The sequence below is a fragment of the Vitis vinifera genome, chromosome 18 (assembly GCF_030704535.1).
Source record: "Vitis vinifera cultivar Pinot Noir 40024 chromosome 18, ASM3070453v1".
Taxonomy (NCBI): domain Eukaryota; kingdom Viridiplantae; phylum Streptophyta; class Magnoliopsida; order Vitales; family Vitaceae; genus Vitis; species Vitis vinifera.
Genome location: NC_081822.1, coordinates 22,377,861 through 22,522,039, shown reverse-complemented (window position 1 = coordinate 22,522,039; position 144,179 = coordinate 22,377,861). Strand labels below are relative to the sequence as shown.

Genomic DNA, 144,179 nt, shown 5'->3' with positions numbered 1-144,179 from the left:
TGCCTTGTCATTGTCCTTCTGCACAAATGTCATACGACTCATAACACATTCCATGTTAGATGCAAGGAGGATTTGACACAAGCACATGGGTGAACCCAAAGTATCCCATCCATGTGGGGGCAGTGGACAGGACTCAAGAGATCTATGCATGGCATCTTCAGATTTTTAATCAATACTATCGAGGCTCGTTGACTTGGTACCAATATTGTCTCCAACAACAAGATGGGATTCCTTCATCTATCAATTCCATTGAACCACATCGGTCATCATTTTGGTACTAAAGGTTCATTACAATGTAATATGTACAAATTATTGATATTTAATGAAATCAAATATTTCATCTAGCTTCATAATGAGTGTACACTTACAAAATTTACATTTTTTATCAACTGACACGAAATAATTAAATTTAATATTGGAAGTCATATATTCATATATCAATTTCTTCAACAAAACAACTTTAAAATGTTTATTATATTTCTAAAGATATATCGAAGAGTTTTTTTTTTTTTTTTTACATTTCCATGACTTTTGATCATTTTTTGGTCTATCGATATTTTGTGTCAAAATATCCATCGATATATCTCCGATATATCCGATATATCCGTAAAATCAAAGTACCGATATATCCGTCATTACCGATATTTTTATCCTTGGATATATCACATGTAGGCAAGCAAAATTCCGAGTGCAACCTCATGGTTTATACACGCCACTGCCTATTTCTAGTGAGCCTTTGATTGATATTTCGATGGACTTTGTGTTAGGTTTGCCTAGGTTTAAATGTGGTAAGGATTCAATTTTGTGGTTGTGGATAGATTTTCTAAGATGACAATTTTGGCTAGCACAATCTAAAGTAATCTTTTAAGATTGCTAAATTACATTTCTTATTTATTATTATATTTTAATTTTTGAATTTATGGGGATGTAATAAATTAGAAATTCCTTTATTTCCAGTTTACTTTAGGGTAGGCATGATTTTAGGAAATAATGAATTCAATTTTCAAAATCCAACTCAGGATATTTTAGTTTCCCTTTTCTGGCTATCTACGAATCCTAGATAGAATATTTAGGGATTTTCCAACTGCCAAATTCATGGACCTCTTTTTATTTAAATAGCCATCAACTTATTGAAAAATAATTCAGATTTCATTCATAATTTTGTGAGAGAAAATTCTCTTTGGTTCTTTTAGAACTCTTTGAACTTATCAGAAAGATTTTCGTGACGTTCTCCTTCGACTTATCAATCAATCCTTCCATAATTGATTGTGGCGTCTTCATTATACCAAGGTTCTTGCTTCCATATAAGCAATAGGTTGCGATTTCATATAAATCTATTTCTAGACAATCTTAGAGTCATTCTTGATCCACAAGTTTCTCAATTTCGTGGTGTGGATTGTATCACTCTTCAATTCTTCATAAAAGGAAAATGAATAGGAGAAATATTTTAATTGCCAAACTTGGAATCCATTTTGCAAATTGTATTTCCAACATGATTTTTTTTTTCTAGCTCAATTGAGGGCATTTCCAAGTTTATGAAACATCAATATCCTTCATCTCAATTTGCAAGACTTTGTTAAGTTTTGGGCTCAATCATGCAGGTTATGAGGACTTCGGGCTAATTTCTAGGCCCATCTGGTTCTAAAGCACAATTCTCTCATCTTTTTTAAAAAGGAAAACTTTAAAATAATAATTATATATATGGAAGTTTGTCATTGGTTGAAAATGAGATATATGATGCAAAAAAGTTATTTTTTGGTATCATAGTTAAATTTAAAAAAAAAATAGATGGAGAATAAGTGATTTAATAACATATGAATATCTCAATCTTAGCATTTTATGTGGTTAAATATGAATAATAATAAAAAATGAGGAAATAACATTTAAATACAAAAACACGAGATTATGAGTCTTTCATTCACATTTAAGATTTTCTTTATACTTTTTTATTTTTATTTACTTTATTAGTTTATTTCCATTTCTATTTATGATTTTTAAATTTTTAAATTTTAATTTAAATTAATGAAAACATTATGTTTTTAAGTAAATTTCTGAAAATATTATTTTCCTCAAAATGTATTATTATTTTTTTTAATTTTAATAATATATAAAAACATATATTTTATGATGTCATCAGTTCAACCAGTGAACTATTAATCAGTAACTTTTTCCAATTCAATGACCAGTTCACTTCTGAAAACATTGTTTAATATATATTAAAGTAGGAGAGACGTGATATAAGGAAATAATATACTTGCTTTTTTATATAGCATAAAAATATAAAAATTTATAATTAGATTCATATATCAAAATATTTTTAATATCAAGTGTATATCCACAATAATCTACTTCATTATATTTCTTTATTCCTTAATACTTTAAATAACAACTTGTTGTCATCACAATTGAAAATATTGTGATATTTCGCCAATATATTGAGTATCAAAAAGGCCAAAGAAAAGCACAAGTGGGACATGTTGAGATGGTGAAAAATCAGCTGGTGTTGGTAAAAATTGTTGATAAGTTGTTGATATATGGGTAATTACTGATAAATCGATGACTCAAATGAAAAATGACCATTGGTTGCAAAAAATCATTTATAATTTTTGTGAAATATTAAAGACAAATCATCAATTTTTTGTGTTAGCCCAGCGGTTCTCTTAATCGCGTTTTGATGATAAGAAACTATGGTTAGTGTACTAATGGCTTAAAATCAAGACGAATTTCAAGTTATAATGGAGAAATTCAAATAAAAATTCAAGATAATCATCAAGAGATCAAAGCAATGCAATTTTAAGAGTGCATGCAGATCGTTCAAACCTTGGATTTATTTGTAAAGTGAATATATGGGTGCATCTAAGTTTCTCTCATTAAATCATGCATTTTTCAATACTCGATTTATGCATTAAAGTTATATTTTCATCAACATCTAAGTATTATCACATGAACCTTAGACAAATTATTTTAAAATTAACTTATTAATGTACCTAAAGACTTTTCCTAAGTGTTAGAAAAAAAAATTGAAAAGATAGGTTTACGGGCCAAAATAGGTGAACTGGTCAAGAGGTTGCCCAACCGGCTCAATCGGTCAGGGAACCAATCAACCAGTTTACTTTTCCTGGTCAATGATCGATTGAGGAATGCATTTTACATTTTCTTTCATCCAATGAACTTGCATTCCAGGTCAAGAAAAAGACATTTCTTAGTCAAGGGGAAGCTCTTCCCAATTAAGGCCTGATCAAGGCTAAATGGACCTGTAGTACATTTAATGCCCAATGGCTAGTCAACCAGTTGAATTAGAGCTCAATCAGACAAGGTTACTTTTTGGTGTTTTTGGTGCTCGATGCTAGAAACCTATAAATTGAGAGCTCTAATTCATTTATTGAATAGAGAACACTTGCAATCAATTCTACTTACTTGTTTCTCATCAAAAGCTCTCATTTCCATTTTTAGTGCATTGATTCTTAAAATTGCAAACCTTCTTAGTGCACCCTTGTCATTTATCATAACTTTCTATTGTATTTGTTCATTGAGCTAGGGTAAGAGCTTTTTTTATAGTTATTAAAGGGGGGTTGTGAGCATTCAAAGCTTCAAGTTGAGATATACTTAAAGAGATCTTGTAGTGTCCATTAAAGCCAGAATCCAAGTAAAAAGGATTGGAAGCTTGGTTAAAGGATTGGAAGCTTGGTTAAAGCTTGATTAAAGCTTCAAAGATACTGAAACCCTCACTCGATTAGAGTCTAAGAAGAGTGGACATAAGCAAGAACTACTAAACCACTATAAAACTTTGTGTTTACTTTCTCAAACTCTATCTTCTTACTTGTTCTTTAATTTGTTTAAATTTAGAGTATTTTTAAAAGTTTTTTAAAAATCCAATTCACCCTCCCTCTTGGGTGATCTTCCTTAATTAATTAGCCTTAATTTTATACATGAATATATTTGTTGACTTTTGCACTTCATCTAATGGACCATATCATGCTCTCGTGATCTAACGACTAATAGCACACCCATGTTTTTGAAAGGTGATGCAACGGTGAAATGGGTGATCTAATGGCTTAGATTCAAATGGGAGATGATCCAACAATTGGGAAATGATCCCGACTGCTATTTGATGATTTAACGATCAGATTTTACCTAGATTTTGATTCAACGGCCATGAATGATTTCTAACATTAAAATCACTTTCCAATTAATATTTTAGCCTTATTTTTTTTCTATAAATAGTTGAATCTCAATCCATTTCATCCACAATTCATTTCAAAGAATCTTAATCTCTTATTACATAAGTATCTTAATCTCTTATTGCGTATATTTTTTCTGTGATTATTCTCAAAATCTTATAAATTTGGGAATTTAGTGCTCAAGTTTGTGGATTAACTCCAAACCAAGGTTACTCAATTATTCTAAGGTATGTTTGTTTTAAATTAAAATTATTTTTGTATTAAATTTACATTATTTAATCAATAAGATTTAAGTTATTTATTTAATTTTAATAATAGTTTAATATTAATTTTTAATAGATTAGTACATTTTCAATAGATTTAAGTAAATTAATTTAACATAGTTATAAATTTGAATCATAGAATTAGTACATTTGCAAGAAGTGAATGAAATTAATGACTTCATTTTATTTGATATTCAAGTATAATAATAGCCTATTGTATACCAAAATTTATTTATTTTAATAATCTAATTAGCTATTTTCCAAAATGCTTTAGTTAATTAAATTTATGGATAAAATTTTAGTATTTGTAGAATTAATATAGCATTAAATTTAAATCAATACATTTTTCATTAGATTTAAGTAAATTAACTTAACTTAACTCAACATTTGAATCACATAATTAATATATTTGCAATAAGTTAGTCTTAAATTAGCTTAGTACATTTCCAATAACTTATTTGTTTTAATAACCTAATTAGTTGTTTTTCAAAATGTTTTAGTATTTTTATAATTAATGTAGCATTGAATTTAAATTAGTGAATTTTTACAATTAATTAGTACATTTTTTAATAGATTTAAGTAAATTAACTTAGCATAACTCTACATTTGAATTACATAATTAGTATATTTCCAATAAGTGAATGAAATTAATGATTTAATTTTAGTATTTGCATATTAATAGCACTAAACTTAAATTATAGTCAACTGTTTATTCAATTTGATGTTATGCATAGTTTAGGTTCAAATGCAATTGAATTTAATATTAGTTTTATATTTAAGTTAAATTATAATCTATTGTATACCCAATTTCATTTATTTTAAAGCAAATAATTATTTCATTTAAGTTAATTAAATTAATGGTTTAATGTTTCAAATTGAAGAGAATTGCTAGTGGAAGTGGAAATGGAAGTGCAAGTTGGAGTGGTATATCGGGATGAGATCCATCTTGGAAGCATTGTTCATCAATGGATGAGAACATAAATGACACAATTTGTAACTATTATGGATTATTGATGAAGAGTGGATGCATCAATCAATTCAAGTTTCATTTATTGCATATAGACCCGAACTCTAACACCAAAAAATGTCCTAGAGTGCCTCCTAAAGTGAAATAATAGATATCCGAACTTTTGCATCAAAAAACCAAAGTAAAAGTAAAGAAAGTTGTAGATATCAAAGATATTTATGCTCAATTACATGGGAGGTAACCAAAGACTAAAATGATGATGATAATGACGATGACATGTACATGTATTCAGCAAATATGCACCCTTATGAGCAAGATGCTTATCAAGTTATAGTTCACGCCTCAAAAGTTATAGAATGAGATTGACAACAACAATGAACATTTGTCAAAATAGGGGAGTCGTCACATAAATAATGGGATGCTTAATAGGCAAATTCTTCATTCATGAGAGTGTGTCGCCCCATAAATCAAGATCTCACCACTTCAAGAATATGATTGTCGGTGCACAACAAGTAGATAATTAATTAGTATATTTTTATATTCTTTATTAGGTGTAGAATTTTTTGATATATTTTAAATATTTCTAACATATGAATTGCAACTATGAGAGTTAAACCTCCATCTTCATATGAAATAAGGAATAAGTACTTGGAAATAGAGTACAACGGAAGAGAAGCTTATGTGAAGCAACAAAAATAAAAATAAGAGACATATGGATGCACAATAATGTTCTTGATGGATGGACAGGGCCCATGAAATTAAGTATAATTAATTTCATAGTTTATTCAAAAAGGACCACAATATTTCTTAAATTAGTTGATGCATCTAACAATATCAAAGACCATAAATATATATACAAGCTATTGAAGAGTGTTATCAAAGATGTCGGGGAAGAAAATATGGTCCAACTTGTCACAAATAATGAGTCAGTGTTTGTGAAAGTAAGTAAGTTGTTGATGAAGAAGCATAACATATATTGGACTCTGTGTGTGGTGCATTGCGTGGCTTAATGTTTGAAGACATCAACAAAAAACCAAGTGTTGTAGAGGTGATAAGTATGGACCTGTATTTTTCACATGCATTCCCACTCAACTGGCGAGACTCGTTTTTTACTTGTGAAAAAATATATTTTCATTAAAATGTGGAGTCACCACTTACTTTTATTTATTTATTTTTAAAGGGGAAATCAAGTAAGAACAAAACCCTTAAAATGACTCCTAACTTTTGAAAAAGTTGTCTGTGAAAAACCCGAGTCTGGGTTTGGGAATTAGGTTACTTATTGGGAAGGTACCTCAAAAAAGTAGTATCCCTCTAAGCCCTAAAATGGTCTTTACTAGCTAAGTTAAGGGAAATATGACAATTAATTAGTTGATTATGGATACCTATATGGACTAAGGTGATTTCAAAACTCTATTAACACTAGCATGCCAAACAAGAATCCAAACACAATCATAAAGAAAATATTGTATTGCATACCTGAACTGCAACTTAAGCACTATCACAAGACATCAATGGTCAGTTTAGAAAATAAAACACACATCATGCATTTTATCCTAGTCTCTTAATCAAAGATGGCAAGCTAAACAAACAATAAAAAAAGATATGCTAAACAAGTTGATGATCATATACAAAGCAATACGTAATGATCATATATAAAGCAATACATAATTTATGAAATTAAGATGCATACCTGAATAGCATAGATAACTTATAATATGTTTCCACAAGACATGGAGGGCTAAATCAAAATTATAGTAATAAATAATAAAAGAAAGAAATCCTAGCATGATTGGTATCTAAATAGCATAAAAAAAAATTATTAAAGTACATAAAATCATCAATTATGACAAACATCTTGCACATAATTCCTAAAAAAAATAAAAATTGATGGTTATGATTACAACAAGTAGCAAAAGTGGCAACAAAGATAAGTTTTGAAAAGATCTTTCATATAGAGGTTCCATTAAGTCCTCGTTTAATATTTATAAGTTTAACCTGTGTATTCCCATTAGCTTGGGAGTACAAGTTCAAACTTATGTAAATAAAAACAAAATTTTGAAAACCAACAAAGGAGAATGCAACTTAGAGTGAAAAAAGAGTTGCATAATTTCCAAAGAAAATGTGTTCTTTTCCTAAACCTAGAATGAATGTTTTTCTAAAGCCTTTTATTGGTTTAAATACTTTTGAAAACGATTTTAGAGGAGACCAAAAAAAACTAAGTGATTTGATAAATCCTAATCATTGGATATAAAATGAGGATTTTTTATTTATAACTTGAAAGGATTTTGAAAACAAGAGAAATATCAACTTGGATCCTCTTTTTGGCCAGTTTTCATTTGGGTTTAAGGAGCCAAATTCGTGATGGAGAGAAAATAATAATAATAATAACAATAAATGAATAAATAAATAAATAAAATAAATATTTTTGGTAAAAGAAATTTTTATTCAACTTAATAAGTCATTTTAAAGAAAAAGGCTTTTTCTAAAGAAAACAAATGCTCAAAGGTGATCAAACAATGAATTGTAAACAAAGATATTAAAACATAAAATAAATAGCAAACTTTCGAAAATGAATAATCAAGCTTCATGTTTTTTAACAATGAGTCTAGATCAATCTTAAGGAACTTAACAATCTGAGAAAAAAGAATAACAAGATTTCATAAAAATAAACAAATAACATGAATCTAATATAACAATAATACTAAACCCTAAGAATCATCCGATTTTACAGAATTTAAAACAAGAAAAACTAAAACTTAAGAATTGCCAAATTTTCAAAAACAAGGACTTTTAATATAATATCATTATCAAATAACAAGAATAATAACAAGAAAAAATTTTTAATTAAGAAGTATTAAATTTTCCTTAGATAAGAACTTTCAACTTGACAATCCAATTAACTAACATGCATAACAAATAAAATAAAATAAAATAATAATAATAATAATTTAGAAACTTAAAACCTAACCAAATTTTTCGAGATGAGACTTTTAGTAATATGGAGATAATCTATTCATGAGACAAAACAATTGGAATAAATATGTAAATTATCAAGCCTTTAGAATAACATTCATTATCTCTAAACTTGATTCCAAAGTTCCCATAAACAAAACAAACAAAGTCACATAACGTAGATTCCAAAACTCAATTTTTATTTTTATTTTTATTTACTCAACAAATACCATTAACAGAAATTAATCCATTGTCGGCATGCACTGTTTCAACCCATTGATTTTTATTTTATTCAATCAAACCAAGGCCACCAACATAAAGCAATCCATGGCACTGTTTCAACTTGAGGATTCCTTTTTTATTTTTTTATTCAAACCCCACTAAATATGCTACAGTGATTTTAATAAGTGTTTTTTAACATTTGTAATACTCGAAAATCGAAAATTTTCAAGTGTTCAAAAAGACTAAAAACAATTCCCAGAATCACAATCAAACACACTTTAAGTTAACTCCTCACAATAATTCATGTTCACTTATTACCTTATTTTTATTTTTAAATTCTAATCACTAACATATCTTATAATCTACCACATTTCAAATAATTGAATTCTTAAAGTTCACACGTGAATTTATCAACTTATTGGCATGAGAACAAATAATCTAATCAACTAAGAAAAATTCTAACACTTTTGAACTAAATAGGATCAATCAAAAACTAAACTTAATAACTTGAAAACACATGAATTGTTGACATGGAATTAATTAAATTAAAAAAACTAAAATTGTAAAGCAAACGAACTAAACGAGATCAATTAAAAATTAAACTTAGCAACTTGAAAACACAAATTTATCAACATGGAATTAATCAAATTAAATTACAAAAAACTAAAATTCTAAAGCTCATTAACTAAATGAGATCAATTAAAAATTAAACTTAACAACTTGACAACACGATTTTATCAACATGAAATTAAATAAATTAAATGGCTAGACTTCTTAAACATTCACGCAATTAATATTTGTGAATCAAAAATAAATAAAAGAACTAACTTACCTTTTTTTATAGGATGCATGGGTCGCTTTCTAGCATTGAAAGTTTCAAATATTTTTTTATTCATGCACCAAATTCAATCTAGCTTCATTGCTTCTTCATGCAAATACTTGCCTCCACGAAGTAGCCTCCATGATTCGCGCACAAAACTCATCGTTGTCGTTATCCATAAAACAACTCTAAAATATCTCCACTCACCCTTGCACCTTTGCTCTAAATGTCAATTACCACCTTTCAACCTGACTGCACCATTTCTTAAAAAGAACCCTTGCATGAGTGGTCTGCTCCAATGGGTTAATAATGCATGCGTGGGGATCTCTATGTAGCTGGTGGTGCACTCTATTCTCCAATGGTTTATGCGTCATGTCAGTCCAATCGTCCACCAAAATCTATTCGGAGAAGGCTTTTTAAAAAGGCAGCCTGTACCCAATCCTCTAATCAGAAAATTCTGGTGTTTATGTTCTCTCCCAAAAATACAATCTAATGATGTTTTTCTTCCAAAACCACGTCCCCAATCTTTTAAAGGAAATCTGGTTCTGCGCAAATTTGGTGTGCCTCATTCTTTTGAGGACCAATCCGGTGGTGTTCTATCACAACTTGATGATGACTCTTCTCAAGAAATTTGAAGCTCTCCTCCGTCTAAACACGTGCATATGGGCTGCAAAGAAACTTTAACCTTTTCCTCAATGGGTAGCGTGTATACTGCCATAATGGGGTCATGATGGAAATCCCTCGACAGAGTTGATTGTGAGAAAAATGGTGCCTTCCTCCAAAGACCATGCGGGATGATGATTAGATTTCCTCCCCTTGAACTCATGATCTTGTTAATCATCTGATACAGGTATAGTTTTTGTTCTCAAAACGGAGACCTGCACACAACCCAAAGCGAAGTTTCAAATTCTGTGTGATAATGGAATCCCCCTTACAACCTGAATTGATCTTCCCTCCAAAACCCTTAGTCTTCTCAAAGTGGATATTAGAAATCATGTGAGACCCCTCCAGAATTTACATATCAGAATTTGAGTCAAACCCATAAAAACCCATTTGCCAACGACTGTAATCAAGGATGAATATGATGAAGGCCTGGGGTGTTGACCCACTTCACAAATTGTTTAACTCTTCATATCTCTGAAAACTTCTTTTTCTGCTATCGTCTCCGAGTGGCAGTTTTCTCCATTTTTCAACAGTTCATGATTCCCCTCCTCCAAGACACTCCTCCCTTATTTTCTTTTAGACCCCCCTATGCTGCTCTAAAATTCTCCAAAAAAATCCCTATGATATTCTCTTTAAAGATTCCTATGATTCTCTTTTTCCCCAGATGTCTTGAACCTCCCCTTCTTCTGAAAATGCCATTTTCCAAAGTCTCTGGTTCAGTTCCTAAAAACCGAATGAACACTCCTAAAAAAAAAAAAACCTTTTCCAAAATGGCCCCTTCTTTTTTTTAAAAAAAAAAATGGAGACTCACTTTTCCCATATTGATGGTGTGGTTCCTTAGAGAATACAGTTGTCCTCTTCATCTCACTTCCTTCAAGTCAGAATCTTCTATTTCCCATGAAATAACTCGATTTCCCATGGTGTAGTCCCATTCCCTTCATCTTCTCAAGGTGGCAGCTCTCCAAAAAAAAAAAAACAAAGTCCTCATGATCCTCCAAAAATTTTCAATATGTTGTGACCTCTTTCACTATGTCAATATGCGCACGTGATTCTCATGTCCTAGAATATATATATATCAATACTTATAAATATATATAAAAGAGAAAATTAAAGTATTAATTCATGCAAATTTAATAATAGTAAAAAAAAGACAAGATAACCAACCACATACAATTTTCTAAAAATAGGTAAATAAATAGTAAATAAAGAAATAAAAATAAACAAATAACTAAAAAAATAATACTAACTATAAATAAATAAATAGAAAATTTAATAAATAAGAAAATCAAGTATATGTGAGCATTAAAAATGCAAATCATGCGAACTATATAAGTCATGCTGGAGTTACCTAAAGGTGACCAAACTAGGTCGAGGTGCGTCAAGGTAGGCCAAGGTGGGCTTTAGTGAATCTAAGAGAGCCAAGGTGAACCTAATTAAGATCTAAGTGGGCTAAGGTGAAGTGAAAAGTGACCTAAGGTGGTCAGAAAACTATCAAGTGACGTAGGGTGATCAGAAAAGTGTCTAAGTGAACTAAAGTGAGTGTGTGTAAGCTAGAAGGTGCCTAGGTGCATTGATGAAAATATCGGTCACGAATATATCGGTAACTTGATTTTACGGATATATCGGAGAAATATTGGCAGATATCTTGGAAAAAAATTTGGTATGCCAAAAATTGATCAAAACTCATGGAAATGTAAGAAAAACCTCATAGTAATGTAATTAGAAATATAATAAACAATTTAAAGTTGTTTTATTGAAGAATTTAATATATATATATATGATATAATTTGCGATATTAAATGTAATTATATCATGTTAGTCGATAAGAAATGTGAATTTTGTAATTGTACACTCATTATGAAGCTTCATGAAAGACTTGATTTTATTAAATATCAATAATTTGTACATATTACATTGCAATGACCCTTTAGTACCAAAATGAGGATTGATGTGGTTCAATGGAATTGGTAGATGAAGGAACCCCGTCTTGATGTTAGAGACAATATTGGTACCAACTCATTGAGCCTCGATAATATTGGTTAAAATTTTTAACATGCCATGTATATATCTCTTGAGTCCTGCCCACTGCCTCTACATGGATAAGATACTCGAGATTGACCCATGTGTTCATGTCAAATCCTTCTTGCATTTGATATGGAACTTGGTATGACATGTGTGCAGTAGAGAGGTAGCTCGGCATACCATACTCTTCATCAGTTGAACTTGAAGGTTGACCATAACCCATCACATAAGAAGGGTAAACGTTAGCCTCATTCGAGGAGTCGCTAAATTGAGTTCCTATACTCATAGATTCAAAACTCCCTGAAAGTAACTCCTCGTTATATGGAGTCATCGTCCGTTCTCTTCATTTATATGGCTTCCCAATAGCTCCTATACCTGGACCAGCTCTTCTAGAGCCATGATCTTCATCTTGTGTGCAATATGTGAAATCATTTTCATAAGTGAATTGACTCATTGGATATTGACTTTGTTGGTGTTCCCTAATATCTCCTCCTGCGTGATCACTTCCATCATTAGTTCCACCTCTTGAACCATTGTAACCAGAAGCAGAAGTGTCAGCAGCACTAGGTCTACTACTTTGGCCAATACTTGTGGAGTCAACCTCTTGGTGGGAATTCAATGCCCCTTGAAATGAATCCTCGGTATCTTTGCTAAAACTTTCACTGTGAACTTCTTTGGACAACACACGTTCAACATCAACTCCAAATTCTCAAGCATGAGCAGCAATTCGTGGATCAGGATTACCAACTTCATCATCTAAGTGTATAGGACCCATTGGAATAACTGATTCTCTTCTTCTTCACCCACCTCGGCTGAAATATCAAGAAGATCAAAGTAATCTTTCTCAGCAACTCGATCATTTTCTACCTCCATATCGCGTAACTTTAGCTTCATATTATAGTAACAGAAAACTAATTATTGTAGTCTGGAGTAAGCCAAACGATTGCGTTGCTTTGTGTGGATTAAAGCAAATGTGCTCCAATTTCTCTCACAAGCAAAAGATGACACAATTTGTGAGAGAACTTTAATGGCCAAATTTCTTAATGTAGGTGTTTGGTTCCCATACATGAACCACCATTCAGCTGCAAGGGAATTCATAATTATATAAATACTTATGTGATGAATTTACAATAATGACAATCAATTTTTTTTCTATTAAGAAATAGTACTTACCGGGCACCATGGTTGACCTTGATGCAACCGCCGCTCAATCACCGAATCCTCTCTTTACATCTCGAAAAAGCACAATCTATGTATTCATAATTTAAATTGCTAATATCATATTTGTTAGTAAATGTTCAAATAAAATTACGAATGAAATAAGAGATTTGAGTAAAATAAGAGTTTCTTATTTACCTCATTTCCAAATTGACCAATCGATTCAGCATTTGGGTCTAATTTAGCAAATACTTCATGGACAGCTTGAATTAAATCTGGATCACTACCAACTCCACGCCTATATTGAAACCTTGGATTCAAGAAGTATGCTACAATAAAATTATGTAGATTTAGTATTGTGTAAGAGAAAATGAAATAAAATCAAAGTAACAACTGATGTTTTAGTGTAAGAGAAGTGGATGTTTTAGTGTTTTCTCCCTACCATCTTTGAGTATTTTGAAGATCCAATCGCCAACTTGTTGACAATTGAGATTTTCTTTCATCACTTACATAAGCTCGTACACAAACGGCATTGTTGGAACAACTTCTAAATCCATGATTCGAAGCACCATGTATAGTGGCTCAAAGTATGAAACAACATGTTTCACTCTATCCCAATACGGTTGATCAAACATTAGTTTCTCTATATCTCGTCCAATGTTTGTCCGACTAAGCTTGTGTAGTGTCCATTCATCACTTATAAACAATTTCTTCAAATCAACCCTTTTTTTAAGAAAACTTTCAAGAGTAATATAGTTTGTAGCAAACCTTGTAGCTCCTGGTTGAACAATGTCTCCACCACAGTACTTTCTCATTTATGCAAGTAACCAACCATGATTGTAAATGAAGTTAGTTATATTACGGGCATTGCGTATCACCTCTGCAATATATACTAGGTCTTTTCTCAATGTCTTCAAACATTAATTCGATGCAGTGTGCTACACATGGGGTCCAATATAAGTTAAACTTCTTCATCAACAACTTCCCTGCTTTCACGAACGTTGACCCGTTATCTGTGACAATTTGGACTACATTATCTACCCCGACTTCTTTGATAACATTCTTTCAATAGCTTGTATATGTATTTATGGTCTTTGATATTGTTAGATGCATCAACTGACTTGAGGAACATTGTATCCCTTTTGAATAAACCATGAAATTAATTATGCTTAATCTCATGGGCCCTGTCCATCCATCTAACATTATGGTGCAACCATATGTCTTCCATTTTTCTCTTTGCTGGTTCACATAAGCTTCCATATCTTTATACTCCATTTCCAAGTACTTATTCTTTATTTCATATGGAGATGGAGGTTCGATTCCCATTCCTACAAATCATATGTAAGAAATATTTAAAACATGACACAAAATACTACACCTACTGAAGGTATGAAACAATATAAAAATTGAGAACTTAAAAATTACCTGCTTGTTATGCACCAATAATCATATTCTTGAAGTGGTGAGAGTTTGCTTTATTGGGCGCGATGCTATCATAAATGAAGAATTTGCTTATTAAACGTCCCATCGTTTCTTTAATTGAACCACCCTTTAATATATCTTTAATATATTTTTTTCTTTGCTTTAGGAGACTTGTAGAGTGAGGGTGCAATAGGCGGTGATGGGTCTGAATGTCGCATACTTTGAGATTTCCTCATTATTGGTGCACCACAAAGTCGTGACGACTCCCCTATTTTACGCTTGCTTCCTACAAGATTTTCATGTTGTTGTTGCTCCCATTTTGTTGCCTTCGATGGACGAACCGCTTCTCGATAAGCATCCCGCTCATCCAAGTCCATATTTGCTGGATACATGTACAATTCTTCATCTTCATCATCATCATCATCATCATCATCCTCGTCCATGACATGTGTATGCCTAGCCCCCATAGTGTCACGTAATTGATCTCTAATATCTTCAATATCTACAGTTTTCTTTGCTTTTGCTTTATTTTTTTCATGTAACGTCTCTCGTATCTCTTCTTTCACTTCGGGTGGCACTGAAAGACACTTTTTGGTGTTGTTATTCGGGTCTCTATGCGCTAAATGATACTTGAATTGACTAATGCCTCCACTCTTCATCACCAGCCCACAAAAATTACAAATTGTCTCATTTCGGTTTCCTTCTAATGGTGAACATGAATACTTCCAAACTAAATCTCGGCCGAATGTGCCACTCCCACCACCTCCATCTCCACCTCTACCTCTACCTCCACCTGCACTTCCACTAGCCATTGCAAATCTATTGAACATAAATTATTTCATTACAATTGAATAAGAATTTAAATTAAACAAGTAATTAAAAATAAACTTATTGCAAATATAGTAATCATGTCAATCAAACTTATTGCAAATGTACTAATTAATTACAATTGAAAAAAAAATTAAAGAAATTGGGAAGCTACTAATATTGTTAATTAAGTTAATAAATTAACTAAGCTAAATTAATTCAATGAAAATCTATTAATTCATTCAAGAGTTAAAAAATGTATTAATTAATTCAAATGTACTAATTAATTATGATTGAAAATATAAAAAAATTGAAAATTTTGGGAAACTACTAATATTGTTAATTAAGTTAATAAATTAACTAAGCTAAATTAATTCAATGAAAATCTATTAATTCATTCAAGAGTTAAAAAATGTATTAATTAATTCAAATGTACTAATTAATTATGATTGAAAATATAAAAAAAAATTGAAAAAATTGGGAAACTACTAATATTGTTAATTAAGTTAATAAATTAACTAAGCTAAATTAATTCAATGAAAATCTATTAATTCATTCAAGTGTTAAAAAATGTACTAATTAATTCAAATGTACTAATTAATTACAATTGAAAATATAAAAAAAAATTGAAAAAATTGGGAAGCTACTAATATTGTTAATTAAGTTAATAAATTAACTGAACTAAATTAATTCTATGAAAATCTACTAATTCATTCAAGATTTAAAAAATGTACTAATTAATTCAAATGTACTAATTAATTACAATTGAAAATATAAAAAAAAAATTGAAAAATTTGTGAAGCTACTAATATTGTTAATTAAGTTAATTAATTAACTAAGCTAAATTAATTATATGAAAATCTATTAATTCATTCCAAAGTTAAAAAATGTATTAATTAATTCAAATGTACGAATTAATTACAATTGAAAATATAAAAAAAAAATTGAAAAAATTGGGAAGCTACTAATATTGTTAATTAAGTTAATAAATTAACTAAGCTAAACTAATTCTATGAAAATCTATTAATACATTCAAGAGTTAAAAAAATGTACTAATTAATTACGATTGAAAATATAAAAAAAAAATGAAAAAATTGGGAAGCTACTAATATTGTTAATTAAGTTAATAAATTAACTAAACTAAATTAATTCTATGAAAATCTACTAATTCATTCAACATTTAAAAAATGTACTAATTAATTACAAATGAAAAGAAAAAGAACATTGATGTACTAATTCATGACAATTGAAAAGAAAATAAATAAAATTGAATATTTAAATAATATACTAATTAATTACACTTCAATACAAAATAATTAAAATTTAAAACAAACATACCTTAAAAACAAAATGAGTAACCTTGGAAGCAATGAGAGATCAAATATGAAATGTAGATGAAATTGGTAAAAAAATGAGCTATTTATAGAAGAAAAAAAAATTGGGCCAAAATAGCTATTGGAATCTCATTTTACCATTGGAAAACAAAATTGGTCGTTGGATCGAAATCTGGGCGAAATCTGACCATTGGATCATCACATAGCCGTTGGGGTTCAATTCTGACCGTTGGATCACATCCAATTTCAATTTGGACCATCAGATGCACATAATTGACCGTTGGAACTCGGACCAAATCTAGATTGTTAGACTAATACAGGGAATCTGGGAGCCGTCGGATTAGCAGCAGGTGCAAGGCGCCGATTTTTTGACAAAATCGGTGAAAAATCGTTGAAATAAACCCAAACAAAAGGAAATTTCTCCGAAATTTTCCAACTGGAGGCAATTTTTTCAAAAAATCATCGATATTTCTCCGATTTTTGGCGAAATTTATGGATATTTCTTCCATCGACATTTCGCTTCCCTCTTTTGTTTTGTCGACCCCCGAAACACGAAAATTCACCAAAGTTTCGACAAAAAAAACTAACATTTTCAACCATGCCTAGGTGAACCTAAATGGGTTTATGTGAACTAGAATGGGTTTAGGTGAACCTAAGTGGGATCTAACCTAAGTATGAAGGGTGGCCAAGGTCACAATACGGGTCTGAATGAGTCCCTCAACAGAGGGTCCTTGAAGGTGGCTCAAAAAATGAAACTATATAAGTGTCGACGAGCCACCAAGGGATGACAATGAGTCAAGAGAGAAGTATGGGAAGACACCTAGTGTCACATGTGCTAAGAGGACAAAATGGAGGGTCTACAATAAGTAATGCTGACTAGGTAACCAACTTCATTTACTACTATGGTTAGTTACTTGCACAAATGAGAAAGTTATGTAATGGAGACATTGTTTGACCTAGAACTACGAGATTTTCCACCAATTATATTGCTCTTAACAACATTTTGAAAAAAAAAATGTTTGATTAAGAAGAAGTGGATAAATTAATGTTCGAGCATCCGTATTGGGACAAAGTGGCAAAAGTAGTTTCATTATATAAGTCACTGTATGTGGTGCTTTGAATCATGGATTTAAAAGTTATTCCCACAATGCCCTTTGTGCATAAGCTTATGCAAGTGATGAAAGAGAACCTCATTCATCTACATGCTAGAAAATAGATGTTTCAAATAATCAAAGGTCGTTGGGAAGAAACACTCAGACATCCACTTCATGCCATAGGTAATTAAGTATTATCTATCTTCATAAGTTATTTGTCTTGATTTATATAATTTTCTCTTACAAAATAATAACTCTACTTAATTTTGTTGTAACATACTTCTTAAATACTAGGTTTCAATATAGGTGTGAAGATGGTAGTGATCCCAAGCTACTTCAAATGGTCCATGAGGTTTTTGTTAAATTAGACCCAACAACTGAAGCACTTGGTCAACTTGGAAATGAGGTAAACTAAAAACTATTATATTTCCCAATATAATCAAACAATAATTTTATTCATCAATTTATCTCAACATTACTAAAAATATGAAATTGATATATTGAATATTGAATACATAACTTGTACTCTTTTGAGATGTAAAGAGAGGATTCAATGATTGAGCGACGATTGCAACACTAAATGATCCTTGGTGAGCACTATTTGTTTATAGAAAACTAAATTTATTATTATTATTGTAAATTTACAACATAAGTATTTATATAATTATGAATTGGGTTGCAGCTAAATGGTGGTTCATGTATGGAAATCATACTCTACATTAAGGAAGTTGGTCATCAAATTTCTATCACAAACTTCATCATCTTCAACCTATAAGAGAAATTAAAGCACATTTGCTCTTATCTATACGAAGCAATGAAATCCATGAAACTAAAGTTAAGCGATAAGGAAGCAAAAAATGATAAAGTTACTAAAAAAGATTACCTTAATCTCCTTGACATTTTGCGAAGGTGGATTAAAAAGAGGATAATCAATCGTTCCAATGGGTCAAGTCTCTACACTTAGATGATGAAGTCGGAAATCCTAATCCACGAATTGCTACTCATGCTCAAGAATTTAGCATTGATGTTGAATGAATGTTGTTTGAAAAAGTTCATAGTGAGAGTTTCAACAAAGACATTGAGGATTCATTTTAGACGACATTAAATTCCTAACCTACGGTTCATTCCACAAATGTTGGGTAAAATAATAGGCTTAGCGTTATTGGTATTTCTGTTTCTGGTTACGATGGTTCAAGAAGTGGAACTGATGATGAAGGTAATGATTATGTAGGAAATGATGGAGGAGATGTTGGGTAACAACAACAAAGTCAATATCCAATGAGTTCATTCACTTGTGAAGATGATTTCATGCACTACACACAAAATGAAAACCATGGGTCTAGAAGAGTTGGTCCAAGCATAGGAGCTACTGGGAAGTTGTATAAAGGAAGAAAACGGAGGATGACATCATTTAACGAGGAGGCATTTTCAGCCAAATTTGAGTCTATGAGTGTAAGGACTCAATTTAGTGAGTCATTGAATGAGGCTAACGTTTGTCCTCCTTATATGATGGGTTATGGTCAGCCTTCTCAAAATTATGTGTTAACCTCAAGTTCAACCAATGAAGGGTATAGTATGTCTAACTATTCTCATTTAACACAAATGTCATACCATGTTCCACATCAAATGCAAGAAGGATTTGAACAAAGCATATGAGTGCACTTTGAGTATCCCGTTCATGTAGAGGCAATGGGTAGGACTTAAGAGATCTATACATGACATGTTTGAATTTTTAATCAATACTATTGAGGCTAAGTGAGTTTGTACCAATATTGTATCTAACAACAAGACATGATTCCTTCATCTACCAATTCCATTGAACCTCATTGTCATCATTTTAGTACTAAAGGGTCATTGCAATGTAATATGTACAAATTATTGATATTTAATGAAATCAAATCTTTCATGTAGCTTCATAATGAGTACACACTTACAAAATTTATATTTCTTATCAATCGACACAATATCATTAAATTTAATATTGCAAATCATGTCATACATATATCAATTTCTTCAATAAAACAACCTTAAAATGTCTATTATACTTCTAATTTCATTTTTATGAGTTTTTTTTTTTATATATTTTCATAAGTTCTAATCAATTTTTTGCCCATTAATATTTTGTATTAAAATATTCATCGATATATCCAATATATCCGTCAATCGGAATTACCTATATATTTGTTGAAATCGATATTTTCATCTTTGGTTATCATATTAATTAAATCTATAAATTTCATACTTAGTCATACTAAACTTACTAAAAAGTAAGAGTATAAAAAAAATGGAAAAAAAAAGAAAGAAAGAAACAACACCTCCGTGTCTTTACAAGTAAACGTCCAACTTTATAAATGGAGAATTGTGTTTTGGGCCCAACTGGGCCCAAAAATTAACATTTGGTCCATATATCATGCATATTTAAGCCCAAGACCCAAACAAAGTATGAAAATTAAGATGAAGGATATTGTCTTTCATTAATCCCTAAAATACCCTTAACCCTTACATAGGCACAAGTGAGTGTGAATTTCAATTTTTTTTTTGTGTTTTTTTCCCCTTTTTTATTCCCTATTAAGTATTACTCATTTCTAACTTTTTTTTTTTTGCTTTTTCTTCCAATCTATATTTTTATTTTATGTCAAATAAAAAGCAATAATGTTTTTTTGTTTTTCATTTTTAAAGATATTGAATCTTTTTGCTCTTATTATAAACAATGATAAAAATTTTGGGATTTTTCATCAAAATATTTTTTTTATCTTTTTGTATTTATCTTTTAGTTTAATTTTCATTTTTTATTTTAAATTTATATTACCTTTTCATTTATATTTTTCTCTTATTTTTAATTATTTTTTATATTTTCTACATTAACCATATTTTAAAATTTTTAAAAATTGACTATCACTTCACTTTATTATATATATATCCTTTTAGCTTTTTAATTTTTAATGTTTTTATTTTAAAATTTAAAAAAAATAAATTTATTGAAAAAAATAACTAAAATAATGAAGTTCTAATATTATATTAATATTTTTTCTTATCTAGATAGACTAATGCAAAATATTTTGACTCACAACAAGAAAATTGTCAATACAATTTTTTAGTTAAACTTTAGAAATTAAATTTCAAATAAAATATATTATATAAAATTTTATCTAAAAATTATTGAAAGTGGTATTTAATTTTTTTTTTTATTGACTTTAAAACTTATCTAATTTTTTACTTGAAAGGTAATAAAACATGTTTACAAAAAAAAATATTAGTTTTTCATTTTTCAAATAAATGATTATAAATATATTAAAAGAATTAAAGATAATCTTAGTGAAAAATTTGATAAATATGATTATAATTTTAAATATGATTTTTTATTTCAAACTTATATTATTTCTTATATATATTAAATAATTTTTAAACACCTCATAAAAAATTAGTATTATTTGTTTGTTCTAACTTGTAAATTAGGTATCATTAAATATTATATTTTTTCAAATTTATAGAACATATAATAAATACTTTTTAAATACCTCATAAAATATTATTAATTTTTTTTCTAACTTGCAAATTAGATACATGGTGTTTATTATTTCAAAAATAATGTAAACAGTCACATGCATATATATAATATTAATCAAGAAGACAATATTTTTAATACTAATTTACCAACCTTCCAATAATTTTGAAAGTGTAAATAGGGTAATTGGCTGAATTAAAGTCTTCAAAATATTCAAAATTTCTCCATTCCAAAATTACCTAATTGCTCTCCACACTAATCCTAAATATTTTTTAATAAATATTTAAATATTTAAAATCATTAAAATAAATATTTTCTTATTAAAGTAATTTTTTCAAAGTAATAAGATAAAAATCATGAAATCTTCAAAACTATAATTACAAAAAATATTTTTAATTTTAAAACTAATTTCATAATTTAAATTAATGGTTTAAAAAAGTAAAAATGTTATAAAAATAATTTTTGTTTATTTTTAATTCCATTTAAATATGATTTTTTTAATCTCTATTGATAACAATGAAATTGTGTTTATAAAGGCAAAATAGTAAAAATATATATTTCATTTAGTTTACTTATAGTGAACAATTCAAACATGATTATTTTAATTTTATTTTCTATGTGTTAATTTTTTTCGGGAATGTCTTAATAACATAGTTTGGTAAAAAAAAAAGGAAAAAAATCTATCAATAATCGTCTTAATGTCAAATTCAAGTTGTTTAAAAATTGTACAAAACCTATTAGGAGCCTTGTACATATACACTTAACACATTTCCCTTGTACAGTTAGTGTAATACCCTTGTACAATGACATAAATTTCATATTTCTCATAAGTTATATGTTCATGTAGGTATATTAATCATATTTTCAATGGTTTGGTTAAGAAAATGGTGGATGACTTAGATCAAATTTTTTTCCTCAAATATCATTATTGAGGAAAGTATTAGAATTTTCATGTGAGAGTTAAATAAAATGCATGACATAGACGTACAATCCTTGGGTGACAAGGAAAATAAAAAAGTGGTTTAGAATTGATTAAAATAATTCACAAAGGGTAATCTTGTACACCTTTGTACAATTAGTACATTTCCCTTATACAATTAGTGTAATACCCTTGTACAATAGCACAAATTTCATATCCCTTCTAAGTTATGTGTTCATGTCCACGTAAGAATGTTTAACTATATTTCCAATGGTTTAGTTGAGAAGATGGTGGATGACTTAATGTCAATTTTTTTTCCCCAAATATAATTATTGGAGAAAGTATTGGATTTTCCATGCGGGAATTAAATAAAGTGCATGACATATATGCACAATTCGTAAGTGATAAAAAAAAAATAAAGGAATGACTCATAATTTATTATAATCTTTCACAAATGGTAGTTTTGTACGCCTTTGTATACTTAGTACATTTTTCTTGTACAATTAGTGTAATACAATTGTACGCAATAAATGAATAAATAATTTTTTTTTCATATAAAAAAATAGTACTAAACAAGGTTTTCAATTTTCATTTTTTTCATTTTTTAATTAAACTTTTTTTCAAAAAGAGACAATATAGAAAATAAAAATTATTTTTAAAAATAAAAAAATAAAAAATAAAAAATAGAAAAATATTTTAAAACCAAATTCAAATATAATCTATATAATTTTTAGTTACTTGTTTTCATCTAAAATAAGTAAATATACCTTTCAACCCTTTTATATAAGAAAAATTCAATCTCTACTGTGTATTGATATAATCCACTTCTAAAATTAGATCATATGAAAACATTTTAATTGAGTACTTAAAATAAAAACTCTCCATCCATCCTCTTTATTTCTTTTTCTTTTTCTTATTTTAATAAATTTTTAATTAATTCAAATCATTAAAAAAAATCCTTAATAAATAAATTTGTAACATTTCATATAACTTATTACTAAAAATCATGTTCAAAAAATTATTAAAATAAGGAAGGAAGAAGATTAAAAAAAAATTAAACTTTTTATTTTATAATAGTAAAAAAAACTTTAAAATACTTTTTAGTATAAAAAAAATTAAAATAGTGAATATATTTATTTTAAATGGTATTTTAATCATTAAATTATTTACTTCTAAAATGTAAAAGATAAAAATAAATGTAAAAGATAATTTTTATTTATTTAAAGTAATATTTTTTTAGAAAGTATTTTCCAAAATAGTCTTTAAATCAATAATATAATTTTTGTTTATTTATAATTTAAAAATAAAAAATAATGTTAAATTTTCAACTATTTATAAAAGAGTTTAAAAAAATAATGAAAAATCTAAAAATAATTAAATAAAAAAAATAATAGTAAGTAGTAGGATAAAAATAAAAATGAGTCAAGTGAATATTTTTATCAATTATTATCTTATATCTTTATCATCAATCCTACGTGGGTTGAAAACACAATTATCCCTAAGATAAAAAAAAATGGAAACAAAAATAGAGAGAAAGAAAGAAACGACACCTCCGTGTCTTCTAGTGAACGTCCAACTTTATAAATGGAAGGAGACTAGGAGTACAATTTTTCCCGAGAAAAAATGGAGAAAGTGGAGGAAAGTGGAGAAATCGAGGAAAGTCTTCCGCATCCAGCCAAACCTCAGACACCAAGAAGCGTGAAGACCAAAGTTCCGGAGGTCGAAGTTCGCCTTTATCGTCAAGGCAAAGGTCCGATCGCAATCTTCAAATCCAACTTGGGTGGTTGGGACCAAGATCAGTTGGAGGTTGGAGACATTCTCCACAAATATGGCTTCAAATCGGTGTACGCCTTCAATCCTGAATCCGGCGGCCGTGGCGTTTCGATCCTGATTCACCCTAGAAACGGAAGATCTTTGCTCTCTTATCAGGATGGATCCGTCATTTCCATTGACGGAGAGCCTAAGGTATGCCTGAAATTTTTGCCACAACAATTGCAATCTTTCAAACTCTCTCAAGTGAAAACAAAATAGAAAAGTTATGCTATTGATTTTCTGTTTTTTCTTAGATCATTTGGGCATTTCGTTTTCTATTCTAGCCACCATATAATGGAATGTAATATGCAAAATTGAAAAAAAAGGAAAAAAAAAGGGAGAAAAATCGACCCTTGTCTCAGAAGCTCGGGACCAAATAGGGGAGTTTGAATGCAATATAATGTTGTAGAAAGTTGATTGTGTTTATTTTGGATGCCCTGGTGTCTTTAGATACGATGCTGAAAATTCATAGTCAATTGAGAACGATTTAGTTTAGCAGTAAATTATGGTTATGTGGGAACATCTTCAAGGAAGAATGAGTTCTGGGTGTGATTTTGTTCATGAAAGTAGGGCTTTGTTTGGCGTTGACAGGGCTTTTCTCATTCTTTGGGAATAAAACTTGATCTCTTGGTTATCACAAGTGAATATATAAAAGTAGATGAACAGAGTGAATGGCTTAAAAGGAGAAGGAGTGGGTGGCTCCTATCAACCATAGAACTTCCTAATGAGTGAGGATGTGTTAAGTTTGTCAGCAAACATTTAAAATCAGATGTAGTGATCGAATTACTTTATATTAATAAAAGGAAGCATCATCCAAGGATCTATGATGGATTTTGATGTCCTCTTCCCAATTGTGAAGAAAAGTTTAAGAAGCTCCACTATTTTATGCTCCTTGATTCTGATACCATTGTTGTAGTGGTTATCACTTAGATACCTTAATGTCATGTCATGAGAGATTTAAATGACCCTCCGGGATTGTGATTTTTGCATGGTTTTGTATGACCTATAAGATGTGTGTGTGTATGTGTTTTTTTTTTTTTTTTTGGGATAGCAAATAGAGCATCTATTAATAAAAAGTGCCAAGAAAAGGGGGCACATCCAAAGCATATAGGCAGTATACACAAAGCAAAATAAAAAGAAAAAATAGATGTCTACAAAAAGACAGCCTTTGAAAAACCTAAACCAGCCACAGTTAAGGCTATCTAAGAATTCCATCATCGAAAAATTTGCCATTTCCAAGGAAACATATGGGATTGCTGAAGTTCTGTTTTTTATTATTATTTTTTTTTGGATAGGCAAAGATAGAATATATTAAAGTGCCTGACAAAAGGCGATAAAAGGTATGACCTTTAATCTTTGATCTAAAAGCTCTTCTCCATTGAAAATTCTGTGGTTTCACTCTTTCTAGATGCACCAAAACAAACATAGGGGATCCATTCACAAAATATGATGTCTCTTCTTATCCACACATGGTGGCTTTGCTATTAGATGCTTTAACTTATTTGTACTTGAGGTTGATGGGAATTTGTTGTTGCTTGTTATTTGTTTAGTTGCTGGTTTCATATGGTTTGTGGTTGATCCTTCATGGATGACATTAGAATAGCAATCAATTGTATCAAGGATGTAGAAGTGTGTATATTGTGCATATCTTGTGATATTTTCTTACCGTTTTTTATGCTTCAAGAGGATTGGGGTTGTGTGGTGATGCTGCCCTCGGATATCTTGGTTCAATATGTGGGAGTGGTGGCGTACTTTAAGGCAACTGAAACCTCATAAGCAAAATTATCCCACTTACAACTTTGAGTTGGAAACAAAGATCTTTGCATAGAATATTTGGAGGCATTCTCTATATGGGAGATATATGAGATTTATATAGATCAAAAGGGTTGGAAGCATATATTCTTGTAGGAGTTGAATCTGAAGCGGAGTAGATGGATTGACTTTATGAAAGATATTGCACCATTCTGCATCATCTGGTGAAGCTCATGTCATAGCAGATGTAGTAAGTAGGAAGCCTCTTAGTTATCTGGTGGAACTGAGCACAAGTCATAGGCGTTAGAGGATTTTTGCAATGAAAATTTGGAGGCATTATCTATATGTTGGGGAATATGAGATCTACAAATCACAAGAATCTAAAAGTTTCCTGCAAACAGTAGAATTTAAGGTAGAAGAGGTGGATTTAGTTGATGAAAGATAATGATTACAGCATCCGTAATCATATAACAAAGTCAGTGTTTTAGAAAATATACTCAAATGGTAAATCCTATAGTTATATGGTAGCTTTGAGTGCAAGTTAGAGGCCCTAGTTTGATATTTTGAAGAGGCTTAAAGTGAGTATTAGGATTTGGGATTATGGATACTGCTTACTCCTATTCGGTTTTAGCTGACCTAGGTAGAAACGATCTTACTAACTCAATGTAGTAATCCTTAGTTCACTTACAGAGGTTAGATGGATGGCAAACTAGAGTTTTCAGTCCGAGAAAATACAGGTGCAAGCTCGATGTGGTAGATTTGAGTGAATTTCTGGAGCCTTTGTGTTCGATATGCAATGCATCTTGATGGTACATGATGCACCTAGATTTGGGGGGAGATTTATTGGGGATTTTGTTGTTTGTGGTTCAGCTTCTGACATGACAGCAGGTGAAGTCGAGCATCAGAGACCTACTGGATTGGAACAGTTTCTCCATATTCTGGAGATGTTTTATTTTTTTTGGTGGTGGGGGGTTGGTTTACCAAAAGACGCACAGGGTTCAAGTCTCATATGTTTCTGTTAGGGATCTACCATTGATGTTGTTATTTCTGCTAATCAGGATATTAAGGATCTCTCACGTGAGCACCCACTAGATGAGCTGGAGTTGAAAAGACGATGGAGAAATAAGCGATAACAAATTCTCCACTCCCTTAAAGAATACATCTGTTGGGGCTGATCACTGACATTTACTTTCTTATGAGCCTCTATACCTATTGGAATGGCTTTTGGTTGCTTTAGATCTCCAAGTTAGTTTAACTAACATAACACAAGTCAGATTATCCATTTTTGAAGAGAAAAAGGGCTTTGAGGCTTGTCAGGGTGCCCAATTGGTTAAGGCGAATGCCAGAATATGTGGTAGAGGTGCACGCTCTTGGGTTCGATTCGTATTGTTGGTCGAATGCCCTGGATTATTTGGTGCTAGTTATGGCTGACGTGATTAGCACCCTGAGGTTTAGATCACTATGAAGAGTCTGAAGGGCTCGGCCATAGAAGGTTCCCTCGGTTATCCAAAAAAAGAAGGAGAAAGGGCTTTGAGGAGAAAAAGACTTCAACTTGTTGAAGGATTAATATCTTTCCAGGGAGCGGATAAAACCGCATTCTCAAAAGAAATAAGGAGAGAGATTCAATTTAGAATTTCCCACACTTTGAGATTCTATGAAATTAAAGTACTAAGATGGAGTGTTATTGAAAAGAGTACAATGAGAAAACTAGGGGGTCTTTCCTTCCCAAAAGAGCATAAAGCCAGGTTAGAAGAAGAAAAGGGAAAATTACCTCAACAAATATCTTTCCATGAGCTTCATTTTAGATTTGTTGCTGATAATTGGCCTAATATTTTGGTTCTTTCTTGCAACATATGTTTATATATTTTTTCAGTACTTCCACATGTGCAAAAAAGAAACTTTGTGATAGAGAATAATAGGAAAAAGATGCACAATACATTTTATGAGTAGGACAACTATGCCTGCATCTTCAACACTTATGCACCCTGATGCCGTTTGTGTCTTCTTTTCTGCCTAATACAGAGCTTTTCAATGTCTACATGCCTTTTCATCTTTAATGTATGAGTATATGCACAGACACACCATGAAGGGTGTTATATTCGTATCTCATTTACATTCTCTGACTGCAGGACTCACCGATCAAACCTGTATCCAAAATTTTGTTCGGAGTCGCAGTTTTAACCCTTATGATAACGTATGTTTTGAAGGAGCCTCCAGAGTTGATCAAGAAATTATACATTTCAGGCGGGAACTTCCCTCCATGGGTCCTTGCCTGTGCTGTTATTGTTTTTACTCGCATGAGGAAGAGAACTAAGGACATGTTAAAGAAATATGGTTACTGGAAGTGATTCAACGCGAGCCTGAGGTATCCTAGCATAAAACTTCTTGTAGCAAGTTAAATTACTCTTGTTCAGGATAGGCAGCTTCCAAAAACTCCATTTTTCCCTTAATATCACTGTTTCTGCCTCTATTTTAACTTTCAACTTTTCTTTTCAGATCTTTGTTTTTTTGGTGAGAATATATATATTTGAAATCTTAAATCTCATTTAGAGTGTTATATGGTATAGAGAGTTCTTTGTTCATACTGCTGCAATGAGAAGAGCAACTTTGTTTTCCAAGTATGTACTATTAGTTTACATTTTTTACAAGAATTAATCCGGATGCCATATGGAGACTTGAATGAATCTCAGTTGTTCGTATTCCTCACCCTTCTACATTAGGATGTTAAGAGAGTTTTGGGGGAGTTGAGGAGACTTCCCAGCATGATGCTGCCTTGTGTTTAGTTGTTGAGGGGGAAAATGAGAATGCAGCAGGTAACTTTGGTATACCGTGAAAAAAATGGAGGAGAATAAAATATGATCAAAATTAGTTAAAATTTTATATACTTTTAAATTATTTGATGCTTATATAGCAAAGAAAAACAAGTGAAATGTGTTTGAAGATGCATGTAAATTTTTATTTTTTTTTTCTATTTTTTTCTTCATATTTCCTTTTAATTTTTTCAAGAACAAAGAACATAGGTTAAGAGCTTTGCCTAGTGTAGGATGATCCATCTTCGCTTGCCCAGCTACAATCAACCCTCAATCCACTCAAGCCTTGGGCTCTTCTCTGAGTGACTGCACCTAGGAGTCACACCACGGAGTGAGTCAGACCTTCCTTGAAGTGGATTCATGGACGCATGTGAATTTTCAACATGATAAAGAGAGAGCTTGGATGAAATAATTTGAGAAGGCATGGGAAGAATTAAGAGGGTGTTCTTGATTCCCTAGATGATGCCCATTTCACACTAAACCAAATTTTCAGCTCACAAAAGTGGCCTCTCAAATTTATGGCCCTAGATAGAGGCTTAAAGGAGTAAAATTACACACCAATTGAATGCACTACATATGTCGTGTTTGATTGGTCAATAATTTTTAGATTATGATACCGAGTGTCAACTCCCAAAGGGAGAATTGTGTTTTGGGTCCAGTTGGGCCCAAAAATTAACATTTGGTCCATATATTATGCATATTTAAACCCAGTATCTTAACAAATTATGAAAATTAAAATGAATGATATTGTCTTTCATTAATATTTAAAATACCCTTAACTCTTACATAGGCATAAGTGCGTGTGAATTTTAATTTTTTTTTGTGTTTTTTTTTCCTTTTTCTATTCCATATTAAATATTATTCATTTCTAACTTTTTTTTTTCTTTTTCTTCCAATCTATATTTCTATTTTACGTCAAATAAAAAGCAATAATGTTTTTTTGTTTTTCATTTTTAAAGATATTGAATCTTTTTGCTCTTATTATAAGCAATGATAAAAATTTTAGGATTTTTCATCCAAATATTTTTTATCTTTTTGTATTTATCTTTTAGTTTAATTTTCATTTTTTATTTTAAATTATTACCCTTTCATTTATATTTTTCTCTTATTTTAAATTATTTTTTATATTTTCTAACCATATTTTAAAAAAAATTAAAAATTGACTCACTTCAATTTATTAATAATTTTTCTTATCCAAATAGACTAATGCAAAGTATTTTGATTCACAACAAGAAAATTGTCTAGTTAATCTTTAGAAATTAAATTTTAAATAAAATATATTATATAAAATTTTATCTAAAAATTATTGAAAGTGATATTTAATTTTTTTTATTGACTTTCGAACTTATCTAATTTTTTATCTAATTTTTTATTTGAAAGGTAATAAAACATGTTTACAAATATATATATATATATATATATATATATATATATATATATATAGTTTTTCATTTTTTAAATAAATGAGTATAAATATATTAATAAAATTAAAGATAATTTTAGTAAAAAAATTGATAAATATGATTATAATTTTAAATATGGATTCATTTGGATAAAATTTGACAAAAAAAAAAATAGTGGAAAGAAAGAACATTGCTAAAACTACAAAAACAAAATATGCAATTATAAAATTTTGATGATGAAATTTTTAAAAAAAATTCGAAACAATTCTTGAGTGAGAGAATTTGAGTGAGGAAAAAAATCTTTGAGTGGAAAAAAATGGGAAAGTTTTTCAAAATCACTTGAAATCCTTAATAAAAAATAGTCTTGTACACATTTATACAATTAGTAAATTTGTACAGTTAGTGTAATAACCCTTGTGCAATAACTCAAATTTCATATATCATCTCATGAATATCTGACAATAGGTCGGTTAACCATGTTTGCATTGATTTTGTTTTAAAAAAGAAGAAAACTTGTTGTATAATTTTGTTTTACAATCATCATAAGTGAGGTACATATTCAAATGACCATATACAAGTTAGATAAAGTGCATGAGATGAATGTATGCTTAACCAATGTAAGGAATGTCATTTATCCCCGGTTATGGGAAATAAACAAACAAGTTTTTTCATAATCACTTAAAATCCTTCATAAATAATAGTCTTGTACACTCTTATACAGTTAGTATATTTGTCTTGTACACTTAGTGTAAATACTTTATACAGTGACTCAAATTTCATATATCTCCTACTCAAAAAATAGTGTAAATACTTTAGGCTAATCATGTTTTCATTGGTTTGTTTCAAAAAATAGTGGAAGATAGAAAAACAAAATTTTCTCTCAAATATCATTAATGAGATAAGTATTCGAATTATCATATACGAGTTAAATAAAGTGCATAAGATGAGTGTGTAATAAAAGAATGTGTACCTTAAGAGTGTGCAATCCTTAGTTGACAAGACAAAAAAAAAAGTTGTCCAAAATTGATTAAAATCTTTCACAATCTTGTATACCCCTTGTATAGTTAGAACATTTGTCTTGTACAGTTAGAACATTTTGTCTTGTCTAATTGAACATTTACCTTGTAAAGTTAGTATAACACACCCTTGTACAATGGTACCGATTTCATCCATATGCATACATTATGTGCCCACATATGATGTGTGAACCATGTTTTCAATGGTTTGATTTAAAAAATGATATAAAACGTAAAAACAAAATTTTTCTTTAAACATCATTATTAAGGTAAGTATTTGAATTGTTATATGTGAGTTAAATAAATTACATGAAATAAAAGAATTTGTGGTAGGAGAACGTATAATCCTTAGATGACAAGAAAAAAAAAAAAGTTGTTCAAAATGTACAGTTTTGTACACCCCTTGTACAATTAGTGTAATAACCTTGTATAATGGTATAAATTTCATATATATATATATATATATATATATATATATATCACATGAGTGTGTAAACTATGTTCCCAATAGTTTGACATTTAAAATAATTAAAACAGATAAAATGTTATTTTATTTTATTTTCAATGTAAAATGTAATTAAAAATAAGATAAAGAAATTACTTAAAAACTATTATTTAAGCCAAGTTTATTTATTTATTTCCTTTTATATTTGGAAATAAAAATAAATAAAAAATTTATTTAACCTTAAAAAATATTGATATAAGATATGTTAAAAAATAGAAATAATCCTAAATTTATTTACTTATTTCATTTTTTTATTTAAATTAGAAAGTAATTTATTTTAATAGATTAAAATGCGCACAATTGATTTATTACTTTGTGAATTATGAATATATTAAAATTTTCTATTAGACAAAAAATAAATAAAGAAAATAAAATTAAAAAGAGTAATAAATATATATAATTTAGTTATTTAATTATTTTTCATGTAAAAGATAGTCCCACAAAAAATACATAATTGATCAATTTCTTTGTTTAATTGTTAACATAATATTTTTTTATTTTTTTATTAAAATAACTAAGGGAAAAAAATAAAAATGGATAATCAATTAATGAAATTTAATTCTTTTTATTATTTTCATATAAAAAATAGTACTAACCAAGGTTTTCAATTTTTATTTTTAAAAATAGTTTTCATTTTTTAATTAATTTTTTTTTCAAAAAGAAAATATAAAAAATATAAATCATATTACCATTTTTTTAGAAAGTATTTTTTAAAATAGTTTCTGAAAATAATTTTTCTTTATTTATAATTTAAAATAGAAAATAATGCTGATTTTCAATTATTTATATAAAAAAATTAAAAACAATAAAAAATTCAAATTGTTAAAATAAAATTATAATGGTTGCATGAATAGTGGTGCAATAAAGACAAAAAAAAGTTTATGTGAAAAGTCATTAGATATTTTAGTCTATCATTATTTTATATCCTTAAAAGGTAATATATAGAAATTTGAATGATATATTGGTCTTTTAACATCTTATATCATTTCCATCAATTATGGAAGTTATATGGACTAAATGTTAATTTTTGGGCCTAACTGGGCCCAAAACACAATTCTCTCACAACCAAAAGGAAAAATTCAAAATTCAAAATTCAAAATTCAAAATTCAAAATTCAAAATTCAAATTAATAAATAAATAAAACCTACAAAGAGGATAAAACAAATAATTCTGGGGGAAACTATTACTATCTCTAATTTCTATTATTTTTTAATTATATAGGCTTAATTTATATTTTATAAACTTGTATTTCCATTTTATGATTTTTTTTTTATATGGGTGTATAAAAATACACTTTTCTTGTTATAAAAACTTAATTCTAATAAAAACTAATTTTTTAATTAATTCTAATAAAAACTAATTTTTTTAATAAAGCTATCACTCCAAATTCCAAAGAAAACTAACAACTCAATGCCCACTAAAATAATTCTAATAAAGAAACAAAACGTAATATTAATTTGGTTTTGATCAGCCATAAATATTTATGGTGGAATAGAGCCTTCAAAGTATTTGAAAACTATGAGTACACCATGCAATGTTGCCTTTTTTCTTTTTTTTCTTTTTTTTTATGGTTATCCTTTAACTTAAGAAACCAACAACTTAAGTGAAAAAGAAACACCATGCAAATTTTTTTCTTTTTTGCAAGATTATTGGATTCCAAATTACTAATTAGGTCAAAATGGTAATGTTAAAATTTTATATATTTTTTCTCTTAGATTAATGACCTTATAATATTAATGACCTTTCAAAATCATTAGATTTCGATTTTGTTTAATAGTATTTTTATAAAAACCCTTCTAATTTGAAAAATATTTTTAAAGGAAAATTAAACGTTGAAAATTAATTATATTACCTCTTGAAGCATGGGTGATTTTCTAAAAAATATTTTTGTAGAAAAACACTCCAATTAAAAATATTTTTAATAAAAACATTGTCAAATTTTTCTTTTTATTTTATTTTCAATTGTTCAATGTTCCACTATAACTTCTCTCTACATGACAATATTTGATGGAATTTCATATTAGCTTCATGACCAAAATAAAATTTGGTCATACTTAGATTTTGAATATTTGTTCTTAAAAATGGTGGTAAGACATGTCACTATTAGATTATATCGAATATGAGTAGTTAATTTCCAAATTGAAAATAAAAAATGCAAAATTTGATGGAACTTTTTGCTTTGCAAAAATAAGTACAGTTTAATTAATAATTGAATCATTCAAATAAAATATTATGAAATTTAAATTTACCAACAAAGTAGCATTGTGAATACATCATATGGTCTTAGAAGATTTTGTAACTTGGAAATGAGTAGGTTTGGCTTAAACTTTTAAGATGTGTTAAGTACATGACAATAGTAGTAGAATAGAAATGAAGGTGAATCATGACCTCGGTGTGAGGGTTTGTTTGACCCCGTATAGATGTTCGTTTGTTTGGTCCTACAATCTCGTGGGACACAATAAGGGTATTTGTCAAATAACACTTTGCCTTAGGATTTTTATTTTTTATTTTTAATTTTTTATCAAGGCTACATAAAAGAATTCACATGAAAGATATGTGGACATTACATGTAACATAGGCACAAATTTTACTTAATATTGTAATACCCACCTATCTAATGTTGACTGATATCAATAAGTTATTTTTAGTTAAATAGAAAAAATTAAATATTTTGACTTTTTCTATTTAACCAAAAAACAAACACCAAAAACCATATTGAGGCGCTAACGAAAGTTTATGCAAGGTTCTTAGATATATGAGGTCAACCGCATTGGAATGTGAGATTTGAGTTTGAGGGAAAAGTAAAACAAAGTAAGAAGTGAGAGAGTTAAAGAGGGAAAAGTAAAACAAAGTAAGAAGAGAGTTAAAGAGAGCAGTCATATCATTAAAGGGAGAACCTACAAGAGTTTGGAAATTCTCTCATTTTTTTGTTTGATAAAAAATTGAGTGCTTTTATGTAGGTTACCCACATAAAGAGTTTGAGAGGAGAGTGTAGTAGGGTGAGAGACAAGAGGAGATGGGAGAAGGGCTTTTTTAACTTTTGCAACAATTTTTAAAAATAATTATTAAAAAATGGTAGTTAAGAAAATATTGATAGATCTACGACAGTTTTGGCCACATTGAAAAGACACCTTCCACAATTTTCAAAATCATGATACATATTTAAAAGAATTGAATTTAAGTTAAAGGTGTCTCTTGAAGAAATACCTGCTACAATTCTAGAAAATTGGATTTATATTAAAGGTGTCTCTTGAAAAGACACTTTCCATGTGGCAAAAAATCCAATATGCATTAAATGTGTCTCTTGAAGAGACACCTTCCACAATTTGACAAATTTGAATGTCTCGTGAATTTTATTTTAAAGCTAAGATGTCTCTTGAAGAGACACCTTTTATAATTCTTAAAAATTTTAATTTATACAAAATGTGTCACTTAAAGAGAGATTTTCCACAATTCCACAATTTCACAATTCCATAAATTCCAATATATACTAAAGGTGTCTCTTCAAGAGACATCTTCTATAATTCCAAAAAAATTGGATTTACACTGAAAGGCCACCATCGATAGAAGCTACGTTGTGGAAAGTGTCTCTTCAAGAGACACTTTCAATATAAACCCAATTTTTTTAAAATTGTGGAAGTTGTCAAGAGACATCTTTCATAATTCCCAAAAAATGGAATTATACTGCAGGTCAAGAGACACCTTCCATAATTTTAAAAAAATTGGGTTTATACTAAAAGTGTCTCTTCAAGAGACACTTTCCACAATTTTCATACACAGTAGAAAATTTTGAATTTATGTTGAAGAGAGACATCTTTAACTTTAAAATCATTTCCACAATTTTTAATACATATTGGATTTTGTGGAATTGTGAAAAGTGTCTTTTCAAGATACACCTTTAGTATAAATCCAATTTTTTGGAATTGTAGAAGGCGTCTCTTCAAGAGACATCTTTAGCTTTAAAATCAAATTCATGAGACATTCAAATTTGTCAAATTGTGGAAGGTGTCTCTTCAAAAGACACCTTTAATGCATATTGGATTTTTTGCCATGTGGAAAGTGTCTTTTCAAGAGACTTTTAATATAAATCCAATTTTTTGAAATTGTAGAAGGTGTCTCTTCAAGAGACACCTTTAGTTTAAATTCAATTATTTTAAATATGTATCATGATTTTGAAAATTGTGGAAGATGTCTCTTCAAAAGACACCTTTCATGTGGCCAAAACTACCGTAAATCTATCAATATTTTCCAAATTACCATTTTTTAATAATTATTTTTAAAAATTACTGCAAAAGTTAAAAAAAGCCCGGTGGGAGAAAGTTGTAATGGAATCAAGGAAAGAATCCAAAAAGATAAGAAATTCTTATCCTTTTTTTTCGATAGCTAGAAATGAAGTCATTTTATAGTGCTACAAAATGGTAATCCCCACATTAATATATCAATGACAAGTGTCATAAGGATACAAAGGTCTCTCCTCCCGATTATTCAAGTTGAGGCGGGTTCAATGTGTGTTAATCTCAAGTCAACAAACTTCCAACTTTAGCCATTGAATCAAAACCTTCAAACTAATTCCAAAGTACTCTATGGTAGAAGACTAGCTTCACCATCTAGATATGCCAAATCCATATCAAACCCTCCAAGCCCTACCTCTAGCCTAGACAAATGCATTAGCATTAGAACTTTATTTTAAAGGTGACACCATTAAGGGAGATGTAAATGATTATCTAGCCATAAGTATCATGGAGGAAACATCCTTCCTATAATAGGAGTGAAATAATCAATCTTCTTAGGTGAACATAGTATCACTTTTTCCAAGAGGTAAAGCATTAGAGACCACTCGACATCCATTAAAGATAGAGAAAGACAACCATGCTCAGATGACACAACATTATAACATAGAGGCTATGTAGGGAAAACATGAATTTGTTCACATATTAAAGATCAAGTGCAAGATGCACTACACATCATGTAAGTGGAGAATGGTGTACACACTAATTTTCTTTAAGAAATATGATTTGGGGTTGAATTGAATTTTTATTAATTTTAAAAATGATGTGAGTATAATATTTATTTTGTCTTTTGATACTTTCTTATTTAGTTATTAATTGAGGGCTTAAAGAAACTTGGTCTCAAATGACTTAAACTTAATTTGATCTTTGACTTAATTTGGAGTGCTTGATAAAACTTAATACTTATTATTTAATGATTTAAGTTGACTTTAAGTTAAATTATATTTAAATTATTGACTTAAAACTTATTACTTAATTCTTACTTTAGGTATTAACATTGTTGGATAAAATTAGCTTAAAAGTATTCTAAATTATCAAATTGACATATTTATTTTCATAAATTATAACTAGGGCAAAGTAGATCGAGTAACAATAGGGGTTGTGGAGTAGCAAAAGAGATCATGGAAGTAATTAGGACAAATGAGGATAAAAAGATAAAATGAAGATGGGAACTTTAAGTTATATTTTTAAGTTATTTTATGAAAGATACTTGTTAGCCCAAGGGTTCTCCTAATCGGGTTTTGATGATAAAAAATCATGGTTAAGTAACTAATTGGTTTAATGTTTAAGAATCTTAGGTATAAACTTGAAAATTCATCAAAGGACCAAATGGATACAAGATCGAGACGCTTGGAAGACTTGAGATCATAGGAAATGAATGTAAGATGATAGCATGAGTGCACTTAGGATGTTCATACCTTTTCATGCATCTTAGAAAACTCTGTTTATTCTTTAAAACTTGATTTTCTTTAAAACCCGAGTTTCATCAAATATACCTTAGGCAAATTGATTCAAAATTGGCATATTAACTCACCTAAAGACCTTGCCTAAGTGTTATAAAAGAAAGGAATCAAAAAATAGGTTTTTCGGGGCCAAAAAGGCTCAACCGGTCGAAGCTAAGGCCAACCGGTCAATCGGTTGAGGAACCGGTCAACCGACTGAAGTCGTCCAGTCGAGGACCGGACGAGGAAGGTTAAAAACCTTCTCTCTCTCCCAGTAGCCTTCTCTTCCCAGTCGAGGTGATTCCTTTATCGGTCGAGGTCTGGTTGAGGCAACAGTAACCTGTCATACATTAAATGCTCCAACGGCTAGTGAACCGGTCGACCCCTAGCTCGACCGGACGAGGTTGCCTTTTGCTGTTTTTGACTCCCGAGCTTAGAAACCTATAAATTGAGAGCTCCACTTCATTTATGACAAAGAGAACAATTGCATTCAAAGCCTACCTACTTGTTCTTGATCAAAAAGCTCTCATTTCTTTCTTAGTGCATTAAACCATCATTTGCATATTCTTAGTGCACTCTTGTAAATCATCCTAGCTTTCTCTTGTACTTGAGCCATCCTTAAGCTAGGTTGAGAGTTTCATCTTTGTGTAAACTGAGTGTGAAAGCCTTCAAGTGGTTCAAATCTTGAAGAGATTGTGTAAGAGCCCATTGGAGCCGGAATCCAAGTGTAAGAAGATTGAAAGCTTGATTGAAGCTTCAAGTTAGTGGAACCCTCACTCGGTTAGGAGATTGAGGAGAGTGGACGTAGGCAAGGGAGTGCCAAACCACTATAAACCCGAGTTTGAATTCTCTAACTTTATCTCTTTCCTTTATTTATTTTGTGCATATATTATTGTGTGGAAAAAGATTTTAAAATACCCAATTCACCCCCCCCCCCCCTTTTGGGTATTTTCCTTAATTATTCATAGCCTTTGTTTTATCAATACTTAATTTGCTTAATGACTTAAATTAAGTTATTAAGTCTCTTTAAGTTATTATGTTGGTTTACTAAAAACCTATTTAGTTTTGAGTCTTGATTTGAATTAGGTTATGTCTTGACTTGGTTTTCAACTTAATTTGCATCTAAGTGTAACTTAGGTTTTAATGTGACTTAGATTTTGACATGACTTGAGTTTTGATTTGACCCTTAAAAAGACTTGAATTTTAACTTGATTTGGGTATTGACATGACTTGAATCTTGGTATGTCTTGGACCTCAATGTGACTTAATGTTTGTTGTGGCTTGAGTCTTGGTTTGACTTGAACAACATCAACTAAGGGCTTAAACAACTTGATTTTAGATTTTTTAAAAAAAAGTCTTAAATCTTGAAACTCGAGGCTTTAAAGATTTTGACAATTTGAAGACACTTTAAAGAAATTTAAGATTTGTTGAAGTCCCCTCTCAAGATTTGTAGAAACTTTGGATCTTCCTTGAAAAACTTATCTCTAATACTTGGATTCTAACTTATACTAAAAGTTTTGAAATTAACCTTATTTATAGGAACCAAAAATATTGTTTTTGGGTAGTTTTTAAATTCCTCATAAATATTCTTCATTGGTTAAAAATAATATTTAAAGATATTTGAAAAACTACATTTAATAATTTTCAATTTTTTTTCCTAACAAAGATTAAAAATTACTTTTTTTTTTTGTATTTTAATAATTATATTTTAATTATTAGAATATATATTTTTCTTGCCATGGAAAGCAACTTCAAGTTGTCTTTGGGCATGACCCATGTTACACATAATATTATTTTATTAGTAAAATTCGTGATCCACATGGCAACTTTTAATTTGTCAAATTTTAAATTAATTATGAATATTTGATTTTTCTATTGATCCATAATTAACTTAATTTCAACATGTGTTAAACTATAAAAGATTAAATTTTGCCCCTCTATAATTAGCCATATGTCACGATGGAGCACACATGACAGATATTAGACACATGTTACACAATTATTAATCACCATGATTTTTTCAAAATTGGTTACCAATTTGAATTAGAATATGATTAGTTGTTTATCAAAACTAGATTAAATGCTTGAAAAATATAAGACCATCAAAACTTTAAATTTTTAAGCATGAGATGTTTCCAAATCATTTGAGATCTCTTGCTTACCTCAATATTACTCTTATAAATAGCAATTTAAAATATTGTAGTGTTAATCCGAGTTCACAATTATTTTTGACAATCATTCGTAACAATGCTACAAACTACAGACATTTTTGCGATGATCATTTTCAAAGCTGTCACGACCTACAAGTTTGGTAGAAAGAGGAAGAAGAGTCGAAACTCAATACAAAACAAGCAAAGCCCTTCACTATTATTGCACATAGACTACTTTACAACTTAACACATTCATATAGGATACGATATATGTAACTTAAAATATCATTTTTATCGGGATATGATATTATTGGATATTATATATAATAAAATACTATTTCAAGGCATTATGTTCAATGTCATATATTATGTCATACTTACATTTGATTCATAAAACAAAGAAAAAAAATGGAATGAAAAATGTATTATATTTCAATATCTGATATTTGTATAAAATAAAATTATATTACATTTCAATATTTTCTATTAAAAAATATGAAATATTTCACATATTTAATTTTATTTGAAAATCATTCTATAATCTATAATTCAGTAAGTGGTTATTTATTTGTTAATCATTTTTAAGATTAAACTATTTAAAATTTATAAATAAAAATATTATATTATGTTGTTAAATATTAAAAATATTTTGTACATTGAATACAATATCAAATAATACAAATATTAGTACTAATTTTGGGTATATTTTATACATATTTTTAGGTTTTTTTAAAACATAAATTTAATTTTTTTTTAATCAAAACAAATAAATAATATATGTAATTGAAAAAAAAAATAAAGAAAAAAAATTTAAAAAAAACGTACATTTATGATTCATAAGGTATATATGATTCATAAGATATATATGTCTCATATTTTGACTCGGGATTATTGTATCCCATGGATAGCATACATTAAAAAGAAAAAAAATGGAATAATATATTGTACAACTTATGTATTGGTCAAAGACAGAATATGATAAATAATGAGATAATTTATTAATTCTATTTAATTGATAGTGGAGTATGTTTGTATCTTATCTTATTACATATTATATTCAACCAATCAACCAAACATGAACATATAATAAAAAAATTTAACACTGGAGTAAAATTATATTCAGCTAAAATAATTTGGAGTAAAATTATATTCAGCTAAAATAATTAAAATTAACTGTTAAAAATTTCATATCAGGGTAATAGATTAAGAGACAGTTAAAAAATTTTTTTGTCACAATAATCACAACATACTCAAAAAGAAAACTACCTAAAAAAAAAAAACAAAAAAACAAACAGTTGTATTAATTGTTGTTGTTGCTGCCCGGATGATATTGCAGCAACAAGAGCAGAATGGAAGACGTGAAGAACAAAGGATGGCAGCAAGAGCAGAATGGAACACATGTAGAGGAAAGGATTGCAGTGATCAAAATAGCCTCCCTCTCAGTATCATAAACAGGAGCCATTTTCTGCCGCGTGTTCTGGTTTGCTGATGGAGAATGATGCATCCAACCACCCTGCAATCTTGGCTTGCTCCACATAATATGTGAACTGCTTCTTGGCATCAGGCACATCCAAGGCCAGGTCGTCCAGAGCTTCCCCCACCCTTGAGAAGCCCTTCATCATTTGGTACATGGTGATGAGTCCTGAGCCAAAGCACTCCCTCAGCAGGCGCCATAGTCTTTCATTCTTCTTCTCTATCACTGTCACCAGTGCCTTTTTGACAACCTCATGGTGGAAAAATGGCATGCCCAACTCCTTTATGCAACGACAAGCTTCCCTGAAGTCCCCGCCGGATTCATACTCCTCTAGCAGCTTTCCAATCTTGTCCTTTACATCCTCAACTGCACGTGCAGTGCTGCCGCTTCCCCCACCGCCCCAACACCTTAGGATTCGCTCGCCTGAAAGACGAGCCTTTAGTAGTGACTTGGCCATTTGAAGCACTTTGCTGCCTATGGAATCTGGGCTCAGGCACTGGCTCCCAATCTCTTCCAAGTGTTGTGGAGCGAGGACTTCATCCACAACTGCTCTAGCTAAGAACATTGCAAGGTCCTCAACAACTACTGGGATATCTAGAGCAGTGTCGTCTGCAGATTCTATCAACATTACAAACCCGTTTACAACATCATCTGCTGGAAAACACAGGGATGACAACAGAATAGAAGCCATTTCCTTCTCCCTATTTTTTCGGTCCATGGCTAGTGTTATCAGTCTTTTAACAAATATAGCATTTAGTTCAGCTGATGAAGGACTGTTTTCTGATTCTAGACAACTGCTTACTTCTGAAATATCGCCTGAGAAGAAATATTCTTGGATAATAGATTGGGCCTTGAGCTTGAAAGTTCTGGCAACATTATCTTCTAGTGATCGCTTCTCTGGCTCTAATGACAGGGACTTCAAAGATGAGGCAGACAACCAGCCCTCTGATGCTGCCTTGGAGATTAGTGACTTCAATATACTCTTTGCACTTGGTATGTCAAGTGATAAGTCATCAACACTGTCAATCATCCGACCAAACCCTTTTGATATTTGACTAGAATTGATCAAACCTTCTTCAGCAGCTGCCTTCAACAAGTCAAGTAGGCGGTCTTCAGCATGCCGCCTCTCCATTGCCATTATAAGAGCCCGCTTAATTATCTCATGGTGGAAGAAAGGGACTTTCAAATCCTTAATGCATCTGCAGGCCTCTTTTACATCTCCACTCACTCTATACTCCACCAGTAGATTGTTTATCCGAGCCTTCACATCCTCAACTGTCGTATTCTTGCTACCTCCCCATCGCCGCTCAATGATCTCTGCATGGAGGGGAGCTGCCAAATAGCCCTTCTCAGCTCTTCTCAAGACTTGAACACCCTTTGAGTCCTTGGGCAGGGAAGCTAAATGTTTTGTCAAAAATGCAGGAGGAAGAATGTCATCAACCACAGCGCGAGCCACAAACAGAGCAAGCACATCAATTGTGTCTGGTATATCTACAATCAAGTCATCTGAGGATTCCACTAATTTACCAAAGCCTTTGTATACTTGGGAGGGATCAATGACATCTGCATAGAGTGCAGACAATAGAACAGCAGCCATTTCCTTCTCTTTGTCATGTCTATCCATAGCCATTGAGACAAGCTTCTTAACAAAATAAAAATTGTAGCGTGGCAAGCTGATTTCTCTCAACTCACTGGCAGTTGAGACAACATCGTCAGTAGCGAAGTATTCCTCCACAATCACAGCAGCCTTCTTCTTGTACTCAGCAAACTCCTCAGCTGATTTTCTCACATTTGTATGGTCGCATTCCTGTATCCATTTTCATATTTCAAAGTTTTATAAGCATCATCATTCAAAATGAAATCAAGAACAAAAGCCAATAAGAACAGAACAGAGTATATCACCTCAGTACTATCATAGTTTGGATCATTCAGGTCCAGAGCATGACCTTCCTCAGTTTCAAGCAAACCTCCCCATGTTCCTTTTCCCCCAGAACCACCTGTACAACCAACATTGCTTCATACATTCTGTACATCAAAGTTCTCAAGCACACAGCCTTCAGTCATGCTATTACAAGAGAAAACTAGGAATCAGTCAGTCAATCACCTTTCTTAGGGCGCCCATCTTTGGGAGAATGAGAGTGCTTATCATCCTTGAGGGGGCTCCCCCCCTTGCTTGTGCCTTGTCTGCATCTGGGAGAACTTGGGGACCTTGGAGAACCTGGGGACTTTGGAGATTTTGGAGACCTTGGAGAAATGGAGATCTGCAATGGAGAAACAGACAATGGATCTGCACTCTCTGAAACAGACTGGTGAAGCTCCCGATGCTCATTTGATACAAAACCATCACTGTACTCCATCAGCTTACTGCTTTCAAAGACAAAACATCTAACACCATTACTCCCCAAATGCCAATGACATTGGACATATAGTCTATATGCTTTATTCCCAACAAAAAAAAAAAAATGTTAAGAAAAATGATTTTTTTATGTTTGGAGTAATGTATAATAATAATTTATTAATTTTAAATTATTTTGATCATGACAAAATAACAGGAGCTTAAAACAAAACCACACCTTCAGAAACATGATATCTTTCTTTTTTTTTTTTGTTTTTTTGTCCTGAGCCACTTTGCCCCAACAGTACAAAAGGCTTCCCAGAATTCTGAAAATGAAGTCAAGGCTGCATGAAACATTTAAACAGACATGAAACCCAATGAATATCATAAAAACAACCCATCTACCATGATATCAGAACAATCTAGGATTCCTTGGATGAGATTCAAGTTGATTTTTGGTAGCAGAAATGAAAACAATCAACATTTTGCTCTTTGAATTTCATGCTTTCATGGATTTTTTTTTTTTCTCTTAATTTCTCTGCTAACCAAGTTTTGAATTCTTCAAGGTTGTTTGACATAATATGAATCCTTCAATGAGGAACACCTCAAGAATCAATCTCAACCCTAATAAATTATGAAATTTGACAAAATAAAGTTGAATCAAAACCCTATTAGCAGTTTTCTTTCCATATGTAATGAAGACTTTCTGCAAATTTTCTCTTCAACATTAATCACAATCCTGGATTCATTTTCAATGATTACACAGAATTATGAACAGAAACTAGAAAATTATATATGTTAATGCCAACCAATTATCAAATGAAGGCACATTTTCCATGAACGAGAAAAGAAAAAAAAAAAAAAAAAGGAGAAGGAAAAAGACAGACCTCATGAATCCCTGTTTCCAAACAAAATGGATGATCCTCTTCACCAATGACTTGGAGAAGAGGCCTGAGAAAGATTGAAAAGGAAAAATGCAGTCTTTTTTTCTTTTGGTTTTGAGTACTTTCAAAATTCTTACTACTGTCCTTTAATTTTGTTTTATACGGCTAAAAAAAAGGAATATTTTGGGGAAAAAATTATATAAAATATTAAAATTTGGAACGAATTAGTCGTTCAGTTATTTTCTTCCCCAAAACTCGTCGTTTTGTTCGGAAGTGTTTGGCTCTCGAGGCATCGTCGCAGTTACGGGAGCGACCACCATGAGGAGTGGCACCGCTGATCCTCAATCAGAGGGCGATCTTGCTCTTGATCTAATTTCCACCCTTCAATCTCAACTGCTCTCTCTCCGCAACAGAGTACAGGTACGTACGACTGCGAATACACACTAGTTATATATTTTTCCCTTTTCTGGGGTTAGCGTTCGGTTGCCGAGAAAATGCGGGGGAAAGTAGGTTGAACTTGAGGATGTTTGTTTAAGTGCGCCCTAATTCACCAAAATAACAATACAAAATGTAAGGAGATTTTTGCAAGAAAATGGATCAAAATTAGATTTCATTTTATTTTCCTCTGTTTTCTTGGGAACCAAAGGGAGGACTAGACTCCGGTTGGCTGGTTAGTAAGTTGGTGGAGCGGTGACTTCTAAGGAAGTGCCTTTTGAGAAGAGGAGTGCAGAGAGAGGCTGCTGGAAAGAGGTTTTATGGCGTTTGGGTGCCAAGTTCTTTCTAGGGCATTTCTGTTTCTTGGAAATGTCATAATGAAATGTGAAACAATTAAAAACTTGAAATTACTTGAAATTAAAACGAACTAAATTGCGTGTTTGGTTCCTGGGAAAATGTGGGGAAAATTAAATGGAAGTTTTTGAGGATGTATTTTAACTCTCCCAGTTTTTGAAGCACCAACAATGGAAAACATAGAGGATAATTCTTTTTGCAAGAAACCAAATGCAGTAAAAAGAGGAAGGGTGAAGCTCTTGTTTGAGAACAGAGAGAGGCTGTTTATGAGATGTTCATCAATGGTGTGAAGAGCATTGCTAGGGCATTTTTGCTTCATTGAAGTGTTGTAATGAAATTTAAAAGGTTTACTTAAATTAGAATGAACAATTTGTGGGTAGTGTTTGACTTCTAGGAAAATATAAGGGAAAATAAATGGGAGTTCTGAGTATATTAGTTTGAGTTGGCATAATAACAAGAACAGAAAAAGTAAGAAACCTTTTTGTTGGAAGAAATGGAGTGGAGTCAGAGGAGAAGAAAATGAATGTATTGTTGTCTTTTTTCTTCTTTTCTTGGAAATCAAGGTTGGTGTAGAAGGGCTTCACTAGAGCCAAGCCATGGATGGGGGCAATTTTATGTTTTTTAAACTGTTGTCAGGACATCAATCTATGATGTTTACTAAAATTTACAATGACCAATTCATATGAAAACTGCTAGGAAACAGTAATGCTATTTTTTTTTGGGATCAAATTCGTCAAATGGTTTATCTGACCTGACATAATGTAGAAAACTCTTCAATTCTCAACAACAAAAGGACTCTTTGCCAATAAAAGCTTCAACCTTACCATGATACCTCTATGTGTTCAAGAATTCTTGATTCCTTTCTTTCCAATAATTGCGGGTGGAGCAACAAAACATCCCGAAACTCTTATTTCTGGCTCATATACCCCAACTATGAATAATGCTCCATCCATGACTTAACATCAGCCGCTAGATGCCAAAATGAGTAAAGATAATTTCCCACAATTCCAGAGGGGTATTGCAATGTAAGGATGGATTATTCACTGTTTCAATCACATTTCACATGATGCACATTCTACAATGATCCAAATCCTGCTTTTTTTGATAGGTAAATAAAAACATATTAACAGCACCCAACGATAAAGCGCACCAAAGTCCATAGGGCATATACAAAAGACTCCAAAAGGCAAAGTGAAAATAGAAAAAGGACAACAAAAAACAAAATCCCCCTTTATCGAGTCCTAAACCAATCTATAAAATATGTCATGGATGTGGGACCCTCATCTATGTACCTCCCAACCTGCAACAATATATTATAAAGAAGCGTGGATTTGAAGCTTGACCGAAATTCTCTTTGCTTTCAAATGATCTTTGATTCTCTTTCAATAATGTCCAATATATGCATAATGGGACAACTCTCCAAACCTTATTCCTTAATTTCTCTACAAAAGACCCACACCACCTTAAGAGAATTTCTCTAATGGAAGAAGACATGACCCATGCAATCTTGGACAAGGAAAACACCAAATGTCATAACGCCCTTGCTTTAGCAACAAAGCAAGAGGATATTATCAACAAACTCATCTTCTTCCTTGTAAAGAAAGTATCATTTCTCCAAAGACCATCCTCTCCTTTACAGATCCAAAGTCAAGACTTTTCCTCAAGTTGCTTCCCAAGCAAAGAACCCTAATTTTGTTGACACTACGAATTTTAAATAGCTTACACAAAAAAGTGTTGAAGGATTTGACTAAAAACTTGCCCTTCTTTGCTTTCAACAACTCTATCCTATCCTTCTCATCCCTTCTCTCACAACCTTGCTTTAAAGCCTCAAAAGGAAGGCTTGAACTCTTTCCATCTCCCAATCATTTAGATCCCTTAAAAAGTGAGGGTTTCAACAACTTCTCTCACTTAGGTGGTGTTTGTTTTTTTACTTAATTCTAAATAGAACCTTAATGATTAATAGTATTAAATATTAAGTTGTTTGTTTTTGTAGTATTTTATTTCTATTAAGTATTAAAAAGTAAAAAAACCAATATGTTATTTTTTCTATTTAGAAAAAGTTACATATTTTGGCTTTTTCTATTTAGTAAAAAGTTTATAATAAGTCATGAAAAAGTAGAAAAACAAACAACCTAAATTCTAAAACTAAATTGCTTTCAGCAAAAAGCCAAAAAAACAAACACCACCTTAGTTGATTCCAAACATCCATCACCTTGCATCCTTCATCAAAGCTATAATGTATAAGAAGGGAGAAGACTCACTAAGAGTTGAATTACCACTCTATTTATCTTCTCAGAAGTTTATGCACTACTAGTTGCCATAACGAAGGAGGTTCTACCATTAATACCATCCCAACCTCTCCTGATGGCCTTTTACAACCTTACTCCAACATCGCTCCTCCTTTCCTAAGAACAACAACCCTTCTCTTTCCCAAATGTCCCAATAATAAACTCACTTCCAAAAGACTCGATGATTGAGACATGTCTCCAATTCCGCTTACCCACCAAAGTCTTGTTGATAAAGAATTTCTAATACCAAAATCTTCATCTCGTTTCTTCCTACATGCAGTTGCTTAATTCACCAAGTACAACTTTTTCTCTAAAGCACCTCTTCCTCATAAAAAGTCTCTTTGTACCTTCTCACTTTTCATACTTGCCCTTTTAGGAATGATAAAAGGAGACATGCAATAAATGGGCAAGCTTGATAGAGTGCTTATGATAAGAGTAAGTCTCTCGGTCTTGTAAAGATGTTGCTTATCTCTCAACAAGAATTTGCTTACATTTCTTTTGAGTTAATCTTTAGCCTTGAGAACTTCAAACCATATGAAAGTCCAACTTAGATATAATATTTGATATTGGCTAGCCTTAGAAAAAAGGAGATTATCATCAATGAATAAAAGATGAGACAACTCTATCCCTATGCCTCCCATCTCACTCGCCTTAAACTTATAAATGCAACCTTTTTCCTTTGCCCTCTTCAAAAGAGAATTCAGGACTTTCATTACTAAGAGCTCTAGAAGAAACCGATGGGAGTTCTATTCACTTGCATTGAAAATCTCACTATAGATATGAACCATTTAATCCAACCAACCCATTTTTGTTCAAATCCCATTTTTTCAAAGATTGGTAGCAAATAAACTCAACTAATATGGTCATTGGCCTTTTCTATGTCAAACTTGTGTAACAACACATCATTAGAAATGCTCTTTAACTTTGAACTAATTGCTTCATTAGCAACATACACGACATCCAAAATTTGTCTCTCCTTAATAAAAGCATTTTGAGAATTTAAGACTACTTTTCCCATCACTTTCTTTAACTTATTTTTTAAAACCTTAGCTAGTGGCTTGTATAAACTACTCATCTAACTTGTAGACTTCTAATCTTTCAAATCCTTTGCACTTTCCTTCTTTGGAATCAACACCAAGAAAGTGACATTTAAACTTCTTTCAAATAAACTAAGGTCATAGAATCCTTGAAGAAACCCATCATTGCATGCTTCACAAATTCCCAACAATGCTACCTAAACACCATTATGAACCTATCGTGCCTTAGTACTTTATCCCTACTCATCAAAGCTAGAGCTAAAAAGACTTTTTCCTTTGAAAAGGTTATCTCCAAACCTTTAGCATAATCCTTAGACAAAGTCTCGAAATTCATCCCACTAATGGCAAGTCTCTAGTCTCCCAATTTAGAAAAGAGGCTACAAAAGAGCTGAATTATCACATCCTTTATCTCCTTCTCTTCAGTGAGGTAACCACCATTTACCTTGATCCTAGCCATAAAATTCCTTCTTCAACGCGCATTCCTCGTTTTATATAAGAACTTAGTATTTTTGTCTCCTTTCCTCTACCAAATTTCCCTAGACTTTTGCCTTCATGATGCATCTTTTAAGAAGGCTCATTGATGGTATTCCTCTCAAGTTGTTGTTCTAGCCTCAACTTCTTCCTCAGAAAGAATTACTACCCTTTCTTTGGCATCCTAAAACCCACATGATTCAATGTTTCCTCCTTTCAAAAAAAGATATCACAAACACCTCATGATTCCACACTTTAAGATCTACCTTCAATGCTTTTAACTTAGACGCTAAAGAAAAACCATATGGATATTAGCTCCTTAACAGCTCTCTAAAAGCTTTCACTTGTAGCCACATTATTGAAGCTAAAAGGAGTTTTACCACTCCTTATCCCACTTCCATTGAACAAAATGAGCAAATGATTCAATATTGGTCTAGGCAAAATGCTAGAAACCCTGGATCTCTCTGTTCCCAAACCCTAGATCGAATAGGTACACGTAAGTCTACCCCAAGCTTCTATAAAAACTATTCTAGCAGAAACAATGGCTTTTAAAACCATTTAGAATAATAAACTAGAAAAGATAGTAATCAGACCTAGATTTGGATGTTCCTAGATCAATTCCTCACGGTGAAGAATGTGCTTGAATTGTTTGGAGGTCTTGTACATCCAAAATCATCCGCCTTATGACTTGAACCACGATCTAAGTGCTCGAAAGTGTGGGTTGTCTCTCTTACTCTCTAGAAGTGGAAGACGATTGTCTCACAAAAGTGATAGAAACCTTAATAGGGTTCTCCGACTGGGCTTAAGCAACTTGAACCCACTAAGACACCCTTGCGTAATCAATCAATTAATCTTATAAGGCCATCTAATTAATCAATTAACTCAATCCAGAGAACTTGTTCACTATTCTTTGTACAACCTTGCATAATTACCAAAACATCTTTATGCACAAAAGTGAACCGAGAGTTAATCCAACTCTCATAAACCATGTCATCATGGTATATGAGCTCAAAGTAGGGACCATTATGACCCATAGGAGTATTGCTCCCCCTATAATCCAATTGTGAAGTTGATTCAACATTCCACTAAAGAGAATCAACTGCACTCTAGTATCCTATGTAAATAATAACAAGATAGAGCTTGAGTTTGTGATCTACTATCCACTATATGCAGACTTCTCATAAATTGGTGCCCATAATCTAACAAGGTAATGTTATCACCTACCAAGATTACCTCTCCAATCCTTGAATTACAGATCACATTTATTATGTGATCAATTAACATACTTTGGCTCCAATGAACATATATCAAATTTCCACTAAAGGAAATACTATGACTAGTCTTCTAGATCACATGTCCTTTGGATCACCTAAAGGGATACACTATCTCAATCCCATCAGATATCATAGTGCCTATATTAAAAATACCTGTTGTCACCAACCTTTATCAACAGTGACCCAATCCTTAAGGATATATGACCACCTGGGAGTTTTACCTATAGGTCAAAGCTTCCTATTGACTTTGGCACAAATTCAATATCCTCTCAAGGTTGAGAGTTTATGTAGTATAGTAACTTGCTAAATCATGACGTGTAATAGTCTTATGTTATAATTCACCATAGGTCTTTTTTAGTGTGCATCACATATACTAGTGCACTCACCATAGGAAAACCATTACAATAGCCAAGACAAGTCATCCCTCTAATTAAGAGGTAATGCACTACAATCTCAAATGGATTGCCTAAATCCATGAATCGACTATGGACTATTCATCAGTTTGCAATGAACCCATGATTTGGATCTTCTGTACAAATCTTAATGCACCTAAGCCATGTATAATGCAAGTGATGTGGGTCATGTATGCTCAAATAACTGATTAATGCAAAATAGGATAACAAATGGAAAGTTAAGAAACATAAATAAATAAATTTATAAATGAATTTTTATTTGTTACATCATGTCATGTTTTCTAGGGCTCAATCCCAACACAAAACACTTTGTAACAACCAATAAACTGGTTCTTCCAATATTCATACTCTAAGAAACTGTCTTGTCTTGAAAGGGATTGGTTGCTCATGCCTTTACACAAAGTGAAAGAGCCCTCAATCAATAGGAAATCACTCAAGTTCAACTCTTCAATAATTCTTGTAAACCATCTCATGGTTGCAATTATTCTATCATAGCTTCTTCTTTTACCTAGGAATCTGACCATGTTAAATGGCCCAACAACTTAATAAGGATCACTTCACAAACCTTCTATATCCCTAATTCCACCTAAAACTACTCCCTTGAGTAGGATCATAAACCCTAATGAAATCCTAAACAAAAGCATCTTTTGAACATATGAAGCAAAATAAAATGGTAATGCTCTCATTTCCATTTCAAGCAATTTCAACACTCTACTATGCTTGAAGACCATAATGCCATTAATTCCCCCTAGCATCTATCATTTCCCAATCTAAAAATGTTCCCACCCCCAAGCTCCTAACCAACTCCACTATCATTTCTTAAACTTTAGTTTCTTATAACACACCAAATCAACCTTCCTAGACCTAATTAGAGATTTAATAATCTTCTTTCTTTTTTTTTTTTTCCTTATCACTAGCCCCTCTTACATTTTGAAAAAGAATTCGCAACTTCATTGACTAAGTGCAACTAATTCCCAACCACCATTTCCATTCCCACCTTCTTTCTCATCTGCTCTTTTGTAGTTCACAGGGCATTCTAGTTTCCAAAGCTTCCTTTTGGTTTTTGAAGACTTTGTTTCTTCTTTGTTAGAGCCCCCTAACCTTCTCCCATTTCCTTGCATCCATTGTAAAGAGGATGAAAATCTTTGTAAGTTAGCATGATCAGAAGCCTATGAAACTCAACCAACTTGGAAATAGACAACTCTTTAGAAAAGCATACATTACCCAACACCCCCCAAACCCAAACCACAAACTCCTTACACAAAGATCCTTTAAGAAATCTTCCAAAGTTATCAAGGAATTCCACCAACCTACCGTCATGAAAAATCTTCCTCAAAGGCCCTTCATAGACTAAACCCCCTAAACGTCTCACCCAAACTTTTTTTGGCATGAATCCCTATTCGGGAGCACCTACCCTTTAGGGTCCATTTGTTTAGATAGAGTATTTTATCCTTTAAAGGACCTCAACCACCCTCTTCTAAGGATCATCTCTGAATCAGAAACCTTTCAAAACCAAATAAGATGAGAGCTCCCCCAAGAAAGGGTAGGCACACATCCCATTTAACCTTTCAATTACAAACTTTGGAAGGTCCACATCCTTAAAGCAAATAGCTCTGGAGCTTGATTAGAGAGGTCCCCTTATCTACCTGCTAAGCAACACCACAAGGCTCCACTTTTTGTTTCACATCCTTTTCACTTAGTTGGATCCACACACTATCTCCCACCTTAAATTATGTTTTTCTCTCTACATCTACTAAGAAACTCATTTCATATTTAAACAAACGTCCTTGCTTTTGTTGAGGATCCTCTTATAGAAAGCATGATTTTAGCCACTAAAGCAGGTTGACTCACTTGAATATAATAGTTTGCCTTAAGGTTGTAGAGTTTCTATGCAAGAGCAACCCATCACCTTGGAAACCGCTTGCCTTCTAGAAACACCAACAATTTTTTTTGCTTTCGTAATACACAAAAAATGAAGGAAGGGCCTTGCACCAACACTATGCAACTCTAGAACATAACCCCTCCTTCCTTCCTTCCTTCCAAACCTTGTGGAAATGGTTTTCAACCTTCCCTTTGTACCAAGCTTCCACTCCTCAAGAGACACTCTAATCCTCAAACTTTCCCAGCTAGAGAACCCTCTGCCTCTCTCTAGAACCTTACCTTCTAGCCTCTCCCTAAACTCTTCAATAGAGATTGCAAAAAGACTTGGATTCCACCCGAAACCAAAGCTTTCCTTCCTTGTGAACGACACCCCTTCTTCTCTGAACCCTGCTTATTCAAGACCCAAGGATTCTAAATTTTTAATACAACTCAAAGTGCCATGTCATACTTGTCAAATGCTAAAATGTCAAGGGTTTGTTTACAACACTCAACCATGTAAAGAGCACTCCCTTTGAGAGTACCATTGGGCTTTATATTCTATTAGCTGAAAATTTTCCTTCATCTCCAATATATAGAATTTCAAAATATGTCTTTACTGAGAACTTTTCATTCAGCAATATGTTCTCTTTTTGAATCTCTCTATGCACCTTCACCAGATAGTGATTAAGGAAAAGGTTAAAAGGACTACCACAGTGATGGAAGCTTATAGTAAACACCAAATTCCAATTTGGCACCTTTCCTTCCTTACATTCTGACCAACTTCTTCTTAACCCACCATTTTCATCAAGATGTGAAACTCTTACATTAAGGAAGTATCCCTACATCAAATGCCTTGCCAAAATTTCAATCTCTGTTTGTTTTTTGTGTGGGAATCGATAAGACAAAACCTGCTGTGACTATGCTTAGTGCAGCTATTTAACTTATTTGAGTTGTTTTTTTCTTGTTTCAAAAAGCAAAACATCTTATCATGTAGAATTTTCTATTCGTCAGTTACTCTGGAAAGCCAAATGTAGGGTCAGTTTCATGAATTATTTCCAGCTCCCACAGAAATTCACGTCAAAATTATTGCAAAGTTCTACTGTTGTATGAATTTTTATTTCCTAATTTAAAATCCATAACCCAGGAATTAGAGGCTGAGAATGCAAAGCTATCATCTCAAATTTCAAGTTGCCACTGTCATAAGGTTTGTCCATTCAACTTCTCATACATTTGTTTTATTTGCAATGTATTCTGACTATGTGAATTTGGAATGTTGAGAAACGATCATATTCTGAGCTGAGCAGACAGAAAACATTGAGAAGGAACACTTGGAAAAAGGGACTGAAGGACTCATACAAGATTTATTCCAGACCTATCCCTTTCTGATGATAATGTTATTTTATTAAAGCATAACATTTTGAAGCTCTATATGTATCATCATGCTGCAGATAAGGGAGAAACTTGATTCTATCAGCCTGGTCCAGCAAAGTGATGAATTAAAGCCAGGTGGTGATGAGACCAGAAAGAAAAAATTGAAGGGGAAAATACCAGGTTTCTTTTGCTCTCTATCTGTGTGTTGATTGCTGGAGTATCATTTGAGTTTATAAATGCTAGGCATAATGTTAGATCTTTTAATCAGGCCAATAAGGAGGATGTTGAAGACATATAAAGGTTTTAGCAATCCCAACAAAAAAATAAAAATAAAAAAACTGTAGCATGCCATTTCTTTATGTTGTGCCCTTTGGGATGGTAACTATAAGATCATGGAGTGACTGCTACCTCATGGGTCTCACTCCCTTTATCATCATCACTTCATCATGATTGAATATTGGATTTCTGTATTTGACAACAAAAGAAATCTGTTGGGAAGAAACAAAAAAATAAATATATAAATAAAAATAAAAACATACATGTTGGTAATTTGATTTTAGAGGACTAATAGCTTATACACACTTTTCATTCCCTAATCTATTATTCATTTAGTGGTTGTTTATTTCCAAATCTCTTCTTTGATGCTGAGATTGATATTGTTCCTGAGAAATTTGAAATTTATATGTTCTAGTTGTTCTATTAGTTACTTGGGATATGCTAGATTTATTTATTATGAATATCAATTTCCATTTCAAGATTTGCTGATGTTATTTTAGGGTACTGTTTTTCATGATTATGGCATGTCTTGTATCCAACATTCTTTGCTATAATCTTTGTGAGAAGCACCAGCTTTCTGAAGCATTGCTAGGACAATATGGCTAGCCCTTGTGGTTTATTTATATCATCCCTCTTGTGTACAGGCACTAACATGAGGACAATGAATCACATTTCCAAGAGATATGTGGCTCTAAAAGTCATGTATTTTGGTCCAAGGTACTTTATGACTCTTGACTCTTCTTAATACGTTTATTCTTTTCTGTTCTTAATATAATATCCAGGAAGTATACAAAGGGTGCCAAAGGTGCAGAGAAAAGCAAAAGAAAGCCCCACAGACTAGCCTTTCTTTCTACAATCAGTGAAATCTAAAAAGAACTTGTTAGAAACAGTGAAGGAATCCCTACCCCACTTAAAAAAGTGATCTGAGAAAAGACTCTAAACTTGATCAGGACTCACCCAGTCCTCGAAAGTTCTGCAAGTTTGCTCTTTCCAAATACATTAAGACAAGCACAAAGGGATGATTTTTCACACTTTATTATGCCTCAACCCCACAAAATTTTCATGCCAACAAAGCAAAACTTCCTTTATGGACTGAAAGGCACCACCCAAGAGACAACAAAAAAGAAAGAATAAAAGCGGCTAGAAATGTGAACTTACCTTTTCTTTTTGATAGGTAAATAAGAAAAATATTAGAAGTGACTAAGAGGAGACGTGCCAAAGTACACATGATGTATACAGTACGCATAATGTTCACATGATGTGAGCTTACCACAATGGATTAGGATGTGGTTAGCTAAATTCTTATAACACAAGCTCAGATAACACTGATTAATCAAAAACCAACTCCTCCTTATAAGTTGGTTAGTCAAAATCTTCTCCACCACATCCGAGTAAAGAAATCTGGTTTTGATGAAACCTTGAACTGCACAGAATGATGAGAAAGAGTTTGAAACTTGTAGGCTAGGTAAAGGTTTGCCTTTATTTGAATTGCATTCATTGACCATGCCTTAGAGTTTGGTTGATCATACTCATTGCTTGCATTTGCACAAAGGTTTGGCTTTGTTGGAATTCATTGCTCAACCATGTCGTAAAATTTGGTGCATCATACTCATTGGTTACATTTGCACAATCTCTCTCTCTCTCTCTCTCTACCTAGGGATGGCAATTTTCTGGGCTAATTGGGTAACCCACCCTGCCCCGCCCCTATTGGGACGGGTGTAAAATATAATAGACGGGTATAGGTCGGGTATGAGAATATTTTAAAAACCTGAATCGGGTTTGGGACGGGTATGGATTTTGTTCCAACCTGCCCCGCCCCGCCCCGAATATACATTTACAAAATTACCCTTCAACTACTACTAAAATGTCAAAAAACTCCCCATATATATACTTCATTCTTTCCCATTTGCCCTAATTCTGACGGCCACTCCTTCTTCTTCTTCCTCTGATACAGTGGTCTTTCATTCTTCCCATTTGCCCTAATTCCGACAGCCGCTTCTTCTTCTTCTTCCTTTGATGCATTGCTTGAAACCCTATCTCCAGGATCAATACTACTTTTTCTTCCTCCCTCACACCAACTAAAACACTCTGAAATCAATTCCATCTTGTTCTTGGTTTAGCCTTAGAGCCCAAAACTCCTCTTTCGCGACATCAAACTAATCACAGACTTTGATCTCCTTGCCCTAAATATGGGCAACACAATCATCTAGAGCATCACCTTGAAGTCTTTGTCCGAGAGCACAACACAAATGGAACGTGAAAGCCTTTGAAGTAGTGGATTTTATGAAGTCTAGGTTCAAAGATTGGCTTGAAGAGGGATTCACATCCATGGCTGATATTGACCCATTTTCTCGTTTGGTTCAGTTTTCATTTTGTTCTCTTGTAAATGGTTCAGATGGTTTTTTTTTTTTTTTTGTGTTTTGCATTAATTTTGAATCATTTAAGCTAACTATGAGCTTAAAATTATTGATTGTTTTTTTTTTTTGATAAGTAAAGCAAAATGCATTAAGAAAGAGACGGAAATTTACAAAGTATACAAGGGGTATACAAAGCAACTACCCCCTCTAAAAGCAAAAAATAGACCAAAAAAGTCTCACCACCCCTTAGTTGGACGCTAACCATTCCAAGAACCCTATAAGGGATAATCGCTCCTCTCCAATATACAATCTAGCTCAGCTCCACAAGCTACAAACAAAAGAATTCTTAAGTTTTTGAATATCTAACACTCCCCCCCTAAAAGCTAGTCTATTCCTCTTCTTCCAAACCGTCCAAAAAATACACAACAGTATGGACTTCCATATCTTTTTCCTTTTCTTTCCCACAAAAGGGCCCCTCCAGCTAGTTAAAATTATTGATTGTTGTGGTGTTAATTTCAACTTTGATATTATTTTTTCATATTTGGTATATTATCATAATCAGTGAAAGGAAAGTGCATTTGGGTATGAGATTTGCTCATCACCAGTTAGGGTTAGGGCTCAATGGACATTCGGGACAGGGCGGGGATGGGGTTATTAATTCTTTTGTTAACGGGGATGGGATCCAATCAACCTGCCCCGGCATGGGTTTGTGCCGGGGATGGGAAATAACTGTATAATCGGGTGCAGGAATGGGATGGGAATGACCCGTCCCAAACCTGCCCCGTTGCCATTCCTATTTCTACCTGAATGTCTAGTTCATCTTATTCCATGCCTATGACCTGCAGCCTTGGAACAAAATCAAATAATGTTAGTAGTCCAAAGACAAATTTATATCCCATCCTCATCTCTGATGGAGTAAACTTATTTATTACAAAGATAACGAATCACCAAGTAGCTAGGGAAATTTTAGTGGACAAAAAAGTGCTGCCTTGAGGATTGAAGGCATTTGTCTTGGTATTTTGTGGAGACCAGAAGTTTGGTTACTTAGATTAACACCTTGCAGGAGGATACTCATATGCTTCTCTTTGGTGACCCAGGCTCTGACAGTGATTGAAGTACATCTTCCCTGTCTTCCAATAGCAAAGTTGGGCCTGGATTTTCTCACTACTTGTCCAACCATGATCCAGAGTTCTGATTTCCAAGAGAATTTCTATTGTCTAAGAATTGGAAAACTTTTCAGAAAGAAGAAGGATGCAGTAAACAATATATGACAGAACTTGAAACAAAATAAAAAGGTGCTAATTCATATTGTAACAAAATAATATGGAACCAAAGAGGAGTTGCTAATGTGTACAGAAACTAATGAAGGAATCACCAACATTCTTAACATGCAAACAAACAGTGGGTGAATGATATGTTGTAGAAAATGACAATCATACGGCTTATGCACCTAAATGTAAAAAAATAGAGATGAAGATACAGTTCATTTTTTATTTTAACAGTTTATACTTTATGATACTATTAATAATAATGACTGAAAATATTTATAAAAAAAAATATAATTGGAAAAGGAATATGATAATCTTTATATGATGATGATGATGATAAATTGAAAAAAGACCTTTAATTTTATATAAAAAAATTTACTCACTATTTTGAGTAAGCATACCTTAAATTGATGCAATTCCCATTCTTATTAGAATTTTCATTTTGGCTTTTAATCCAAGCTGAGGAAAAGAGGATGGTTATAGTAACTTTATGCGCATGCATCTTTGAGATTTCCTTGTATGTTGTGACGTAACAGGAAAATTATGTTTCTGAAAATCAAGTTCATTTTTTTGTGCTTCTTTTCTGTTGTCTAGCTCCTAGTTCCATTGCTTCATGTTGGGCAAATCCACACTGATTTTATAATTTCCAAGATGATAATGACAACCCTTTGCTACTATTTGTGCTATCTTACAGGTTTTATGGTTTTGCTTCGGAAGCACACATGGATCCAACTGTTGAGGTTTGATTCTTCATCTTTGCATTGTTTTTAGTATTTGGTATATCCTAGTTGGATATCCATCATTGTTATTCTTTCTTATTCATTAATGCAATCCACTGTTGTTTCTCTTTCTCACACACACACACACACATCATAGATGTTTGATTCTTCATCTTTCCATAGTTTTTAGTATTTTTTCTACCCAAGGAGAATAGCCCATCCTTCTTGTTCTTTCTTATTCATTGATGCAATCAGTTCAATTAAAGATTTTACTTGACCATCAATTTAACACAGCCCCCTCTGTGATAGGTTGGGCATTTGGACATTAAATTCTGGATCTCTAGGAGTTTGCTCATAAATTTATTATGATTGGACTTGATAACCATCATGAGGAGGCCTGCCCAATTTTTTTACACAGTTAAGGCTGGATACCATTCAGTTTGTGTGATGTATCCACATGGAAAATTAGCAGTTCACTTTAGGGCCTTTTTGCTTGGATTAGGGTTATGACCAGTAGGTTGCTTGTTTGGGTCTTCCAAGAACTTCGAGGAAAACAGAAGATTACTCAAGTCCTCTCTCACCTGTGTGTATTTACATCCATCCGGCCCATATGCAAAAGCTTATTCATTATCTTTTTCAGGATTATTTATAGTAAATTCTTTCTTTTTAGCCTTGTCCAATCCATCGGGTTCTTGTTCCTTTCTATCTAACTAAATTTTTATGGAAATCTAAAGTTTCATAAGGTAACACTAATGACATGCTATAGTTGAGAAGACCCTACAAAGCCCATAGTCTTGACGTTTGCTTTTTGTCTACGGAGAGTGGAGAAAGGGTGGATCATCTTTTTTTACATTGCCACTTGACTTTAGGGTTATGATATCCATTCAGAGTAACTAACTTGTATTGGGTTTCCCCCTAGGAATATTTGTGACATGATCATTTTATTTAGGGCCTTGAGGATCTCCATTTTAGGCATAGTTCTTTGGCAAACCACTTGTCTTGCGTGATTTGGTTGTTTAGCAGAAAAAAAAAAATGCTAGGATTTTTTAGAACAAGGCAAGGATTTCAAAGATTAGGATCTCATTCATTTCTACTCCTCCTTTTGAGCCTCTTGTTCCACAACTTTTAAGGACATTCTAGCTGGAGGTGTGCTGATTTGTTGGGACAAAAGGTCCTTGGAAATGTTGGAGTGGGAGGAGGGCCAATTTTCAATTTCTTGTAAATTCTGAACTGTGGAAAATGGGGTAGTCTGGGTGTTTACGGGTGTTTATAGCCCTTTCACCAAAGAGGATAAGGAGTGTCTTTGGGATGAATTTGGAGCAATCAGAGGTCTTTGGGGAGAACCCTAGTGTGTAGAGGGAGACTTTAATGTTATTCTATCTCAAGGGGAAAGAAGCAGGCAAGGGAGGGTTACCTCAGCTATGAGGAGGTTTGCTCAGGTTATGGATGACCTTGAGCTTATTGACCTTCCCCTACAAGGTGGTTCTTTTACTTGGAGTGGGGGGCTACATAATCAAGCCTGGGCCAGGTTGGACAGATTTATGGTTTCTCCCAGCTGGCTTGATCAGTTCAGCAATGTGACCCAGAAGAGATTATCTCGGCCTATATCGGATCATTTTCCAATTCTAATCGAGGGGGGTGGCAAAAGAAGAGGTCCTTCACCTTTCAGGTTCGAGAACATGTGGCTGAAAGTGGAAGGGTTTAAAGACCTCATGCGGAGTTGGTGGCAAGGGATGTCGGTTAGTGGAAGGGCTAGCTATAAGCTGGCTACAAAATTGAAGGCAATTAAACAGAACTTAAAATTATGGAATAGGGAGGTGTTTGGGAACTTGGACAGTAATAAATTGGCTGCTTTACAACAAGTGGATTACTGGGACCAAGTGGAAAGCGAGAGGAGACTGACAGAGGAGGAATTCTCCAGCAAAAAAGAAGCAAAAGAAGGATATGCTAAGTGGGTTAAGATGGAGGAGATACACTGGAGACAACTCTCAAGGGAGCTCTAGCTAAGAGAAGGGGATAGAAATACGGGGTATTTTCATCGAATGGCAAATGCGCACCGAATGAGGCATACCATGGAAAGAATAAAAATCAGTGGGGTTTGGCTGTCAGAGGAGCAAGAAGTAAGGACCGGAATAGTAGACGCTTTTCAACGGTTACTAACGGAAGACTTGGAGTGGAAGGCAGATATAGGGGGGTTAAATTTGAATCAGATTAGTCAACAAGAAGCGGACACCTTGGAGCTTCCCTTCATGGAAGAGGAGGTCCATTTGGCCCTAATGGACATGAATGGGGACAAGGCTCCAGGTCCGGATGGCTTCACGGTGTCCTTCTGGCAATATTACTGGGAGTTTGTGAAGGAGGAGGTTTTGGAGATGTTCAAGGAGTTCCATGAGCAAAATGTTTTTCTCAAGAGCCTCAATACCACGTTCCTGGTTCTTATCCCAAAAAAAGGAGGGGCGGAGGAGCTAGGGGACTTCAGGCCTATTAGTCTCTTAGGCGGGCTGTATAAACTTTTGGCCAAGGTGCTGGCCAATAGGATTAAAAACATGATTGGTAGAGTGGTCTCTTCAGATCAGAATGCCTTTGTCATGGGTAGGCAGATTTTGGATGCATCTCTAATTGCAAATGAGGTGATTGACTCATGGAAAAAAAAAAAAAAAAAAGGCCTAATCTGCAAATTAGATATTGAAAGGGCGTATGATAGCGTTAATTGACAGTTTTTGATGAGGGTTATGCAAAAAATGGGATTTGGGGCTAAGTGGAGGGAGTGGATATGGAGCTGCATCTCGACTGCTAAATTCTCAGTGTTAGTAAATGGGGAGCCAGCTGGGTTCTTTTCTAGCTCTAAGGGGCTTCGGCAAGGCGACCCTCTATCCCCATATCTGTTTATCATGGGAATGGAGGTGCTGAGTGCCCTTATTCGAAAGGCTGTGGAAGGGGGCTACATCTCCGGGTGCAGAATCCGGAGGGGCAGGGGGCAGGCAACAGTATTTCCCACCTCCTCTTTGCGGACGATGCAATAGTTTTCTGTGAGGCTAAGAAAGATGACATGACCTATTTGAGCTGGATTTTATGTTGGTTTGAAGTCGTCTCAGGGCTGAGGATTAATCTGGCTAAAAGCGAAATTATTCCAGTAGGGGAGGTGGATGAGATCCTTGAGATGGCTGTGGAGTTGGGATGCAAGGTAGGTCAGCTGCCATCAACTTACCTGGGGCTGCCCTTGGGTATGTCCAATAAAGCCGCTTGTGTGTGGGATGGGATGGAAGAAAGGATGAGGTGGAAATTAGCCCTTTGGAAACGGCAATACATCTCCAAGGGTGGTAGAATCACACTCATAAAGAGTACTTTGGCTAGCATGCCATTATATATGGGACCAGAATTCTGGCTAAGGAGGTTGGAACCTAAGGTTTATTAGAGGCTTCAATGATTGGGAACTGAACATGGTAGACGAATTGCTTCAAATCTTAAGGAGTCAAAGAATTACCTTGGAGGAGGACTTGGCCTTATGGAAGGGAGGAAAAAATGGGAAGTTTGGCGTTAAGGAAGCGTATGGGTTGATGATCAGCCATAGTGTCCCTTTGTTTCCCAAAAAGGGCATTTGGGTGGAGAACGTTCCTTCCAAGCTAGCGTTCTTTGCGTGGGAAGCTACTTGGGGGAGGGTTCTTACCCTTGATAGGCTTCAAAAGAGAGGATGACAGTTTCCTAATCGTTGTTATTTATGTGGTAGTGATGAGGAAAATGTTAATCATCTTCTTATTCATTGTACAGTGGCTAGTGTGTTGTGGGGGATTGTTCTTAGTTTGTTTGGAGCCCAGTGGGTCTTTACAGAAACTATAAAGGAGGTGGTTCTCAGCTGGAAGGGTTCTTTTGTGGGTAAAAAGAGGGAGAAAATTTGGAGATCCATACCGTTATTTATTTTTTGGACGGTTTGGAAGGAGAGGAATAGATTAGCATTCGGGGGGGGGGGGGGGGGGGGGGGGGGGGAGTTAGCTATACAGAAAGTTAAGAATTCTTTTGTTTGTAATGTGTGGGGGTGGGCAAAATTGTATAATGGTGCGGAGCCTCGCTCCCTTATAGGTTTCTTGGAGTGGATAGCCTCCAGTTAAGGGTCGGTGGGTTTTTTGTTCCTTTTGTTTTTTTGTTGTGAGGCCTTCGTCACCTCATATACTCCCTGTATGCTATGCGGCGTTTTGCCTTTTGCTAATATTTGTGTCTACTTATCGAAAAAAAAAACTTTTAAGGACATTCCTCTCAATACGGTTTAGATCGAGTGATATTCAATGTGTAAATTGAAAGGTTTAGTGTACCTAGGAGAGGAGCATTCCTCTCTTTGAGTTGTTTTTTGTATATTCCCATGTGGTAGTATACTGATGTGTAGGTGTAGTTAGTATTTTGGAGGTTTCAAACATACTTTTTTTTTATCAGTTTATTGTATTTTAGGGACGATTCCAGTCCTTTTATATTTCTTTATCCATATTTAATACATTTTTTTATTTCTAATAAAAATAAAAATAAATAAAAAAATTGTTCAAGTGATCATAATTGAATTGAGGTCTAACATGGGTTAACATACGAGGAATGCTAATTGAGGTTTGACCTGGGTTAACAAATGAGAAAATCTAATTTGCATTTAAAAAATCATTTAGCATGACACTTATGGTTTTCTTTGTATAATTTTGATGTTCTTGCAGTCTGAAATTTTCAAGGCTCTTGAGAAGACATGGCTTGCAGTTGGGGACAAGAAGGAATTACAGTATTCAAGATGTGGTAGAACAGACAAGGGAGTATCCTCTGTTGGGCAAGTATGTTGGTTACAAAGTCGCCCTTCTCCTTTTCATTGCTGCTATTTCTAGGTTCAAGATTGCACAGAATTTTCAGATTTATCTTTGTTAATAGAGTATTTGTCATCTGGTTATTCACACTTGATAGTTTTAATATTTTTCAAAGCTTAACCTCTAGTTAAATTTATTGTGTTGATGAACATTGTGGCTAGCCTACTTGTTTGACAAAACTCATAAGTTTATATAAATTTGATCCACTTTGTTATGCAAAATGCTAGAGTTGGTTGAACACTCTTGTATATAAAAATTATTGCAGCAGCACTGTAAATGCCTCTTTTCTTTTTTATATTTTTTAAGACTAACTAAACATAAGATTAATTTCTAGATTTCAAGATATGACATCAATTTTGTTTTTATGATTTCAGTTTGTTGATTTGTGTGATGACCAAAATCACATCATGAACTTTGTTTTCAATTTTTTTGGAAGTTGAAATTGAACATTCAATTTCAATGGGTGTTAAAATGCCTAGTGGACAGAGTTCAGATAAGTGAATGCAACCACATCAAAACTCCATGAACATGGAATGTGTTTTTTCAGGCCAAGTGGTATCAGACAAAAGGATATGATGCCTAAAAATCTGCATGATATGACCTTGAGGTGTTAATCATTTATATGCCTAATATGAGAGTAAGAAATGCATGTATAAAATGCAATTGGTATGAATATGACAAGGCCCAACTGGAACTTGGAACTTTCAGAGGATGATAACACTCGAGCTTTTGTGCATGAGTTGATGCTTTCCAGTTTTGATGGGGTGTTGTGTTCCTCGACAGTAGGTCGTATTGAGTTGTGATTAAGCACTTCCCTTTATTTAGGAAGCACTGTTGCCAAAGATAAGGCAGCCATCTAGGGGAGGTAACCCCTTGCTGGCTGAAGAACCGTCCCTTTCTAAAGTTTTGAAGATTGTCACTATAATCTTTTTGCTTCTCTTTGGTTAAGAAAAATCTCATACTTGGGATATTGCTTCAGGTGTTCATGATGTCTATTCTAGTAATGCTTCTTGAAAAACCAGTTATTAATACGATGGAATTGCCAAGAGGGAAGGTGAATCATAATACTCCCAAAATCTTAATGTTACTGACCCTAATTAATTAATCCACTCAAATATGGTAATTCTAATAACAATCACACTAAATATTTAGACACCAAATGTAGCATGGAAGTCAAATGTAGAAGGCTATCTAACCATCTAAATAGAACTCTGGACTGGAATTATCAACACTAGTAAAATATTCCTTAACAATTTCCCCCTTAAGCAATTCTAGGACAAAATTAGAGATACTTGCAACTCCATAATACTCTCATTACAAGTTACAAATTTCTCACTCATGAATTTCTTACACAAATTAACCAATCAACTAAAACAATTCAAACCTTGAATGCCTTTTAAGCTTTCTTTGCTAACCACTCCATAGTTAAAACATGTAACTTTAAAGAACCAATTTTTAGACCCTCTAAAGACAATTTTTTTTTTTCTCAAAAAAACACGCGGCTCAATCGATAAAGTGGCTGATTGATCCACCATTTAAAATTATTTTTTCTAAGGTTTTGAGCCCTGATCATTCGGTCTCCATAGATCATGAGTTTTTTTTTTCTCCATAAAAGCACTTCCCTAGTTGATCAGTCTAAGGCTCAATCAAGCAGCCCCCTTTTCCCACCAAAAAGCAATCTTTCAATAATTTTTTCTAATGGCATTGTTAAAGTGAACCACCTTTCCAAAATCAATATTTATGTGCATAAACATTATTTTTTTGATAGGTAAATAAAATAAACATTTTAACAATGCCTAGAAAAAAGCACACCTAAGCACACAAGTCATATACAAAGGATGCCAAAAGGAAAAACTGCAAAGGTAAGGGCAACAAAAACAAAAGCCCCCTCATGAAAACCCTAACAATATATAAAATCTAATGTGGTTAGGGAACCCTCATCTATGTATAACCTAACTCACGACAAAAGGTTACAAAGTAATGAGAGTTTTAGTTCTTGATAAGATATTTTTATATTTTCAAATGATCTTTAGTTCCTTTCCTTCCATAGTGTCCAAAAAATGCACATCCAAACAACCTTCTAGACCTTCTTCCATTTTTTGCCTATAGAAGTACCAGGCCACCCTATGTCTTGCCAACCTTGCCATAATCCATGCAACCAAAACAAGGAAACACCAAGTTCCAAAGCTTTGATACAATGTAGAAGGATGTGATCTATTGATTCTCTGTCTTTCATACAAAAGAAACATCATTTTACCAAAGATCATCCTCTTATTTGCAACCAATCTAGAGTCAAAACCTACCCCAAAGACACTTTACATGCAAAATAACCTAATTTAGTCTAAACATCAAATTCCAAATATCCTCATAGGGACTACTTCCGCTCTTTCCTACCTCATAAAAGTGTAAAAGGATTTAACTAAAAATTTACTCTTCCTAGTGTTCATCCATTCTATTATGTCTTCTTCATCCTTACTCAAAATCTTCCCTTGAATCCTAGAGAGAAAGACCTTAACCCATTACATCTCTCAATAATTGATATTCTTGGAAAAGCGAGGGTTCCAATGCCCTCCCTTGCCAGTGCTGATCCCAAACTTCTACCACCCAAGCATCCTTTGTCAAAGATAATGGAATACAAAGAGGGGAACGATTCTTTGAGAGCAAAATTACCACACCATTTATTCTTCTAGAACTTTAGCCTTTTGCTATTGCTCGCCTTAAATGAGGTTTTTCTATTAAAATCCCCCTAGCCTCTCATGATGGCCCTCCACAACCCTATGCTAAAACAACCCCTACTATCACGTGAACACCAACCCTCTTTCCCCTTCCCTTACTTCTCAACAACAACCCATTTCTAAAGGGACTCATTCTCTAAGGCAATCCTCTAAAGCCACTTGCCTAGTAGCATCTAGTTGAGGGTTGTTAGTTTTATAATGCCAAAGCCTCCATTACACTTCTTCTTACAAGTGATTTCTCATCTCACCAAGTGACGTTTTTTCTCTAATGAGTCCCCACCTTAGAAAAGGTCCCTTTCAATCTTCTCAATCCTTAAACTCACATTCTTGGGCAAGACAAACAAAAAATATATGGTAGATTGGCTAGCTTGACAAAGTGCTCTTGATGAGATTAAGCTTCGCTCCCTCAGAAAGATATTGTCTTTTCCACATAACCAACCTTTTGTGAATTCTCTCTTTCAATATATGCCAACTAGCCCTCAATTTATGGTAAGCTCCTAAAGGTAGACCCAAATACACATCAAGGAGTTCCCCCTTCCTACACCCTATCTTGACCACCAATCCCTCCACATTCAAAATATTACTCATTGGAATTAACTCACTTTTCTCCAAATTGATCTTCAGACCAGAGATAGCTTCAAACCATATAAAGATCCAACTTAGATTAAGTATTTGCTGTTAACCAACGTCACCAAAGATAAGAGTGTCATAAAAAAATAACAAATTAGACACCTTCATTCCTTTACCTCCTCCCCCTCCACTTACCTTAAATCCTAAAATATAACCTCCTCTTCCTTTGTCTTTTTCAGCAAAGAATTGAGTGCCTTCATAGCTAAACAAATGAATATGGGGAAAGAGGGTCCCCTTGCCTTAATCCCCAAAAGCTTTGAAAGAAGCCAACCAAAGTTTCATTTTCTAACACTAAAAATTAGCTATAGAGATGCCCTATTTGATCCAATTGATCCATTTTTTACCAACCCTAATTTGTCCAGAATTTCTTGCAAATAATTCCACTTAACATGATCATAAGACTTTTCTATGTCCAGCTTGCATAACAAACCATTCAAACCATTGTTTATCCTTGAGTCACTTGCTTCATTAGCAATTAAAACCACATCCAAGATTTATCTCCCCTCATAAAGGTTTTCTGAGACTTAGAAATGATTAACCCCACCGCCTTCTTCAATCTATTTGCCATCACCATAGGCTATGCACTTTTTTCAAAAATGCATGCAAAACCAATAATATAAATTATTCTTTTGAAATCCTATGTATTATGCAACCTAAATGTAAATTAAATGCAAATGTAATTTTCTCAAGACTCATTGATCATCTGACTTTCTTTGTAAAAACAATGTATATGGTGTGATGTGGTTCTTCATTATGTTCTTAGTGGAACTTTGCAAGGAAAAGAAATGAATATCAAAATTATATACATTATTGAAATTTATTATTTATGATAATAGGCATCCTCATTGAAATTATTTGCAAAAAGGTTTGAGTTTTGAAGAAGCTATAATTTTGAACAAAACTAAGTTCTAGTTTGGTGGCATAAACTTGTATTGTTTGAAATCATCTTCTTAAACCTATTTGAAGATGGCATCTAATGCAGGATCTTAACATTTCCAGCACTATATGATTTTCTTGTGTTATAGAATAAGGTGAAGAAAATAAAAGATGGCCAGAAAAAAGAAAAGTAATCCTTGGCAATCACATATAGGTTCCTAGACAATCACACCTAGGGTTTCCTAAGCAATCACACTTAGGAAAAAGGCAATCACACCCTCAAAGGAAGCATGAAAGATGCTGAAATTTTTACTAAAATTTTATTTTTGAATTTGAAAGATTACATAGGTATACATGGACTCTTATAACCCTTCCACAATAGGAAGAAATTCTTAATTCCTTATCTTTTCTTGCAAGAATAAAGATAGATATAGGGAATGAATTTTGTTTAGAAATGAAAAGAAACTTTTTCTAATATAATAAGAAGACTAAAAGAAATAGAACTTGATAAAAAGTTAACCATTAACTAAAATAGAAACTTAACAAACCAACGAAATGGTAGGTCCCAACATGAATTTAAATTGTCATTAGTATCCCAAATTAAGACTTCGACATTAGAACCAAAACTTTCCCTTCTTTTGTAATTCTTCAAAGGATATTTCCAATGTTGTTCCTCATTGGCATCACTTATTATTTTAATGGTTGAAGTTATCTAGTGATATCCTCCATTTGTTTTCATGTTTTTTCTGTTTTTAGTGAGTTGTCTTCCATTCTTATTTTACTAAACTTTTATACCTAAAGGGCAAAGTAGCCCTTTTAGATGGCATAGGATCTAGGACTAATAAGCCTAGCGGAAGGTCCATATGGGACCCAACAAGCCTAATATGAAGGTTTAGGGTCAGCTCTAAAAGTTGATCTTTTGGTAGAGTTCTTTTTTTCTTCCCTCTCTCTTTCTTTTCTCTTTTGATTAGATATTTTCACTCATTTTGTTAGAAGTTTAGAGAATACAAAGACAATATCAAGGGTTTATGTTGTTGCTTACCACTACTAGTGGATTTTTTCCTCTTTTCCATTGATGCAAGTAAGTCTAACAAAAATCTCATGGTTCTTGTATATGATTAATTTTATTGTAATTACACAACACCATATGCCTATAGTGGCTATTTGTGAAGCATCTTGTCAAATCATTGAAAGCACAAGGAATGTTTGGTGTAGGTGATTGCTCTATTTTTACGATCAAACCTTAAGGAAATTGGTGCAAGGGAAGAAAATTCTAAGGAAGTTGTTCCAGAAGAACAATATGGTTTGTTGAATTGTTCTTTTTGAAAATTTTAATATATACTATTGAGCTTTTCTATTCATGTTGTTTGTCAGTTTTTATTTTTAGACACTACAATGTCATCATCTTAATTCAATTTTTCATCTAAAGTAATGATTAAAAAGCTTATAATCGATTAGTTCTTCTGAGGAACCCACTTAGTTTTTTGGGGGAGAGGTATAAGTTCTTTTCTTTGATTGCAAATTGTAAATATTATAAATAGGTGGTTCCTAAATAAGGACTGTAACCCTAATACACAAGAAGTACCCAAGGAGCAATAAAACTAAAAAAAAAAAAAAAAAACAAAAACAAAAACAAAAACAAAAAATACAAAGCAATACCCAAACCTCAATTCCTGCTCAGATTATCTACAAAATCCAACAAAGACAAATTTACACAAACAAAGCTATTTGAGAAAAGAATCTTTCAACACCGCAAGTGCTCTAGTCCTTCAATCTCTATGTCCCACTCTTCCTAGATAAACCAGAGCAAACATAGAGGATCCATCCTTTATACCCTCTTTCTAATTTTTCCAACAAACTTCCCATGTCAACTAGAAAATTCATCCTTCATAGAAAGGGGCAACACGGCACACTGTGGACAAAGAAAGTGGTAAAGATCATAACGTACATACACACACCATGGATGAGATTGTGATTAGCTTATTCCTCACTTGACTTGCACAAACAACACTTTGTTATAGTCCAGGCCCTCCTTATGAGATGATCTATGATTAGAAGCTTCTGACCACCCATTACTTCCTTGTGTTTTCTACTTCCTTAAACTTTCATATCTTTAATTTCATTAAACAACAATGTAGTCCTCTCAACCCTCCTAACAACTTTCCTACCAAGGCTTTGGTCATGCCTGTACCTAACCAGATAACCAGTTTTCCCAACCTCCTTAGGGCTATAAATTGGTTCCCAACCAACTGATGTGTAAACTCCTCCTTAATACCATTCCCCAGGAAATTCCTTCCAGTTTTCCAAAATCTCTGCACTATCTAAATTTAGCTTGTTATGTTTATAAAAATATGCTGAAGTCAATACAACCTTAATCTCAACTGAGATTCATAGTAATTTTAGACTAATTAAGCTTATAGATGTAAAATAAGATCATGTAGGAAAAAAATGCTATTTACAAGGGAATGGTAACTGATGAAATGGTCCTCATATTAGTAGAAGTACAGGTCACAATGAGGATTTGATTTCCCTTCTTCATTGTCAGCTGATCAACTTCATGGATTAAGAATCTTGAGATAACCGTATGACCAAGTACAGGGCAATAGTAACAAAGCATATTTTATTTATAATTGAAAAATCCACTGTTAAGTGTCAATAAAAAGGAGGCATAATCTGAGTACATGCAAATTCTACAAGGCCAAGACCACGTGGGATTGATTTTAGACCCCTCAAAATCACCTTTTTAATAATATTTTAAGCCACTGACCTGTGTGATAAAGAAAAGAAAAAGTGATTCATAAATAATACAACATACTTTAAAAACAGTTTTGAGTACATTGAAAAGGTAACTTTTCAAAGGTGATTTTCCAAGAATTTGGGTATTTTATTTTAAATTATCTATTTTGTCTTCAAAGAATTTCCTTTAACGTTTTCTTCTCATACATTTCTTTTTTGATCCTTTTCTACTCTATGCTATAGTATTTTGGGATCTGTAATTTTTACTACTTATTGTAAAATGTAAAAGAAAAAAACACATTGTTATGAATATGCTTGAATTCCATTAAAAAAAAAAAAAAAAAAGAGAGAGAGAGAGAGAGAGAGTATTCCTTTTTAAAAGTAAAGATGAAAATATTATAATATTCCTTGTCAAAAATAAAAATGAAAATGTTATACTAAAAATTGGTTTTTAAATAATAGCATGAATTCTTTAATTAAAAGTTTATTTTTGTATTGAAATGAAGGAAACTGTTGAAACTTTTAACACCTCTAGTTTGGTTGTTATACATGTCCACAGCAAGTTAATAATCCAATATTGGCTGCTTTCTCGGAGGGGAGAGGAGTTTCGAAGGGGGGTAAGAGTTGGTTTGCGGTGGAATCAAAGACGTTTGAAATCTCCATTGAAGAGATTCAAGGCAAACTGAGGGGGGTTATTCTAGAAAGGAGCAAAGGCTTCTCTTCTTGGATAAAATTTGGTGAAAAGAGCTTCAGTTCTCTGTTGGAAGGGGTGGAAGACTGGTGCAGAGGAGAGTAAAGCTCGAGACGCCTTAAAGTTTGGGAAGAAGGAGGAAGAAAGTATAGGCTGGAGTGTCGTTCAAATGATGCTGGTAGGTATCTGCTATGCTCAGTGAGGGACTTGGAGGCAAAGAGGTTTTGTCTAGTATTCCCAGAAGGTACGGGCTTAGTAGGAGGGTGGTTTATGCTGGCTCAGAAGCTAAGAGCCCTTGGAATTACTAATCAAGCCATGAGAAAAGTTGATCTGGGTACCTCCACCTCTGTAAAGGATGATTATAGAGTCAAAGGAAAAGAGAAAGGGAAAGGAGTTTATCCAAAAGCCGTGAGAATGGAGACAGGGGAATTAGGGGAAGCTTTGTGGGTGCATGTTGGGGAGCGAGTCCTGATCAGTAGGGAAGAGCAGCTTAGTCGCTGCCTGGTAGGATGCTTTGGTGATAGTGTTGAGGTCGTTCCGTCTTTGTCCTTATTGAAGGAGTGGGCGTATGAAAGGTGGTCTCTCAAGGGAGGTTTAAAAATCTCTAGTTTGAGTGGAGCCCTAGTGATGTTCAAATTTGAAGATAAAGTGGAAGCGGACTGGGTGCTCTTAAGGGGTAGTAGATGACTTCAGATGAGAGAGTTTTTCTTGCAAAGTGGGGACCTGAAGTGGGGTGTTGCAGAAATGGGAGCCACCCAAAGGAAGTGTGGGTGAAAGTAGTCGGACTACCACTTCACCTTTGGAGTAGAGAAGTGTTCAAGAGTATAGGAGAGAGGTGCGGGGGATTCATAGTTGTGGATGAGGAAACCACCTTCTTCTCCGAGATGTAGTGGGCTCGTATTTTGGTGAGAGCCCCTAGGAAGGTTAGACCGAGAACGTTGTAAGTGGCAGCCGGGAATTTTTGTTGGATGGTGAGTCTCTGGTGGGAAAATCCTCCATGGTTTTAGGAGGTAGTAGCAAGTTCAGCCTAGTTCAAAGAGGAGAGGCGGGAGGTCAAGGATGAGGGAGGGGGGGATTCACTCGCCAGTGGTAGCGTGCGAGAGTTTCAAAATGTTCAAAGGGATTTATAGGCTCGGGGGACAGGGGAGCAGGTTGTGTGTGGCAGAAGGCAAAGTGAGGCAGCAGTTGCAGTGGCGGCAGAGGGAAGGAGGCCTGTTGTAGTTGATTTGGGCCCTTCTAATTGTGGGTCTGGGCCTAGAAAAGAATAGGGGAAGGCTTTAAAAGGAAATGAAAGCTTGGGCTTAAGTGAGGAAGTGTTTTGGGCCAAAGGCCCATTGCCCATTAGTATTAAAAAGACGGGCTAGGGGGGGCTCCTAAGCCCACTTCTGGCACGGGTTTTGTGGAGCGTCTCTCCTCGGCTAGGGCTTCGTTTGTTCCCGCGGAGGTTTTAGGGAGGATGGAAGCGGAGCTCTTGGCTGTCCAAGTTGAAGCTACCATGGAGTTGACGCCGCGTCGATGGAGGGTCACCGACGAGGCTCTAATGGAGGAGGCTTCCAGGTATTACGCCGGTCCTATTTCTCCTTTTGATTTGGGGCATCGAGGATCTTCTTCTTCTTCTTCTTTTTGGGGCCACGCTGAGGCTGTAGGGGTTTCGGAGGGGTTGGATTATGGAGCGGAAGGGTAGTTGGGTTGTTTTAAGCCTAGTGTGAGAAGGAACAGAGCCGCGTCGGCTTTCGGAGACTGGAGTGGACATTCTTGGGACTCGGGTGACGTTGAGAGAGGGAATGGGTTAGCTCTTGTACCAGTTGGGGAGGACTTTACGAGTCTTTTTGAGAAAAGGAGTGCCTCCCACATAGAAGAAGGGGGAAGTGAGGAAGGGTGGAGTTCAAGTAGCCTTGCGAGGTTCAGTCGATGCTTGGGGATGCCGACGGAAGGCTTCGAAGAGGAAATCTTATATTTCTTAAGGAGAATGAAGGGGTGAATTGAGCAAAAGGGTAAGGAAGGGGTGATTAGGAAGACGAGTTTGAAATCTTCAAAATCCAGTAGGGAACTCAAGAATTTGGAGTGGACTGTTAGCTACAAAAAGGCAAAAATAGGTTCTAGCGTGGGTATTTTCGAAGGGGCTTCAGGATCAGGGTGTAAATGAAGATAAGAATTCTATCGTGGAATGTTAGAGGGGCAAATGATAGGGATAAAAGGAGGATTATCAAGTCAGTAATTAAAGCCCAGAGAGCGGACGTAGTTTGTTTACAGGAAACTAAAATTAAAGAAATGACTACGGGGCTTGTTCGAAGTTTAGGGGTGGAAAGAAATATAGAATGGAGAGCAGTCAACTCTAGGGGTGCAACTGGGGGTATTTTGGTGTTCTGAGACAATAGGCTGGTGGAGCTGGTGGGATGGGAAGAAGGGGTTTTCTCAATTTTGTGCCGGTTCAAAAGTTGTGTGGATGGTGTTGTGTGGGTGTTCATTGGAGTGTATGGGCTGGTTTGCAGTAGAGATAGAGAGGAGTTTTGGGAGGAACTTAGGTCAGTTAAAGGGTTATGGAGTGACCCTTGGTGTGTGGGAGGGGATTTCAATTTGGTAAGGTTTCCAGAGGAGCGCAGTAGGAGAGGTGGGCTTATAGCTTCAATGAGGAGATTCTCAGAAGTGTTAGAGGATTTGGAGCTCATGGATTATCCTTTGATGGGAGGCCCGTTTACTTGGAGAGGAGGATTGAATAACCAGGTCTAGTCTAGGCTAGATAGGTTCTTAGTGACGGATAACTGGGATAATCTGTTCAATGGGGTTGTGCAGGGTATTCTCCCCAGACCTGTTTCGGATCACTTCCCGGTCTTCCTAGAAGGAGGAGGGCTAAAGAGGGGACCTTCCCTTTTCAGATTTGAGAATATGTGGTTGGAGGAGGAGGGTTTCAAAGACAAGATGAAGACGTGGTGGGGGAGTTTAAAATTTACAGGGTCATCCAACTACATTTTAGATGCTAAATTGAGGACCCTTAAAAATATTTTGAAGATTTGGAATAAAGAAGAGTTTGGGCTAGTTGAGGCTAAAAAGGGTGAAGCTCTTAAGCAGGTTGAGTATTGGGATGAAAAGGAGAAATATGCAGCTTTAAATATGGAAGAATGTGAAGCAAGAAATGGAGCAAAGGAGTCCTACAAGTCTTGGGTGATGAAGGAAGAGATTTTTTGGAGGTAAAAGTCTAGGGAGTTGTGGCTGAGGGAGGGGGACAATAATACCAGATTTTTTCATAGGATGGTGAATGCTCATAATAGAAGAAACTGGCTGTCCAAGTTGAAAGTTAATGGCTGTTGGCATTCAGAGGAAAATAACTTAAGAAACAGTGTGGTGGGGGCGTTTCAAGAGCTGTACCAAGAAGAAGAGGGGTGGCACCCTAGTGTCGACGGGATCTCTTTTATGAGGTTAGATAACAGTGAGGCTGAGGGGTTGGAGAATCCTTTCTTGGAGGAAGAGGTGTTTGCAGCTCTTACGGATCTAGGCAAAGACAAAGCCTCGGGGCCGGATGGCTTTACAATGGCGTTTTGGCTTTTTGGGTGGGATGTGGTGAAGGTTGAAATTATGGGCTTTTTTAGAGAATTCCATGAAAGGGGCAGATTTGTAAAATCTCTAAATGCAACCTTCTTGGTTTTAGTCCTTAAGAAGGGAGGTGCAGAAGATTTGAAAGATTTCAAACCGATTAGCCTTGTGGGAAGCCTTTACAAGTTGTCGGCCAAGGTGTTGGCAAATAGAATCAAGAAGGTAATAGGAAAAGTGATTTCGGAACCCCAAAATGCCTTTGTGGAGGGTAGACAAATTCTTGATGCAGTTTTGATTGCAAATGAGGTTGTGGATTCCAGATTGAAAAGCAATCAAGGGGGTGTGATGTGCAAGTTGGATATAGAGAAGGCCTATGATCACGTCGGCTGAAGTTCTTGTTAGCTATGCTAAAGCAAATGGGCTTTGGGGAGAGATGGATTAAGTGGATAGAGTGGTGTATTTCAACTGTAAGATACTCTGTTCTTATAAATGGTTCTCCTTCCGGATTCTTCCAAAGCTCAAGGGGTTTGAGACAAGGAGACCCTCTATCCCTTATCTGTTCGTGATAGTTATGGAGGTGTTTAGTTGCTTAATGAGAAGGGCCATTAGTGGGGGCTTTTTATCTGGATGGAGGGTTAGAGGTAGGGGAAGAGAAGGGATTCTGATATCTCATTTGCTTTTTGCGGATGGCACCTTGGTGTTTTGTGAGGAGTCTCAGGATCAGTTGACATATCTAAGCCGACTTCTCATGTGGTTTGAGGTTTGCTCAGGGTTGAAAGTTAACTTGGAGAAGAGTGAGCTTATTCTGGTGGGGAGGGTGAATGATATAGAGGATTTGGCTTTGGAGTTGGGTTGTAAGGTGGGTGGTCTGCCTTCCAGTTATTTGGGATTACCTTTGGGGGCACCTTTCAAATCAGAGGTGGTATGGGATAGTGTTGAAGAGAGGTTTAGGAAAAGGTTGGCTATGTGGAAGAGACAGTGTATTTCCAAAGGGGGAAGACTCACCCTAATTCAGAGCACTATTTCCAGTTTGTCGGTTTACTTCATGTCTCTTTTCCTTTTGCCCAGAAAAGTAAGGCTGAGGTTGGAGAAGATTCAGAGGGACTCCTGTGGGGGGGAGGTGCTCTTGAATAGAGGCCTCATCTTGTTAAGTGAAATTTGGTTTGTCTGAAAAGAAAGAAAGGTAGTTTGGGGGTGAGAAACTTAGCGTTGATGAATAAAGCTCTCTTGGGTAAGTGGAATTGGTGTTTTGCCATTGAAAGTGAGGCTTTGTGGAAACAAGTGATCAGTCACAAATATGGTGTAGAGGAGGGGGGTTGGTGTACTCGAGCCGAAAGTGGGAGGCATGGTGTAAGGCTTTGGAAAGCTATTAGAAAGGAGTGGTTGGGTATGTATAGCAGTTTAGCCTTCCGCGTGGGTAATGGTAGGAGAGTGAGATTCTGGAAGAATAAGTGGTGTGGAGATGAGCCTCTCTACGAGTCCTTCCCTTCTCTTTTTGCCATTTCCCGGGCTAAAGATACCAGGGTATCGGAAGTGTGGAACCCAGGTGGTGTAGGGGATGGTTGGACCCTTCTTTTCTTAAGGGCGCTTAATGATTGGGAAATTGAGATGGTGGAACAGTTTATGCTAAAAATCCAAGCCTTTAGGGTGCAAAGGGAGATCGAGGATAAGATGGTTTGGACAGCATCTAGAAGTGGTGATTTCTCAGTCAAGTCACTATATTCTACTCTGAAGCCTGGAGGTTCTGCTCTGTTCCCTTATGTTGGTATTTGGAGAGCGTATGTGCCTCCTAAGGTAGCTTTCTTCACTTGGGAAGCTTCCTGGGGCAAAATCTTAACTTTGGACCAACTCTAGAGAAGGGGTTATTCTTTGGTAAATAGGTGTTTTCTTTGTCTTTCTGAAGCAGAAACGGTGGATCACCTTTTACTTCATTGTGTTAAGACGAGGGCATTGTGGAATCTTCTTTTTTCTCTCTTTGGTGTGGCGTGGGGTCTCTCTAGTACAGTTAAGGAAACTCTCCATGGGTGGCATTGAGCGTTTGTGGGGAAAATCCGTAAAAAGGCGTGGCAAATGGCCCCCTTATGTATATTTTGGTCAGTTTGGAAGGAAAGAAATTTGTTGGCTTTTGGGAATAAGGTGTTGTCACTCCAAAGGCTAAAACATTCTTTTGTTTGTAATCTATGGTCATGGGTTAGGGTGTTTATAGTTTTGAGCCCTCGGTCTCTTGTTAGCTTTTTTGAGTGGCTAGGCTCTAGTTAAAGGTAGGGGTTTCTTCCCGCTTCCTTGGTTTAGAGTCGGTGGGCTGCTTTTGTATACTCCCTGTATACCTAGAGGGCACTAGTTTGGTGTGTCTTCTTTCATTTTAATATACTTCTCTTTACTTATAAAAATAAAATAAAAATAATCCAATTTACTATACACTCAAATATTATTTTTGAAACTTACAACATTTTTAAGACCATAGTTTAGCAAACAGTCAGTTGCTTTTGGTACTAACTGATTGATCTACCACAGATAAAGGTGATTTTCTTAAAAGATGCAGTAATACCAAACTGGCCCCACGATCATAGTGTTGAAAGAAAGCCAAAACTGGTCAACAAAGGTCAGTGAAGATCCCCATTCATTATCATCCATCCCTTAAACATAATGAAATAGAGAATATGATGAAACTCATTTTAATTTAGGTAGAGAAAGCCCACTCTAAAATGTTAGTTTATTCCCTCCAAATAGTTAGCATCATACATAAGGGCCCTGCCTTTCATACTGTACCAATCACTCAGTTTCACAAACCTTCCTTTTCAACCATGGAAAAGTTAAACCAGCACCATCAGCATTGCCCATTTACTTACTACCAGGTTGGAAAGGAGACCCATCTAGTATTTACTGAAAGACAATTCACTGTCTCCTTTTTCTCCTCACACGCAACATTTTTCACCCAATTATAAATAGTTAGAATCCTATTTAAAACTGTTGTTCATACAAAAAGAAAGAAATTTGATGGGATTTCCCTATGAAAAAACTCCTTCTACCAAAACTTCTTTCCCTCTGGTCCCTACAGGACTCGATAAAACAAGAGCAAAAAATTGTTGGCCTCCACCCTAGCTCCTGTATCTAACCTTTTCTTGAAAACATATCTTTTTGTCTGAAGGCATGAATCATTTGAATGCAAGAAGCTTGAGCTTTGTGCTGAAAGGGGGGAGAGAGGGATGCATTAAAACAACACAAGTAACAGGGAACTAGCCATGTAATTAAGATAGAAAATAGTAGGTTTCCTGACTTGTTTGAAATAGTTTGATACGTAAAAATGTGTAAATTATTAAAATTAGCCTTTATTTGAATCATTTGCATCTCTGCAGATGGAATTTCAAGTGATTTAGTATATGATCATCTTGAACACACATGCTTATTTTTGTTCTAATTTTTTCTTTTATTAGAAGGAGAAATTGATTATATGAGGGTACTCAATAGAGTCCTTCCTAAAGATATTCGAGTTATGGGCTGGTGTCCTGTTCCAATTGGTTTCCATGCAAGGTTTGTCTATCTTCACAATATTTCCCTGTCCTCTTTTTTTTCCCCTTTTGGATCTAACAATGATGATCAAGTTGTATGTCTATCTAGGTTTTGCCAAAAGGACTCAGTTCTTTCAAACGTTTTTCCCCCTCAAAATTAATTGAAGTGAAAAAAAAAAAAAAGGGGGGGGGGGGGGGGGGGGGGGGGGGGGGTGAGGGGTGAGGGAGAAAGGGGGTCCCTTTAAGGGTTAGATCCTATGTATGTTATTTTCTGTCCAAAGTCTATTTTTTGTCAGAATTTCTTAGTGAATGATAAAGAGTGGAAAACCAGAAGCCATTCACCAATATGGCCTGTATTCTTTTGGATCTTTTCATGACTCAAGTTATTGTTGACAAAGTTTTAAATCAGTTCTGTTGCCAGTTTTTTTTTTCCTTCTATATATATATATATATATATATTGGTAGTAATCACAACAGACTAGATTTGAAGGGAGTTTAAACTGGCTTGTAAGAATTTGTTGAAATCTAAGAAATTTGAAGTTGGCATACCAGAGTAACTTTTCTAGTCATGGATTATGGATGGTTTTTGACCTTCCTAATCTTATTTGAAAATGCTTCATCATGATCTTTCTGGTAAAACACTTAATCAAGATCTTTAACCTCTTAAAAGTTTGTGGATCCAATGGTTCTCCCTGGTATTTTAAAGCTCATGAAATTTGGCTGCTAAAAATGATCTTTGGTTGTATGGTTCTTGTTTTATGCACATGTTTACTTCCGTAGTGGCAGAATTGTGGCCAAGTGCTTTGTTTTTAGTGTGGTCAGTTCAATGGCTTGATAGGAATTTCAATTGCTCAGTTATTACACTTGCTTTCACTCAGTTTAGTGTAATCTAATGCTTTCTTAACAAGTGCAGGTTTAGCTGTTTGAGCAGAGAATATAAGTACTTTTTCTGGAGAGGAAATCTGAATATATTGGTAGGAAACTTTTTTTCCCCTTTCCCATGGTTTAATATTTTGTCAACCCATTAAAGTACTGCTCATACTGAAAAGGTAGAAGGCTGAAAAACTCCCTTTTCTTTGGTTTGTGCTTCACCAGGCAATGGAGAGTGCTGGTAAGAAATTTGTTGGGGAACATGACTTCCGAAATTTCTGTAAGATGGATGCAGTGAATGTTCACAACTACAGACGACATATCATTTCATTTGAAATTGCTCCTACCAATAATAGGTTGACATTAGTAAACAAGTTTTCTGTCCCGTTACTTGTTTGAATTAGCAAATATCCTTCATTGATCCTGACTGATGACACCAAGCTTTATAATTTTTAACGTCTAAATTGTTTTACTGCTTGCTCTTCTGTTATTTGACTGCATCTTATGTTATTTTGTCCGGAAGTTCCATAATAAGAACCATGCCCTGAAATAAAACCCCATTCCTTGTTCTTGGTGCCTAATCCATGAAATATAACCTTATTTCCTTGCTCATGATGCTCTTCTGTTCTCCTCCTTGCCTCTTTACTAATCCTCAGACACTCGTCTCACTCTAGTGAGCCTTATTGATGGCGGAGAGACATACCAAGTTCGCAACCAAATTCTTTGTTGGACAAAGAATCACATTATATACGAAGTTTGGAACTAAATTCCTTATCACACAAATTAGTAATTTCTTCCCAACATTTAAACCCCAAAAAAGAAGTTTCCTTGAAAAATTACCCCATATAAATGTTCATTAAAACCTTATGGTTCATGACCAATGTGGTCAAATGCAACTTGATGGGAAACCAGTTGAATCCACCTACAACAAAAAATTATTTTGCAGCTCTGAATAGAATGAGAGAAAGCTCTAATACCAATGTTGGTTCACCCAAAAATGCACCCTCACCAAGGAAAAGTGATGAAGTAATTGAGAAAACTAATGTGTGCACTAGAAGATTTATTGTGATTCAGCAAGAACTGCATCTACATTTGGGGATGACATAAATGTATAACACTATAATCACATTATGTTATTGGCTATGAATTATTTATATATATATAGTTGACCAAGTTCCCTGCTAGAAAAGGAAATCACAAATTAGTGATTCCGTTACCAATAATAAGACCCCCAAAAAGGGCTTCATTTGAAAAGTAACCTAGCATGGAGAAACCTTATTTATATGACATTTTTTTCTTGTTTTTCCCTGAGACAGTATAGTCATAGCCAATGAATTCTGATGATTGCACGTTTTTATTATTGTTATCATGATTATTATTATTATTTATCATAGCTAATGAACACTGATGATGGCTGTAGTGATTCATGGGAAGTGTATAACATTGTAGAAACAAGAAAGGCACATCAAAAGTGTACCATTAGAATAAAAGTAAGAAAATGGCTCCTTTTAACTGTTGACAATTCAATTCTTGGAGCAAGAAAGTGAAATGACGAGAGATATTGATTGTTGAAACAATTCTCTGACTGTATTAGACACAGAAAAATTGCAAGGATTTGGGTAGCTGAGCCAAAATGGTCCAATAGAGATTTGCTTAGTTGAATTTTTCTGTTTCTCTTTAGGTCCATTTTTTTTTTTCCAAACTTCAATGTATATATATCTGTGTGTGCACGTCTATGTGTATCTTACTGTAAACGTGTCTGTGTAATGTGGAAGATGTAGAAAATATAGTCTCTATATTCATTATGGTGTAACTTTTTTAGTCTCCAGGTTCAAGATTAACTGATTAAGTAGCATCAGTGGAGTTATGTTGAATAGAAGCCTAGGCTTACATGATTGAAAATCAGGAACAAGGCTACTATACTGAACCAAAAATCCAATCTGAAGCCAAACTTGTATTTGGCATGAACTGTAACCAAATTTGATTTTTTTGTTGAAAAGATCATGCAACCATAATTATCTGGGAGCAATGTCACAATGAAAATGCTTATAGGTTATGTTTGTTCCAATGGAACATGAACATGAAGCAAAGAACATATAAATTGCAATCATCCAATTCCTAATCAGAGTTCACAGGATTAGTCTCCCTAGAGTTTAAGATTGAATATGTACTATATACACTAATACATGCATATATTCGTACTTGCTTATGGATATATATTGATAGATATAGCTAAGAATGTATTATGGATGCTCAAGTTTGTAATAAATGTAGTTATTCAACTGTATTACTTATCTAGCTTGGGGGGAATGTAATTAGATGTTGGATTGCTTGTGAGGGAAGAGATAGAGGGTATTAGGTGCCTTTATATGGCTCATTTTGTGGTAAAATGGTCTTGATTGAGTATTCATATCAGTATATTACTAAAAGAAAATGTTCTATTGCTTCATGATTTTTGCTAAAATAGGAGTTCATACTACTATACTTTAACATGCATATGCTTTTACAGAAAATTACATTTGTTTGTCCTAACTATTCTTGTGTAGAATTTCTTTATCATATCTTTGTAAGAAACCCAATTGTATCTTTACAGTGTGATTCAGGATATATAGTTTAGTTGATATTTTGTTGTCTAAATTCTAAAACCTGGCCTTAGGGGCATTTTGATGTATCCCTTTCTGCTCAATTTGTGTATAAATGTGTTTGTTAATTTTGCCACATATTTTGGGTAACTTATTTTTGGCAGAGTAACTTCTTAATGTAAGAGGAAAAAGAGAATTGTCTATTTATTTTTCTTGTACAGAATTCTGCAAAATTTTTGTAAAAAATTCAAAATTATCTGCAGATATGATGGAAATCAACTTTGGGCAATAAAAATTAAAGGCAGTGCTTTCCTATGGCACCAGGTCCGGTGCATGGTTGCTGTACTATTTATGATTGGCCAAGGTCTTGAATCCCCTGATGTGCGTACCAGAAATCCTTATAACTGCTTGTTTTCTAGATTTTGTTTCTGTGAGACTCTTTTCACCCAGGGAAGGAATTCAATGTACGCAAAACCAGCGACTTTGAATTTTACAGCTTATTTTATTTTGTCCAAGACCATAGCAGGCATACTCATAAATTATAAAAAGAAACATCTATGAGGGGATCAAGAAAACCAAAAGGATGGGTAACAACAGTTTGTTGTCACCACATTGCATGTTTCTTTGTTGGGCAGGCACACATAGACAGATGAGATGAATGGAGGTGGCAAGAACTTCATTCAACAGAGTGCATGTAGCTTACACATGCACCTGAAATCTTCTGATATGGCCATACCCATTAAGAAATGATATTCTAACAGTCGAACTAAAATTTACAATTAATGTTTTTTATCAGGTCTTTTAGATGGGACATTAGAAGACGAATCCTCTTGCATGTTGCTTTGTGCTGACTATTTATTGCTATATATTCATGAGTCATCTTTATGCTATGTGCATCAGAAGTTTCAAAAGGTTTGATAAATTAAATAATGGCATTCCATGTTTGTGGCTGAAAATGGTTGTGTTTTCAATGCTTAGTCACTCCTGAAACAACAATCAATAAAAGGAAGTTTATAAGTTAAAAATTTGGCATAGGAAAACTCAAAATCATTTACCAATTAATGGGCCATAGCTTCTTGCTTGCAGGCCCCTTCAGCTGCATCTTTTAAGTCCTATTAATGAATGGTTCCTTTGCTTAGAGGAAACCTAATTTCCATCTCTTGGAAAGTGACTTTTGCCCATAGATCTTCTATTTCTACAATTTGGAAGGAACTCATATCTGGTTTTTATGTGTGTAGGTGGTAGATGCATTATTGGATACAGAAAGGACATCAAGAAAACCTCAATACGCCATGGCCCCTGAGATTCCATTGGTTCTTGAATCCTGTGAATTTGAAGGTCTCAAGTTTATTTGTTCATCAGGTACTTTAATCACAGGTGCAAAGCTGGATCTGTTCTAAACTTTTTGTTTCTTCAAACATTTAAATTTCCTTGCACTACACTCAATAAATCTTGTCTATAAGACATGACAAACACCATTTCATATATTAATAATCACAGAAGCATATGAAATAACTTGACTTAATCAAGAAAAAAATGAGACTTTTTGTTATGGTTCTGCTTTAAATATCAAGAAGGGATCAAATTTGGTGAATTTAGCATTTTTACGGCACCACAACAGTGCTCCACCCCCCACCACCACCACCCCTCCCCCCCTCCTCCTTTTGCTTCCTGCACCTGGCATCTGTATCATTTTTTACTATTAGTGTAGCGAAATAGACCTTTGCTTGTTTTACTTTATTTGTTTTGGACTCTGGAAATTATGGTTATGTCAATTTTTTGAATCTACAAAAATCATTGTATATCTGTTATTTTACTTTTATATTATTGCCAAATAACTGCGCATCTAATTTGGCATAGTTATTCAATATGTCAGTAGTCGTCTTACTAAAATGAAAATGCAATTCAGGTTGCCTAAGTAAAACAAACTTGATTCCTGATTGGAATTTCATAGTAAATGATATCAGACTGAGCCTGTTTGAATTTGGGCAGTTCATACACTTCTTTTCGCATCCTATTTTTCTATTACATTATATGCTGGCTGATTGTTGTATGGTTTTACATGCAATATTGAATTTCTTCTGAAAGCTTTACTTTGTTATGCATAGATGCTGGCCAAGCTTTACGCATGCACTTGGAAAATGAGTGCCGAACTTACCAGCTCCAAGCTGCAATCTTTCATGAGGCTCTGCTATCCTGTTTGCCTTCAGCAAATAGTGCCGAAAGTAATAATCCTTCATATCATTCTTCTTTCCATTTACTTCTCTCTGCTTGTTTATATTCTTAACTGATGAGGCCACCTTTGAATCTTCAGAACAGAATTCACTAAATAATGGAACCATCAAGAAGGAGGCTGCTCATATTGATCTAATGTCACGGCCAACTGAGCGTGAGTCCTACAATACCATACACATTTTAAATATATTTACTAGCAAATTTATTTCATGATATAAGATGGGAACCCTTGGTTGCTTGAATGTTATTCATATGGAATTGGTGGGAGTTTTTAATTAATGGCAGGACTATTATGAGGGTACCTTTATTTTCTCACAAGCTCTTTCCTCAAGCACAATTAGGATGAGTTCCATTCATCATCCTCATCATTAAAATTGAGCTCCAAAACTATCTCTGTTTGATCACACAAGCCGTAAAACTAAATTTGAATATGGCGCGTGAAACTTCAAGAGACGTAAGCTTCTAATGAGTGGGGACCTAAAATTTTGATTGTAGAACTCAAATATGGGTTTTGGTGTGATGATGTTGTGCGTATAAAAATACAAGCCACAGAATTTAAATTTAGGGAGAGCTCACAAGATGGGTTTCTATTGATGGCTTTTTATTCTCAATAAATGATTGGATGCATGAAAAGACTTGTTTTGAACTATTCATTCTAACCTCGATGTTAATCTATGTATGTATGTATGTGTGTGTGTATATATTATCTATTTGTCATTGAAATTTACCTTTGGAAGTGAATACATTGCAAAGCAAAGTCTAGTAATCCTTTGTCCATTATACAAGAAAAACTTCCTCCAAAAATCAGAATATTTTTTCGTAGTAAGTAAATTTACGTAAGTTATTTCTAGAACTTGTGTTGAACTTTGAGAAAATGACAATGAGGAGTGCACACATTTCACATCATTGCTATCAGCTGTCCATAGTCATAAAGGATATATTACTTCTGTCAAAACAAACAGAAGTGCTAGATGCATAATTTTCCTTGCATACAGAGGTTCATTTTTTCCTTGTTTATTTTTCCTATGGTTGTTAAGCAGCTTGCTAGCTGGATGAGACTACCCATGCTTTTTTTAAAAAAAGTTGTGAAATCAGTTCTAGTATTTCATTTTTATAAAAACCCCCACTTACAGCATTTCCTTCTTCTGTTTTTTTCCTCTCTTTCTCCAAGTTTTGTCATCTTCTACATTTTATGTCAACACCTAATAAGGTTTCTAACTCTTATTATTGGTTCAACTGGTTACAGCATCATATGAAGAGCGACGTGCCAAATTTAACTCAAGCACATGAGGTAAGAGTTTATCAAGACAACTGAGAAGAAAGATTTCAGTGCTTTCAGTGGTGTCGCTAATTTTATGTGTCCATTAGCTTAGTTTTATTTTTTTAACATACCAGTTTTGTTCATTACTCTAGTATTTTCTAGATTATTGTTTCATATACATTAGTTTCTGTTCATCACTGTAATGTTGTCTTTGAAATGAGAAATAATTGGTTTCATAAAATGAATAATGATAATTGTCTATATCACCTGACCTTTACTCAGGGGAAATGAAAGCAACTCTCAGGTTTCATGTTTCCTTTTGTGATAACAGACGCTCTTCGGCTTTTTGAATCAACTCTGGGACCTCATCCTTAGCCTAACCCACCCTTCACTGCTGAGCTACAACTCAATGGTCCCCTGAGCTTTTGAACTTTGATAAAGAGTAACTCATCGTGACGGGTGCTTTCCTGTGAGGAATAGCTTTTCTGCAACCCAAAGTGTATTGTCTCTGCCAGAAATCTACTTTGAGCCTGAAACAGGTGATTTTCAACCCGGCCAAAGAGTGAAATCTCAGTCTAGACGGTTTGAGTTTGGGCCATTGTGGTCCAATATTCACCCTGAGCCTTGTTAAAGTATCTGGCCTGAACCCAGACTGAAATACTTGTTGCAAAAGAAGCACAAGCTGCTAATAGAATTTGAGATTCCTGAACTGAATTTGAGTTGAAGTATATGAGAAATTTTCAAAACAAATTGTATCTATACCCGGGGTGACTTTTTTTGTTGTTACCAAGGCCTTTTAATGATATGCAATATGCAAGTGACTCCATTATCTACTTTAATACTGATGAAGGATGTTAAATGCTAAGTACACAATGCCCCTATATTTATATAGACGGTATGAAGTTATTTTTCAGTATTATAAGTTGGCTGAATAAAATTAGCCAAACAAGTATGCAACTCTTATTGAGCTTAAAAAAAAGTTTGTAACTTCTGAGACATCAATCCAAACAAGGCCTTTGTATCCAATCTTAAATTTGCCCTTTCATGTTTCACTTGGAAGTTGGAAGTGGTATATAACATAATTCAACAATGGGAAAGAGGCAAAGGGCTTATAGTAGATTTGGAGGAAAGAGGGAGAGTGGTTGAATGATTAGAGGAGTGTATGTGGGTCCAAATGGGCATGCAAAAACAAAAGCAAATGGCTGGCATGGCTGTGTGTGGTGAGTGAGTGGTGCCATGAAATCAAGTCATCAGTTAGCATCATCACTGTGGGTAAAAGGGACCCAAACACAACTCACTCTCTATGATGCTCACCCTCCACAGTTATCCATTCCCTTCTATCCTCCCTTGTAATATTCCCTTTCCAATTTCTATTCTACTAAGACATCTAAAAGTATCCCCCTGAATTAGGGGGAATTGTCTCCTCAATTCACTACACATTTCACGCCTACATTACCATATCCATATGCTTCTGTATCAATAAAGTTGCCCATGTGTCTTCAAGTTTGGATTACACCTTTTCCAACTTCCAAACACCCTTATGCATTTGCTCCATGGATTCCCCATCCTTGGAAATAATCAAGATTTCAAAAATCCTAGTCTCTTTTTCATTCACTTTCTTTTTAATAATCATTTTTATATTTTATATAATAAATCTTGTATAAAAAGTACCAACTTATCTTTTCTCCTTAAAAATTATTTTTAAAATTTAATGTAATAATTTTTTTTTGATACCTCAATTTTTTAAACAATTCATAAAAAGTTTTTATCTTTTTAGGGTAGGATTGGTTTCAAAGTGTTTTTATATTTTGCATAGCAGTTATTATCATTTTCCATTTCCAAAAAAAATAAAACAAAAAATGTATTTTTTTTTTTTAAACCGAGGAATCTTCCATGTCCAAACCCTTAACTCTCCATGGAGACCAAAACCTTACGATGTTGACCGTCTCATAACAATCAACACGATAAATTTAGGGTTTCACAAATAACATGATTCAAATCTAGAATCATGTATCATTTATTAGGACTATTCACACTTCTAATGTTCACTTTGATCAATTGGATTACATTAAAAAAAAAAAAAAATGTATTTAAACAATATCTTAACTAAAAACTGATTTTTAAAAATAATTTTAATTATTTTATGAATAAAATTTTATTGAAAAACTCAAATATAAAAAACAATTTTCTCAAATCTATTATTCCTTAATAACATGATTAAAATCGAGAACTATGTGTTATTTATTAGGACCACTCACACTTCCAATGTTCGCTTTGATCAATTAGATTACACCAGAGGGGGAAAAAAAAAACAAAAAAATGCATTTAAACGATATCTTAATTAAAAATTGATTTTTAAAAATAATTGAAATTATTTTCATAAATAAAATTTTATTGAAAAACTCAAATATGAAAAAAAAAATTCTCAAATCTATTCTTCATAAATAATATAAAATATTTTTAATTATTTTATATATCTTCGATTCTTCTTGTGAGTCCACTAAATACCTAAAAAAAAATTCAATTTTATTCTAACAAATAATTTATTTTAAAAAAATTATTTTTAATGGATCTTAATGTCTTATTATTATTTATCTGAAAAGAAAAAGTGAAGAAACAATATTGAATATTCTAACCTTTTCTAAGCAGCTAAAAGCAATGATTATTTTTGTTTGAAAAGAGAAATAAAATAATGAGGTGTGTGTAGGCCTATAATAAGAAAATGGGCTTGCGAAGCACCGGAAGTCACCCCAAAAACCAAATCTCACGAACTTCGTATACAAGGTTCCCGCGAGCGAAACTCGGACCAATCAAACCAACGACGCTCTCTCGTCGTCGTTCCGGTGGCTGAGCAGCGCCGGTGGTGCCGACGTTGACCGCTGTGTGGTGGTTGCGGTGGTGGGCCTAGAGCCTAACCGAATTCAACTGTTGAATGAAATGGAGGCGGCGTTGGGGCTGATGCGACGGATTCATCCCAAGCACTCGGAGACGGCTCTCTCCGCGCTGCTTGGGCTCTTGCCCCACCTCTCCTCCGATCTCCTCTCTCAAGTCGATCAGCCTCTCCAGGTCTCTAACTCTCTCTTCAATTCTGTGTGTTTTTTCTCTTTGGATTTTTGGACTTCTTTTGTGGATTGTTTCAGATTCTTGATATTTGGAGGTTTTAGGGTGTGGTGTGAAGGTGTTTAGCCCTAGCTCGCGGTTGGTTGCCGTGAAAGCGTGGGAAGACGAAAGAAAAAATTAATTTTGAATTTTTGAATTTTGAATTTCAATGCGTACTATCTTCACCACATCTGAATAAAGAAACGTGCTCCTCTTATGCTGATGTAGAACCTAAAAAGGAAATGTAGATCGCACTTTGATTCACTAACCAAACATTACCCTTGGTGAAGAGATATTGAAGCTGCCTAGCCCTAGCACTTGTATTAGACTCTAAATGCATAAAAATCCAGTCTCAGCAATTGGATCAGGAGCGTTTTGTAAATTACCAGTAGTGCTTTAAATGATTGATGATGATTTTTTTTTCTCTAAATAGAAATGTTAATAGAAAATGCCAAAGAGAGGGAGATAATCATGGTATACTGGAAATATCACTTGAGGCAGAAATAATTACTCTCAGAACCAGTGCTAAACTCACTCTTTGCTCTGTGGACTCTTCTCTTTTGTTGACATAGCTGGTAAAAACATTCCCCAAGACCTTGATTAAAAGAAATTGCTCTAACGAATGAATCTATAATTGATTAATATCTGATGTTGTGATTGTTTGTCCAATTATTTTTGTTGGAGCTTCTGCAATTTAATTTAAATGGTATGTACAAATTTTCTAGATCATGCCATATTAGATTCATATTTTTTTGAACACACGAAACTTAAGTACAACCTGCAGGGCTTAAACAATTTACAGTTAATGAATTGAAGTTTCTGTTAGGAAGATGCATTGTACATCAAACAGTTGCTCTATTTTTATTGTTCTAAACTGGTATAATTGTGAAAATTTTGAAAGTTTTCTGATTCTCTAATTTACTTCCAAAATGTGTTTGTGAGCTAATAATTTTAAGATATATTTGATACACCTTTTTTCAAAAAAATAATAAAAAAATCTTTCAAATGTATTCAGATAACATTGTCAAATATATCTTAGTTTCTCTATGGTTTATTTTTTTTAAAAAAAAATGGAAATATCGCCTTTTCATTTATCAGTGGGAGAGTCTGCCATTCCTTATACTGACTGTCCTGTCTACTTTATTATATTCGGTGACAAATATTCTTGTTTCCTAAGTTTGCATCCCTTTGGAAATATTCTTATATTCAGTGAAAAAGCGATTTTCCTTGTCTCTATGGCGTAATATTGGTTCTCTGTACTATTGCTTCCTCTGTTGAATAAGTTGGAAAGTATAGGACTAAGGTTTTTAGTTTGAGAAAGCAGGTTTTATGTGATGTGGACAGTGGAAAGGAGTTTATATTGTGTGAGTACAACAGAGATGCTGACTCTTACAGGTAAGTGCACAACCATTTGCTTTCAAAAATTGTAGTTTAAATGATAGCTATCTTCTTTTTTCTATTTTATTCCAAGGGCAGTAATGAATCATATGATGGGGCCATATTTCACCTGTACATGGACTAACACAAACCCTAATGAAGGGATTTGATCCCAGGCACCTGTTACACCACCTCTAGAGGTTTTACTATGCATTGCCACCTTCTGGTGTCTTAGTGATCTAATCTGCATAAATGGCGGTGGACTTGCTCATAGCCTGTGAATGGGGGATTGGAAACTGAGCTCTTTTCAAGATGAGTTCATTCATCATGAGCACTTCTAGGAAATTTTTGTGCAGGAATCCCATAAATTGCAGTTGCATGATGTGGGGAGCATGCCACCAACCTCTAAACTCAATGATCTCATCGTTAAAATTTTTTTTGGCTCTTTTTCACTTGTATATAACAAATATATATATAATATGACAAATCCACATGCAGAGGGTTGTAACTGTATGTATACAACATGTACCTCATAGCATGCAATACACTGGCACCATGGAGCCTTACATATTTTAAAATCAATGATTCCTTTCCATATATTGGTTTCTTAGCACATTAATAGAACTCCTATGAGACTTACAAGAACTTCACAATACAATTCAGAAAAAATTATCCAATTATTTGGGGTCAGGTACCTAAATATTGCTTTGCCAATTTCACTCTAGGGCAATATCTTCAGTAAAATTTTTATGACCTTGCATTTTTCTCTCTAGTGAAAATCAGCTATAACTTGTATATCATATTTTATGTTCCAATTTTTGTTGCAGATCACCTTGGTCAAATAAATACCATCCACCACTGGAAGACGGCCCCTACCCATCTTCAGAGTTGAGGAAACTTGAAATTGAAGCAAATGAAGTCTTCTCAATTTACCGTGACCAGTGAGGTCCTTTACTTACCTCGTACTTGAGTTCATTCCTTTGATAATTTTGACATGAAAAATAATCTATTTTCCAGATCCTTTTTGCATTCCTCTCATTTTCAAAAGAAGCACAAAATTAGCATTTCAATTAACCAATAAATTGGTAGGTATTATGAAGGTGGCATTTCATCAGTTTATATGTGGGAGGACGAGAATGAAGGATTTGTGGGCTGCTTCTTAATAAAGAAAGGTAATTTTTTCAATTTTCCAGTGGATAAATGTTTGTACTTTATTTACTGATTCTCAATCATTCTTGTGAATAAAGATGGATCAAAGACAGGACATGGCAGAAGAGGTTATCTGCAGGAGGGGTCATGGGATGCTATACATGTTATAGAGGTAGAATCTATCTGCCAGTGACTCAGCTGGTGGAATCCAAAAATGATGGGGGTTCAGTTTGTCTCTCCCCTTCTCTATTCTTGTTACAAGTATTTTGTCATACATTTATCTGTCATTATGCAACTCTAATTGTTTCATGTAGGTTGGGCCAGATGAGGAAGGAATAACCCATTACTGTTTAACCAGTACCGTTATGCTGTCATTGACTACAAATGATCAGTCATCAGGCACATTCAGTTTGTCAGGATCAATTCGAAGACAGGTACTTATGTTTGTTATTTAGTTTAAGAATTTAACTTTTATGCTCATTAATGAATGTTTGAAACATATCTATGAAAAGTTAGGAAGAAGCACAACATTACTGAAATTTGCTTTCCTGCCTATAAAAGCAATTAGTCTATAAATCTTGAAAGATAAAAATCACTCTGATCGACAATTGAATGATCCAATGGTGCATGCAAAAGGAGGTTTACACAGTCATCTTAATAAGAAGAAAGGGACAGGTTCTGCAATTGATTTTATTCGTTCTCAAGTATGAATGAGCTCTATTCATAGGAAGAGGTAGTTTTGGTGTCATGTAATTTTCCTACCTATTTGACGCTCTTTTAAGTACTTACACAGGGGTTTTTGCTGCTGATTGTCAAAGAATTTGGGATCTTTAATTTACTGTCTCATATTCATTTGTAATCCCTCATTCTTTGTTTTTTGTAACCAGGACCTCTTTGTATGATATGAATTACCAACTAGATGGCTACTGCTCTTGCATTTTCATTGCAAATACCTTTCTTTATTGTAATTTACATCAAGAAGATTAACAAAATTATTGAAAATTTAGGCTCAACTCTTTTGCTGAAGGCTGTTCTAGTTATAGTGATGAGTTGCATACCTTGGAGTTTCAGATAGTAATGTAGCAAATTGAGTAGAGAAGCCAAATTAGTTTTCTTTTGCTTTTTTACAATAATAATACATTATGTAGCATTTGTTCCACAAGTAGCATTATCAAGTGCTGATCTTGGGCTGCTTGATGGTCGGAATGAGGCTACTTACTTGGTTGCGTGAATCATCTGTAACTATAATCATGATGTTGGCATGCAATATTGTTTAGTTACATGCATAACAGATATGAATGAAAATGAAAATTCTCCTTTCATTTGGGAGGACACATGAATTGTTGTCAATATAACTGTCAATATTGTGAGTTCTCTCTGGAACCTTTTTCTGGATCTTATGCCCTTGCACCAAATGGAGCTAAGATGTTCTGGAGAATGTTATACTGCCTTCTAACATGATACAACTCTCATGGAACTGGCAATGAGAGGCAAGAAACTCAATATTTGAGAAATTATGGGCCCTGCTTGCCTGCTTGTAGTTTCACTACCCATTTTGGTGCTGTCCATACTTAATGGAACTTTTGTTAGCAAAGTTAGTTCTCCGGGTGAAATGCCCTGCTTAATAGACTTTAGAGTCCATCCACATGGTTGGATGTCTCTTTAAGGAGTAGATATTCCATGATAATTCATCTTCAATTGTACATATAATTTCCTTTGCACTCTAAAGTAATGTTTACTGATTGAATACTCACCCTTATACTGTATTATTGGTAAGGTTGAATTCTGTGATAACACACAAAGGATGAAGTGATAATTAAGAGTTTGTTGCCTGTCCTTGGAGATATGTAATATTCTAGATAGCAAGCTCAAGAGTTTTGTTCCCCTTTTTTCTAGATGAATATGGATCTCTCAATTGCTGATGGCCATCTTTGTAACATGGGAAAGATGATAGAAGAGATGGAGAGTAAGCTGAGAAACTCTTTGGATCAGGTATCCTGTTCTCTGCTCATCTTTGATTGTATTTGTTGCTGCCTTACCATAAGGCCCCTAAGCATTGTTTCTTGATCGTACATATTTAGAGAGCTCACTGCCCACATAAATGTGCAGGTTTATTTTGGGAAGACAAAAGAGATGGTTTGCACTTTGCGCCCACCAGCTGAAGTGCTGCCAATGAGACTGCCGGAGAGCTGATATATGATATCGTTGGGTGAGCACATAAGATGGAAAAGATAACCATTTACTCGGCTTTCAAACCTGCATCAAAACCGTGTGAGATTAGGACATGATGTATTCTGAATACATTTTTATGTTTCTGGTATTTGCAGTCCATATTTAATACAAGTCATTGTTCAAAATTTGGATTAGACTGGTGGAGGCCATCTGTTGTGGCTCTGGTAAAAAAGATGAGCACTCTTTTAAATTACAAGTTCTATGTTGTGGTTCTTTACATATTTGGTGATTCCCGATTCCTGCAAGTTCATGATTGAGAGAATAAATCTACCCAATTTTACTTTCCTGAATCCCAAAAAGGAGGAGAAAAATTCAAGTCGTGATTTCTAAATCATCCGCTTTTTGCATTTTTCATAGGTCCTTTATTGAAATTCCACTAAAGTTTCGGTATCTAGGATGGAATGAGAACCAGGTCTGCAGAGGATAAGCCTAGCTTTGACGGGTGGTTGGTGTGTCGAAAGCATACCTTGCTTGGGATACAAGAAAGGTGGTAAAGTAAAGTTAGAATTCATCTTTATGTTCAATGACTTTTCAGTTGCTTAATAATTAAAAGGGAATGAGGGGGAAATCTGCCGAATCGTATGGTTCAAGTGTCAGGAATGTTGATAAATATGCCTCAAAAGAAGTTGAAAAAATTAAACCGAGGGAGTGTGATGAGCTGTTGGTTGGTGTCAGCAATGATGGGCAAGGGGCAGGCACGCTAATAAGCTTCTCTAATACCTTTTAATGCCATTTATTTCTACTTGAAAAGCTCTAACCACTCATCTAACTTTGCTACCAACACCAAATCAAAGCCTGGAAGACTCGAAAGTCGAAACAAGTCAACATTCAATTTCTCCCAAGGACTTTGGCGTAGAACTAAATACTGAACAATAATTTATTTTTGAATTTTAAAATAATTAAAAAGAAATTTCAATATACACCTTCAAGAATCTTTTCATCTTACATAAAAATTACAACCATTTTTTATTTTTGAAAAACCCATTTATTTGCTCATTTTCAGATCCAAGACCAAATGGGCGAACATGTCAAATCACCAAGAATGATCAGATAAGGCTAGCCGTATACAACAAAATGAGAAGATAAAACCATCACAAGCATTCAAAAAGCTGGGTCAGTCCATCTAAACACCCTAACATGACATATGCTATATTATCCATTTTAAGATACAACGAGACCACACGTCTTGAGCACAAAAATCCATCAATAAACCCTTGAATTAGATTTTAGCATTGTCATCTCATAAACAGCATCTTAAGTATTCCACGGAAAGTAAAACCACCAAGTTCACATCCTAACTCATCTCAGAAAATAGATATTTTAAAGAGCAACAATAATCCAATCCTCCTGGATCCGACAAATATCGTAGAATTCACCACCAGGTAACTCTTCCTGCTATATTTCAAGTTTTCAAGCACCCACCAACACTAGTTTCTCAAGTAAAAACATTCATTTGAAACTGAAACTACAGGAAGTATGCTGTGAGCTTAAAAGCACATTCTGGAAAAAGCTTCAAGCTTTTGTGCCAGCTTCACCACCTGCAGGTGCTGCTTCTGCTGCAACCTCCTCTTCTGTGTCACTATCATCATTTTCTGCAACCAGGACAGGGAAACCCATGAGGAACCAACTCTTAGCTCCTTTAAACTATAGTTCCAACAAATAATTGTTGCATGCATGGAATAATGTTGGAATGAATGGATCACGAATTTACCTTCATCCTTGTCGGCAGCATCATCATCCAAGTCTTCACCACCGCCCATATTCAGCTTCTAAAATAAAGAAGACACAAATTTATATGTGTCCATGAGCTGCTACACACGCATCAAACAAAATTTTCATATGTCCAATTTAGTACTTACAGAAAAATCGAAGTCGCCAAAGTCCATATCAGCTCCTACTGTAAACCAAAATATCATGTCAAAGGCAAGCCAACAAGTTTTTCAGACAGTAAAAAATGGAAACGGTAATTGACTATTTTAAGAGGGATTGAAAACATGACACACGTTTATCTTTATCTTCCGGTTCCTCATCTTCATCAACCCATTTGTCCCAATCAACTTTCAGAAACACAGGTGGTTTCCCTTCCTGCTTTAACAATCTACTCCACCATTTGTTCTCCGCTTTCTTCACAAGGTAGCGGATGTTTCTTAAGCCTATACTAGCCTTGCTCTCCTGCAGACATCATATCAATAAGCCTCATGATTCCGATAATTATAAATAGATGTGACTAAGGGAGAAAACCATTATTATGGTTCGGGAACCTACATTTACATCAACTTTGTCAAACAGATCAATGTCAATTTCATAAGGTATCTTATCAGCTCCACTGGTGGCAGAGAAGAAGAATTTCCCCTCAGGCTCTAATTTAAGATTCACATCCTTAGCATCAGGCAAGTCAATTGTGATATAGATGGTATCAGACCTCTGGGCCCATTTCACTGTAGGATGGCGGCTGATAGTTGACAGTTACAAACATGTATTAGCAAATAAATAAATAAATAAGATAATGAATGAAATAAATGAAAAGTGATACTACAAGATTTGCAGTTTCCTTTTAGCATGTTGTGTTTAGTAGTCTAAAACCATATGACATGGATTTACCTAACAAACAGCCCCTTCTAATCACCTTGATATCACATATCTCCGGGAAAATTTTGATGTATGCTATAGGTTAACCTAAGAACAGGGGTGGTGTATTTAGATTGTACCCAAACTTGAATCGCAAAGTTTTTGACTCACATTACTAGCAGGATTTTACAATTCTCAAAATCTCTAAATGGTACCTAAATGGTCAAATACTCCATTAAAACTACATTGGAGGAGGTCCCTAAAAGCTTACACTACAGATTTCTTCAACATTATAAGGGCTTATGAACCATGAAGACCACCCACTTATCAAAGTAATGTTGTTTTACAATCAAGCTATTACTTTAACATGAAAACAAGCAGGATGTCAGCAATCAAGCCAAGGCTTTGAAAAAACTAGAAAAAGGACAAAAAAGGCATCAGTTATGAGAGATCAACACATGATAATGTCCAAACAGAGCCAAAGAGCAAAGGAAAAGGATCCATACAGCTAAACCCAAGTGGATGGGGTTTATGGCTTTGCTGAGTTGAAACACAAAAAACAATCACAATTTATTGATATAAGGGAAACTGACTTTTGTGCCCAGCAACAATTCATCACAAGAAAGCACATCATCTGGTTGGGCAATGGCATTATACTCAGTTCATTTGATCAATCTTACAAACAATGGGATACTAAGAAATTGAATTCTCTAAATTACTATAAGAAGAAGTCTGATGACACAGAAATGCATTTTGGGTTTAAGATTGAAAGCCCTTTATAGCTAGTGTAGCCGTAAGGCTCTGTTTCCTCCAAGAAAAAAATAAAAAAACATTCCAGGAAAAAGGTTATTATCTGGGGCTCCACTTATCCATGGACAAATTTTTAACAGGTTCTTTTTCTTATTATTATTGGGAAAATTCTTCACTGACAAACATTCAATATATACATATGCCCATCTCCGAGGATAATCAAAAGAAAAAGAAAAAGAAAAAAAAGCAAACAAACAAAAAAAACAAAAAAACAAAAACTAAACTAAACCCTAACCAAAACCCTAAAGGCGGTCATCCGAGGAGATGAGAAGAAGAAAATGCTAAACCTTAAAACCACAGTATCAATCATTTGCCTTCCTTTCCCTCACACTTTCTAGAGGGCCAAACAGAGTCTAAAAACCTCAACCACACACTTTTCATTTTCTTCCCCCTCGGCAGCTTTCTCAGCCACCGAGCACCATAAACAACCCAGAAAAAACACACAAGACACAGCAATGGAAACATATTCCTGGGGCTCCTGTGACCATTTCGCCTCGACCCAGAAATAAATTCAACCCCCAAAAAAAAAAAAAAAAAAACCAGAGAAAACGAAAGAGAAAGTTAACAAGAAAAATCAAGAAACATCAACCCCACAAAGCGAAATTCAAAATTTAAATAAAACAAAATGTTTCATAAAAGGAAAAAACAAATACCTCATCTTAGAGAAAAGATTTTTGCAGTAAAGCAAATCAAAGCAAAATGCTTCGGAGTGAGAATAAAGATTGACAGAATGGCAAAAGGCTCTTAAGTTTGTAGGTAGGAAATGTTATGTACATATATATATATATAGGAAGGGTTTCATATGTGTTACACAACAACCCACAACACGCCGTCTCTAGATGCTTCTCCATCTCTCTTTTCTCCCTATTCCCCTACTTAAAATCCATCTTTATATATATTTAAATTTGTTTTACACAAAAACAAAGAGAATCAATTTTTACTTTTTTTAGCATCATTCCATGATGCCCCTTGTAATCAAAGCATGTAATCTTGCTTTTTGGGCATTCAATATAATTAACAAATAATTGTTTTATTATTCTTCGTTTTCTAATGATCTATTAATTGATTTCGATATATGAAATTAAGGCTTTTTTCAAGAAAATGAAAAAGCCCTTCAACTTATTAAAAAGTTAATAAATAATTTATTAAATACAAAAATAATATTAAAATACAAAAAAATAAAAATAAAAATCTATTACCCAAATTCAAAGTTGCAACACTTCCCAACTATATTTGAAAATCACGAACAATCTTATGAACATCTTTCTAAAAAAAAAAAAATCAAAATTAATAATTAAATTGATAACTATTATATTTTGAAGACATTTGAGAAATTTCACTTCAAGACTATTAATTTAAAATTTGTTTTAACTTAATGTCATACCAGTGTTTGAATCAAAGTATGAAAAAGAAATTTCACTTTAAGACTATTAATTTAAAATTGATTTAACTCAATTTCATATTAGTATTGGAATAAAAAAATTTAATATTTTTATAATTTTATGAAGGATTTGTAATTTGAGGTAAAATGTTGATATTTAATAAGTTTAGAGGGCAAAATACCTGGTTTTGAATGAAAGGAAGCAAACTGTAAAATATTTTAATATTATTTTTAAAATTTGCATGCAATAACTTTAAATTGTTTACTATTGTGGTATAATATGTGTCAAAAGACCCCTACAAAAATTTTACTAATTTTTTCCAATTTATTTTTAATTTAGCAAGATTAGAGATTTACATTTTATAAAAACTAAAACCTTGTATCATGAGTGGTAAGTTTGGTATATTTTTAAAAGAGAATATTGTGATTTGATTTTATTCCAATATTTTCGGCACCTTTTAGTGGTTAGAAGAGTTCAAAGTTAATCGTTAGCAGCCAATGGCCCCATGGCTCAGAACAATTAAAAGCTAACCACAATTTGAATGCAAAAATTTCTGTTTTTATTATTGAAAATAAAATTTAGCAATATACTTAAAAGCATAAACCAAAAAATATATTTGTGGACCTGCATTTTTTACTTGCGTCCCACTCAGTGGGGAGACTCACTTTTTTATGTAGTGAAAATTTGATTTTTTGAAAAAGACTTCGGAGTCACCACTTATTTTACTTTTATTTTTAAAAGGAAAAACAAAATAAGAAATAAAAACCCTAAGTGTAATTCTTGAAGGAAAAACAGGTATGTGAAAAACCAAGTTTAGGTTTAGTGGTCAGGTTACCTATTGAAAAAGTACGATGGTGAGCCATACCACCCTCTAAGTCCCTAAAAATGGTCTCTATTACATAAGGTAAGTCAAGTGTGACAATTGATAAAGAAATTAATAAATACCATGGAATAATCATACATCGTAAGCCAATCATGCATGAAGAATAAATAAATTGGGTGGGAGCGGGAGCGTACCTTAGTAGTAAACAATAAATACACTATCATGGAAATTATTAAAAACCAAATAAAATCACAAAATGCATGCCTAAATGAAATATGACAGCAAGTTTATTAAAAATTAGGTTTTTGTCACTTAAGATTTTAATGAAAAAGATAATAATAATAATAATAATAATAATAATAATAATAATAAAATAAATAAACAATAAAAAGATTAAAAAAAACAAATAAGTAAATTAAATTAGATAAATAAATAAATTTAACAGATTTAAAACCATTTGAAAGACAGATTTTTAAAAATCAAGTTTTGAAAATAAGTGCGAGGGATTAAAAAGATGAGAACACGTGGCCTTTGGGACGACATGCTGAAGGTGGCCATGCAATCTCATACAGAAGTGGGGCCTAGGGTGGAGAGAAGTTGCATTGGTGGTGGTGAGTTGACCTAGCACTATTTATATTTAAAGAATTCCAAGGTCCCTTCCAACTTCTAATTTCCACATTTTAGCTCTGTATGTTCATCTTGCTAAATTCTATAGCATTCTTCTATGCATGGTTGAGGTATCTCTCAAGACGAGATAACCTCTCCAAGCCTTGCTAATAATGAAGAAGAGCAACTACCTCCGGGTTTGGCTTGCAATTGGAAAACACGTTATAATTACACACTGCTGGTGCGTTTGGCCAACACATGTTCATGAGCTTAAAAAGGCCATGTGACTCAGATTCATTTGGAAGAAGAGTTTCTTGTTCAATCTTTCTCTTCAAGGAACTCCACATATCACAGAGTTTTATAAACTTGTTGCAATTGAGTTATGCATAAACTGGAATGTTGGATAGGAATAGCTTATGATACTAGGATGCCCATGAATGCATGGGCAGCAAGATCAAAGGGTCAAACACTTCAAAGAATAACGACAACACCAAAGTGCTTTTGCTTTTCCAGCTACATCGGGACTTACGAAGTTGAAAATGGAGCTTTCAAAACCGTGAATGCAAGTATCCCTCTATTCTTTTCCGCAAACGCAGCCAAAACCTTTTAAAGAAAGTTGCCTATCAACTCAAAGCTCTTACTGGTGGCATCTTTGATCACACTGGTAAATGGTCAAAGAGGACAGCGCATTGGCCCTTGTCAACAGTGTAGAGAGGGGCGTTCAAAATTGAGACAACGGGGCTAAGTCCAAAGGAGGATCCGACGAGGTTCATGAGAAAGCTGACTGCTGCTTGGCTGTGTTGTTCTTCTCTTTCTCCTTCATCCCTGTTTGCGGCATTGTTTAGATGTCCACAAGCAGTTGGGATTTCTTCGGGTGAGCCAAACAATGGAGTGGATGGCCATGCGACAACTGAAAGATGGCTATGTTGGAAAAAGTTGTTTGCCTCACAATTTCTCCTTGGTTCAGATTGAGATTGTCTCTCAAGGGTTTTGGCAGGTATGAAGGGTGGGGACACGAGGGTGGCCATGCACATAGGAGTGGGTAATGAAAATTGGTAGTTTTGGGGAACCAAAACTGAGTGGTGTTTGAAGGTCAACACTAAGTGGAAAAAATGGAGCTAGGTTGATCATGCATGGGCATTTACGCACACATGAGAAGAAAGGTGACAAGATACTAATGGCTAGGTGAGTTACGGGTGTGGGGTAAGCTAGTGAGCATGATGATGGGTTAGGTTGATGGTGATGCAAATAGGGAGTGGGTGGTGAAAATTGATATAATAGAAGAGTTCAATGAGTGAGTGTGGTATGGGAAAGAGTAATGACTATGTGGTCTATGATAGGTTGGGAAGGATGATGGTGGGTAAGTGCTGATGGCTAGGTGGGTTACATGCATGGGTTTAGGTGGGTGTGAAGAGATGGAGTTGTGTAGTGAGTATGACATGAGTTTGGTGAATAGGTATGGTGTCGGGTTTATGGTGAGCTTGCCGAGGAAAACAAAAATCTTGAGTATTGATCTGTGGAAGAGAAAATTGCATGACTGGAACTGATTTAGGTCCAGCTCACTAAATATCCATAGGAGAAACAAGCAAAAACATAAAAAAGTAATGACATCACTAGCCTGAAGCCTTGAGGAACCATGGATGGGTCCACTTCATTTCGTCCATTTGCCATGTACCGATAGCTTTGATAGTTTCGGTGCCACAATGGTTGTTGCTGATGTTGCATCTGTTGGGAGTTCCCACCTATCCTTTGTCTGAGCTACCCTTGCCTTGATTGTAGGCATGAGTATAACCTATAGTTTTTAGCAAACCTCTCATGGAACACCACAAAGCCACGACTTGCACCCCTGTATTCTTCATTATGAAGAAAAACAAAACCCTTTATTGCATCTAGAGCAATTTTCATTCTTGTTGACCAAGTCATTGTAGCACACACTAGGGTGGCCATGCACACGTGGGAGCCAGGGACTTAGGAAGTGAATATTGGATATGAATTTCAAGTCCTCTAATCTTTGTTCAACGTCTGATGGTTCATTCAAGCACATGACCCTTGCATCAAATCGAATTTTTAGGCATAAAAATTTGACATCTTCGACTTTGTTCCCCTTTGTACAGAATAACGAAACTTAGAAGAATGTTGTCTATTCTCAAGATCATCAAAAGTAGTTGGAGAGAGCAGGCAACACCGAACTTCTAGATCCCCAAAGACTTCCCACAAAGACCCGGTTTCCAAACCCCATGCAGAATACAATGTCAAGTTCTCCCGCATATATTCTGGAGGCTTTACAAATGAAGGACGAATAGCTGACAAGTGTAGTGTTACAGACTTAGTCTTTTCTTAAGCTCGTGCGGCACTTAGACAAGTCAAGACACTTGATCTTGCTAAATTAGCCTGACTCCCAATGCTTAGCTCGCTAGGCTAAGATGCTCACGACTCAGAAGCTTTAGAGAGCGTAGTAAGCAACTTTTAAAGAATGGAAGCTTTTATTACTCAAGGAAGCCTTTACAAGTGCTTTAGGAACTCACTTGCTTGGTTGGTTAGGTTCTTGGGTGGTCTTGGGGTGGTGCCTTGGCCAAATGAGGCCCTCATCTATTTATAGGCACCAATGGAACTCTCTGGAACCTTGGAGGGTTCCATACAAATCAAAAAGATTCTAGAATACCCTACACAACTCTATGTACAAGACTATGTACAAGAGATTTCTAGAATTCTCTAGAAAGCCTTGGACTCCTCTCATGCCTTCTACCATAATGTAGAGATGTGTGGACATCTCTAGGCATCTCTAGAACCTTCCACACTCTTCCCACCAATGGTTTAGTGTAGATGGCTCCAAGAGTCTCCTAAAGCTTCTTGGGCTCTATATAAACCCAGGGGAAGGTTCATTTGAAGCATCCTGTGACAGTAGGCTATCTCTAGAAAGCCTTGGACTCCTCTCATGCCTTCTACCATAATGTAGAGATGTGTGGACTTCTCTAGGCATCTCTAGAACCTTCCACACTCTTCCCACCAATGGTTTAGTGTAGATGGCTCCAAGAGTCTCCTAAAGCTTCTTGGGCTCTATATAAACCCAGGGAAAGGCTCATTTGAAGCATCCTGTGACAGTAGGCTAGCTTCTTTCCTAATGTTCTCTTTATGACTACATGTCAAGGGATTTAGAAGGCATGGAAGTGCACCATGGTTAATTATGCATTGGGTTTGCAAGATTGCTCCTAATAGACAACAAACATTCGTTTGTTGTTAGACAGTGTTGAGGACTTCGAGAGTCTTTGCCAATAGCTAGTTTAGTTTGTAGATCCTTGAGTAGAAACCAGAGCAACTAAGTGGATAAGAAATAGGAGAATGAGTGGCCACATTGCCTGATGACTTCATCGGAGTAACCTCAAAGGCATGGGAGTCCTAAGATATCTCTGATGAGGTTGCTGAGATTATGTTGGGAAATGTAAGATTTGGAAATCAGGCTTCAAGATGGACTAATATGGTTACGACTATCGGGAAGAAACTCACATATCTCAATTGTTGTTACTTTGGGTTAAGCTTCCTAAATGTCATGGACTTAGTCGTTCCCTAAGCTCGTGCGGCACTTAGACAAGCCAAGACGCTTGATCTTGCTAAGTCAGCCTTGCTCCCCGATGCTTAGCTTGCTAGGCTAAGACACTCGCGACTCAGAAGCTTTAAAAGCTTGGTAGGCAACTCTTTAAAGAATGGAAGCTCTTATTAACTTAAGAAAGTCTTTACAAGTGCTTGGATGCTCACTTGCTTGGTGCCTTGGCCAAATGTGGCCCTCACCTATTTATAGGCACCAATGGAACTCTCTGGAACCTTAGAGGGTTCCTTACAACTCAAGACTATTCTAGAATGTCCTACATCATTCTAGGTACAAGCCTATATACAAGTATATACAAGAGTCTTCTAGATTTCTCTAGAAAGCCCCGGACTCCTCTCGTGCCTTCCACCATGGTGTAGAATTGTGTGGATTCCTCCAGACTTCTCTAGAACCTTCTACACTCTTCCCACTCTAGGAGTCTCCAGAAGCTTCCTGGCTCTATATAAGGCCATGGGGAGGCTCATTTGGATCAGCTTGTGACACTCTCCCCCACCTATGCCGCAGACGTCCTCCTCGCGCCTTCTGCCCGGAACCGCTCGATCTGCTCCTGGAACTGCCATAGTGCCTCTGTTGGCTCCCAGCTAGCCTCGCTTTCTAGTAGTCCCTTCCATTTCACTAAGTATTCCGTAGCAGGAGGTACCCCTCGTCTCCTGATGACCCGATCTACGAGGACGTGTTCTACCTCCTTATCATAGGAGGTCACGACCGCTGTAGGTGCCCTCTTAGACAACCCTCGGCTTGGATCATCATTGTCTCCGTGATAGGGTTTCAAGTAGCTGGCGTGGAAGACAGGATGAATCTTCAACCTCGGGGGCAGCTCGACTCTATAGGACACCTTGCCGACCTTCCCAAGTTCGAGGAAGGGTCCTTCATACCTCCTCACAAGGCCCTTATGCACCGGCCTTAGGGACTTGAATTGTTGAGGAAGGAGCTTGACAAGCACCATGTCTCCGACCTTGTACTCCGTGTGTCGTCGCTTCTTGTCAGCCCACTTCTTCATTTTCTTAGCAGCCTTGTCCAAGTATGAGCGTGCTATGTCAGCTTGCTCGTACCACCTTTTCGCAAACTTGAAATCCGTTGGACTTCTCCCCGTATAGCCAATCGTTAGAGTGTGAGGAGTTAACGGTTGCTGCCCTGTGGCTAGCTCGAACGGACTCTTGTTGGTCGCCTCACTTCTTTGCAAGTTGTATGAGAACTGGGCTATGTCTAGCAACTTAGCCCAATCCTTCTGGTTGGCACTCACGAAGTGCCTCAAGTACAGCTCCAATAAAGCGTTCACCCTCTCGATCTGCCCATCCGTCTGTGGGTGAAAGCTTGTGGAGAAGTGAAGCTCCGAACCCATAAGCTTGAAGAGCTCCGTCCAAAACTTCCCAGTGAAACGCGGATCGCGATCACTAATGATGAACTTCGGCAACCCCCAATACTTGACCACGTGCTTTAAGAATAGCCTCGCCGTCTCTTCCGTAGTGCAGTCAGTCGGAGCTGCTATGAAGGTTGCATACTTAGAGAACCTGTCCACCACCACTATGATAGAGCCGCTGTCTTCCGACTTAGGTAGCCCGATGATGAAGTCCATGGTGACGTTGTCCCATGGGCGTTCTGCTATAGGTAGTGGCTCTAACAGGCCTTTAGGTTGTCGCTGCTCCACCTTGTCTTGTTGGCACACAAGACAAGTCCTCACGTAGGCCTCAACCTCATCCCGTATCTGAGGCCAATAGTAAGCTGACTCGAGTAGTGCCCTAGTGCGTCGTTGCCCAGGGTGCCCAGCCCACTTGGTGTCATGGCACTCCTTAATTAGGTTCCGCCTTATGTTCCCCCACTTAGGCACATAGAGTCGTCTCCCTTTTGTGTAGAGTAGGCCATCCTCCACCCAAAACCGCTTAGTCTTCCCTTCATGAGCCAGGGCGATGAGGCTCTTAGCCACTGGATCATGTTGCAGCCCCTCCCTTAGAAGATCCATTATGTCTCCTTGGGGCTGACTCGTCATGGATGCTAGCTCGGCTTTGCGACTTAGGGCGTCGGCCACATGATTAGGACTTCCTGGCTTATACTCCAGTGTATAGTCGAACTCGGCCAGGAAGTCTTGCCACCTAGCTTGTTTAGGACTTAGCTTCTTCTGTGTCTGGAAGTAGCTAGTGGCAACATTGTCGGTCTTCACTATGAAGTGAGACCCTAGCAGATAGTGCCTCCAGGTGCGCAAGCAGTGGACGATAACGGTCATCTCCTTTTCTTGCACCGTGTAACGCCTCTCCGCGTCGTTTAGCTTGCGACTCTCAAATGCAATTGGGTGCCTTTCTTGCATAAGGACTCCCCCAATAGCGAAGTCTGAGGCATCTGTGTGTACCTCAAAGACTTTGGTGTGGTCAGGTAGTGCCAACACTGGCTCCTCAGTCACAGCCTTCTTTAGATCCTCAAAGGCTTGTTGGCACCTTCCATCCCATTCTCATGCCTTATTCTTCTTAAGAAGATCAGTGAGTGGAGCGGCCCTTCCCGAATAACCCTTTATGAACCGCCGGTAGTAATTAACTAAACCAAGGAAAGATCTGAGTTGAGGTACCTTGGTTGGTGGATCCCACTCCTGGATGGCTTTCACCTTGCTATCATCCATCATTAGCTTGCCATCTCTGATGCGATGCCCTAGGAAGCTCACTTCCTCCTTAGCAAACGAGCACTTCTCCTTCTTCACGTATAGCTCGTTCTGCCTCAAGATCTTAAAGACCTTCCTCAAGTGCTCTTCGTGCTCCTTTAGAGTGTTACTATAAATGACTATGTCATCCAAGTATACCACCACGAGCTTGTCCAAGTATGGGTGGAAGATCTTGTTCATGAGGGTGCAGAACGTTGCTGGGGCATTGGTGAGTCCGAAAGGCATCACTAAGAACTCATATGAGCCATACCTGGTCACACATGTAGTCTTCGGCTCATCTCCCTCCGCAATCCTGACTTGGTAGTAGCCTGACCTTAAGTCCAGCTTCGTGAAGTACCTTGCCCTTCCAAGTTGATCGAACAAGTCCAAGATGATGGAAATTGCAACTCTGCTTTTATTATCCCTTGAATATCTAGAGTCTACAAAGACCTTGCTAGTCACCAAAGCTTGTAAGTCATGTTTATGATCATGAAGACTCTTGAGTGCAATGAATGTAGTAGCAAAGCAAGTTGCACCAGGCCGGAGAATCTTTGTCCATTCTTCTCTTTTTCTCAACCAACTTAACAAAACAACATGATTATACACAAAAATTGTCTTCATTGATGCATGTCTTACAAGTTCAGTAACATTGTCCATTTTACCAATATCCTTAAAGATCAAATTAAGACAATAAGTTGCACAAGATGACAAATTGATGTGTTTATGCTTATGAGAAATCAATCTCCCTACGACTACATAATTTGTTGCATTATCTGTCACTACATGAACCACATCGAGTGGATCCACCCATTCAATCACCTCATCAAATAACTAAAACAAATTAGTTGCATCTTTAACAATATTTGAAGCATCAACAGATTTCACAAACGATATTCCTTCAATAGAATAAAGAAGGAAGTTGATGAGTGTTCTTTGTCTGTTATCTATCTAACCATCACCCATTATTGTACACCCAACTTTTGCCCAAATTGCATTATAAGAGTCCACAAGTAACCGAACTTCCTTTTTGGCATCTTTTAAAAGATTAACCTGTAGTTAGTAGTAATTTGGACCCTTATATCCAAGACCAATTATAGATATAGCATCCAACATTGGCTTGAAGTAGAAGGAAGTCACAACATTAGTGGGAATGCATGCATCATAAAAGAATCTCCCAACAGTCATATATGCTCTCCAAACAGTTTCTTTCCTAACTAATACACTCTTAATGGAAGGTTGAGGTCCTTGAGTATTTCTTGGTGCAAAATACTTATCCACTATTGCTTTTTTTCTTTTTCTACTACTGGTTGCCATAGGATTTTGCATCTCTTGAACCTCTTCTTCACCTTCTAGCATATCCTCTTCAAATTGTGACACATTAGGACCATAAGGATTTCTATATCCATATGCTTCTTAGGTTGCTTTCTTGGAATTCACAAATTCCTGGAAAGAATTTTCCATTCAAAATCTACAATCAAAATGAATCGATTTACATGGACCAATATCCATTTTCACTTCAGCAAGGTGTTGCTACATTTTATGAGTACTCCTACCTTTTACAACTTTTTTATAATACAAACAAATGAGAGTTTTCTTTCCATTTGCATATTTTTCTTTAGAAACATGCTCCCATGTAGGGTCAGTCTTGCTTCTAGTTGTTTATGAATTGGCAATTGAATCTTGACCAGAGAATGAGGTCAAGTTTGATTCCATTTTTTATTTCTCTATCAAATTATAAACAAAAATCACAATTTTAATCATAAAATTAAATAATCAAGTCATCAACAATTTAACTTAAAAAAAATTCAAGTCATCAATAATTTATTAAAACCCCACATTAATTTAAAGAATCAAGTTATCAACAATTTAAAAAATCAAAGAATTAAAGAATTTCAAATTTATTACATAAATTTTTTTCAAAATTAGAAATTTACTTTCAAATAAAATATTTATTCAACATTTAAAAATCAAAATGTTATTTGAAAATCAACAAATTATTTTAATTCCTAATTTTTAAAATTTTCAATGATTTCATTAATTTATTTAAACTCAAATAACAAAAAATTAAAAATCAATAAAAAAATGAAAATAAAGTTAAAAAAATATATAAAATCTAAAGTCTAAAACTCTAAACTAAAAAAAAAATATGGAAATGATTCAAATTTCAATTGCAATAAATAAATCAAAATTTCAATAAATTAAAATTTCAATGTGCAATAAATAAACAAAAAAAATGAAAAAATTATAAATATTAAATATTAAACATAACATAAATTATAATTAACAAAAAATTAAGACATTAAATATTAAACATAAAATACAAGGATGAAAATATCGGTAATCACGGAACTTTGATTTTATGGATATATCAAAGATATATCGGTGGATATTTTGAAAAAAAAAAATATTGATAGGCCTAAAATTGATCAAAATTCATGAAAATGTAAGATAAACCTCATAGAAATGTAATTAGAAGTATAATAGACATTTTAAAGTTGTTTTATATATATATATATATATATATATCATATGCATTGATAAAAAATATGAATTTTATAAGTGTACATTTATTATTAAATTACATCAAATATTATGTCATAATAATATTGTGATATTTGATTATAATATGTCTAATTTTAAAATATATTTAATATTAAAATTATAATCCATTTAATTCAATTATATTAAATTATATAAAATAAATGATGATATATGTATAGTCGTGATATTTAATAATAATGTTTATAACTTGAAAACATACTTTAGGCATATTCATCTAATTTGGATGTATTTAATGAAAAAATAATAATGATAATTTGTCTAAGTATTTTTTATTTTAAAATTTTGATAATTTTATTCAAAAATTTATATTTATTTTATATGTAATTATTATATAAAAGTCACAATAACCAAAATTTATATATATATATATATATATATATATATATATATATATATATATATATATATATATATTATAAAATTAATCAATTGAAGCATGGTTGCTTGGATGGTGTTGGTGGGGGATTTATATATATAATACGTACATTTAATTAACAATAGCATGGTTGGCCAGCTGGTGATGGTGGGAGAGTGTGGGCCTAAGGGTAGGGGTCCAAATCCCCATGGTTCCATTCTCATGGATTTTCCCTTGCCTTTTAAAAATTCTAATTCTTGCAATCCCACATCAACAATTCATAACACCAAAAAGGTGTATTTAAACATTAGAATGGTGGAGGGCTCACAAGCATGCAGAGCATGCAGGGTTGGCATTGGGCTGAAAATAATGTGTGTTGGGCCTGGACATGTGTTGGACTAGGAAGAGTGTGAATTGGGCCTGGGCCTATTTATAAGAGTTTTGGGGTGAAAGAATGGAGATGATGACGTGGCAACGATATATCGGTGCACCAACCGAAATACCGTGAAAATATCGATATATCGACAAAAATAATGATTTTAATGGAAATATCGTGGTTATGATATTTCCTCTCCATGTATCAATGGAGGTTACCAATACATGATATATCGAACATATTTTGTCGATATATCACGACATTTTCATCCATGATAAAATATAAAGATATTAAGTATTAAATTTCAAAAATGAAAATGAACAAAGTTTAAGAAGATTTGACCTCCTCATTGATGGCAAGGCGTGTTGACATCGATAGCACCGACGGCGGCTGCAAATCGGGCTAACAGCGACAATGGGTGGCTGACGCTAGAGCCTAAAGATGAGCGACCATGGGATGGGGTGAAAGAAACCTTTAATACTCAATAAAACAACATTGTTTTGATGGGGTAAAAAAATAAAATAAAATAAAATGGTTGAACTATTTGGTTCGCCGATTTGACTACTAGTTCACCCAATCCATTCTCGTTTCAACCATCCATCGGCTCAACTAACGGAACCGAAACCGTGACTGGTCGACAATCGAACCATCTAGTGTGGTCCGGTTTTAAAAACCATGATTATATGCAAAAATTATATAATTTTGAAATATAAATATAAAAATATTTAAAAATATAAAATATATATTTTTAAAACCATCTAATTTGGTCCGATTTTTAAAATCATGATTAAATGCAAAAATTATATAATTTTAAAATTGCTGTAAAACAAGGACAAATATAATGCAAATCAAAGTAATAGAAATAAAATATATCTTACTTTGATATATAATATGGAAGAAGGAATCAAAGAAGAGAATTGAGAAAGTGAAAGAAAGAGAGAGAGAAAGAGAGAATGAGAGGAAGAGCTTTCTTTCTTTTCTCGGGATGCTTTTACATGGGGGGGTAAGAAGCCTTTTATAGGCTTCATAATATGAACTCCCATTACTCATCTTAAAGATGAGTAAATGGAGTTCATAATGGCCATCAATGTGGTCATTCATTACTTTTCATTTACAACACTCCCCCTTGGATGACCACCATATTAAAGGAATATGCCTCATTAAAACCTTGCTAGTAAAAAACCCTATAGGAAAAACCTAGCGAAGGAAAAAGAGTACAATATTCTTTTCTTGGTATATTAAGACTGCCTCGTTAAAAACCTTGCCAGTAAAACCCAGTAGGACAAAACCTGGACGAAGGAAAAAAGAGTACAGTACACTAACACCCTTTTACAAGCATACTCCCCCTCATGTCGATATCCTTGAGTTGACGCATTCCAATCCTGTGCATTAACTTCTTGAATGTTGAGGTTGGCAATGATTTTGTGAATAAATCTACTAGATTATCACTTGAGCGTATTTGTTGCACATCAATTTCACCACTCTTCTAGAGTTCATGTGTATAAAAGAATTTTGGTGAAATGTGTTTAGTTCTATCTCCTTTAATATAACCCTCTGTTATTTGTGCAATACATGCAGCATTATCTTCAAATAATGTTGTTGGGCCACCTTTGATAGAGGAGAGTCCACATGATTCCCGAATATGCTGGATCATAGATCTTAGCCATATACATTCACGACTTGCTTCATGAATTGCCAGTATTTCTGAATGATTTGATGATGTGACTACCATTGTTTGTTTGACAGATCTCCATTAAATAGCAGTACCAATGCAATTAAACACATACCCTATTTGTGACCTGCCTTTATGTGGATCTGAAAGATATCCTACATCTGCATATCCAAGCAATTGTTGCTTTGATTCCCTTGAGTAAAATAAACCCATATCAGTAATTCCGCGAAGATAACGCAATATATGTTTGATACCATTCCAATGTCTTCGAGTTGGAGTGGAACTGTATCTTGCTAATAAATTGACAGAAAAAGCAATGTCTGGAATTGTATAATTGGCAAGATACATAAGTGCACCAATAGCACTAAGATATGGTACTTCGGGACCAAGTAACTCTTCATCCTTTTCGCAAGGACGAAATGAGTCTTTTTTCACATCAAGTGATCGGAAAACCATTGGAGAACTTAAAGGATGCGCTTTATCCATATAAAAACGCTTCAAAACTTTCTTAATGTATGTTGATTGATGTACTAAAACTTCATTTGGAAAATGCTCGATCTGCAGGCCGAGACAAAATTTTGTTTTTCCAAGATCTTTCATCTCAAATTCCTTTTTCAAGTAATTTGTTGTTCTTGTGAGCTCTTCAGGAGTTCCAACAAGATTTAAGTCATCAACATACACTGCAATAATTGCAAATCCGGTTTCTGATTTCTTAATGAAGATGCATGGGCATATAAGGTTATTCACATACCCTTCTTTTAGCAAGTATTCGCTAATGCGATTGTACCACATGTGTCCAGATTGCTTTAATCCATACAAGGATCGTTGTAACTTGATTGAGTACATGCTACGAGGCTTTGTATTATTTGCATCAGGCAATTTAAATCTTTCGGGGATTTTCATGTATATATCATTATCCATGGATCCGTATAAATATGCTGTAATAACATCCATGAGACGCATATCCAGTCCTTCTGAGACTGCCAAACTAATTAAGAAACGAAATGTGATTGCGTCCATGAAGGGAGAATATGTTTCCTCGTAGTCAATACCAGGTCTCTGAGAGAAACCTTGTGCTACTAATCACGCTTTATATCTTATGATCTCATTATTCTCATTGCACTTTCGTACACATACCCATTTGTACCCAACAGGCTTTACATCTTCAGGTGTTTGGACTACAGGTCCAAAAACTTCTCGTTTTGTTAATGAGTTTAATTCTGCCTGTATAGCTTCTTTCCATTTTGGCCAATCATTTCTATGTCGACATTCTTCCACATTTCGTGGTTTGGGATCTTCATCAAATATTATGATATCAGAGGCCACTTGAAAAGCAAAAATATTGTTAATAACAATATTATTTCGATCCCATTTTTCTTCGATTTGTACATAACTTACTGAGATCTCACAATTTTCAGGTACCTATGCCTCTTCAGGGGCTTCTTGTTCAATATGTGCCTCTTCAGGGGTTTTCTGCATTATTTGTGCCTCTTCTAGGGCTATAGATTTATCAATTTTAAATTGATCAGTCATTTTGATGGTCTCTTCTAGAGTGCCAAGTTTTTCTTGGGTTCTCCTCTTCCTGGGAGTTACATCCTTTGAGCCGACAGGTCTACCACGCTTCAGGCGTATCTTAGATTCATTTGTTAACTGTCCTACAAGGACATCAATCCATGTTGGAGTATTTGCAGCCGGGATATGTGACTTTGTCACTTTCTTTGTATCAATGAATGCATCTGGTAATTGATTTGCAAGATTTTACAAATGAATGATCCTTTGAACTTCTAGTTCACATTGATTTGTACGAGGATCAAGATGGGTCATAGTAGATGTCTTCCAACTAATTTCTCGTCGTTCTTCAGGAATTGACTTTTCTCTCCCTAATGATGGGAAAACACTCTCATTAAAATGACAATCCGCAAAGCGGGCTGTAAAAACATCGCCTGTCAAAGGTTCAAGATATCTTATGATAGATGGAGAATCAAAACCTACATAAACCCCAAGTCTTCGTTGGGGACCCATTTTAGTGCGTTGTGTAGGTGTAATTGGTACATATACTGCACAACCAAAGATTCGTAAGTGAGAGATATTTGGTTGTTTTCCAAGCACAAGTTGTGAAGGGGAGTATTCATGGTAAGTTGTAGGTCGAATATGGACTAAAGCTGCAGCATGCATAATAGCATGTCCCTAGGCGGAAGTAAGTAATTTGGTTTTCATTAGTAATGGTCGAGCTATTAATTGGAGACGTTTGATGAAGGATTCTGCTAAACCATTCTGGGTATGAGTATGAGCAACAGGATGCTCAATATTTATCCCTACTGACATGCAATAGTCAATGAATGTTTGAAAAGTAAATTCGCCAGCATTATCAAGACGTATTGTCTTAATTGGATAATTTGTTATTGTGCTCGTAATCTGATTATTTGTGCAAGGAGTCTAGCAAAGGCTATGTTACGTGTAGAAAGAAGACAAACATGTGACCACCTAGTAGAAGCATCTATTAAGATCATAAAATAACGGAATGGTCCACATGGTGGATGGATAGGCCCACATATGTCCCCATGTATTCTTTCTAAAAAGATTGGTGACTCAGATATGACTTTAGTAAAAGATGGTCTGATTATCAATTTACCTTGTGAGCAGGCAGCACATGAGTATTCATTGGGCGAAAGAATCTTCTGGTTCTTTAGTGGATGCCCATGTGAGTGTTCGATTATTCGACGCATCATTGAAGACCCTGGGTGACCTAGCCTGTCATGCCAATGGACAAAAACTTTTGGGTCATTGAACTTCTGGTTCACGACAACATATGGTTCAATAGGCTTTATAGTTGTATGATACAACCTAGAGGAAAAGCCGGGAGTTTTTCCATTATAAGCTTCTGGCCAGATATAATGGAAGTAATATAAAGATATTCTGCATTATCTTCATTCATAGTTTCAATATGATATCCATTTCTGCGGATATCTTTAAAACTGAGCAAATTTCTTCTGGATTTGCTAGAATATAACGCGTCATTTATATGGAATCTAGTTCCATTTGGCAATGTTATGTTTGCTCTTCCAGAGCCTTCAACTAAGTTTGTAGTACCAGATATGGTACTTACATTAGCTTTTATTAATGTCAACTCAAGGAAATATCTTTTATCTCAAAGAATTGTGTGCGTGGTCGCACAGTCTACGAGACATACATCATCCTTATTTATCTTGAGACCAAATAACACATAGATTTCAGATATAACAAAAAAACAAGGCATAATGTAAATAACAAAGTAAATCAGATGTAAATATAAGACATAATAATATATTATTTTATATATAGAGTAACATCAATCAATGTTAATTTTTTCATCATTTATCAAATGGTCTGTTTTTTCATTGGGACCTCCAAAGAAATCAATGTCATAGTAGGTTAGGTCCAATCCATCACCATCGGTAAAGTTCATCTCTATCTCTTTTCCTTTAGCTTTTATTGATGCTAGGTAAAGGTCGACCAAATGTTTAGGCGTACGACAGGTATGCGACCAATGCCCCTTCATACCACATCTAAAACAATTATTCTCATGGTTCTTAGGAGGTTTATCTTGTAAACGCTTCCCATTTTCTTGTATTGTCTCAGTATTATTCCACTTCTGGTGGTGCAATGAGGCTTTCATTTTCTGAGAATTATTACTATAAGAACCATGGTATCGGGGATTTCTTCCATGACCACAACCACGTTCTCATCCACGTCCACAAGTTTGGGACGATATTGCATTCACTTCAGGGAATGATTCAAATCTAGTTGGATGAGATTGGTGATTTTTCATCAAAAGCTTTTTTTTTTTAAACCTTCATGGAGATAATGAGATAGAAAATCAGTGTTTTTATGCGATCCTGCAGGGATGCTTGATTTCCTTCTTTGATCATAACTCCAAGATTATTGCAACAAGATGTATTTCAAAATCAAGGATCCAAGATAGAGAGTTCTTTCTCGAAATGTCTAGTGCCACAAATTTGAGTTTTGTGAGATTCGACATTGTCAAATAATTTCAAATATATGACAAAACAATATTATTATAATCAATTATAATAAATTGATAATATTGGTATAACTTTGATTATAAACATAATCAAATAATTTGTTTATAACTTTTAAGAATATGTAACAAAACAAATCAACAATAATATAAATATGTAAAATTTTATTCTTTATAAATAACTTCAAGTTTAAGATACGAGAATTACCTTCAAAGCAATTCGTGCTGATAACGTGTTGTAAAACAAGGACAAATATAATGCAAATCAAAGTAATAGAGATAAAATATATCTTACTTTGATATATAATATGGAAGAAGGAATCAAAGAAGAGAATTGAGAAAGTGAAAGAAAGAGAGAGAGAAAGAGAGAATGAGAGGAAGAGCTTTCTTTCTTTTCTCGGAATGCTTTTACATGGGGGGGTAAGAAGCCTTTTATAGGCTTCATAATATGAACTCCCATTACTCATCTTAAAGATGAGTAAATGGAGTTCATAATGGCCATCAATGTGGTCATTCATTACTTTTCATTTACAACAAAAATATAAATATAAAAATATTTAAAAATATAAAAATTATATCAAATAGATATGAATTATAAAGAATTTTTCTTAAAATATAAAAATTATATTTTAAATATAAAATTAATGAATTGATTATTAATGTATTAATCTTATTTGTATCAAATATATATGAATTACTACAAACGGTTTTTTTTTTTACCCTTCAATATCCATTGAAAAACTATCATGGGAAACACGAATGTGAATTTATTATATATTCATTGTAAAAGAAAAAATATGATTTGTAACGAAATTAAATGCAACATTATTTGATAATGGAGTTAACAAAGGAGGCATGCACTGGTTCCCAACTAATACATTATCTAATGATAGAGTTAATCGAGGAGAGGTGCACTAGTTCCCAACTAATACATCATCTGATGATGGAGTTAATCGAGGAGGCATGCACATATTCACAACTGATTAGCCTACAAATTTGATAAATACATTATTTTCTATCATTCTTGAAAATTAATATAAGTTGCTAAGTTGTCGCTCTAGTCTTCTCATTTTATATTTGTCCTAGGTATTTGATTATAGTTCAAATTTTATCAATCAAAGATTCAAAATGTAAATTAATTCTACCTAATTATTTAATATAATTCTATCTATATTCGCTATTTTCACTTTTTAGAATAACTAAAAATGGATTAAATAAATTTACACAAATTAAGAACATAACTTGGTTTAAATTCTTCTAGGTACAGTGATTTATTAAAGTTTGAGTATCATATATATATATATATATATATATATATATATATATATATATATATAAAATTCATATGATTAATAAAGTTTAATAGTTGGACATAAAATATTATATAAGTAAATTAAATTATTATAACTAAAAAAGGTTTAATTTGTATTTCAAAAGTCATTTTTTGTATTTATCCTTTTTTTAATCTTATTATATTTTTTAAAACTTAAATTATCATATTTTTTTGAAATTGGATTATAATTGCAACCAAGTATTTTTTTATAAAAAAAATAATAATAATTTCTATAAAAGAGAAACATTATCTAAACTAATTTATAAGTTCTCCAAGAACATTATCTGAATTAATTACATATAATAATAATAGGCTATAAGCGTACGTTATAGAAATGATTATTAATATGCAATATTTTGAATGGAAAAAACACAACAAAAAAGAAAAAAATTGGGAAGAATGGGAAAGTGTATTGTGTATCAAAATCAGACCAACCATAATCAAACAACATTATAATCTATTTAAATATTTTACAAAATGTGGAGAATTCATTGGCGACCATAAAAGTTTCGCAACGTTTTTCACCTTCGGCTTCTCCAAAATAAGTGTTATTCCAGTCTTTGTCAACGCCAAATCTTTCTACACAATAGATATTAAGTTTTCTATATTTAAGAATGTGGTTTCTAACCCACATTGTCAATATGAAAGACTTCGCTCTTGCTTTTCATTTCTCTAACTGGGTTGATTTCCTAACCACATCTAAAAACTATAACCCTTCGTTTTCGTTTGAACTACCACCTCTACACAACAAAATGATTTCATACACATGCATTGCTCCCATATGGTTCATTGTAATTCTTTTCTTAGAAAGAGCAACACCTTATTCTACTTTCTCTAAGCTTAAAAACTCTAACTATTCAAAAAAAAATAATCAATTCCAAAGAGGTTCACAGAAAATAAGACATAAATATTTATTCAAACAAGACAACCAAATCTTCTAAAATCAAAGGTTACCATTCCTTGCCTATATAATGTCTTTGTATTTCCAACATATTTGCAACTTTTTAAGAATAAAGCAACTTGACTTCTAGCTTCAAACCATGGGTTGGCCAGAAAATTTTCTAATGAGATATATCGCATGATTTCTCTTTCCTTTGATGCCTCATGTAATTCACTGCAACTACAAATTTAGATCGGATGATTAATCTTTATTTTTAATATAGCTATATATCTATATACAAATAGAAATAATTCACAGACTTGATGCAAACCTTTTTTTGGCATTAAAAAAGTCCATTGACGATGTTTTTGCAACACGAATCATGATCTTGACCAATATTTTAATTGGAAGGCATTGAAGATTACAACAAATGTGAGGATTCTTCATTTCCAAAAATACAGAGAGATGGCCTGGTGAAATTTCTATAATGGGTCACATTCAACTCCCTTGCCCTACTTGAAGAAAAAAGAAGTGGGGGTAACAATGTCTAACACCCAAGAAGGCAATTTAAAGGCAATTTGGTACATGAATGAGCCCACTATGATCATATGTGTGGCAATTCATGCATCCGCTTAAATTTAAATTTATTTAATAATTAATAATATTTAAAACAACAATAAATATAAAAATTGTTTAATATGGATAAACAAATCATATATAGGTGTATAAAATTTTAATATAATCAATAAAGTTTAATATTCGGCCATAAAATATTATATAAATAAATTAAATTATAACTAAAAAATATTTAATTTGGAATTCAAAAGTCGTTTTTTTGTATTAATCCTTTTTTATCTTATTATATTTTTTATTTTAAAAACATAAATTATTATATATTTTTTTAATAAATGCATGATACATGAACAATTTATTAATTATTTTCTATGAAAAAGTTATATATCATCTTCAAATATTAATTTTTTTAAAAAAAAAATAAAATAACCATTAAAATAATAATATATTATTATTATATGAATTCAATACATATTAAAGAACAATTTTTGTTTAAAATTTGGATTCAAAAAACCAAATTAATTCGGATAATTTTTTGTATTTATTTGATTTTAATTTAAATCTCTATTTTATTGAATTAATTGATAATGAAAAAAAAATTATGATAAGCTATTAAAAGAGAATCATTATCTAGATTAACTTTTAAACATTATATAATTAAGTTTGCAAAAAGAAACATTATCTCAATGAAGTTTTAAAAAAAAAATTAATAATAATAATGATAATTTTTATAAAAGAGAAACATTATCTAGACAAATTTATAAGTTGCCTATAAACATTATTCGAATAATTGAATAAATTAAGAATGAAAAATAAAATTATGATAAGCTTTTAAAAGAGAATCATTATCTAGATCAACTTTTAAACATTATATAATTAAGTTTGTAAAAATAATCATTATCTCAACGAAGTTTTTATATATATATAAAAATAATGATAATTTTTATTAAAAAGAAACATTATCTAAACTAATTTATAATTTGTCTACAAACATTATTTGAATTAATTACATATCATAATGATAGGATACAAGTGTACATAATAAAAATGATAGGGTTATTTTTGGAAAAAAAAAATTGTTTAAACACTTTGTATTACATAGATATCCAAAATGGTGGAACAAACTCAAGACAAAAATAACATGAAGCTAATGTTAATAGCGAGTTGGGACGAGCTTCTTTGGTAAATGCAAAACCTCACTTATCTTTTATTCCGTAAGTAGAACCTCCAAGTGATTTGACTCATCTCAATAATCAAGGTGATTATGGCTTTACACTGCTTATTTCTGATCAAGATAATTACAATGGTTGGACTATTGATTCGGGGACAACTAATCACATGACGTTCAATTCGAATGATTTTATCAAGATTACCCAACCATGACGAAGTAGTGTTGCTAATACTAATAGGGTCACATACCCAGTTATGGGGGCTAAAATTGTTGCTCTCTCACCATCTTTCTCTTTATCTAATACTTTATTAGTTCTATCCTTCTCAAATAAGTTGTTGTCTATAGGCCAAGCCACTAAAGAACTAAATTGTGTTGCTCTAATCTATCCTACTTTTTTTGTTTTTTTTTAGGATATTCTCACAAAGGAAATCAATAGGCGTGGTACTAAGAAAGGGGGGTTATACTATATGGATGACTTTAGTCTTGGTAAAGCAAATAACATCGAATACTCAACTAGTGTCAAGGAAATACAGACTTGGCTATGGCATTAGCATTTGGCACATTCATCATTCGGTTATATAAAGTACTTGTTTCCAAAGTTATTTTCGAACTTACATGATTTAGGTTTTAAATGTGAAACTTGCATTTTAGCTAAAAGTCATCGTGTACCCTTTCCAATAAGCTTGAATAAAAGTGATATTCTCTTTGGATTAATTCATTATGATGTTTAGGGACCTACCCCAGTTACTAATGTTTCTAGAATTTTCTGGTTTGTGACATTTGTTGATGATTGTACTCGAATGACTTGGTTCTATTTGTTAAAACATAAAGATGAGGTGTTGGGTGTGTTTTGATCTTTTCATGCTATGATTGATACTCAATTTTCAGCTAAAGCTCAAATTCTTCATCTGACAATGGTGGACAATATGTGAATAAAGAATTTCAAGTTTACTTCTAGAATCATGTTCTTCATGAAACCTCTTATACTCAAACACCATAACAAAATGGAGTTGTCAAGTGAAAAAATAGACAAATTCTAGAAACTGCTCAAGCATTATTGATTAGAGCACATGTGCCAAGCTAGTACTGGGATAATGTTACGTTCATAGAATTACATCTATTGAGTTGTATGCCCTCAAAGGTGTTGAATTTCAAGACTCAATTACAGGTTCTTTCTAATCATGTTTCTCTACCCTCTATTTTGTTGATTCCTCTTCGAGTTTTTTAATGTGTTACCTTCATTCACATCCATAAAAAAACAACGCACAAAGCTTGACCCTTGCACAATTCGTTGTATTTTTTTAGGGTATGGCGCATATAAAAAGGAATAGCAATGTTACCATCATGCCACCAGGCATACTTATGTTACCATGGACGTTACTTTATGGAGTCTGAAAGCTTTTTCTTTTCACCAATGTCCATACTTCTGTTAAGAGAGAGATATGATATGAACAAAAAAATTGGTGGGATTGTGTTACATCTAAAGAAACTCCAATACAAATCGAAATTGAACAACTTGACAACCCAGTAAGTGATCAAAATGAAGCGGTGGTTAGTGAGGAGAATAGAATCATTATTAAGCAGGAGGCTAGGTAAGTAAAGAGTGACAATGACACCTCACAGGAAGCTAAACCTAGATTGGAAACTGAAATCATAGTAACCACCCACTTTCCAATACCTAATGACCCGTCTCTTGAGAATACTCCTGAGGTAAGCTCTCCTACTATGCCTTCTCCTCTTAATGACTTGGATATCTCTATCAGTCATAACTTACCTTTTAGACATAATTATGGAAAGCCCCTAAATTGATACTCACAAGATTTTGAGGAAAAAAGATCAAAATACCCAATTGCCAACCATGTATCAATTTGGAGATTATCATAACCTCTCAAGGCATTTGAACACAACTTGTCTTTATGCCATGTTCCAAACAGAATATGAGAAGCCTTAACAAATCCAAAGTGGGCATAAGTGATAAAAAAAGAAATGGAGGCGCTATAGAAAAATAAGACCTAGAATCTTGTTCCATTGCCAAAAAGAAAAAAGACAATAGGGTGCAAATGGATCTTATCCATTAAACATAAGGCAGATGGATCTATTGAGAGATATAAGGCAAGACTTATGGCAAAGGATGTGCATAAACATATGGCATAGACTATCAAGAGACTTTTTAACCAGTGGCAAAATTGAATACTATAAGGGTCTTGTTATCTCTTGCCACAAATTTATACTAACCATTGCACCTGTTTGATGTAAAGAATGTCTTTCTTCATGATGATTTTGAGAAGGAGATTTATATGGATATTCCATTAGAATACGCGGCTTCCCAAAACACAGAGGTTGTATATAAGTTGCAACATTCATTATATGGTCTAAAACAATCACCTCGTGCTTGGTTTGGATGATTTTGTTTGGCTATGAGGAAGTATAGTTTCTATCATAGCACCTCAAATCATACTTTATTCTTGAAACGTCAATAAGGAAAAGTAATCGCTTTAATAATCTATGTGGATAATATGATTATCACATGGGATGACAAGGAAGATATCTCTAGACTTCAAAAAAGATTAGCAATCGAGTTTTAAATGAAGAATCTTGGAGGTCTCAAATATTTCTTAGGGATTGAAGTAGCTAGACCAAGAAAATGTATATTTCTTTCTCAAAGGAAATATGTGTTGATTTATTGTCTAAAGTGAGAATGCTTAACTATAAGCCAATTGATACTTCAATTGTCCATAATCACAAGCTTAGAAAGTACCCAAATCAAGTGCCAACTAACAAGGAGGGGTATCAAAAATTAGTGGGCAAGCTAATCTATTGATCTCATACTCATCCGGATATTGCTTATGTCATAAGTATGGTCAATCAGTTTATGCACTCACCTAGTGAAGATCATTTGGATGCAATAGTTTGAATTCTTCATTATTTGAAGTCCGCTCCAAGGAAAGGACTTTTGTTCCCTAAGAATAATCATCTTAATATTGATGGTTATACAGATGTAGACTGGCCAGGGAGTGTTTCTAATAGAAAGTCTACATTGAGCTACTTCACCTTTGTAGGAGGCAATCTTGCCACATGGAGGAGCAAGAAGTAGAAGGTAGTGACATTATCTAGTGCTAAAGTCGAGTTCAGAGGAATGGCCAAAGGACTTCGTGAACTCCTTTGGCTTAAGAGATTGTTGACTAAGATTGGCTTTACTCCCAATTTCAAAATGAACTTATTTTGTGACAATAAGGCAACCATTGACATTTCACCTAATCCAATCCAACATGTCCATACTAAACACATTAAGGTAGATCGAAATTTCATTATATAGAACCTTGTAATTTTTTGCTTTTTTACAAGGGTCAACCATATTCTTAACCTAAAATGGTTCATAACCTAAAATAGCTTACGTGATTGTCTCTCTATGATGATATATACATTTATTCATTCAATAAAATGTATGAAGAAAAATCTTCACTAACTATCAAGTTGCACACCAACATTTGTCTCGAAGCCTATATGTGAGTGTTAGTAGTGCTTGCCCATGTGTGGGTGTTAGTAAGGCTTGCTCACGTACCTTGCTTATGTTTGAAGCCTTGCATTGATGCCCCTAGGTGTGGCCTCACCCAAGCCACCTTGCCTTCCTTGAGTCATATACCCCACCCTTAAAAGTATTAAAACCATGAATTAATTAAATGATATACAAGGTGGGTGGATGTATCCACTAATCATGTCTTTTGTATTCTTGGTGAAGATGTTGAGGCTTCAATTGCTACTTTGGTGGACAATGACTTGACTATGAATTTGCCTTGCTTTGGCAACACCTAGATGGTCACCATGCAAAAGATGTTTTATTTTTTTAAAGGATGCTCTTGTAAGTTTTATATTATTCAATTCATCATTGAGGGTCTTGAGTATCCTAGTTGGTAATGCTAAAGCATAAAACTCATTGGATTAATGAATTTTGAATTCACTACATGTTGTGCTTTTATTTTTAAAAAGTTGAAGAATCACTTGTAATGTTTTTACAATTTCTAACACTTTAAAAATAAAAATTTTCAAATATTAGGAAATTTATGAAGTGTTTCTATTATTTCTAATACTTTAAAAATAAAAGTTTTCAAGTGTTAGAATGATTAGAAGTGCTTCTTAAAATCACACTACCAAACAAACTCTTAATAAGTTATCTTCTTAAGACACTTCTATTAAAATCACTTCAAATAAAAATACTATCAAATGTACTCATAACCGTTTTTATAGTTGTACAAAAAAGAAAGAAATTTTGTAAATGTATACTTCTGACAATAAAAACTAAATAATAAAGATATTTTACGCTATATTTCTTTGTACTCTTTATGATATCCATTCCTAAGAATATCTTTAAAACTAAATAATAATTTTTTGGATTTACTTAGAGTAAAACTGTCATCTACATGAAATCTAGTTTCCACCAGGTAACATAATTTTTTGGATTAAGGTTGTAGTATTTACATGGTACTAATATTTATTTTATCCATTTTGTGCATTGTCACAAAATCCACATATAGACTCTGTTTAAAAAGTGTTTTTGAAATTATTTTATGATGTTTTGAAAAATAAAAAATCTGTTTAGGAATTTGAAATATTTTTGACTTATTTTTTATATTTTTAAATATACTCTAAAAATAATTTTTACATATAATGTTTCATTTTTAATCATTTTTTATATTTTTATAATTATTTTTAAAATAATCATAAAAAAAGAGTGAAAACAATAAAAAAAAACTACAATATGTTCCTTAAAAACATCTTATTATCTATTTTTAAAAATAAAAAGCTTTCTATTTTTTTATTGTGAAATGTATTTTCCATTTTCTTTTTTAAAGAACAGAAAATTGTTTTCGAAAAAAGTCATTAAACATAACCATATCTTCTCTACTCATCTTTGAACCATTAACATATATTATTTTCAGGAGACACTAATTAGCATCGATGTTGTATCCACTAATCAAACTGTCTTAGGTTTCTACTAGGATGTTGAAAGAAATCATGGTCTACGTGACTCAGGTCTGAGCCTCCACCGAAGTTCATTTCTACTAGGAGGCGTGAAAAGGATGATGCCTCACTGAATTTTGAGTTGGTAGTTAGTTGATATGGAGTTACAACGTTACATGTCCACTTGATCATCATCATATGGCATTCATGGATTCCATAATCCAAAAATGCACTACTCTCTCACACATCAAACAAGTCCAAGCCCACCTCCTCACCACCGGCCAATTCAACCTCCGCATCTCCCCCTCCCGCACCAGGCTCCTCGAGCACTGCGCCCTCTCTCCCTCCCCCGCCTACCTCCCCTACGCCGCTCACATCCACCGCCACATCCCTCACCCCTCCACCAACGACTTCAACGCCCTCCTCCGCGGCCTCGCCCGCGGCCCCCACCCCACCCACGCCCTCACCTTCCTCTCCACCATCCTCCACCCCGACGCCCTCACCTTCTCTTTCTCCCTCATCGCCTCCGCCCGCGCCCTCGCCCTCTCCGAAACCTCCCAAATCCACTCCCACCTCCTCCGCCGCGGCTGCCACGCCGACATCCTCCTGGGGACCACATTAATCGACGCCTACGCCAAATGCGGCGATCTTGACAGCGCACAGCGCGTGTTCGATGAAATTCCTTTGCGAGATGTAGCCGCGTGGAACGCTCTCATTGCTGGGCTTGCTCAGGGGAGCAAGTCCAGCGAGGCGTTGGCTTTGTTCAATCGGATGAGAGCTGAGGGTGAGAAGATAAATGAAATCAGCGTTTTGGGCGCCCTCGCGGCTTGCTCGCAGCTCGGTGCTTTGCGGGCTGGCGAGGGGGTTCATGCGTGTGTGAGGAAGATGGATCTCGACATTAATGTGCAGGTCTGCAATGCGGTTATTGATATGTATGCAAAATGCGGGTTTGCCGATAAGGGTTTCCGTGTGTTTAGTACCATGACTTGTGGGAAGAGTGTGGTCACATGGAACACGATGATCATGGCCTTTGCAATGCATGGCGATGGATGCAGAGCTCTCGAGCTTTTTGAAGAAATGGGAAAAACCCAGGTTGAGATGGATAGTGTAACGTATCTGGCAGTGCTATGTGCCTGTAACCATGCAGGCTTGGTGGAAGAGGGGGTGAGGCTGTTTGATGAAATGGTAGGGCGTGGAGTGAATCGAAACGTGAAGCATTATGGGAGTGTGGTTGATTTGTTGGGTCGAGCTGGGAGGCTGGGTGAGGCTTATCGCATTATAAACTCAATGCCTATTGTCCCTGATGTTGTGCTTTGGCAGAGCTTGCTGGGGGCTTGTAAGACTTATGGGAATGTGGAGATGGCAGAAATGGCATCCCGGAAGCTAGTTGAGATGGGATCCAACAGTTGTGGGGATTTCGTGTTGCTGTCAAACGTATACGCAGCACGGGAGAGGTGGGAAGATGTGGGGAGGGTGAGGGAGGCCATGAAGAGTAGGGATGTGAGGAAGGTGCCAGGGTTCAGTTACATTGAGGTTGAGGGTGTGATACACAAGTTCGTGAATGGTGATCAGTCTCACCCTGACTGGCGAGAGATTTATGCAAAGCTAGATGAGATTAGGTTTAGGATTAAGGCATTCGGGTATGTGGCTGAGACCAGTCTTGTGCTGCATGATATAGGGGAGGAGGACAAGGAGAATGCACTGTGCCATCACAGCGAGAAGTTGGCTGTGGCTTTTGGTTTGATCAGTACCAGTGAAGGGACCCCAATTCGAGTGAACAAGAACCTAAGAATATGTGGGGATTGTCATGTCGTGATTAAGCTTATTTCAAAGATTTATGATCAGGAAATTATTGTGAGGGATCGAGCAAGGTTTCACAGATTCAAGGATGGATCTTGTTCTTGCAGGGATTATTGGTGAAACTAACTTATTCTTTTGATGTAACAGAGCCATTACATGGTGACCCGACTAGCAGTTTCCAATCATGTCTGCATTCTTCTTAAAATAAGAAAAACAAGCATAAATATAAGAGATCTACTAAATAATCGGAAGGTATTTTTCTATATATATAAAAGGATATCACATATTCCACCCAGGTCCTTTGACTTTGGATTAGAGTTTCATTCATTTGTACCCTTACATCTTGATCTCGTTTGTCTCATATACTTGTACCCTAATCCAATGATTTAGATTTCACTACACACGTTCAATGGCCAAAATAAGAAGTCCTATAAGTATCAGTTCAATTCCCCAGCATTTTACTAAATGCGAAGGGAGATGGTCAAAATCCATTCGAGTGCCTCAGTGGAACTGCAGGAGCCCATCCAATGCTGAGCTTTGATATGTTGAGTACTGTTAAGTACATTAATTTTAACTAGATGAAAGATCAATACAATCATTTAGTACATCGATCCGAACCAGCTGAAAGATGCGAAGGTTGCATGCCCATAAAACAAGTATACTACACAAATACATAACCCTGGAGACGACAAAGTTAAGGGTTCATGAGTGCTGTAATGGTGAAATTTACCATATCGACCAAATATAAAATGGTCTCAAGCAACCAGAAAAGGAATGAACAACTCCTACAAAATCAAATCTCAAAAGAATAATAGTTCAGCTTCTCAAGAATGGCACAACCCCAACCGAAAAATGTTCCTGCATTGAATTGAGAGCTGGAAACAATACAAGGATGAATGGTCATTGGTGTAACTAGTCCTTTGTTAGTCTTGCCTCAAACCCCCCTTGAGGTCGCCTTACCAGTTTGTAAGGCATGTGAGTCCCAAGAAGTTTGTCCCATATGGGGAAGAAAGGCTGAGAATAGTTATATTTTAGGCCCTGGCGTTGATGATGGATGTCATGATAAGCAGTGTTGTTCTGGAATAAGAGATGGAAGATGTTGCCAGGCAGCCAGAGTCCACAGTGATCATCAACAGTTTTGATCACAGCAAAGCAGAAGAATATCACAGCTGTGCGTGCTGTCATTCCTGAGACAAGGAAAGAGATTGCTCCGCCCACAGTGTCAAGCAGGAGGCCCTCCAACGGATGATTGTAAAGGGCCCCAATTGCATAAGGGACAACCAGCTTGTGATGTTGAGAGTGGACATGGCGATACAAGAATTTGTTCTGGTGCATGTAGCGATGCACAAAGTACTGCCATGTGTCCATGACTAGCATCCCTATAATAATCTGCACAATTTGGACTGCAATGGAGGGCTGAATTACAGTCCCAGATGAACCTGTCTTGGAGGTCAGCTGTAGAAAAAAAGTGGGGAAACAAGGGGTTTATTATTAATTATCAGTTGATAAAACACTTAACATGTAGAACTTTCTATTGGGTAACTTCCATAGTCCTGATATGACCAATATGACACAGAATTCAATGAATTACTAACAGTCTACACCATTCATTTGATTTCCAATTACTCAGCAGACCCACCTCACAAAACATAACAAAAGCCACTCAGATCCAACCAACAAACACCTAACAAACTAAAGTATTCACAGTTGTTAAGGTGTTTGGTCTATGATTAAGGTTAAACAAATCATTTCTGTTAAAAAATTATTTGTATGACCAAGCAAAGCGGAAGAAGCTAACAGCCTGAAATCTCCTCTAAACAAAGGACCTGACCTCTTGAATGCAAATTTTGACCATGAATGCAATATAAATAATCAGAAGTATGCTCTAAAATATCAAACCTCATGAATTATTTTCACACATGTGGTCAAAGCACAGATGGTAGGCATTGCCACTCCCCTAAGGTCCAGCAGTGCATTGTGAACTCAGCAACAATAATTTGAAACCATGTTCATTGAGCAGAGATCATGTGCATCGTGGGCAATTACTCTAGCCTTATTGATCTTATTAACATGCCATACAAATAAGAACCCTTCAATAACATATTAATTTGACCATGACACCCTTACACCTATTGACATGCCATATTTAGATAAAAGCCCCCAATAAAAACATTCCAGATGGGACCTGATGATCAAAGAGGCAGCAAACCCAGGCTTGTTGATCAACAACTTACAATTTAGATTTTCTAAATCAGGCTTGTCAAAATGAAAGATCAATTTAAATGACTTGGTTTCAAGGGGAAACTGCTCTTGCTTTCAAGAATTACATTTCATAACAAAGAAAAAACCATTACTAAACGCTAAGTGTACATTTCAAAGGATTTCCAAGGGATTAACTTTTTGGAGCTTCCTTTGCTCCTCCACGTCTAATTACCAATACTCCAGGACATAGGTTCCACAGGAATCTTAGCAATGGTTTCCTTTGCAAATACAAAAGATAACCAATCTCGATATCCCAGCATTTGCCAGACGATACCGTAAGGCACTCAAACAAGGATATGTTTAAGAAATCAATCAATAGTGGATGCAGCTTCACTGCTGAAATGATTCAATGCATTTCTAATATCTAGGCTGGATTTCTCACCAGTTACATTAAATTTATCATTTCTAACCAAGTCAGTGTCATGAAGAAATAAAGAAAATGGCCTAGTGGGCAACATGCATAATTCTTGAGACAAAATCCCTATGATATCCCTGAAACATCTTACTATAAAAACATATATCCCTGAAACTCTCTCGTAGACTTTTTAGATGCTAAAGATTTGAACAGAGATAAGCATGCAGGGCCATAGCAATCATTACTTTCAAGTGTTACAGATGAAAAGAGGGGTCACATGTAGTTGTCCTGCAAAAACTGACTGGTCCCAATATGTTTTATGTACTTTTGTTACAAGTTCATCACAAATGAGGTCATTGCAGAAAACGGCACCATCAACACCACTGAAAGTGAAATTTTGAAGATTCTATGAAGGCTAAAACTGATTCCATCGTATGAGTTGCAGACCTAAGGGTGATTACTCCAATTCCCTCTCCATAAAATCCATTGTAGATGACTTGGTGCCTTCAAATGCTATGTAAAATTTATAATTGGGGACATCAATTTAGGACAACCAAACATACAAAAAGAGCATTTAAGTACAAATGAATAGAAAGTGTGCCCAATTGAGAGTGACTTTGGTAGAAATGCTTTTGTTGGTAGCTCTTTTATCATAAATGATTCATGGAGAATCTGTTAGTATCTGGAGTCTGGACATAAACCAAAAAACCACTTTGATGGCGCTTTGGTAATGTATGACATTAAAATAATAATAATAATAATAACAATTGGGCTAGTATTCGAAATGGTATGTGTGTGTTGAGACAGGGCGACCCTCTATCCCCCTATCTTTTCCTTTTGGCCATGGAAGCTCTCAGCCAATTGTTGTCCCGTGCAAGAAATGGAAACTTTATTTCCGGTTTCAGAGTGGGAGGAAGAGGAAGTGAGGGGCTGTTCGTGTCCCATCTCTTGTTTGCCGATGACACCTTAATTTTCTGTGACGCCGATGCAGATCAGTTGCAATACCTTAGCTGGACCTTCATGTGGTTTGAGGCGATTTCAGGATTAAAAGTCAATCTGAATAAAATAGAGGCCATCCCAGTGGGGGAAAGCATTCCTATGGAGACTCTTGCGGCGATCTTGGGTTATAAGATAGGGAGCTTACCTACATCCTACTTGGGTCTTCCCCTTGGAGCCCCCTACAAATCCATTAGGGTGTGGGATGCAGTGGAAGAAAGATTCAGGAAAAGGTTATCTCTCTGGAAAAGGCAATACCTCTCCAAAGGCAGCCGTCTTACCCTGCTGAAAAACACCCTCTCAAGCCTCCTAACCTACTTTCTCTCTCTCTTTGTGATCCCCAAGAGAGTGTGCGTAAGGCTTGAAAAGATCCAAAGGGATTTCTTATGGGGCGGTGGAGCCTTAGAGAATAAACCTCACTTGGTGAGTTGGAAGGTTGTTTGTGCTGATAAAAAGAAAGGTGGTTTGGGCATTCGTAGTCTAGCTACTTTTAACAAGGCCCTTCTTGGGAAATGGTTGTGGAGATTCGCTAATGAGAATGAGCCCCTATGGAAGCAAATTATCCTTAGTAAGTATGATCTTCAAGAGGGAGGATGGTGCTCCAAAGATGCAAGAAACCGGTATGGGGTGGGGGTCTGGAAGGCCATCAGAAAAGGTTGAGAGAATTTTCGTTCTCATTCCCGCTTCATCATTGGGGACGGCACCAGAGTGAAGTTTTGGAAGGATTTGTGGTGTGGAAATCAATCTCTGGAAGAAGCTTTCCCCATCTTGTTTAACCTCTCTATCAATAAAGAAGGATGGGTTGCTGAGGCTTGGGAGGAAGACGAAGGAGGAGGTAGCTGGGGGCTTCGTTTTAATAGACACCTTAATGATTGGGAGGTGGGAGAAGTCGAAAGCTTATTAAGCAAGCTTCATCCCTTGACCATTAGAAGAGGTGTGGAGGACTTGTTCCGGTAGAAAGAGAACAAGAATGGAACCTTTTCTGTCAAGTCCTTTTATAGCTCATTTTCAAGGGATACCAAACCCCCCTTCCCGGCTAGAACTATTTGGACGCCTTGGGTTCCAATTAGGGCTAGTTTCTTTGGTTGGGAGGCGGCTTGGAATAGGTTGCTCACCACGGACCGCCTGAAGAGATTTGGTTGGAGCATCCCCAACAGATGATTTTTGTGTAAATATAAGGAGGAAATCACATATCACCTTCTACTATTTTGCGAGAAAGCCAGAATGTTATGGCTTCTAATTTTCTCCCTGTTTGGGGTGCAATGGGTGATGCACTCCTCTGTGAAAAAACACCTCCTAGGGTGGCATGGTTCCTTTGTGGGCAAGAAAAGGAAGAAAGCTTGGAGAGCTGCCCCCCTCTGCTTGATGTGGACCATTTGGAGAGAAAGAAATAGGAGGGCATTCGATGATATGGAGAGGAACGATCAAGACATTAAATCTATTTTTTTGTACACTTTTGTGAATTGGGCTAAGGTGTATATAGAGGAACATACTTTGTCTTTGATAGATTTTGTAGACTGGCTAGCCACCAAGTAAGGGTCATGTTTGTTTTGTCCCTTTGTTTTTTGCTTCTTTGTCTTTGGTATACTCCGTGTATGCCTTTTCTCTAGCCTTTGGCTCTTAATGAAATCTATTTACCTATCAAAAAAAATAATAATAATAATAACAACAACAACAACAACAATAATAAATAAATAAATCAAATAATCAATAAAGTGATTCTTAAAAGGAACATCTTCTAAGTGCTAGTCTAAGAATCACTAGAAGTGATTTTCCAGATTTTAAAAAATGTGATTTCTAAAACTTTATTAAATACCCAATTTTTTTTAGGGAAAGTACTTCCAAACATAAGGAAGTGCTTATAACCTTCCCAGAATCACCTCCCAAACAACTTTTAAATTCAAATTAAATCCTTCCACAAAAAATGGATGGAATTAAGCAAAATGGATCCATATACCAAAGAAAACAATGGCAAATGATCAACAACCAGATAACATATGCATCTTAGCTTGAGATTGCAAAAATCCTTGTTTAGAAACAAATATGAACTTAACTAGTAATCAAATATGAACTCAAATTGTACTATATTTATATATACACACATACATAGAGAGATAGAGAGAGAGAAAGGTAATAAGATTGCTAGAAAACTTTGTTATCATTTATTGGAATATAATCCTTTATCTAGTAACTTAAGGAAATTAAGAAAATCTAGGAAACTTCATTGCAAATGATTTTTATACAAAATTGAAAGGATTAGACAGCACTATAAGCCCAAGGAATTCATAAGACTTCATAACAAATGATTATGCAAGAAATAACAACTTAGAAATTTCTTTTTCCCTATTTATAGGCTCATTGCGAATGATTTTTATACAACAGTAGAAGGGTTTTACAGGAACCATAAATAGGAATAATTAACATGACTTCATAACAACCAATCACTTATAAATTATGACAACAACTTAGACAAATTTTCCTGACTTACAGGTTGTATCTCTTAATTCTTTTTGATAGACAATAAAGTAAAGATGATGCTCAAACTCAAGCATTCCTAAAATCCAAATGAATTAGGTTGGGCAAGATATCCAGCACTGTTTTTCATTTAAAAGGCTTAAGCCTAGGAACCATTCTATTAATAACTTGTACTTGTGGTTAAAGATGTTCATGTTATAACTTTTAGTGTCTGACAATTTCCTCACTGCAATTGTATTTTTCTAAAATGCCCTAATTGGTTTTGCATGATCGTTCATTGAATTATCCGTATTCTTTAATCATTTTCGGGTGTTTATTAAGTTCTAAAAATGGCATCTACTATTCTCTTGAATAAACATTAGTATTTCATAAAATGATAATGAACCAAAGACAGTGTACAACTAAAGAGGCTTTATAATTCCAACAGAAATTCTTTCATCATTCTTTCAAGTTCAGATGATCATCTTTCAGGTTGTCATTGTTGTGAGATGAGGAAAGATTCAAGAGAAGATTTACTTCTTAGAAATGTCAGTATCTCTTGAGAAGGGGAGACTAACTATGTTGAAAAACACTCTATCTAGCCCTCTGACTTATTTCTTATTGGCCCTTGTTATTCCTAGTATGGTGGGAACCAGGTGGGAAAGAACTTAAGAGAAATTTCTTATGGTGTGGAGGTCTTCTCCAAAAAGAGAAATCACCTAGTAAGGTTATGGGGTATTTGATCAGAAAAGGCTTTCATGTGCTTAGGGATTAGGAGCCTTGGCCTTCTCAATAAGGTGGCTATGGAGATTTACTTCCAAGCATAACAACTGCCGGAGAAAATAATAGTAGGGAAGTCTGAGGGAATGGAGGCAGGTTAGTGTTCAAGAGAAGGTAGGAATGCTTATACCTCAAGCCTTTGGCCGACCATCACCCTTAAAGGATTGATTTCCAGGCCTTTACAATATGGCAATCCATAAGAATTCTTAAGTGGCGAACTGTTGGAATGGGAGTTGTTGGAACCCTAGATTTAGAAGGAATTTTTAAAACTGAGAGTTGGCAATGGTGGAATCCTTGTTGCAGATCTTAAATCCTTTCTCTGACTAGTGATTTGGAAGATTGACAGGAAAGAATCATTCTCAATCAGATCATACAATTTGTCTCTTGTCTTTAATGTAATTTTGACTTTTCCTCAAAAGCTGATTTGGAATTCTAGAGAACCTTCCAAGATTGGTTATTTTGAGCAGGAAGCAGCTTGGAGGAAAATTTTGACTTTAGACCAACTAAAGAAGAGAGGATGGAGTTTGCCAATAGTTGCAATACCTAAACATGAACCTGCAGTTGACAGTTGTGCTCAATTTGGTGTACTCTTGCTTGGAGGAATGACATGTACAAAACTATGTTTGAATGCATGTTATGAAATACTTTAAGAAAAAGATTAAGCAAAGATATTTAATTACTTACATGAGTTTGATTTGTTATGAATCAATAAAATCTGTGTCGAGATGATTTTTCTTTGATAGGCAAATAAACAACATTATTGAAAAGTCACCTAACAAAAAGAGGGGAGGGGAGGGGAGGGGGGGGGGGGGGGAACCTATGTACACACAAATATACAAGCAACGCATAAAACAGTAGACAACATGACTCCTTCACAACTGATCACTGCACTATCCACAAAATCTGAAAAGGACAAAAAAACAAGGAAAAGACCATATCTCAACCTAACCACACAGACTCTTGAGAATTACTTTTTTCAACTCTGCACAAGACCAATCCAAACCTTCAAAAGTTTTTCTCTTGACTCTTTACACATGATCTAAAATATAGAAATTGGGATTGGCCTCAAACCCCTGTAATTGGCTCTAACAAAGTACCTTGAACACTAAGAAATACTTTATAACTGAATGATGAAGCACCCAAGACATGCTGAACAAAAGAGAACGCCAGACACAACTTGGAAGTCCATTTCTAATGAATAAATGTGTGGACTGCAAATTCAAGATCTTGGCCAAACTCCACCCTTTTCTTCATTACTTCCAGGTTGTGTCAATCCTCTGACCATTCCTAGCAACTTAAAAAGCATAAGGTGAGCCTTTCTTTTTCTCATTTATTTCCACGACATATCCCATGCTCACACCCATTTTTTGTCATGTGAATAAAAGTTTTCTTTTTTTTCTTTTTCCTAGAAAAATATCAAATCATCTTGGTAAAAGTATATTAGACTCCTTTCCCAAATCCACATACTAAAGCCTCCCAGTAACACAATATCAAAGCATACAGCTGATCCACCTACACTATTCTTGTCAGAAAGGAGAAAAGAACAAGAATCCAAGTTTTACAAACTTTGATCATCCAATTTCCTCTAAATCCTACCTTTTTCTTTTTCGATATATTTGTTATTTCCTAAATCCAATAGGGTTTGATTCTTTTAACAAAATTACAATCTCAAGATATTTTTTTGCTTTTGATGGTCAAAAGTACATTCTCCAAATCATCACATATTTTAGGTAATAAATGGTGCTATTCTTATATACAAAATTTTATTTTGTTGTCTCTTCTATATTTCTTTAGTTTGCAACATTAACTTGCTTGCTATTTGATTTGAGCTTCTAATCTAATTCTAGTGTGGCAAATTGAGATAGAACAACTGTTAAACAATAAATTACAGCCAGTGGGTTTCAATAATTGACACATTACAACTAATTTTCATGCTCCTCTTCAAATTAAAGTGCAAAATAAACAGCTCCTCACTTACATAACAAATCAATATTAATATAAGTCAGTGGTTTTTTATTAAGCATAACCCTTTATTTTAATGAAGTGCATGAATCTAGTAACTTCCTTGATTCTGTTTCTCTACCAACCATTGTGTACCTGGACTCTTCAACTTCACCAAGCATACTCAGGTTACCACAACACAATATCAGTGTTGGTATGAGATCCTGCCTATACGCTTATTTTGCTCTGGACACAGATATTTGATTTTTAATTGATTCCCTTTTCTTTCTTCCAACTTCCTTGGCAAATAATTACATCAAAGAAAGAGAAGAATTAGCAAGAAAGTGAATTTTAAGAAACTATCTAGGGATTAAAATGAAAAAAATATATATAAATAAGAGAGAAAAATAAGGAATTTTTTTATGTTGGATATTTTGGCTTCTGATTGATTTCTAAATGATTTTTTTTTCTTTTCTTTTATTATGTCCTATCCAAGTACTCATACCCATTATTAAGATCTTTTTAAATACAAGTTCCTGTGTTCTAAAATAATGGTTGTTAAAGATCAAACCCCTCGACACAATCCACACTTGTCATCAACACCCAAATCCATGCAATGTAGACCATTAGAAAGTTGAAGCTTTGAGATGAAAAATATCTTATTTTCTCTTTTGTTTGTTTTTTTTTTTTTTTTTTTTTTTGATAGATAAGCAAAAGTTGTATATAAATAAAAGAAGGGACACCAAAAACAGTGCCCTTAGAGTATACAGGAAGTATACAAAAGAAATCAAAAGGCTCAAAACAGAGGAAAAGGGATAGAAACAAAAAAACATCACATACCCTTACTTAGAGCCTAATCAATCAATGAAGCTTACAAGCGTAAAAGGGCTCAAATCTATAGACACCCTAACCCAAGACCAAAGGTTACAAGAAAGGATGATCCATAATTCAAGCCGGCTAAACAGGCAAAATGCGAATAAAATAAAGGAAATACAGCAAAAACAAGACAGTGCAAAACGTAACAAGGAACATTAAGAAACATTAGAAGAATTCATCTTGAGAAGGCAAGAAATCCCAAAAAAAAATCTTTTAATAACAATGCTTGATACTATGCTACCTACTCTACCAATCTTAAGAATCCAAGAATAGAGCAAACCCAAAACCCTCACTAGATCTGTTATTTATATTGTTTTTTAAGGACTCAAAGTATGACTTTTTGAGCTAGGGCAGAGGTTAATCATGTTTTAACCTTTGGAAAGCAGGGCTTTTTCAAGCTTTTACAATAAAAAGGAATGTGATTTATTGCATCATCATCATTTATATCAAATAGCATTTCAAAAAGTTTGGCATTTAGTTTGCCAGTTGATTATGCCGTCTGAGGTGGAGGCAGCAAGCACCTGCTAATCCTCTCACAGGACAAATTTCAACTGGGAATTTTGGAGTGCTGGATTATATTGTCACTCGATTAATAATAACAACCATTCCAACAAAATGCCAGTAGCCATTTCAATATCTACAAAAATTTAAATTTTACAGCATCAAATGGGAAACCTATTACAATCTTAGAAATTAGTTATCGAGATGGCAATAGCAACATACAAATGGATACTCAATGAATTGATCAAAAGATGCAATTAACCAATTAACTGATTTAATACACTCTTTAAAATTAAGATCATGGATCACTGAACTAGTTACCCACAATTATTTTTTATTTTTTATTTTATCTCTTTGTTAAGATATACTCCTAATTCAGGCTAGGCCAAGCAAGATACTAGCAAAACAAGCCTTCATAAAATATGGGAAGCAAGCTAACAAGGCCCCTTGGGTGCTTGGTTGCCCAAAGCTTATTTGTTTGTGATAAACCTAAGTCTAAATAGACAGATATGATTAGATTCAAACCATATGTTTTGCATCCAACATGATTGTCCTACAAGCATCTAAAAATCAGTCAAATTCTCAATTAGTGACCCATCTTATAGTTGAATGCATCACTAACACATTTGAATCTCCTCTTTGAAGAAATTGAACAAGACTTGCGCTTGAAATCCTTTATGAAGAGTAAGGTCACAACTCAAGTGGGTTAGTTAGTTGGAAGCTAACCCAAGCTCAAGCCAACCATAATTTTGGCTAGAGATTTTCAACCCAAGCTCAATTTAGTTGGGTTTGGGTGGGTTTTGGGTTGCTCTAGTTGAATAAATAAATATTTTAAAGTTTCTTGTCAAGTTTATATATTCTACAAAGATTGGTCCATTTTAGGGCTATCCCATCCATGTTCCAACTCTCCATATGTCTTGTTTAAGGCCTTCTGTTTTTGTGCATTTGGAGCCTAGCCCTAAGGTACAAGGTTGCCTTGAGAGCCAACATTATGAAGAACTAAACAATGTGGAAGACATTTACCTCTGCCTAATCAAAAGCCATGGAAACAAAATATTTTGACAACCGTAAAACTTAACAGCCCATACCACACTTGTATTTCAATACAATGGTGAGTGCTTTGGCACTCCTGCAACTAAAGCTACATCCTTTCCTACTACATGCTCCAAAGACATGTTGGGGCAAAAAGGAGTTTAATAATTCCTTTTCCATATACCACCTTCTTAGTTTTAATCCCAAAGAAGTGTGGGGCTGAAGACTTGAGCGATTTCAGACCCATCAGTTTGGTGGGGGGTCTTTACAAGCTGCTTGCTAAGGTCTTAACCAATAGATTGAAAAAGGTGATGGGAAAAGTGGTGTCTTCAACCCAAAATGCCTTTGTTGAAGGTAGGCAAATTCTTGACGCTGCGTTAATAGCTAATGAGGTCATAAACTCCTTGTTGAAAAGAAAGGAAAGTGGGGTCTTGTGTAAATTGGATTTAGAAAAGGCCTATGATCGCATTAATTGGGATTTTCTGCTATCAGTGATGCAAAGAATGGGTTTTGGGGAGAAATGGGTTGGGTGGATTAGATGGTGCATATCCACCGCTTTGTTTTCGGTTCTGGTCAATGGTTCTCCAACCGGTTTTTTCCGGAGCTCCAGGGGGTTAAGGCAAGGAGACCCCCTCTCTCCTTACCTTTTTGTCTTAGGAATGGAGGCCTTAGGTAGTCTCATTAACAGAGAAGTGAGAGGGGGTTTTCTATCAGGCTGCAGGATATGGGGAAGGGAAGGTGTCGGGAACCAAGTTACGCACCTGTTGTTCGCTGATGATACTTTGGTCTTCTATGATGACTCTCAAGAGCAATTGGTTTTTCTAAGTTGGTTATTAATGTGGTTTGAAGCCATTTCCGAACTGCGCATTAATTTGAACAAAAGTGAGATTTTGCCGATGGGTAGAGTGGAGAATGTTGAGTTACTGGCAGCTGAGCTTGGCTGCAAAGTGGGATCTCTCCCTTCCACTTATTTGGGGCTCCCTTTGGGTGCTTCGCATAAGTCGGTGAAGGTTTGGGACAAAGTGGAAGAGCGGATGAGGAAGAAACTTGCCTTGTGGAAGAGGCAATTCATTTCTAAGGGAGGAAGAATCACTCTCATCCGGAGCACTTTGGCGAGCATGCCAACCTATCTTATGTCATTATTGCGCATGCCAAGAGTGGTTAAATTAAGACTTGAGAAAATCCAAAGGGATTTTCTTTGGGGAGGGGGAGCGTTGGAGAAGAGGCCTCATCTTGTTAAGTGGGATGTTGTCTGTACTCACAAAAAGATGGGTGGATTGGGGATTAGAAATCTTTCCATTCTTAATAGAGCCCTCTTGTGCAAATGGAGTTGGCGTTTTGCGGTTCAAAGAGACTCATATTGGAAGCTTATTATTAGCACGAAGTATGGGATTGAAAGAGGAGGGTGGAGCACTCGCGGGGCTAGGGAGGGCCATGGGGTAGGGCCTTGGAAGGAAATCAGCAAAGAAGGTTTGTTACTGCTCAATAATGTATCATTCTCGGTGGGGGATGGTAAAAGGGTGAGGTTTTGGAAAGACTTTTGGTGCAGGAACACCCCCCTTTGTGAGGCCTTTCCCTTCTTGTTTGATTTAGCAGGTTCTAAAGATGCGTGGGTTGCGGACTATTGGGACCCAATGGGGGAAGAGGGAGGGTGGACTCCACTTTTCCTTAGATCTTTCAATGATTGGGAGGTGGAGGAGGTGAAGAGACTCCATTCGTCCATTCAAGGAAAGAGGTTGGATGCTGATGGGGAGGATAGGATGCTGTGGAAAGGGACGAAAAATGATATTTTCACTATAAAATCTCTCTATAAGTCTCTTGCTCATAGCTGTGCAGTCTCATTTCCGGGCAATATTATTTGGAGTCCGTATGTTCCTACAAAGGTGAGTTTTTTTGCTTGGGAAGGTTCTTGGGAGAAGATCCTTACTCAAGATCAGCTCAAGAGGAGGGGCTGGATTTTAGCCAACAGATGTTGCTTGTGTTGCGTTGAAGAGGAAACGATAAATCATATCCTCGTTCATTGTTCTAAGGTGAAGATTTTGTGGGATCTTGTGTTTTCTCTTTTTAGGGTTAATTGGGTTCTGCCGTTTTCGGTGAGAGACACTCTATTAAGTTGGTATGTTTCTTTTAAGGACAAGAAACATAGAAAGGTTTGGCGGGCAATTCCTCTTTGTTTATTTTGGACGCTTTGGAAGAAAAGAAATAGGATAGTCTTTGATAATGAGGCTTTGTCGACTCAAAGATTGAAAAACTCATTTGTTTGTAATCTCTTATCCTGGGCTAATTCTTTTATAGTTGTAGGCCCCTTATCTTTGTTTAACTTTGTGGAATGGTTGGGTTCTTGTTGAGGGCCGGTGAGTGCTTGTGTTTTTGTTGTTTTTTTGGGTGACTCCTGTATACTCCTTGTATGCTCCGGGTTGCCTTTCAAGCACCCTTTTTCTAATATATCTTTGTGTTTTTGCCTATCAAAAAAAAATAATTCCTTTTCCATATCACTTTGTTTAGGAAGATTTGAGGAGAAGTTTTAAAACCCTCATAATTTAGGATTTAAAACATGTGCTATATCCATGGTACCACCACTGCATCACCATGGTATCACCCCTATTGCTATTGCCGCCATTACCATGTCTCACTACTACTATAACAACCCACGGCTGCCATGACCACAACACCATGACACCACCATTGCCATGATTACACCACCACATCACTGCCACTGTCACTGCCACCACCATTGATGCCACAGCCACGTGACCAACATATTGTGTCACCCTGCCACTGCTGCCATTGTAGAGCCTGTAATAATCATTGTCACTCGCACCACTACCACCACTGCTGTTGCCACAATCAGCACCAACATCACCACCCCCTTTCACCCCCATAAATTATTGACAAACCAGAAATTATTTTCTTATTTTTTCTCACTGTGTGTCATATATTAATAAAATGAGCTCAGCCATGAGACATATATATGTAAGAGAAAAAAAGGCAAGTCCATATCCATACAGGATTACCAAATGCCTAAATCTGAACAGTGCAAGGTTAGGCAATGCATCAAATAACAATCAGTGTCCTCTTGGTAATCAAGCAAAACCAGTCTTGAAGTTGACATTGAATTCTTGCAATCCGCAATTTCCGGAAACATGATACCAAAAAGATCAAATCTGGCATTGTGTAGTAAAAAACCTTGGTAATTATATATGCCATCAATGGTTGATAAGCCACGACGATCCGGGAGGGGCCATAAGCCGAATCCCAAATATTTGGGTTAAGCCTGTACGTGAAAGATCATTGCATGCAGTAAAATGCAACGTAGCAGACAATAGATGGAACCATTTAAGCACGTGGAAAATGGAGAGCAGGACTGGATCTTCAATTGCGAATGGGTCTTCAGTAGTTGCGTAATGGGTCTTCAATGGTTGCGTTATTTACGTCACTTTTATTTCATGCAGTTGTGTTCTGTTTTACATGTATTTGCACGAGTTGTTTTAAGTGTGTTTGCGTCCAGTTGCTGGTTTCTCGTTTCCTTTTATTTCAGTTTATTTGTACGTGGCTTTGCTTATTTAAGCAGCCGAAGTTTATCAATTGAGGGAGAAAAAAATCATTTGTTACCAAAAGCTTGTGGTACTTTCTTACCCAAAGATAAAACAGTTCACTTATCATTTGAATATTTACTGGGACCTATCAATGGTAGACAACCAGAGTAATATTTTTAAGTTTTCACGCATCACTAGTCCTCCGGAAAACCATTTCATGATTCAAATGTCTTTCCAAATCATTTTATGTAGGGCATTGGGACGCCATATACACTTGCACTCACACCATATCTCTCTCCCCACCACCACCCATTTTCCTAACAAAATACATTTCTGGGAGGATTTTTTCTTTCCCATTTCTGCCTCATGTGGGATTCATCTCATATTTCTCTTTGTTAGTCATTTTTCTTACTCCTATGCTTCAGCCTAATTCAAATTTATACTATGATATTTCAACTAAAAAGGAACCACATTTTAAAGTAATGGAATTAACACAAATTACTAGAATGAGGTCAAGGACTAACCACAAAGAGCAAATGAGCTACGGTGGCTTGAACTAGCTGTTGAAGCAAAACACCTTTAACCACCGAAGCAAGGGGCACCGAGTTCTTCTCATCTTCCTCTTTTCTTGTATGCAACCGGTAATTGTCCAAAGGCGGTAACAGCTGATAAAATCCCGCATACAACCAATACACTATAATCGGGGCAAAAGTGCCCATAGCCTCATCACTCACATAACCTTCCCAGAAAACCATGGTTGATTGAGCCAAGGAGAAGAACCCACAAATTCAACTTCAAAACAACTCAAGCTTCAAAACCCGAACCCACATTACAGTTTGTGATCTAAATATGCCTTCCTTTTGCCCTGAAAATGTGGAAGAAAAAGAAGAAGAAGAAGAAGAAGAGGACGAAAGAAACCTCAGAATTCGGGAAAGGACAAAAAAAAAAATGAATGGAAAAAATAAAATTTTTTGAATCTTGTGGTTTAGCTGTTTGCATTACCAAAAAAAAAAAAAATCAAACCATACAACTTCAGTTACTTGCAGAGAAAAAGTGAGGAGAAGGAGAGAAAATTTAAAACCTCATACAATAGAAAACAACGAGCTTCCTTCAAGTAAGTCAGATAGTTGATGAAACATCCAAGATTCAAAATTCAAAATCTCTTTTTTTTCCCTTCCTTTCATTTTCCGACATGTCCTTAGCAACCAAACAGGATAATACACAATTGGAAAGAAAAAAAATGAAACCACGAAATCGACAGATGAAAGCTAAAGATTGAAAGCTGAAACTAAATAACATCACTCACAGATACCGTGATTGATTAGTGAACAGAATGCGGACCGATGTCATTCAGATCTGGGCCTTGCTTGGGCCAAATAACAGCAATTACAGGTAAGGATTCGAGATTTCGAGAAATAAAATCATTCGAATTTTGAGATTGGATCTTGTTTGGAGGCGAGGAAAATAATACCTTGTTATTTCGTTCTCTTTTTCTTTTTTTTAATTTAATTTAATTTTCCCTTTTCCCTTCCCGTGAAATTTCAAAAGAATAATCAGGTGTTTCGTGGACCACGACATGATTTTTCTCGTCAAGTCATGTACTTACACGTGTATAACAGTGCTGGTGGAACCCACTTGATGTGTGTCTCGGTGAAGCAATGGCAATGACTATGTGGGCCCAATATCTGGAAGGGAAATCGTGTTCACAGATCACTCTTTGTTTGTAAATGCTTAGATATTTTTAATAGCACTCTGGATACGATGGACACGGTTAACAATACTAATATCTAATATGAAATCTTTTAGGGAAAATTATTAGTAAGTTAAAATTAGAAAAAAAATTATATATTAAAATAAATTTATGATTAAAATTGAATAATTTTTAATTTGTTTTCTTCTCCTAAACAAATCCAAAAAGGTAAGGACCACTTTACATTACTCAAAAATAATTTTCTATTTTTTTAAGAATAAAATGTAATTAAATATTGTTAAAAAAAATAATTTATTTTTAATTATTTTTATCTCCAAAAAAGCTTTTAAAAACACTTTAAATGATTAAAATATATTTTACAAGTTTTCAAAAAAAAACTATATTTTATCAAAAAATTACTAAATAACTTTTATTTTTAATAATACAAAATTGTTTTAAAATAAAATTCTAAACATGCTTTTATTCTCTCCATTTTTTTACTTAACCTAAAAAATAATAAAAATATAAGGGTTTGTTTGGAAACTGTTTTTTAGAACAATTTTTTATTCTTCAAAACAAAAAACATAGAAAATACGTTTAACAATTAAAAACTATTTTCTGTTTTCTATTCTTAAGAATAGAAAATAAGGTATTTTCAGATAACATCTTTTAATTGTTTTATATTATTTTCACTTATTTTCCAATTATTGTTTTAAGAAATAATTAAACAAACATGTAGAAAATAAAACGTTAAATATAAAAATTATTTTTAAAAATATTAAAAATAAGTTTAAAACGTTTTAGGTTTCAAATAAACTTTTATTTTACAAAAATTAAAGAACAATTTTTAAAAAACTATTTTCAAAAATTATTTTTTAAAATAGATACCAAACAAGTCCTAATATTTTAGATTTTCTTAATGGAGTTCCTTTTTATTTTTTGTTTTTTATCATATATTTATTTAATTATTTATTCAAATAAAGCCAAAATTCGTCTCTTATATTAACAAATTAAATTCATCTTTCATTTGTGGGCATCCATCTTAATAAAGAAAATTAGAAGAAAAAAAAAAAAGACAAATGTGAAGAAAAAAAATTAGTAGATACTGTAGGGACCCCTGCCCACACGTGGCACACATCTCCTAATGACACGTGGCGCACATTCTCATCCGGATCAGCCTCATCCGGATTTCCCCAAGAGTACACGTGGCGCGTTTCTCCCTTCTGGACTCCCTCAAGGAGAGGCACACGACACTCACAAACATAACATCCGGACAACTGCCACAGCGCATCCAGGCGACTGACATACACTATCCGGGTATGATTGTCCGGATCATTGACTAAAGTAAGCAAGTCTTATACGTTATCACAACAGTCTGCCATGGCCCACGTTCCGTCACCTGCAGGGTGAAAGGACAAGAATGAAGTGACGGCAAGTCACTTCCTACGATCACTTCCCACGATTTCTGACAGTGGCAACAAAAACCCTCGAGACCACTGACAACACCCAGTCGCAAAGACACTTGCCCAAGCAAGCCAGAAACAACCAACAAGACCAAAAAGCGCAACAAAGAAAAGACAAGAGCAAATATACGTACCGAGTGTAAAAATGGAAGAAAAGGGTTGAAAACCGCAAATGCAGTCACCGTCAAAACACGAAAATCACCAGCAGAAAACCCTAGGGCTTCACTCGGAAACAAAGGCGCACAGAAGGTAGAGGAAGAAGCACCAACAGGAAAATGTAGTAGGAAAAACGCAAACAGAAGGCACAGTATACTATTTATAAGGCGACAGCCCCTCGGAATACCAAACGCTCAACTACGCCATCATTAAAACGACACGCTGCCTGGGAATACCCAGAGACGACAGCTCATCATAAATGTTCTCCTCTCTCTTCGCCCCCGCTCGCCATGTGGCCCAATGAGCGCAAAAAGTAAACCTCAGTTTCAAAAAACTAATTATTTTTTAACCCGCCCATTTTTGCTCGAGCAAAATAGGCGAGTTAAAAAGGGGGGCATTGTAGGGACCCCTGCCCACACGTGGCACACATCTCCTAATGACACGTGGCGCACATTCTCATCCGGATCAGCCTCATCCGAATTTCCCCAAGAGTACACGTGGCGCGCTTCTCCCATCCGGACTCCCTCAAGGAGAGGCACACGACACTCACAAACATAACATCCGGACAACTACCACAGCGCATCTGGGCGACCGACATACACTATCCGGGTATGATTGTCTAGATCATTGACTGAAGTAAGCAAGTCTTATACGTTATCACAACAGCTTGCCATGGCCCACGTTCCGCCACCTGCAGGGTGAAAGGACAAGAATGAAGTGACGGCAAGTCACTTCCTACGATCACTTCCCACGATTTCTGACAGTCGCAACAACTACTACGATCTCTGTCAACCGCCCATAGGGTGATGATGGCCCTACCACCACCTAGTGTCATCATGACAACACAAAATATCTCCCTACCATTAAAGAGGGAAACAAAGCTTCTAATACTATATATATGAACCTTCACACAAAGAGGAAGGTAAGCTCGCGATACCTGGTAAAAGACCAACTGATTTATCTCTCTCTCTTTCTCTGACCATGGCTGACAAAACCATCGGAGGGTGCGTCCGGACACCCTGTCCGGACGCCTTTTGCAGGTAGTACGATTGAATCAAGAATCTATATTGGTTGAGATCGTGCGTCCATCCATTTGGCAACTACGTGGATCATCAGGGACGCGAGGCCTCAACAGATACAATCTTAAAACTAAAAATAACAATAACAATAATAATGATATTTATTATTAATATATAGTACAAATTACAAACATCCATGTTGTATGGGTGATTTCCACTCATTCAAAGTAACTTGTGTAAATTCTGAATTTTTTTTATCAAAATTAAATTAATAACCTTTTTTATTTCATTTTATTAATAAAAGTATCCAACAAAATACAAATATTTTGAA

General features: G+C 34.6%; 7 protein-coding genes across 13 annotated transcripts; 4 read left to right on the top strand and 3 right to left on the bottom strand.

Moving 5' to 3' along the window:
• Window positions 1-23,882: 23,882 nt before the first annotated feature.
• Window positions 23,883-28,457, top strand: LOC100254523 (uncharacterized). Its single transcript, XM_002264817.5, has 2 exons — window positions 23,883-24,294; window positions 28,023-28,457. Exons 1-2 carry the CDS (start codon window positions 23,953-23,955, stop codon window positions 28,239-28,241), a joined length of 561 nt encoding a protein of 186 aa, XP_002264853.1. The 5' UTR covers window positions 23,883-23,952; the 3' UTR covers window positions 28,242-28,457.
• Window positions 28,458-40,677: 12,220 nt separating this feature from the next.
• LOC100249422 (MA3 DOMAIN-CONTAINING TRANSLATION REGULATORY FACTOR 2) lies at window positions 40,678-44,320 on the bottom strand. 3 transcript variants are annotated; one of them, XM_010647508.3, is made up of 5 exons: window positions 44,205-44,320; window positions 43,556-43,643; window positions 43,087-43,346; window positions 42,885-42,979; window positions 40,678-42,789 (listed from the first exon to the last, which is right to left on the bottom strand). In XM_010647508.3, exons 3-5 carry the CDS (start codon window positions 43,337-43,339, stop codon window positions 40,954-40,956), a joined length of 2,184 nt encoding a protein of 727 aa, XP_010645810.1. In that variant the 5' UTR covers window positions 43,340-43,346; window positions 43,556-43,643; window positions 44,205-44,320; the 3' UTR covers window positions 40,678-40,953. The 3 variants fall into 3 exon arrangements, with proteins under 3 accessions (XP_010645810.1, XP_010645809.1, XP_010645808.1); XM_010647507.3 differs by having other exon boundaries at window positions 43,556-43,661; window positions 44,205-44,318; XM_010647506.3 differs by lacking the exon at window positions 43,556-43,643 and having other exon boundaries at window positions 44,205-44,314.
• Window positions 44,321-44,405: 85 nt separating this feature from the next.
• LOC100244254 (uncharacterized) lies at window positions 44,406-85,731 on the top strand. 3 transcript variants are annotated; one of them, XM_010647510.3, is made up of 16 exons: window positions 44,406-44,621; window positions 53,478-53,537; window positions 53,782-53,884; window positions 54,625-54,697; window positions 58,300-58,345; window positions 63,016-63,126; window positions 68,613-68,700; window positions 77,790-77,886; window positions 78,778-78,838; window positions 78,960-79,090; window positions 81,580-81,697; window positions 82,555-82,678; window positions 83,425-83,541; window positions 83,631-83,705; window positions 84,798-84,842; window positions 85,144-85,731. In XM_010647510.3, exons 1-15 carry the CDS (start codon window positions 44,520-44,522, stop codon window positions 84,839-84,841), a joined length of 1,350 nt encoding a protein of 449 aa, XP_010645812.1. In that variant the 5' UTR covers window positions 44,406-44,519; the 3' UTR covers window position 84,842; window positions 85,144-85,731. The 3 variants fall into 3 exon arrangements, with proteins under 3 accessions (XP_010645812.1, XP_010645811.1, XP_019073406.1); XM_010647509.3 differs by having other exon boundaries at window positions 82,555-82,693; XM_019217861.2 differs by lacking the exon at window positions 81,580-81,697 and adding an exon at window positions 80,155-80,224 and having other exon boundaries at window positions 82,555-82,693.
• A 1,767-nt stretch (window positions 85,732-87,498) lies between these two features.
• LOC100242539 (probable F-actin-capping protein subunit beta) lies at window positions 87,499-92,888 on the top strand. The gene is made up of 8 exons (XM_002265099.5): window positions 87,499-87,878; window positions 89,236-89,306; window positions 90,116-90,229; window positions 90,378-90,460; window positions 90,536-90,609; window positions 90,752-90,871; window positions 92,334-92,429; window positions 92,547-92,888. Exons 1-8 carry the CDS (start codon window positions 87,750-87,752, stop codon window positions 92,628-92,630), a joined length of 771 nt encoding a protein of 256 aa, XP_002265135.1. The 5' UTR covers window positions 87,499-87,749; the 3' UTR covers window positions 92,631-92,888.
• Window positions 92,889-93,901: 1,013 nt separating this feature from the next.
• LOC100264829 (co-chaperone protein p23-1) lies at window positions 93,902-96,908 on the bottom strand. Its single transcript, XM_002265184.5, has 6 exons — window positions 96,701-96,908; window positions 94,935-95,121; window positions 94,673-94,841; window positions 94,529-94,566; window positions 94,381-94,438; window positions 93,902-94,261 (listed from the first exon to the last, which is right to left on the bottom strand). The coding sequence occupies exons 1-6, from the start codon at window positions 96,703-96,705 to the stop codon at window positions 94,182-94,184; spliced, it is 537 nt and encodes a 178-aa protein (XP_002265220.1). The 5' UTR covers window positions 96,706-96,908; the 3' UTR covers window positions 93,902-94,181.
• Window positions 96,909-123,030: 26,122 nt separating this feature from the next.
• Window positions 123,031-125,082, top strand: LOC100259647 (pentatricopeptide repeat-containing protein At1g34160). Its single transcript, XM_002265376.4, has one exon. The coding sequence runs from the start codon at window positions 123,186-123,188 to the stop codon at window positions 124,905-124,907; it is 1,722 nt and encodes a 573-aa protein (XP_002265412.1). The 5' UTR covers window positions 123,031-123,185; the 3' UTR covers window positions 124,908-125,082.
• Window positions 125,083-125,337: 255 nt separating this feature from the next.
• Window positions 125,338-141,026, bottom strand: LOC100254529 (very-long-chain aldehyde decarbonylase GL1-9). Of its 3 annotated transcripts, XM_059734627.1 has the most exons (4): window positions 140,833-141,026; window positions 140,602-140,717; window positions 140,045-140,385; window positions 125,338-126,242 (listed from the first exon to the last, which is right to left on the bottom strand). In XM_059734627.1, the coding sequence occupies exons 3-4, from the start codon at window positions 140,273-140,275 to the stop codon at window positions 125,700-125,702; spliced, it is 774 nt and encodes a 257-aa protein (XP_059590610.1). In that variant the 5' UTR covers window positions 140,276-140,385; window positions 140,602-140,717; window positions 140,833-141,026; the 3' UTR covers window positions 125,338-125,699. The 3 variants fall into 3 exon arrangements, with proteins under 3 accessions (XP_059590610.1, XP_002265496.1, XP_010645806.1); XM_002265460.5 differs by lacking the exon at window positions 140,602-140,717 and having other exon boundaries at window positions 140,827-141,026; XM_010647504.3 differs by lacking the exon at window positions 140,602-140,717.
• Between the last annotated feature and the right edge of the window lie 3,153 nt (window positions 141,027-144,179).

Excerpts from the sequence above, each read along its gene's own strand:
- LOC100254523 (XM_002264817.5), top strand. The coding sequence starts at position 23,953 with ATGGAGAAAGTGGAGGAAAGTGGAGAAATCGAGGAAAGTCTTCCGCAT. Across the intron at positions 24,295-28,022 it reads CCATTGACGGAGAGCCTAAG|GACTCACCGATCAAACCTGT; the intron begins GTATGCCTGAAA and ends CTCTGACTGCAG.
- LOC100249422 (XM_010647506.3), bottom strand. Across the intron at positions 42,980-43,086 it reads AGATGGGCGCCCTAAGAAAG|GTGGTTCTGGGGGAAAAGGA; the intron begins GTGATTGACTGA and ends TTGGTTGTACAG. Across the intron at positions 42,790-42,884 it reads CAAACTATGATAGTACTGAG|GAATGCGACCATACAAATGT; the intron begins GTGATATACTCT and ends AAATGGATACAG.
- LOC100244254 (XM_010647509.3), top strand. The coding sequence starts at position 44,520 with ATGAGGAGTGGCACCGCTGATCCTCAATCAGAGGGCGATCTTGCTCTT. Across the intron at positions 54,698-58,299 it reads GTCATGTATTTTGGTCCAAG|GTTTTATGGTTTTGCTTCGG; the intron begins GTACTTTATGAC and ends GCTATCTTACAG. Across the intron at positions 77,887-78,777 it reads CCAATTGGTTTCCATGCAAG|GTTTAGCTGTTTGAGCAGAG; the intron begins GTTTGTCTATCT and ends TAACAAGTGCAG.
- LOC100242539 (XM_002265099.5), top strand. The coding sequence starts at position 87,750 with ATGGAGGCGGCGTTGGGGCTGATGCGACGGATTCATCCCAAGCACTCG. Across the intron at positions 89,307-90,115 it reads AGAGATGCTGACTCTTACAG|ATCACCTTGGTCAAATAAAT; the intron begins GTAAGTGCACAA and ends TTTTTGTTGCAG. Across the intron at positions 90,610-90,751 it reads ATGCTATACATGTTATAGAG|GTTGGGCCAGATGAGGAAGG; the intron begins GTAGAATCTATC and ends TGTTTCATGTAG.
- LOC100264829 (XM_002265184.5), bottom strand. Across the intron at positions 94,842-94,934 it reads TTGACAAAGTTGATGTAAAT|GAGAGCAAGGCTAGTATAGG; the intron begins GTAGGTTCCCGA and ends TGATGTCTGCAG. Across the intron at positions 94,262-94,380 it reads TGCTGCCGACAAGGATGAAG|AAAATGATGATAGTGACACA; the intron begins GTAAATTCGTGA and ends TCCTGGTTGCAG.
- LOC100259647 (XM_002265376.4), top strand. The coding sequence starts at position 123,186 with ATGGCATTCATGGATTCCATAATCCAAAAATGCACTACTCTCTCACAC.
- LOC100254529 (XM_002265460.5), bottom strand. The coding sequence starts at position 140,275 with ATGGTTTTCTGGGAAGGTTATGTGAGTGATGAGGCTATGGGCACTTTT. Across the intron at positions 126,243-140,044 it reads TAGCTCATTTGCTCTTTGTG|CTGACCTCCAAGACAGGTTC; the intron begins GTTAGTCCTTGA and ends TTTTTTCTACAG.